Source organism: Patiria miniata, unplaced genomic scaffold, assembly GCF_015706575.1.
Source record: "Patiria miniata isolate m_02_andy unplaced genomic scaffold, ASM1570657v1 HiC_scaffold_4, whole genome shotgun sequence".
In the NCBI taxonomy this organism is placed as follows: domain Eukaryota; kingdom Metazoa; phylum Echinodermata; class Asteroidea; order Valvatida; family Asterinidae; genus Patiria; species Patiria miniata.
In genome coordinates this window covers 7243685-7373798 of record NW_024037071.1, presented here as the reverse complement: position 1 = coordinate 7373798, position 130114 = coordinate 7243685, and the positions used below count along the sequence as shown (strand labels likewise).

Genomic DNA, 130114 nt, shown 5'->3' with positions numbered 1-130114 from the left:
GATTGTAAAGTGGTCGGTAAAGACGGTGATGGTAAAGGGTCATGAGGGAAAAGGTTCGTTTAGATCGCGCAAGGCATGATGGGAAACAACTTGGCGCAGCCCTTAGACAACCCTATTGAAATTGTGTACACTAAGGTTTGTTTGTGTCTGATTCTGCGCGTTCGGCATACACTTATTCTCATCTTTTTGGGGGCTAATATTTCACAACCTGCGTTGGCGCGATTTTACCGCAATAGGTCAATTCTGAGTGCCGTAGATAGTTGGGACGGGAGATATAGTCTTGTCTTTTCTATATCTATGGAGATAATTGACCTATCGCGATAGAATCGCGTTAGAATTGCGTGAACGCAGCTTGTGAAAAATTGTCCAAGTACATAATATATATAAATGGACGCGGAACGCGCAAAATATGTGATCAACAAAAATCAACTCGCAAACGGTGATAGCTAAATTCAATATAGCTCTATAGGTGCAGGCCATTAAATCGGTCCGAAATTGCCAACGCCGGCCAAATCACGATTCGCATGCCCTCATTGAGCATATTGTGGGCCATGAACTTGAGCGTTTGTTGGTGGAAGCCGTGCAGAGGACTGCGAGCTTGTATTTTTGAAAATGTGGATGATGATTATGCACTAAAATGGCTCTATTTTTCACTGGAGCGTAGGCGACCATTTTAAAAAGGGCAATGGGCTTCAGCACTGCTTTTAGGGGTCATCAGCTTTGGATGGAATTTTCTCCCAAAAGTCATTGTTCCCCCCCCCCCCAAAAAAAAAAACTTGAACCGAAAATGAGAGATAATGAAATAAGCTTCCATTTGATGTACGTGTTGAACACCTCATACACTTTGGAGTATTTTTTATGAATTTCTGAAGTAGGGTAATTTATCATTGGGGTCCATGAAAACTATAATACTGGTGTGCAACCCTATGGACATGACGCAAGTACACCTTTTGTTCACGTGGTCAGTGTGGCAACTGCTTGGGATGTTTTGGAATATATTTTGAATTAGGGCAATACCTGGCGATCTTTTGATTTGTAATCAAAGTGTCACATAGATCTTCGGATTTTTTTTGTAGATTTTTGTTAACCACAAGCACTATTTCATACTTTGTAAAGTTAATAGCATAAACAAAGCGTACATACGCTTTGTTCATTAGATTCTATTGTCAATTGGCATTACAGGAGTTACTGTTTTTGCACAGTATATTCTACTGTTTCTTTTTTCTCTGTACATTAACAGCAGATTCTACCTTTTTGTTCAATTACAGGGGATTCTACTGTTTTGTAACAGATGATTAAGTGTTGTCGTTTTGTAACCTAACAGCACATTCGCTGTTTTTGTTTGTTCCTTAACAACTCTCTGTAGCTGAAGGAAAGGTTGTTTTTGTTTAAAGTTAAACGGTGATTATGATGGGGGCCGATAAACGACAAAATGTTCATGTTTGTATCGAGGATTGCGAATGACAGGTCCTGTGTGAGCTTCAGTCCACAGATATTCTCGTATAATGAACGTACATCACATGCAGATACTTGTAACACGTCATATAATGGCGGTGCTATCGATAAAACTCATGAAAGTTGAATGTAGATACTTGCACGTTGGCTTACGGCAAGTCATGCTGCAATGACAAGCAGCCAACTTTCAACTGATGTTGGCGTTGACTATCAGGCTTACTTGAAACTGAAACCGCTTCAATATAGCGCTTCTACTTGAGAATAATAGTCATTTACAATACAAATGCAAACATGTAAGCAGAAACGGATTATTAAATATGCTCCAAGATTCTACAACATCACACTCACGGTACGCATACGCACGGACGCAACGGGAAGTTGTACAGTCCCAACCTCGTCCCCAGGGTGTCGAGCAGTACACGCCCACCACTACCTGCTCTCTCACCCTGGTATTGGCTCATTTGCATGTGCAAGATTTGTGAACACGTATGCAAATTAGGAGTAGTCTGGTGCCTGCATGTGCAGTACATTTGCGTTTGTTTTTGTATGCGGTGTCTGGGGTAAAAACAGAATCAATTCGTTGCAGCGCGAGCATGGCGTGAGTTACGAAAACATGATTATATTTTAATTAAACTGTTACGATCTTAACGAGACAACATGCAGTATCACATTTCATATTAATATTAACAAACTGGAAAGGAAATGAATATTTTCGAGAACTCGTGGACGAATGATCGCGAAAACACGTACTGCACGTTATGAATAACAACACCAAGTACACGATATAAATCCATTTCTAGCCAATTGCGGTATCGAATCAGGATGCAGGAAGGAAGTTTCCTATCCAGGGTTTACTATTGGAAACAACGTTGGAAATAAAGTAAGCACTGGGGACGAGGTTGGTACAGACCGACTCCCGCGCGCGCCTTCCTTGACAACATACTGGTACCTTTCAGCGTTTACGCCACAGTAACGTTGCACTGCTACCACCTACCAGGGAAAATCACGCGATACGGCCGAACCCTGTACAAAAAAAGATGATTCTGTGTTGACCGACAGCGATGTGACTGTGTCTAACAGAGTCGGAACGGGAGGCTTGTTCAAAACCTGATGTTCCTTGTGCCTGCACAGAATTTTAGTTGAACACTGAATATTCCCTAACCAAACAGAGAAATGGAGAAAACTGTACATAGGCAGGAACACATTTGTAGATTTACAGAAAAACCCGAAAACAGTATAATCTACTTTAATTTTACAAAAATTTCAACAGAAAAACAACTGTTAAGTAACGCATTTTTTTACAGTGTGGGCTCTGAGCACAAGTATAAATACAACGCCATTAAAACCATTTCTCATTTCGTCCTGTTACTCAATTGAGGAAGTCACCCAACCAAGGGTACCACAGAAGTCCCGGTATGACCAAGGATGCTGCTGTATCAACCACACAACCGAGCACTCATACTCTGCTGCGCCAGCATGTTCATCAACTTAAAATTGTGTATAAATTGATTTTCATTGTCTACATTTCAATTTTGCTGTTGAGTTACTGTGCACGATTCCTTTTTTAGAAGTTCAATATGACCTCACCACCATACAAAAAAATGTCGATTTGAGTAATTCTTTGTCATTGTTTTCCATACCTGAACCTGAATGGTGGCGTGCCAAATTTAACAATTACCTATAAATTTTGGAATTGGGAATCACTGTAGGGGATACCAAAATTTAAACTTTCTCATTAAAGATCGTTGTGTATTGTTTTTTTGTTTTGTATGCATGTTCCCAAAATTTTTCTCTTTTCTTGTGTTTCTCTATTGTTTTGAAATTTCAGTTCTCACCATTACAAATGAGGTTAAACTGCGAACACTGCTTCCATATTGCCCTTCCGTGTCTGTGCAGGTTTGTGTATCAGTTTTTGTACTGGTGAGCTCTCAAGCCATGAGAATTGTAACTTAAGGGAAACATAATGAAAAGTAAGGCCGGCGTCAGACGTCGTGCTTATGCTGTGTGGAATCAACATAAACGTGAATTTTCTTATTCGAAATGGCACAAGCACAGGCCTACTGAAACAGGCCTACTGAACTATTTCGAAGCATCACATGATGTAAACGAAGATAAAGGTCAAGGTAACTTGAAAAAATTGATTTTTTTTGGGGGGGGGGGGGGGTCCGTGAATCATTTATGATGTTACCATTTCTCATTTGTTTATGTTTACTTTTCGATTAATTATTGTGTAAGTGTTTCTCACTTTTCTTGGTTACTCATCCCAAGCAGTTCTGGTTGACACACAGTTTTCTTTGTTGTGCAGGAGCTGCGCTTGTACTCAGTGAATAATGATGTGAGTGGTTCGATTCCACTGCTGCTTCATTGAACATGATTTGTGACATTGTAATATACCTCATAAATACTCATCAGGTAGCCGCGGCATTTAATTCGTCCATTCCAGCAAGTCATCCGTGTGAAAGTTTGTACTATTTCCCCGCGTCTTCGTACGCGCGTGTGACGTTTAAAAAAGTGGGAGCATAGATATAGAACAAGTGGGAGTTACTCGATCACACACCGATCTTAAATAAGGGAATAACATTTGTGCTGGGGGATTTTAACTGCGTTATTTCAGGCTGCTTGGAGTATGGACGGGTATTCCCCGAGCTGTAAGCGATGGTAAATGACGTCACACTTAAGGACTACTATATCAGTGTTGGAGCAAAGGCTTTGACCCTCAAGGCCAAGGCCAAGGCTTTGACCCTTAAGCCTCGAGGCCAAGGCCAAGGCTTAACCCTCAAGGCCAAGGCCAAGGCCCTGTTTTATGAAATGACCACTGATATAGAACAAATTATAGTCACATGAGTGACACATCATCACGCAAGGGCGGATCCAGAACACAATTTTTTTGGGGGGGGCAAAGAAATTTTGTTCCCCCCCCCCGAAAAAAAAAAGTGGGTCAAAAAATTACGGCTTGGGCTTCGGGGCCCGCTTAAGGGCCCCAAAAAATTGTTGGATTCGAGATGCTCTGTGGTGCGATTTGAGGCAATTTCTGACCATTATAACCCATGTTTTTTGAGGAAAGATGGTGGTGTACTCATTGCCTGCCTTTATTACGACGTCACATTAAAAAAGTGGGGTTTTTTTGGGGGGGGGGCATGGCCTCTTTTGGCCCCCCTGGATCCGCCCTTATCATCACGAATTGCTCGTTACGAAGAACAACATTTCTTTAATTGCAATCAACATGCTCTCATAGGCCTACACCGTTTGATGAATGCACTGTATCTATTAATGTATAAGTTCAGGTCTTCAATATGGTTTAACTAAACAAAATAATGATTTACTTCTATATTGACACACATTTCTCCCAAGTGTAACAAAAGGGGGATCCAAGAAACTGATTTGGGAAATTTTTATTTGCTGGCCCAACATGGTCATAAAAAACAGCATTATCTAAAACAGATACATGGAAATCTTTAGCACTTATCAGGGAGACATATACAACCAATCAGATCTATTCCATAGTTATATGCAATTAAAGTGATCATCTCATTAGCCCCACAAGTGTACGGAATATTTTTGCAGCAAATCTACTACAATGACAACAAAATGTGATGCTAAAAAACGGTGGAAGTGTGCCCAACACACAAATCTATAGGGTGCTTCCCTCCTCCGTGGTAATACGATTAAAATTAATGGTAACAGCAACATTTCGAACAGATTTATCTGGAAAATGCAAAAATCTATGGGCCTTGAAGAGCCTTGACTCAAAATTGCAAGGCCCTGAACGCTCAAGGCCAAGGCCAAGGCCAAGGCTTTTGCCCTCAAGCCTCGAGGCCAAGGCCAAGGCCCTCAAATCCAGCCTTAAGGCCAAGGCCCAGCATCAAGGCACTACATCACTGGACTATATAGGTAATTCCGCTCCGTAACCATTGCCATGTCAGAGTCCGCTTTGTAAAGTTTTCATGTGTAAGTGTTTCCATGGGTAGGGGCATATTATTATTAGTGTGTATAAATGCAGAAATAATGTGAACTAATTATTGTTATTTCATGTAATAGATGGTGTTGTTAGTAAAGTATGATATATATCTTCAATGAAAAAAATGTATATAATCACCATGCCACAAGTCATGTACATGACTAGCACTATGCGTATGTTGTGGACAACGTATTACAATCGACTCTCGTTAGTACAAACTCTGTTAATACAAAATTCTGGTTATAACAAACATAAAGCCTTGGTCCCGACTGTGCATTTATATGCACAATAAATGGGACTGATTTTCCTCTGAATACAAAATTCTGATATAACAAACAATTTGGCTAGGTCCGAACGAGTTTGTTATAACGAGACTCGACTGTATACTCGACTTCATGCATGCGAAGTTTTTGCCGTGCGTAGTCTGAGTTCCATCCGTTGTTAAAGGGCGTTTATTCCATAAAGAACATAGAAGCTACACTTACACATTGTGCGGTTTACCGCAAGCGAGTGTAAAGGAGCATAAAAGAAGTTACATTTTTTCCCCTAGTTGAATATCTGCTGCCCATCTTTTGATAGGAGTACACCCCTCTTCCCCGTGTTTTGTTTTATAGTAGTTGCCTTCCAAGATGCTTTATTCTAGCACAAACCTGTGCAGTTTTCGCCTGTTAGATAGATCATTGACAGTTTTTTCCCGTCCCCTTCCCAAGATATCGATTTCATTGTCATGCCAGCTGCACCACTCATGTCTGTTCGTTGTTTAGTATTTCATTCACCATATCATACCATTTCATGACTTCACATGCCATACAATGCCTTCATCCTGTATTTTCCTAGTTAGATGTTTAAGTTAGCTTTCAGTTCATTGACATAAAAAATCATTCATCAGACCAAAGGCAAGACACATAAGCACTGCTCCTTATTACTGTTCTTGTTACTTTCCATTCACTTTCATCCCCATTGTTTTCATCCCCCCCCTGTTTTTTGAAGCAAGATTCAATTGTTATAAAAGTACTTTCGAAAAAGTTTTTTCATCTTATTTAAGGATCGAAATTGTTAGTCGTTTGTTGAAGATCTTGAGAGGAAATTACTTTTTTTGAGAAGTATATTATTTTGTTTACTTGGTTCCTTTTCTTCTTTGTACCAGCTTAAAAATTAAATCGCGACTTTATCATTTTGAACCGGGAGATTTGTAGTGAGCCATTTCTCGCCGTTACATTGATAGTTTTCATTGGTGCTGCTTGCGTTTAGTCTGTTCGAAGCAGTGTTGAGTTTGCCTTTGTCAAATATTTTCCTCTTTCATTTATTATGTGAAATAATTTATTGAAAATGAAATCTATAGTTTCAGTTCTTTTGAAGATTTGGTTTTTAACGTGAATTTTTTGTCGTCTATAGTTTTGCAACATTTTGCTTTAACTTTCTTATTTTTTTCTCTTGCTTTGCTATAGACACATTTTTTGTGCTTGTTTGGATCATGGTTCACCTTATCCCGCTTTTGATGAGCAATTTTTAGTTTTGTTGTAATGTAATTCTCTCTCTTTGATTGAATTCTTTTGAGAAGTTTCTTAGTCGTTTTCAACCTTGGTGTTGTGCAAGGATATACATTTGTTTGGCCTTGTTTTCTTAAGAAACTAGGTTGAAAGCTCATTTCAATGCTAGATTTGTAACGCTTTTTCTTGTACATTTTCATAGGTGTTAAAGATTTCCTTAAATATTTTACCTAGTGCTCCCATTTTTTTTGTTTCACACCGCTCAATGGCAAATAGTTGGGAGCCTGTTCAGTTATTTTATGATGTGCTAATCCAAGAGTTGGGGGATTGTCTCCCACTTCGTTTTTATCTTCGAAGTTGTTTATTGTCCCTGATAATTCATTACCTTTTTTTTTTAATATGTTTTCTCTTTTGTAACTTTACAGACTTCATTATATGCACCATTCTTAATTATTTTTTTTTTGGCCTTTGCTTTTAGTTTGTGTTTCTGGCTTAAGTTGTACTTTTTTTAGTCTTTACTTTTGATTGAAGAGTTTATTCTTTGGAGTAGGTTAATTGTCTTTGATTTTACGTTTATTGTATTATTATCAATTCTTTGGGGTCCTCTTTGTTGAAATATTTTTGTCGGTTTGGTCTCCTATCTCCATTAATTAAGTGTCCTCGAGACTTTTCCCTTCCAAGATCCTGAGTTTAGTTTAGTTTGGGTAGTTAATCCCCATAGAATCTGTTTAGTGCGAGTTCGCAATACTGTGTCAGTTTGACAGGTTACACGTGCTAAATGCGACCGGAAAACGGCTGCTACCACCATTCCGCCTTTAAGTAAAAAGAATACACATCAAGCATGCATTACACAAAATTGTTTTGAAGGACATTTTGGTCAGTGTCCTTCAAACATCTCACATGAATGGAACAAGTTTTAAAATATTATAGGAAAATGCGTGTTATACTACTTTGAGATGACTTCGAAAAAAATAAACTTGGGGCTTGACTTGACTTTTTGAAAAAATGACTGGAAACTTTACTTGACTTGTAAAACAAACGAATTGAGACTCGACTCGACTTGGACAGAAATGATTTGGTTACAACTCTGTAATTATTGAAACAAAGGCTATCTACGATCGAATTTAAAAACAAAACAACGTAATCTTTAATATCCGTCATATTTTTTTTATTTAATGGAGTGACCTGCAATCTGTCAGCAGACTACAAACATGGTGGAATGCACTTTCTTTCTCTTAATATGAAACGTTTCTTGTACACGTGATTGTGATTTCCCGTCTTCAAAATTACCAAACCTTGTTAGCAAACTGGTTGAACACGAAGCATTTACAACGGCGCAAGTGATCTGTAATCAAACTAATCCATTGTCCTGTCAACTTCAGTCCATCTTGAAATAGTTTACAGAAAACAGAGGCAGCCGTAATCTGAAAAGAAAACAGAGAGTGACCACCTAGAGATAATCCATGACAAGCTACATCAAAAAGTGCGCATGCGCATGTTGCTGTATGGCATTGCACGCACAAGACTTTAAGAAGTTTTTTATCTTTTTTGCCATCATCATTGTGTATCGTGCCCTCATCTGAAGTTCATCGGCTCCTACACGTGTCCTTTTTCTGCAAGTTTACATGTCTGAAATTTGCACCTTGACCAAACTGACAGGATTGCGGGTATGTTTTGTGCAGGAGTAATCACCTCCTCTGAGCCTATTTCTACTGTTTTTAGACATGTTACAGTGTCTGTTCCTTCATGGTTGCTTGCTATATGACCATGGTATGACTGAGTGGATCGATCGAAGTGACGAACTTCTTCTGTGCGGTGTGTTCCTCCATGCTCCATCCATCATTGTCCATGTTCCATCATGCCCATGTTCTTCGGATGGACAAAGTACGTTTCGCCATATTCTCTCGGTAAGTACCGTTTCAGGCACAATTGCAGAATACCCCGCCACTCGATCTATCCACCTCGTAGCCTGGAGTTTCACATTCAACATACATTGATGACTTTTTGTTTTTCTCCCATCCCCCAACCGAAAAAGTTCAGAAATTGTCAAGTTTTTATCCCGAATAGTTCAACACCACCTTTCTTTTTTAGCTTGAAGTTTGCAGTCGTTGATCGGTCAATGAGATTGTGTTAACACATTCGATCGTATTGTGTTGCCTGTGTGTGATTTGAGGCATGTCAGGCAGTACATAAATAATGCATTTATCTAATTTCATATTTTATGTTGTAGGGTTTGTAGCGCGTATTGATTTGTCAGGGTATATAATACGCATATAGTAAATATCATATGAAAAGGTAATTGAATCGATTTCACAAGAAGGATGCATATGTGATCAAATTTCTTTTTGGCCATTGCTTTGTTATAGTTTGCATTTTTCTTGTATTTTGTTATTAAATAACCCTGGAAAATGCATATTGTATGCGAAGACGGGCGTTAAAAAGTGAAGTCCACTAGCACTACAAACTGGGAACCAGTTTGTATTCGGCGGTTGCTTGCTCATTGTTGAAAACATTTTTTTATTTATTGTGTATTCAATATCGGAATCTAAATCTTAAACTTCATTCACGCTTGCTTTCAACCTTTCCTGAAAAATATCGTGTCCCCTATTAACCACAAAGTTGGACACGGATTATTCCATTCTGCCATATTTTTTTTGGTTGGTAATACGTTGAATGGTATACATTGAACGTATACTGCACATACCGTGCAATAGGCCTATTTGCACCAAAAACCTAGGTGGGTAAAATGCGGAACTCTCATTTTAAAAGGTCTTCCCGGGTGAATTTCCAAAAGAAAAAAATCATAGGAGTTGTTGAGAATATAATACATTCATCCAGATTAAAATTAAAAGATTGTGACGATTTTTAATGTTGGTTCTGCAGCGCTAAAGATGCCCCCTCCTACGGCATCGGAGCCAGTACGCGTATACTGCACATACCGTGCATAGGCCTATTTGCACAAAAAACCTAGGTGGGTAAAACGCGGAACTCTCATTTTAAACGGTCTTCCCGGGTGAATTTCCGAAAGAAAAAAATCACAGGAGTTGTTGAGAATATAATACATTCATCCAGATTAAAATTAAAAGATTGTGACGATTTTTAATGTTGGTTCTGCAGCTCTAAAGATGCCCCCTCCCACAGCATCGGAGCCAGTACGCGTATACTGCACATACCGTGCAACAGGCCTATTTGCACAAAAATCCTAGGTGGGTAAAACGCGGAACTCTCATTTGAAAAGGTCTTCCCGGGTGAATTTCGGAAAGAAAAAAATCACAGGAGTTGTTGAGAATATAATACATTCATCCAGATTAAAATTAAAAGATTGTGACGATTTTTAATGTTGGTTCTGCAGCTCTAAAGATGCCCCCTCCTACGGCATCGGAGCCAGTACGCGTATACTGCACATACCGTGCAACAGGCCTATTTGCACAAAAATCCTAGGTGGGTAAAACGCGGAACTCTCATTTGAAAAGGTCTTCCCGGGTGAATTTCGGAAAGAAAAAAATCACAGGAGTTGTTGAGAATATAATACATTCATCCAGATTAAAATTAAAAGATTGTGACGATTTTTAATGTTGGTTCTGCAGCGATAAAGATGCCCCCTCCCACAGCATCGGAGCCAGTACGTGTACACTGCACATAACGTGCATAGGCCTACTTGGACAAAAAAAACCTAGGTGGGTAAAACGCGGAACTCTCATTTTAAAAGGTCTTCCCGGGTGAATTTCCGAAAGAAAAAAATCAGAGGAGTTGTTGAGAATATAATACATTTATCCAGATTAAAATTAAAAGATTGTGACGATTTTTAATGTTGGTTCTGCAGCGATAAATATGCCCCCTCCTACAGCATCGGAGCACGTACGCGTATACTGCATATACCGTGCAATTGGGCCTATTTGCACAAAAATCCTAGGTGGGTAAAACGCGGAACTCTCATTTTAAAAGGTCTTCCCGGGTGAATTTCGGAAAGAAAAAAATCACAGGAGTTGTTGAGAATATAATACATTCATCCAGATTAAAATTAAAAGATTGTGACGATTTTTAATGTTGGTTCTGCAGCTCTAAAGATGCCCCCTCCCACAGCATCGGAGCCAGTACGTGTACACTGCACATAACGTGCATAGGCCTACTTGGACAAAAAAACCTAGGTGGGTAAAACGCGGAACTCTCATTTTAAAAGATCTTCCCGGGTGAATTTCCGAAAGAAAAAAATCACAGGAGTTGTTGAGAATATAATACATTCATCCAGATTAAAATTAAAAGATTGTGACGATTTTTAATGTTGGTTCTGCAGCGCTAAAGATGCCCCCTCATACGGCATCGAAGCCAGTACGCGTATACTGCACATACCGTGCAACAGGCCTATTAGCACAAAAATCCTAGGTGGGTAAAACGCGGAACTCTCATTTTAAAAGGTCTTCCCGGGTGAATTTCGGAAAGAAAAAAATCACAGGAGTTGTTGAGAATATAATACATTCATCCAGATAAAAATTAAAAGATTGTGACGATTTTTAATGTTGGTTCTGCAGCGCTAAAGATGCCCCCTCCCACAGCATCGGAGCCAGTACGTGTACACTGCACATAACGTGCATAGGCCTACTTGGACAAAAAAACCTAGGTGGGTAAAACGCGGAACTCTCATTTTAAAAGATCTTCCCGGGTGAATTTCCGAAAGAAAAAAATCACAGGAGTTGTTGAGAATATAATACATTCATCCAGATTAAAATTAAAAGATTGTGACGATTTTTAATGTTGGTTCTGCAGCGCTAAAGATGCCCCCTCCTACGGCATCGGAGCCAGTACGCGTATACTGCACATACCGTGCATAGGCCTATTTGCACAAAAAAACCTAGGTGGGTAAAACGCAGAACTCTCATTTTAAAAGGTCTTCCCGGGTGAATTTCAGAAAGAAAAAAATCACAGGAGTTGTTGAGAATATAATACATTTATCCAGATTAAAATTAAAACATTGTGACGATTTTTAATGTTTGTTCTGCAGCGAGAAAGATGCCCCCTCCTACGGCATCGGAGCCAGTACGCGTATACTGCATATACCGTGCAATAGGCCTATTTGGACAAAAAAAACTAGGTGGGTAAAACGCGGAACTCTCATTTTAAAAGGTCTTCCCGGGTGAATTTCCGAAAGAAAAAAATCACAGGAGTTGTTGAGAATATAATACATTCATCCAGATTAAAATTAAAAGATTGTGACGATTTTTAATGTTGGTTCTGCAGCGATCAATATGCCCCCTCCTCAGCATCGGAGCCAGTACGTGTACACTGCACAAAACGTGCATAGGCCTACTTGGACAAAAAAACCTAGGTGGGTAAAACGCGGAACTCTCATTTTAAAAGGTCTTCCCGGGTTAATTTCCGAAAGATAAAAATCAGAGCAGTTGTTGAGAATATAATACATTTATCCAGATTAAAATTAAACCATTTTGACGATTTTTAATGTTGGTTCTGCAGCGCTAAAGATGCCCCCTCCTACGGCATCGGAGCCAGTACGTGTACACTGCACATAACGTGCATAGGCCTACTTGGACAAAAAAACCTAGGTGGGTAAAACGCGGAACTCTCATTTTAAACGGTCTTCCCGGGTGAATTTCCGAAAGAAAAAAATCAGAGGAGTTGTTGAGAATATAATACATTCATCCAGATTAAAATTAAAAGATTGTGACGATTTTTAATGTTGGTTCTGCAGCGCTAAAGATGCCCCCTCCTACGGCATCGAAGCCAGTACGCGTATACTGCACATACCGTGCAACAGGCCTATTTGCACAAAAATCCTAGGTGGGTAAAACGCGGAACTCTCATTTTAAAAGGTCTTCCCGGGTGAATTTCGGAAAGAAAAAAATCACAGGAGTTGTTGAGAATATAATACATTCATCCAGATAAAAATTAAAAGATTGTGACGATTTTTAATGTTGGTTCTGCAGCGCTAAATATGCCCCCTCCCACAGCATCGGAGCCAGTACGTGTACACTGCACATAACGTGCATAGGCCTACTTGGACAAAAAAACCTAGGTGGGTAAAACGCGGAACTCTCATTTTAAAAGATCTTCCCGGGTGAATTTCCGAAAAAAAAAATCACAGGAGTTGTTGAGAATATAATACATTCATCCAGATTAAAATTAACAGATTGTGACGATGTTTAATGTTGGTTCTGCAGCGATAAAGATGCCCCCTCCTACGGCATCGGAGCCAGTACGCGTATACTGCACATACCGTGCATAGGCCTATTTGCACAAAAAAACCTAGGTGGGTAAAACGCGGAACTCTCATTTTAAAAGGTCTTCCCGGGTGAATTTCAGAAAGAAAAAAATCACAGGAGTTGTTGAGAATATAATACATTTATCCAGATTAAAATTAAAACATTGTGACGATTTTTAATGTTGGTTCTGCAGCGAGAAAGATGCCCCCTCCTACGGCATCGGAGCCAGTACGCGTATACTGCATATACCGTGCAATAGGCCTATTTGGACAAAAAAAACCTAGGTGGGTAAAACGCGGAACTCTCATTTTAAAAGGTCTTCCCGGGTGAATTTCGGAAAGAAAAAAATCACAGGAGTTGTTGAGAATATAATACATTCATCCAGATTAAAATTAAAAGATTGTGACGATTTGTAATGTTGGTTCTGCAGCGATAAATATGCCCCCTACCTCAGCATCGGAGCCAGTACGTGTACACTGCACATAACGTGCATAGGCCTACTTGGACAAAAAAACCTAGGTGGGTAAAACGCGGAACTCTCATTTTAAAAGGTCTTCCCGGGTTAATTTCCGAAAGATAAAAATCAGAGGAGTTGTTGAGAATATAATACATTTATCCAGATTAAAATTAAACCATTTTGACGATTTTTAATGTTGGTTCTGCAGCGCTAAAGATGCCCCCTCCTACGGCATCGGAGCCAGTACGTGTACACTGCACATAACGTGCATAGGCCTATTTGGACAAAAAAAACCTAGGTGGGTAAAACGCGGAACTCTCATTTTAAAAGGTCTTCCCGGGTGAATTTCGGAAAGAAAAAAATCACAGGAGTTGTTGAGAATATAATACATTCATCCAGATTAAAATTAAAAGATTGTGACGATTTTTAATGTTGGTTCTGCAGCGATAAATATGCCCCCTACCTCAGCATCGGAGCCAGTACGTGTACACTGCACATAACGTGCATAGGCCTACTTGGACAAAAAAACCTAGGTGGGTAAAACGCGGAACTCTCATTTTAAAAGGTCTTCCCGGGTTAATTTCCGAAAGATAAAAATCAGAGGAGTTGTTGAGAATATAATACATTTATCCAGATTAAAATTAAACCATTTTGACGATTTTTAATGTTGGTTCTGCAGCGCTAAAGATGCCCCCTCCTACGGCATCGGAGCCAGTACGTGTACACTGCACATAACGTGCATAGGCCTACTTGGACAAAAAAACCTAGGTGGGTAAAACGCGGAACTCTCATTTTAAACGGTCTTCCCGGGTGAATTTCCGAAAGAAAAAAATCAGAGGAGTTGTTGAGAATATAATACATTCATCCAGATTAAAATTAAAAGATTGTGACGATTTTTAATGTTGGTTCTGCAGCGCTAAAGATGCCCCCTCCTACGGCATCGAAGCCAGTACGCGTATACTGCACATACCGTGCAACAGGCCTATTTGCACAAAAATCCTAGGTGGGTAAAACGCGGAACTCTCATTTTAAAAGGTCTTCCCGGGTGAATTTCGGAAAGAAAAAAATCACAGGAGTTGTTGAGAATATAATACATTCATCCAGATAAAAATTAAAAGATTGTGACGATTTTTAATGTTGGTTCTGCAGCGCTAAATATGCCCCCTCCCACAGCATCGGAGCCAGTACGTGTACACTGCACATAACGTGCATAGGCCTACTTGGACAAAAAAACCTAGGTGGGTAAAACGCGGAACTCTCATTTTAAAAGATCTTCCCGGGTGAATTTCCGAAAAAAAAAATCACAGGAGTTGTTGAGAATATAATACATTCATCCAGATTAAAATTAACAGATTGTGACGATTTTTAATGTTGGTTCTGCAGCGCTAAAGATGCCCCCTCCTACGGCATCGGAGCCAGTACGCGTATACTGCACATACCGTGCATAGGCCTATTTGCACAAAAAAACCTAGGTGGGTAAAACGCGGAACTCTCATTTTAAAAGGTCTTCCCGGGTGAATTTCAGAAAGAAAAAAATCACAGGAGTTGTTGAGAATATAATACATTTATCCAGATTAAAATTAAAACATTTTGACGATTTTTAATGTTGGTTCTGCAGCGCTAAAGATGCCCCCTCCTACGGCATCGGAGCCAGTACGTGTACACTGCACATAACGTGCATAGGCCTATTTGGACAAAAAAAACCTAGGTGGGTAAAACGCGGAACTCTCATTTTAAACGGTCTTCCCGGGTGAATTTCGGAAAGAAAAAAATCACAGGAGTTGTTGAGAATATAATACATTCATCCAGATTAAAATTAAAAGATTGTGACGATTTTTAATGTTGGTTCTGCAGCGATAAATATGCCCCCTACCTCAGCATCGGAGCCAGTACGTGTACACTGCACATAACGTGCATAGGCCTACTTGGACAAAAAAACCTAGGTGGGTAAAACGCGGAACTCTCATTTTAAAAGGTCTTCCCGGGTTAATTTCCGAAAGATAAAAATCAGAGGAGTTGTTGAGAATATAATACATTTATCCAGATTAAAATTAAACCATTTTGACGATTTTTAATGTTGGTTCTGCAGCGCTAAAGATGCCCCCTCCTACGGCATCGGAGCCAGTACGTGTACACTGCACATAACGTGCATAGGCCTACTTGGACAAAAAAACCTAGGTGGGTAAAACGCGGAACTCTCATTTTAAACGGTCTTCCCGGGTGAATTTCCGAAAGAAAAAAATCACAGGAGTTGTTGAGAATATAATACATTCATCCAGATTAAAATTAAAAGATTGTGACGATTTTTAATGTTGGTTCTGCAGCGCTAAAGATGCCCCCTCCTACGGCATCGGAGCCAGTACGCGTATACTGCACATACCGTGCAACAGGCCTATTTGCACAAAAATCCTAGGTGGGTAAAACGCGGAACTCTCATTTTAAAAGGTCTTCCCGGGTGAATTTCGGAAAGAAAAAAATCACAGGAGTTGTTGAGAATATAATACATTCATCCAGATTAAAATTAAAAGATTGTGACGATTTTTAATGTTGGTTCTGCAGCGCTAAAGATGCCCCCTCCCACAGCATCGGAGCCAGTACGTGTACACTGCACATAACGTGCATAGGCCTACTTGGACAAAAAAACCTAGGTGGGTAAAACGCGGAACTCTCATTTTAAAAGATCTTCCCGGGTGAATTTCCGAAAGATAAAAATCAGAGGAGTTGTTGAGAATATAATACATTTATCCAGATGAAAATTAAAAGATTGTGACGATTTTTAATGTTGGTTCTGCAGCGCTAAAGATGCCCCCTCCTACGGCATCGGAGCCAGTACGTGTACACTGCACATAACGTGCATAGGCCTACTTGGACAAAAAAACCTAGGTGGGTAAAACGCGGAACTCTCATTTTAAAAGGTCTTCCCGGGTGAATTTCGGAAAGAAAAAAATCACAGGAGTTGTTGAGAATATAATACATTTATCCAGATTAAAATTAAACCATTTTGACGATTTTTAATGTTGGTTCTGCAGCGCTAAAGATGCCCCCTCCTACGGCATCGGAGCCAGTACGCGTATACTGCACATACCGTGCATAGGCCTATTTGCACAAAAAACCTAGGTGGGTAAAACGCGGAACTCTCATTTTAAACGGTCTTCCCGGGTGAATTTCCGAAAGAAAAAAATCACAGGAGTTGTTGAGAATATAATACATTCATCCAGATTAAAATTAAAAGATTGTGACGATTTTTAATGTTGGTTCTGCAGCGCTAAAGATGCCCCCTCCTACGGCATCGGAGCCAGTACGCGTATACTGCACATACCGTGCAACAGGCCTATTTGCACAAAAATCCTAGGTGGGTAAAACGCGGAACTGTCATTTTAAAAGGTCTTCCCGGGTGAATTTCGGAAAGAAAAAAATCACAGGAGTTGTTGAGAATATAATACATTTATCCAGATAAAAATTAAAAGATTGTGACGATTTTTAATGTTGGTTCTGCAGCGATAAATATGCCCCCTCCCACAGCATCGGAGCCAGTACGTGTACACTGCACATAACGTGCATAGGCCTACTTGGACAAAAAAACCTAGGTGGGTAAAACGCGGAACTCTCATTTTAAAAGGTCTTCCCGGGTTAATTTCCGAAAGATAAAAATCAGAGGAGTTGTTGAGAATATAATACATTTATCCAGATTAAAATTAAACCATTTTGACGATTTTTAATGTTGGTTCTGCAGCGCTAAAGATGCCCCCTCCTACGGCATCGGAGCCAGTACGTGTACACTGCACATAACGTGCATAGGCCTACTTGGACAAAAAAACCTAGGTGGGTAAAACGCGGAACTCTCATTTTAAACGGTCTTCCCGGGTGAATTTCCGAAAGAAAAAAATCACAGGAGTTGTTGAGAATATAATACATTCATCCAGATTAAAATTAAAAGATTGTGACGATTTTTAATGTTGGTTCTGCAGCGCTAAAGATGCCCCCTCCTACGGCATCGGAGCCAGTACGCGTATACTGCACATACCGTACAACAGGCCTATTTGCACAAAAATCCTAGGTGGGTAAAACGCGGAACTCTCATTTTAAAAGGTCTTCCCGGGTGAATTTCGGAAAGAAAAAAATCACAGGAGTTGTTGAGAATATAATACATTCATCCAGATTAAAATTAAAAGATTGTGACGATTTTTAATGTTGCTTCTGCAGCGCTAAAGATGCCCCCTCCCACAGCATCGGAGCCAGTACGTGTACACTGCACATAACGTGCATAGGCCTACTTGGACAAAAAAACCTAGGTGGGTAAAACGCGGAACTCTCATTTTAAAAGATCTTCCCGGGTGAATTTCCGAAAGATAAAAATCAGAGGAGTTGTTGAGAATATAATACATTTATCCAGATGAAAATTAAAAGATTGTGACGATTTTTAATGTTGGTTCTGCAGCGCTAAAGATGCCCCCTCCTACGGCATCGGAGCCAGTACGTGTACACTGCACATAACGTGCATAGGCCTACTTGGACAAAAAAACCTAGGTGGGTAAAACGCGGAACTCTCATTTTAAAAGGTCTTCCCGGGTGAATTTCGGAAAGAAAAAAATCACAGGAGTTGTTGAGAATATAATACATTTATCCAGATTAAAATTAAACCATTTTGACGATTTTTAATGTTGGTTCTGCAGCGCTAAAGATGCCCCCTCCTACGGCATCGGAGCCAGTACGCGTATACTGCACATACCGTGCATAGGCCTATTTGCACAAAAAACCTAGGTGGGTAAAACGCGGAACTCTCATTTTAAACGGTCTTCCCGGGTGAATTTCCGAAAGAAAAAAATCACAGGAGTTGTTGAGAATATAATACATTCATCCAGATTAAAATTAAAAGATTGTGACGATTTTTAATGTTGGTTCTGCAGCGCTAAAGATGCCCCCTCCTACGGCATCGGAGCCAGTACGCGTATACTGCACATACCGTGCAACAGGCCTATTTGCACAAAAATCCTAGGTGGGTAAAACGCGGAACTCTCATTTTAAAAGGTCTTCCCGGGTGAATTTCGGAAAGAAAAAAAATCACAGGAGTTGTTGAGAATATAATACATTTATCCAGATTAAAATTAAAAGATTGTGACGATTTTTAATGTTGGTTCTGCAGCGATAAATATGCCCCCTCCCACAGCATCGGAGCCAGTACGTGTACACTGCACATAACGTGCATAGGCCTACTTGGACAAAAAAACCTAGGTGGGTAAAACGCGGAACTCTCATTTTAAAAGGTCTTCCCGGGTGAATTTCTGAAAGAAAAAAATCAGAGGAGTTGTTGAGAATATAATACATTTATCCAGATTAAAATTAAAAGATTGTGACAATTTTTAATGTTGGTTCTGCAGCAATAAATATGCCCCCTCCTACAGCATCGGAGCACGTACGCGTATACTGCATATACCGTGCAATTGGGCCTATTTGCACAAAAATCCTAGGTGGGTAAAACGCGGAACTCTCATTTTAAAATGTCTTCCCGGGTGAATTTCCGAAAGAGAAAAATCAGAGGAGTTGTTGAGAATATAATACATTTATCCAGATTAAAATTAAAACATTGTGACGATTTTTAATGTTGGTTCTGCAGCGATAAAGATGCCCCCTCCTACGGCATCGGAGCCAGTACGCGTATACTGCACATACCGTGCATAGGCCTATTTGCACAAAAAAACCTAGGTGGGTAAAACGCGGAACTCTCATTTTAAAAGGTCTTCCCGGGTGAATTTCAGAAAGAAAAAAATCACAGGAGTTGTTGAGAATATAATACATTCATCCAGATTAAAATTAAAAGATTGTGACGATTTTTAATGTTGGTTCTGCAGCGCTAAAGATGCCCCCTCCTACGGCATCGGAGCCAGTACGCGTATACTGCACATACCGTGCAACAGGCCTATTTGCACAAAAATCCTAGGTGGGTAAAACGCGGAACTCTCATTTGAAAAGGTCTTCCCGGGTGAATTTCGGAAAGAAAAAAATCACAGGAGTTGTTGAGAATATAATACATTCATCCAGATTAAAATTAAAAGATTGTGACGATTTTTAATGTTGGTTCTGCAGCGCTAAAGATGCCCCCTCCCACAGCATCGGAGCCAGTACGTGTACACTGCACATAACGTGCATAGGCCTACTTGGACAAAAAAAACCTAGGTGGGTAAAACGCGGAACTCTCATTTTAAAAGATCTTCCCGGGTGAATTTCCGAAAGAAAAAAATCACAGGAGTTGTTGAGAATATAATACATTCATCCAGATTAAAATTAAAAGATTGTGACGATTTTTAATGTTGGTTCTGCAGCGCTAAAGATGCCCCCTCCTACGGCATCGGAGCCAGTACGCGTATACTGCACATACCGTGCATAGGCCTATTTGCACAAAAAAACCTAGGTGGGTAAAACGCGGAACTCTCATTTTAAAAGGTCTTCCCGGGTGAATTTCGGAAAGAAAAAAATCACAGGAGTTGTTGAGAATATAATACATTTATCCAGATTAAAATTAAAAGATTGTGACGATTTTTAATGTTGGTTCTGCAGCGATAAATATGCCCCCTCCCACAGCATCGGAGCCAGTACGTGTACACTGCACATAACGTGCATAGGCCTACTTGGACAAAAAAACCTAGGTGGGTAAAACGCGGAACTCTCATTTTAAAAGGTCTTCCCGGGTGAATTTCTGAAAGAAAAAAATCAGAGGAGTTGTTGAGAATATAATACATTTATCCAGATTAAAATTAAAAGATTGTGACAATTTTTAATGTTGGTTCTGCAGCAATAAATATGCCCCCTCCTACAGCATCGGAGCACGTACGCGTATACTGCATATACCGTGCAATTGGGCCTATTTGCACAAAAATCCTACGTGGGTAAAACGCGGAACTCTCATTTTAAAATGTCTTCCCGGGTGAATTTCCGAAAGAGAAAAATCAGAGGAGTTGTTGAGAATATAATACATTTATCCAGATTAAAATTAAAACATTGTGACGATTTTTAATGTTGGTTCTGCAGCGATAAAGATGCCCCCTCCTACGGCATCGGAGCCAGTACGCGTATACTGCACATACCGTGCATAGGCCTATTTGCACAAAAAAACCTAGGTGGGTAAAACGCGGAACTCTCATTTTAAAATGTCTTCCCGGGTGAATTTCCGAAAGAGAAAAATCACAGGAGTTGTTGAGAATATAATGCACTTATCCAGATTAAAATCAAAACATTGTGACGATTTTTAATGTTGGTTCTGCAGCGATAAAGATGCCCCCTCCTACGGCATCGGAGCCAGTACGCGTATACTGCACATACCGTGCAATAGGCCTATTTGGACAAAAAACCTAGGTGGGTAAAACGCGGAACTCTCATTTTAAAATGTCTTCCCGGGTGAATTTCCGAAAGATAAAAATCACAGGAGTTGTTGAGAATATAATACATTTATCCAGATTAAAATCAAAACATTGTGACGATTTTTAATGTTGGTTCTGCAGCGATAAAGATGCCCCCTCCTACGGCATCGGAGCCGGTACGCGTATACTGCACATACCGTGCATAGGCCTATTTGGACAAAAAAACCTAGGTGGGTAAAACGCGGAACTCTCATTTTAAAATGTCTTCCCGGGTGAATTTCCGAAAGAGAAAAATCACAGGAGTTGTTGAGAATATAATACATTTATCCAGATTAAAATTAAAACATTGTGACGATTTTTAATGTTGGTTCTGCAGCGATAAAGATGCCCCCTCCTACGGCATCGGAGCCAGTACGCGTATACTGCACATACCGTGCATAGGCCTATTTGCACAAAAAAACCTAGGTGGGTAAAACGCGGAACTCTCATTTTAAAAGGTCTTCCCGGGTGAATTTCGGGAAGAAAAAAAATCACAGGAGTTGTTGAGAATATAATACACTTATACAGATTAAAATTAAAACATTGTGACGATTTTTAATGTTGGTTCTGCAGCGATAAAGATGCCCCCTCCTACGGCATCGGAGCCAGTACGCTTATGCTGCACATACCGTGCATAGGCCTATTTGCACAAAAAAACCTAGGTGGGTAAAACGCGGAACTCTCATTTTAAAAGGTCTTCCCGGGTGAATTTCGGAAAGAAAAAAATCACAGGAGTTGTTGAGAATATAATACATTCATCCAGATGAAAATTAAAACATTGTGACGATTTTTAATGTTGCTTCTGCAGCGCTAAATATGCCCCCTCCTACGGCATCGGAGCCAGTATCGCGTATACTGCATATACCGTGCAATTGGGCCTATTTGCACAAAAATCCTAGGTGGGTAAAACGCGGAACTCTCATTTTAAAAGGTCTTCCCGGGTGATTTTGCGAAAGAAAAAAATCACAGGAGTTGTTGAGAATATAATACATTTATCCAGATTAAAATTAAAACATTGTGACGATTTTTAATGTTGGTTCTGCAGCGCTAAAGATGCCCCCTCCTACGGCATCGGAGCCAGTACGCGTATACTGCACATACCGTGCATAGGCCTATTTGCACAAAAAACCTAGGTGGGTAAAACGCGGAACTCTCATTTTAAACGGTCTTCCCGGGTGAATTTCCGAAAGAAAAAAAATCACAGGAGTTGTTGAGAATATAATACACTTATCCAGATTAAAATTAAAAGATTGTGACGATTTTTAATGTTGGTTCTGCAGCGATAAATATGCCCCCTCCCACAGCATCGGAGCCAGTACGCGTATACTGCACATACCGTGCAACAGGCCTATTTGCACAAAAAACCTAGGTGGGTAAAACGCGGAACTCTCATTTTAAAAGGTCTTCCCGGGTGAATTTCGGAAAGAAAAAAGTCAGAGGAGTTGTTGAGAATATAATACACTTATCCAGATTAAAATTAAAACATTGTGATGATTTTTAATTTTGATTCTGCCTGTGTAAAACGCGAAACTCTCTGAGGCCCATACCCATTGATTGCGTTGCCTGGGTAAAACATGGAACTATTGATACAGAAGGCCTTCCCATAAACATGTGGAGGATATAAGACAATTGTTGACATTGCAAATAAAACATTACGATTATTCCATAATGTTACTTCGGCAGAATTCGTTCTGCAGCGGTACATTATCCCCCTATCAACTGTTTAAAACACGTGCTTCACAGAGCACTGGGTCAAAGCTGCACCCTTGGTTTGTAAACGGCATGTATCCCTGTACAGCATGTGTTCTGCACTGTTCTGCAAATACTACACACAATTATTATACGACGGCACAAACAGGTGGGAAATCTTTTATTTTCAATTTATTTAAGGGTAGAATGTGACGATTTTGGGACTTAATAATGAGATTTGTCGCTTGTTGTACTTTTAAAGCCAGTATTTCATCTTAATTTAGTGTTTTATTAACAATTTTGCAGAGTTCCGCAGAGTTCTGCACGTTCTGCAAGTTCCGCAAAATACCCACACCCGCCTGCAAAAGTCACTTTGGTATTGGACAGTCATCTGCAAAAGTCAGTTTTGAACAGAACTCGTACAAAATGGAGGTGTCCTAAAAGTAAGGATTACCTAAACGATAAACAAAGCCTAAATGTGAAAATCAAAATTTGACAAAGTTCTACATTTTTGGGTACATGTTATGTTCCAAGTGTGGCCTTTAAGGCTTTATTTACGTGGGTAGTCCAGTATTGGCCACATTTATGGGGCTACTAGAGATCTAATGCACTCAAAACTGCAACCCGCATGATAATAAATGATGTACATGTACACCGATAACAATGTAAGAAACGTTTCTAATTACAGAAATGCAGGTCAAATAATGAGTGAAATATCGTTACTGGTAAAGGCAAAGCTTAATTTAATGACAGCGATGTTGGATGTCGATCATATAAAAATCACACGTCTTCCATGAAATCTGTGAAATCGGTTAGGGGCCTACACATCACTGTATTCAACCTTACCTTAAGTTCCAACTATGAATTGTTTAAAGCTTAAAACAAGTACAATGGCGTGTTCTGTATCGAATTTCAAGGAACAGCAATCTCAAAGTTTAGCACTTCAGTTGAACCACACGTACCATATCGATGTCATGTGTTTCTTCTGTTTTTTTTGTTTACAATTCAGTCATTAACTTGCTACCAGTCTTCTGCTGTCCACTTGCGTTTTCAGTCTGGCCTAGCCTCTCGTATGCGTATTGCTGAAACTTCGCGCAAGTCAGGTAAGTCACTGCAGGACGGACGTAGATAAGTTTATAAAATTGAAGGTTGAAGTTTAATCTTTGGCATACTTGGCAAAAAGTTATGTTTTAACTTGTTCTGGCTGTTTGCAAACAAATGCATTCGTTTTTAGAATATTGCTCGCCATTACAAAAGATCACAACCAAACTAGCAACATGCAAATAACATAAAAACTTGAAATTCACGTTTCATATGACTATTAATTACCAACAAAAAAAAAATTTTAATTCTAAATTATATCATTTTTTTTCTAATTTTACTGCTAAAAAAAGTAATTTTTTTCAAACGTCACATGCACAGAACCACAACTAACAAGGCCTGTTAATACAATGGAAACTATAAAAAGTACATTCTTTAATTAAAATGAAAAAATAATAATTTATTCATAACGAAAAAATACATTTATCAATGAATTTAATTTTTTATCCAAAGAAATCATGTGATTATTGTTATTCTTTTGCCTGTATTTAGCTTGTTTTATTTTTTTACTTTCAACTTCCATAGAGTTTATCAATGTGAATTGAGAGTTATTTTCCGGCCGCAACTGGTAATAACTACATTTGACATTTTTGTGTCCAAAATTATGTCAAGTGAGATTTTTAATTCTCTTTTGACAATATTTCTTATGAATAGAAGATAAATACAGTTGTCTTGGATGCCTATTAAAACTTGACAAATCTAACTATATGCAAATTCATGCGAGGCACTAAAACCCGCCGAAAGCCAAATTGGTAATAAATTATGCAAATGACTGTTCTTGGATCATGACGTCACACGGCCAACAACAAGTAGTTTACAACAAGAAGACAGTCAAACTACGCCAACGAAAAATACGGTGGCGTTCAAAAATGGACAAATGTCGGCCGCAGGTACGTAATTTTCACGTTATATTATTATGTCGGATAGATGGTTTCACTAGCAATAATTTAGTGGTAATTCTGTGAATTGTTAAGGTTGTTTGCGTACTTTTTTGGGTGATTTTTATTGCCAGTCTGATCCGAACGAAGTTGGAAATGATGCGCAGCTTGACCTTTGCTATAGTGGTATTTCAATGCACACATGCATACGTACGTGTCCGAGTCGTGTGCGTGTTGTGTGCATTGTGTGTACAGTGAAAAGCTATAAAGAATGTAATTACGCGCTGCTTGGCTGGCGAAATATTTCGCCAGCAAATTAAAAATAATCTCGTAATTTCATGGCTTCTTTCCAGTGGCTGGGTGCCCCGGCCGGTCAGCACGGGCCCAACACATTCTACAAAGGCTGCAAATTCTTCAAGAACGGCAAGTGGCGAATCCTGTCAATGGGGGAATTTTTCTTCTTGAAAACTTCCGAGACAGACCCACTTTGCATAGCCGAGCTGCAATTACTTTGGCAAGATGACAAGGCCGAGAACGGGGACGGCCTCATGTTGTCCAGCTCCAAATTATATTTTCTTCCCGAAGACACCCCGGAGGGCCGAACAGTTCACCACGGAGAGGTGAGTTTCAGTCCCCGAAATTTTCCCACAATCGGAAATTTCTATTTTATTTATTTAATTTATCTGCAATAACTTTTTTGATTTGTTGTCCTTTTTATTTGGGGTAGGCATTTAAAAACTTTTTCTAGCAAGTTTCACAACCATTGTGCTTATCGGTCGGTGCGATGACACACAAGCCTTCGCGCACGCTGTGCAAATTTGCATAAAAAAGGCAAACATCCCTCGACGCCCACAAAGTCTTGTATGCGGTGCAGGGTTTCATAGAAATCCCGCTTGGTTGCAATTGTTTTTGCATTTTTCAGTTATTTTACGGAGTTGTTTATTGTGATTTTCAATGAAACTCCAACAATGAACATTTATGTTGCAACAATTAACTTAATGTAAAGGTTTTTTTTAATGAAATGTTTTTACTTTATTATTGTGAAAAACCTTTCAAGTTTCAATGTATTGAAAGGTGCAGCATTGCTGGCTGAATGGTTTAACTCACAGTTTATTTATTGTAAAGGCATACGCGGTTCAGTGATTATCATGAATAGGAATTTACTACAGCATACAGTGTGGTGTTTAGTTGCCAAAGGTATCTGTTTCGTTGGTTCCATTTGGTTGTGATGTTGTGAATGAATAGCCATGTCAAAATACATGCAAGTGAAAGCTTGCTCTATGGGCTTTATTCACGCGTCGGCCATATTAAATTGAAAGCAAGGCAAAATCTTCATTTTTCAAACTTGCGAAGAGAAATGAAATCAATGACATAAAAAGTTAAAATTTTACAAATGAACACCAGTCTGCTCTGATGAATTAATTGAAATTTGTAATTAAACGGTTAAACATACCCTAATGTTTTAAGCCACATTTAAAAAGAAAGTGAAAGTGAGGCTAGAATGCATAAATAGTCTGGCACCATACCATTGTTTAAATATTCTGTGTCTTTCTTATATAGGAATATCACATTACTGTGTTGAAGAAGTTATCATTAAAACTCTTATGTTTTCTTTTGAAATAATTACTAGAAAGATTTAAAGCATGTGAAAATAATAAAGAAACCAAACAACAGTAACGATCTCTCAATATTTCCTGTGAAGTTACCTGTTGATTTTAAGGAAGTTCATGGGACACGAGTGTTTGTGCTTCCTTTTTATAGCTCCATGGTTTGTGTTGACCACGGGAAATTTGATATCCTTACAGGTATTCCCAGAATCAAAAACGATATCTACAATTGAAAGTGCCCATGTAATCCCAGCAAATTAGTTCAACACAAGAATATTTTTTTTGGACATGTTCACATTCATTGTTTTTGAATTTGAAAAGGCTTGCAATAACAGTGTATAATGCGGGTAACAAAACTTTTTATTTGTATGGCCTTGAATATTTATTTCTTCAACAGCCAACTATAGATCCCGATTACACAGTGTGTGCAAGCATGTGAATAAAAACGTAACCCATACAGCAACTTATTATAATAGAATGCCCGGGTCTTTGAATATATCACAAACTCTCAATGAGTGCTAGGCACGTACATGTAGGTGGAGTGAATAATTGATTTTCCAAAAGAAAGTCGGTTTAAATTTACCAGGAAATTGTCACAAATGAACATGTTTGTCCTGATGTAAAACTAACTGAAAATTTACTTTCCAATTCCATAATTATTACATGACAATACTGGCAAGATGCCTTGAACGTGTTTTATTTCCTTGAATTTAGTGCTGAAAGTTTTCATTAGAATCAGATATTTGAAAAATATGTTGGGTTTTTTTTCAGTTATAAAAGATTTGGAGGAAACAACAAATTAGCACTGTTTTAAAACGCATTGTACAAGTTGAACGATTTAACATACACTGTTGGTTATATAGTTAAAGTTCTTTCCCAGAATACAATTTTTTAATAAAAAATATTGCTCTTCTAAGAAAATCTTAAGGTGTTTTTTTTACTGGATTGTTAGGTACAGTGTCCCCTTCAAATCTAAAAACTTAAAAAACAAAACTAAACAAAAAACTCCCAAAGATTGTTTTATTTATGGGTAATGGAAAATCCGTAGTACAATTGTGTATACAGGCCAGGAATTGAGTGTGTAAAATGATGAGGAATACCTTGAATAAGCTTATTGATATGCAAAGCAATGAAAGGCCCATTGTTTGCAGAGTTGACCAAGCTGGGCTCTTTTGTGTGGGCCCAGTGGGGATTAGGTGGGCAACTGGAAAGGCACACTTGCCTTTTTCAAGGTAATGAAAGATGGGTCATTATGCAGAAGTTTGTGCTTCCTGAAATCATAGCCCCCTTGGATTGTTCGGCATACTTCTTTTTTATGTCATTGGAATTATTTAACATTCTATATAGTAGGGCTACAGTTAATTGTCTTGTTGTCCAATTTAAACCATGAACATGAATAAATGTTTCAAATCTGAAGTTTGCTCAAGTTGTTGGAAAAACTTGGAAAACTCAGTAAATGGCCATAACAAAATCACTCACTACATGTATGTTGATTGAACAAATTCTACTCGGGCTTGGGGTATTGAAAATGTTACTATCAATTACCTATATGGCTGATGTGAAAATTTTAGTCACTTTTAAAAGCAAAAATTGTTTATGGCTGTGTAATGACAGCCTTTTTTTTTCCCTCCAAATATTATTATTTTTTTTTTAGATTACCTGTACATGTGCAAAAAGGTCTGTAATGTGGGTTTTTCAACTGGACAAATGTGAGCACGGACATCCAAGATTTTTTTTCGTTGGCTTAAATAAATGTAGCTCCCAGACCTACATGTCATATGTTCTTGAAACAAAATGGTTCTTGAGTCTGGAGTGATGAATGGTAACACATGTAGGAACCAATGAAAACTGGTGTGCAAATGAATAGATGTTTCATTGGATAACAATCAGCCCGCCTATCTAATTAAATCCTTGATAGGACTTTTCCAATAGGATATTTCACTTGTAGTTTTTATGAATTCAAAGGTTATTTCAACATGGCTGTTTCTTAAAAATATATTTAATGCTTACAGTTACACAAGCTATTAACTTAAAGAAAGTCAAAAGTTTAAGACAAATTTATAGAAAAAAAGATAATAAAAGGTTAAACAAAACTTAACAAATGTACAGATAAAACAGTCCACAGCAAGCAGTTTAACTTTTAAGCAGTTAAATGGCTTTATCTCTTCTGTGGTATTATTATAATAGACCCACCATTGCCCGTATCAGGTAGGTAGGCCTATTGATGAAAGACCAAGGATTATGCATTGAGTTTGGTTGTGTACACACAAGAGAAAAAAAAAATTGGCCCAAGCCAATCTAATGTCCCTGGAAGCTATCCAAGATTTAATGCTTCCTCATGAATATTCATATCGATCATAGTCTGCCTTTGGGGAGTGGACGAATAGCTAAGTAGATGAAATACTACCCATGTGTTGCATGCGTTGGTATGCAATCACTGTGCATGACTTCCTGTGTGGTGTGTTGCTCAACTGGAAAGCCCTTATCTCTGGTTGGACTCTCCTGATATTTTCTATGTAATATTCATCAAAGAAATAATTGACCTAAAGTCCCATTCAGTCATAAAAAATAATAAATGGGTGCATACTGCGCTGTGCGGTATTAAAAACCAAACGACTTGTAAAGTTCATTGTTTTGGTAATATAAAGCAGTGGGGTTTTTATTTATATTTTGGGCAATAAATATGACTAATAACTTTCACAATGCCAGATCTGCTTCCTGTTTGGAGATTTGTAAATTGTCAGGGTCATACATAAACATGCACGATGTATTTCATTGTGGTACATGTAGGTACAAGGATTCATAACGTTGATTGTTTTCATTGTGTAAACAATGTTCGTTATTTACATTATACTTATAGCTGCATTGCATTATGCCTTTTTGTGTTGCCGGAAGTTTTTTTCCTGACACAAACTTTTTTTTAACACCTTCTAAGGTACCGGTATTCAGGTAAAATACTGTGATGCATGTTGTATGGACATGAATGTCAGCATACATGTTTCTGAGTACAGAATATTTGCAAAATAAAAAGTGCTGTACACGTGTAACAGATAACTGATATTTTATTAATTAACACTACAAAACATTTATAATTCTAACTCATTTCATGAAATAATTTCCGTAAAATATTACCCCATTGCAAATTAGCACATTTTGCTTTTAAGAACTGTTTGACTATAGATAAAAACAATAAGTGAAAAATTCAACCAAATTTCACAAATGCGTGCACTTTAACAAGTTATTTAACACTTTAAAATAACTTGTTAAAATAAAATTATTGTAAAAGATTTTGTTTGTAACTTAGAACTATACATTTCAAAAGCAAGTTTCTTGAAACAAGGTGGACACGGTGATACTGATTTTAAACCAGGGGTATAGACATGGTGTTATATAGCAGTATGTGTTCCTATGTTGAATTACCCCAAGGTCAGTCAGCGGAGGGCAGTTCCATTTATTGGTAGGGGTGGCATAAGATAACTCATTTGGCAAACAGCAGTTTCTGGCAGAGGTCTTTCTTTATAATACTTCAGGGCACACAGATTAATTCACAACAGATAGAACAGCCATTGCATGATAAATTCTTGTTTGTGCAGGTATTTTTTTGTACTACACTTTTGAAATTTTTTTCTACGGTGATCGTTTGTTTGGTTCAATAACGTAATTGTTTATTTCCTAATTCTCTGATACATGTTCATATGTTCATACCGGGAACTGTTAGGAAGTTTACGGTGGATGGTTTATGGGATCAAAGTCATTTCCTTACAACAGTCGCACTCGGTCTGTCTGGTTTACGTTTAGACATCCTTTTAATAATAAGCACAACAAACTCCAGTATGGATTTAAAGGTAATTCACAATATTTGCAAAATTCAAAAAACAAAACTACCAAATTATTATGAAATACCTTACTTGTCTGTAAGTCAATAATAGTCTCAAGCATCCTGTGAAATCATGGCACCCGGTGTGCTGTCATTTTCAGAAAAAGTGGAATTTTTGTAACAATTTCCAATGATGGTCGGCTGACCATCGTTGGAAAAAAACTGCCTCTTTAACAAATTTAGTTAGTTAGTTAGTCCACATTTGTTTGCAATTGGTTACACATCTGTGAACGGGTGCAAGTCTGCTTCCCTGACCTGACAATTCCCTGACGTCTATACAAATTGCTCCGTTTCGTCCGAGGTAGGGTCAGGGAACCAGACTACAAGAACAACATTTTTTTTTCAATAACATTTTTTTTTTCAGTAACAATATTTGCTATAAAATACTTACCTCCCAAATCCATCCGTCTCTGAAAATTACAGCAAAAGCAAATGTGAAAAAAAAGAGTCTGCTGAACGATGTATATTAAATTTTTTTTTTTTTTTGGAAGGGGGTTTCCATACAACATTTACACTCAAAGTTTTACAACTTTTTCCCCCTTTTTTTCATCATACTACTCAGTTTTCCTGCATAATCACCCAAAATCAAATTCAGAGAGTTACAAAAAAAGTTATTCTATGGAGCACGTATCTAGCCTACTGGTACATACATACATGTACGTATTCTGCAATTGCCACTTGTTCCATTCATTTGAGTAGCTTGTCATGCAAATGAGTTCTTGGTGAGTTTCTGGAGCCCTGCCTTTTATGTAAGCTTGCTTTGCAGTCCGAGGTTGCAGTTCAGCGCTTCCCATTGTAAAACACCGCAGGCTATTCAGGCTAGTATTGGTAGTAACAAGCGAGGAAAATTAGCCAGAATTTGTTCGTTCTCCCGTTTGGTTACGACTACGTGCACATGTAATTCATTAATTATTTAAATGTTTTCCACTTTTTCAGTCTGTGAAACATGCAAGAAACTGAAAGTGTTGTCTCACTAAATTTGCAATTTAACACAATATGGTAATTAACATAACAAATCCCAAATTACCATAATTTCAGGCTGAGGAAAAATGGTGTGTGTACGGTAACACTGTAAGATTAATTGATATTGGTAGGTAGGAAAATAATTCATTTTATTTGTAAAATTTTTTATTTTGTCTTTAAAGGTCTTTTATACATTTTACATGTACTTTGTTAAGTGTGACTACAAGAACTATACTAATATACTATAATTAACCTGTTTAATTGCCTAACCAATAAAATGCACAAAAACTTTCATAAAGGGGAAGACTTCTTTATTTTCAAAACATACTTCATTTTAAATTTGTGATCACATGTGGCAATAAAGAGTTTGGCCGCAAAAAAACTTGGTACTGGTAGGTCCGGTTACCATTAAACTTAAACATTTTTTTTTTGGCTTTAAAGGGCTCATGACATGAATCTGACTTGGGAACATTTTTTGTGCAACTTTCTACTCCTCTTAAATGTATGAAAACTGTTTGACATCGCTTTTGGTTAATTTTATTGAAAACTGCACTTTTTTGAACATTAAACATTTTCCATGCTTTTCCTGACAAAAGAGGGTGCTGTTGCTGTGATGTCATTTCAGGAAGACACTGTTCAGTTTCGGGGTTTTCTGTTCAAATTGTGACCCCCATCATTGCTCACTGAAAACATTTATGAGAAAAGCTTGCTCATTGGCATACCGGCTTGTGCTGAAACAGCCTTGAATCACCAAAGAAAAGAAATTTACATCCAACATTCTGCCAACGTTTGGTGCCGAAATAGTGATAACATTGACATTTCTGCCAGAAATGACATCACACTTTTGCTCATGAATTTGCAGTTTAGCATACAAACCAATAAAGCACCAAAATACCCTTGGAAATGGAAAATAAAAATTGAAAATTAGGTTAAATGGGACGTAAGTACGTGTAGACCTGTGCATTTTCAAGGACTTCGTTAAAAAAAAATTACATGGTACATGGTATGCCCTTTACAAGGAATATACAACATTTGCAAACATCAAAAAGCAAACTACAAATGTACCAAATTATTACGAAACACCTTACTGGACTGTTAGTGAATGACAGTCTAAAGCATCCTGTAAGATCATGGCACCTGGTGTGCTGTCATTTTCAAGAAAAGTGGTGTTTTTGTATCAATTTCCAATGCTGGTCAGCCGACCAGCGTTGGAAAAAAACTGGGTTTTTTTCAAATACTGCCCCCAATTTACCATATTTAGTTAGCCCACATTTTGTTTGCAATCAATTACACACATAAACAGGTACATAATTTGTACAAGCCAGCTAGACTGGTTCCCTGACCTTACAATTTCCTGACATCTATAAATTGCTCTGTTTCATCTTACGTGGGGTCAGGGAGCCAGACTAAATTGGGTTTTTTTTCAGCATCTTCAAACACAAAACTTCAAACAAGTCAGTGTAACAATATTTTCTATGAAATACTAACCCCCAAATCCATCCATTTCTGAAAATCACAGCAAAAGCAAATATTGTATTGTATTCCCTTTAAAACTAAATGAAGTATTGACCAGCTCAAGTGTCTGCCGCTTTATGACAGACAGAAATACCGAAACCAAACTCATAATGGAATTAATTATAACCTGCAATGATTTCACACACACACAGAGTACGTCTTCATGACTCAGTATCCTGAAGTTTTTTTCTAGAAATTGTGGATGACGAAACGTGACACACGGAAAAAAAAAAAATCTCACCGAGACTGACTGGCTGAACAAGGAACAGGAAATTGAAGAATACCACATTGATTTTATTTCAAGAGCTACTGAAAAATGATACCCTTCTTTCTTATTTTTGCTGAATATTGCAGATTTACGGTAGTAAGATCTAAACATTCAAAGTTTGCTTACCTCTCCTGGTCAATTTGTTTACTTAAAGCCATGTACGGTAGGATCATTTTGCAATTACTTGGAAAAGTACTGATTTAATGACGGAAACCTTGTTCAAAGTGAGGCAAATAATTATTGTTACACTGACAAGTTTAAAAATTTGTGTTCATAGATGCTGGAAAAACCAGGAAAAATAATGTTGTTTTTGTAGTCAGGTTCTCTGATCTTACTTCAGACGAAGTGGAGCAATTTATAGACGTCAGCAAATTGTCAGGTCAGACTACTTGTACTTGGCTTGCACCTGGCTTGCAAAGAAAATGTGGCCTTACTGAATTTGGTAAATTGGGGCAATATTTAAAAGAAGTCAGTTTTTTTCCAACGATGGTTGGCCGACCATCGTTGGAAATTGATACAAAAATTTCACTTTTCTTGAAAATGACAGTACACCAGATGCCATGTTTTTCGCAGGATGCTTGAGACTATTATTCACTTACAGTCAAGTCAGGTATTTCATAATAATTTGGTAGTTTTGTTTTTTGATGTTTGCAAATGTTGTATATTACCTTTAAGTGGTGTCAAACACTGCTTTTGGAACATGAGTCATTTTGTTGGTACAAGGGCGATTTTGAAGAAAGCCAGTCACGTCAACATATCTGTCATCAGAAGCTTTCTCATTTCTAAGCCAGAAATACAGAACTGTAGTTATTTCACAAAGAACACAATTTAAATAAACCTTGACAGATTCAACATATTGAAAGTAAAAAAAATTGATAAATCACCATCTAACATCAGAAAAAAAAACCTAAAAAAATAAATGTGTTCCTAAGTATTTCAAGTACTTTGATTGAGCTTCTTGCAAAAAGAAGAAGAATTGACAACAACTGATAGTTGACAGTTCATCACTTAGAAAACTGATGAAGAACTGCATACACCATACCTTTCCCATCTGTAGTGAGGTGATTCTTCAAATCACTTTGAGAGAAAAAAAATAAATACCCTGAAGAAATTAAAAGTTGCCCAGGTGTTGCTGGAGAAACGCTTTATTGAATTAGAGTAGGCACCGGAGTGGAATTTGCAGCCGGGGTTCATATGATCTGCGAGATCATTTTACCAGCTGAGCTGGGCCAGACTATACTCAGCGATTGTCAATTTAATGAAAAGTGCATTTAATAATAATCTGATCATTTTGTGTTTGTGAATTGCTGAGGTTGTAGGAAGCGAGTCATGGAATTTTAATTATCGATGCTGCATATGGCAATATCTGGGTAGAGCAAAATGATTTTGATTTGAACATAATTTTGTTTTGAACTTACATACCGGTATAAGTCTATTAAATTATACTTAATTTATGATTGAATCCAAGATTTCATTTGGATTGATAATTTTCTTAATATTTGATAGGATTTAATTTATTTTCTAATGCTGTCAAATGCTGATCAAATTTCATGTAAATATCATCACCATGTTATGTAAGATTTGCTCATTCAAAATCGTTTTTACTGCCAGGATTTTTGTTTAAATATTTTTGTTTTCTAATTTAACAAAGGCTTGTTCACAGTTTTGATTTGTCAATGTACCTAGATTTTGATCATTGTGAAATTTAATTCGGCCCATTTTTCAGATACAGAAAAAAAGTGACTCAAGAACAGTTTCACTTAGCATTTCTCTGATGAGATAAGACGCATGCATACGTGCCTGCGCTTCACAGATTATTTTTAGAAACCGTGGATCGGCAACACAAAAGGCTAATTTGGCGAGCTTCCTTTTAACGCGGCTTTCGTAATTATCCCAAATAATGCCCTTCCTGAACTGGACAGTAGGTGAAAATGATTTTTGTATTTACATTGTAAGTGTGTTCATCATAAATCTGATGCATCACCAATGTTTTAAAGGAAGTCACCATGTGCTATGTGTTCCCACTCTATCCTGTCGCTTTCCATCTTAACTCGGAAACTTTTATTTGTGCATGTGTCTTCAGATTAAACACACATAAACTTATATAGACCCGGTTGAGTTTTTGACCCGGGTGCAGTATATTAGGGCTACGTGCTAACATTCGACACAATAATTTCATTCTGCAGTAGGGCCTATACAGTAGTGACTCAGGCTTGCCTGATGTACCCATTATGTGTCAGCCATAACAAGTATGGAAGACAGCTGGGCTGGGTTGGGCTCGGTTTTGGGAATGGGAAAACCTGGATAAGTGTATCTCTTGTAAGGATGAAGAAAAATTTGCTTCATTAATTAAATGTGCTGAGTTTTACACCACAGAGAAAATATTCAACTTTTTTCAAGGGGTATATGTACCGGTTCATAACACAATGTATTCCTTCAGTGCTCCCACTTCCAAAACTGTTAGTTGAATTTCTTACAGTTACACGTAATGACTTTTTTTCTTTTCTTGTGTTATATTTATTAATTTTTTTATTTAAAAAGGGAATGGACACCATTTGCAAAAATTCCAAACATGAAAATGTCAAAATATTATGACTACATTGTTCTTGATTGTAGGTGAAATAATATTAGCAAGCATCCAATGAATTGTTGTGCCTATTTTGCTGTTATTTTCCAGAAAAGAGACAAATTTATTTCCTCGCGATGGCTCAGATCAAACCATCGTAATATTTTTTAAATTTTTTATACTGCCCCCAATTGACCAAGTTTAGTTCAATTTGCAGTCGGATACATACCCGTGAATGAATTGGGGATCATACCACAAGAGGGTGCAAGTCAAAACAATACCGGGTAGGTCCCTCTGAATGCAAACATACATGATACATTCTGTGCCAAGTTGCCCTTTCAGTCAAAATCAATTAAAGGGAATATACAACATTTGCAAACATCGAAAAAACAAAATACAAAATTTTTACGAAATACCTTACTAGGATGTTGGTAAATTACAGTCTTAAGCATCTTGTAAAATTATGGCACCTGGTGTGAAGTCATTTCCAAGAAAAGTGGTATTTTATTGTAAATTTCCAACGGTGGTCGGCCGACCACCGTTGGAAAAACCTAACTATTTTTCAACTAACTGCTCCAAATTTACCATTTTTTCACTTCTAATTTTGTTTGCTATTGGTTACATGTTCATGAACGGATGCAGGCCAGCTAGACTGGTTCCCTTACCTTACAGTTTTCCGGCATCTATGAATTGATCCATATCATCTTTAGTGGAGTCAGGGAACCAGACTACTTGAACATTTTAGTTTTTCTTGGTTTTTCCAGCATTTTTGAACACAAAACTTCAAACATGTCAGTGTAACAATATTTGATCTATTATTATACTAACCCCTCATATTGTTCATTACTGAAAATTACAGCAATGGCCAATGATGTACATTCCCTTTAAGTGACTGTTTTCAACAGTTCAGAGTTCCCAGCCTACATAAAGCAGGATTGACTGGCTGTGACTGTTTATGTAACATATGATAAAGCTATGCTTTGACTGTAGGTGATTGATAGGCCAGATGTGCCTATACCACTTGCTTGGTTTTGTTTGTTGACTGAATTTGACTAGTCACAGTGCTTCCTTGAAATACAGTATGATCTGACTGTTGGTGACTAGCCTGTGTAAAAGGCATGGCAGCAGAAGAGGATTGATTTTTTGACTGTCTGTGACTGTTCAGATAGCAGGAGGCCTGGGTTAATTAACAAACATAATTTTGAATAGATGCGGTTTCACAGTTTTTGTAAAAAAAAAGTATGATAGCTAACAGAAAAAATATGGCCCCCATTTAGTTACGGAACCTTCAACGTAATCTACATTTTTATGAACTATTTGCAGCCTGGTAGTTACGGTATTTGGTTCTCCCAGGATAGACTGGTTCCGGCCCCCATAAGAATGGATAATGTAGGGATCAGGAACCATACTACTCGAGGGCATATCTGCTGAAGTTGCCCAAAATATTTAAAAAAAAAAATTTCCAGAGAGATGCAGATGCCAAAAATTGAAGGCCAAAACAAATTTCATGAAAATGAAAAAGTTTGAATTTGTGAGGTGGAGAGAATAAAAAATCTATTTTTTTAAAAAGAGTATTACATCTTTAATTGAAATATTTCAGAAAGTTTTATAGACGGGCCGAAAAGAAAGTTTGTAAAAATGTAAGTTCATGTACTGTGAGACATCATTATAAGTAAATATTTTTCAAAATTTCCCACCGGGAAATGGGGGGAATTGGCTTGATTACTTGTTCCGTGTATGCCAGTATGCCCTGAGGCTCCGGTATATGAAAGAGGAAAATAAAGCTTAAATCACAACAAAATTATAGGAACAGATTGGTTTCACTACATGTAGGCCTACATGTGTAATTGTGAGACAATTCGTCATTTTATTTTTGTCTGATACACATTGCACATTGACCGTTTAAGAATTATAGTGTGCGTCAGTGTGTTTATTAAATTTGTGAATCTACCGCAAATTAACTTGATATCTTTTACTGACCAGTGGCATTTATCATTTCGCTTTTGTTTATAAAAATTTTTGATAAATTTAAACAAACTACTTGAACTTTGTTAAACTTGAATATAAAATTTGGTTAAAAATACGTACATTAAGAAAAAATACAGTATATTTTCCGTAGTTGAATGAAATTCAGAGATCTATTAGTTTTTTTTTTCCTCAGGAGAAACAAAACTTTTTTTATATGCATCAACTTTGACATGTGGAAAAGTCAGTTCTATACTTAGTTTTACAAGTTGGGGAATCAACAGATATAGTATGATCATTGTCTCAGATGTGATTTTGGGTCAGGCGTAAACTTGTCCAAGTCCTCCGCTTGATTTCCAAACATATTTCAAGCATGTTGTTTTATAACACGGGAGCACATACCGGTGCATGTACTTGTGTCTGTTGTAAGCAGTGTAGGACGAGTGACAATGGGTTGTTTGAATAATAAATACACGTTTCGGGAGAAGTTTGTACGGGTAGTACATGTATGTAGGTTTGAACAACAAAGAAACTGTTGATGAGACTTAGACAAGTCTAGCATCATTTAGGCCCACGGAGGTAGAAGGCTAATCAAAACAGATGTGATGTGTTGATAAAAGGTCTCCCTCTCTCACTGGCACATGATAACCTATTTATCAACAGTCAATATCCTCCAAATAGTCAGCTTTGGAATACAAAGTATGCCTCTAAATAACTTGGCATTTAAATAACAGTTTATTTAAATACCTTGTGTAATAAAAAAAAAAACATTGACCACAATTATGCAGTTGGAATTTTCAAATGTGTGCATTGAAAAGTAGTTTTGATTTACATTAATCATGCGGATGGTTGATCATTCCTTTAACCAATTGATAGAAACTACGTTTGACATTTATAAAAGGGATTAAATGTACCAGTACAAGTAGACGTCTGTAATTATGTAATATTCAGAAGGATTCAATTTAATTGTTCGGCACTTCCAGAGGTTGACACATGTACATGTACATGTACATGTACCATACATGCTATATGTACATGTATGTATCAGCAATATTGTTGGGGAAAACAATTGTGTAACCACTTAATTGTGTGGGTGTGGGTGATATTTTTATGTGGAATTTTCCTTTTGATCAGTACATGGATCTGGTCATTGTCCTGACAAGTGTAGGTGCCATGTACATGAAGTACAAGTTTAGAAATTAACTTCTACATTTTTTGTGTGTGCCTTTTATTGTGAACAAGAAATGAACGTACACAGTATATAGCTTACATTTGTACACATGTCTACATGCCAGATACAATTGATGCATAAAGGTTTACAGTGGAGCTTTTTTTTCTGGCTACAAGTACATGTACATGTTTTTCTGTCACTGAATAATTGTGTGTTTTATGATAGCTGGAGTGACCTTCAAACAGACAGAAAATGAATATATAACACCACAATGAGGACTGCAAATTATGTAGCAAACAAGAGACACAAAAATATATATACTGGTATATATTACAATGCATATTATTTAGTGAAGTTGTGTATATTTCTCTACATAATAATGCTTTGGCAGGCCACTTGTCCCACTTAAAAAAAAAAGTGGCTACATATGTATAGCCCTTACATGTTTTTCAGTGGCTATACATGTAAGTTACAAAATTGCAACATATCGCAAATTTAAGTGAGGTTTCAAATTCTGACAGAGATTGAATTTTTGGCTTCGGTAGCTGAACAATGGGTTAGATATACATGGGTGCATTTTGAGTGCCAAAGGTGCAGGGTTCAAATCTCGGGCAATTTTTTTTTTTTTTTTTTTTAGAAAATATTCACTTAAAAAACTTTTGCTGTTTAAAAAAAAAAAATGCTTTTTTGCTTTGAAGTACCGCTAGATTTACTTTTTTTTCTGTTTTATGGCTCTGTAGGATTAAAAAAAAAACAAATGATTAAAAGGAACTAAAGTCCGAGAACCATTCAGTTGACAACTGATATGCATTCACAACAGTCAACTTCCGTAAAAAAAATGTTGTAAAAAAAGCCCATTGTAGGCATGCTTTCTTTTCCAACTGCAGCGTTCTTTCTGATTTTGGCATACCAGTAGTACACTGGTGAACACCAGTACATGTATCATAGATCACTTCCCTGATCCATGATTATGATTTTGTCCAATCACACGCTTTCCCATTGGCCGACAGGTGGTCTCACAATAGCTGCACCTACAATGTATAGGGTCCACAGGTCAGGAACAATAAATTAAACTCACAAGTACCTGTTTATAGTAATGTGATCATATAATAATAATACTACTGACTGGGGAGATTACATTTTTGCACATGGGGATGTTCAGTGATTTAAAACTGTCTTGCATCATAACACAAATTGTTTCAAAGATTTGGGGGTTTTTAACCGGAATGTTGTCATTTCTAAAATTAGACAGTACCGGTATGTGTGCAAGTGTGTTTACTCCGAGGACTGACATTTTTTTCCAGTCCTTGATAAATTGGAAATTCATGCACGTACTCTTAGAAAATAAGGAGGAATTGAAGTTGCAGTTGGAATTAATGAAGGCCTCTATTGATCTTGCTTTCATCAGCCATTAGCTCTTGAATTGCCCTAAACTGCCCTGCCTGTTACATGTAAAGGGAATGTACATCATTGGCTTTTGCTGTAATTTTCAGAAATGAACTACTTGAAGGGTTAGTATAATAGATAAAAATATTGTAACACTGCCATGTTTGAAAAAACCAAGAACAAAACCTTGGAAAAACCAAGAAAACGAAAAATGTTCAAGTAGTCTGGTTCCCTGACTCCACTAAGGATAAAATGGATCAATTTATAGATGCCGGAAAATTGTAAGGTAAGGGAACCAGTGTAGCTGGCCTGCACCCGTTCATGAACTATGTTACCAATAGCAAACAAAATTTGGACTGAAAAAATGGTAAATTTGAAGCAGAAGTTGAAAAATAGTTAGGTTTTTCCAACGGTGATCGGCCGACCACTGTTGGAAATGTATACAAAAATACCAATTTCTTGAAAATGACTTCACACCAGGAGCCATAATTTTACAGGATGCTTTTGACTGTCATTTACAAACATCCAAGTAAGGTATTTCGTAAAAACTTGATAGTTTTATTTTTCGATGTTTGCAAATGTTGTATATTCCCTTTAAACTCCTCAGACTGGCAGTCTCACTCTGTCCCAGCACTCTATGGTTTTTATTGATTCATGGAGGAGTAATTTACAATGTGATACAATGTAATTTATAATGTGATACAATGTAATACAAGTTTTAAAGGGTTAACCCATTTTTGTGGTTTTTTTTGTCAGTAAAGTTGTGTTACTCTTGCTCTTCAACAAACATTTTTTTCTCTTAATATATTTTGAACTTGTATGTTTTATTCCAACTAAACAATCCTTTCTTTTTTCCTTTTTTTTTTGGGGGGGGGATGTTTTGTTTTGTTTTTGTTGTGTTTGTTTGTTTGTTTGTTTGTTTGTTTTTTGAGGGGGGGGGCATCTGCGACTGTCTGAAGAAAAAAAACCAAGGAGCTGGGTAAACTAGCCTGCCCTGTTTAGAATGGAATTATTGTCGGACTGCAAGTTATTTGAAATTTGTCAAGAACTAAATCGTTGGTGCATCTTTTGGTTTCTCATTCAAAAGTGAAACTTTTGTATTGTGAGGAAAACGGCAATTGACAAAAAGAAGTTTGTTTTTTGGGGAAGATGAAACTTGAATAGCATGGGTAGTGCAACTGAAAGAAATACTTTTCCTGATTGTTAAAGGGGAAAATATACCAGTACATACATGTACAGGTACTTTTTCCAACGTTAATTTGTGTGAAGAAAAAAAGATAAGACTACTGGTAGTTTTACTCACAACTGCACAACATTTATCCTTAACAAATAATTTTCTAATTAATTAATTAACTGAAGGAAATGTGGAAACTAACATTTTATTACATATGTTTAAAAAAAACTTGCTATTGGCATTAACTACATGTACATGTACTCTCTCTTTTTTGTTACTTTGGTACATCAAAAATTTACTCCTAAAAGCATTTATCAAAAACAAATCATGTTGATTGGAAAAATATGAATATGCACTTCTTGTCTATAATGTTGCAACAGCCTACGGTCGTTAACTACACGTACATCCACTTATGCCTTGACACATTTGTTATGATTATAAAAACATTACAGGAAATTGATGACCTGTTTTTTATCTACTGCATATATTGATAAGGCAGTTTCCATCCATGTAAATGAATGGTCTGTTGTACAGATGGGGGGATGTACATGAAAATATCAAACAGGAAAACAGCAGTGCTTGAGGTTTTTTTATTTGTAACGATTTGGAATCACTGGGTTCTGAAGATGTCAAATTAATTTTCTCCCAAATGAATTTCCATATTGAACTAAAACAGTGTAAATAACCGTGAACAAAAGATTGGACATTAAACTTCTGTTTTATTTGGTTCTGTTTTATTTGCAGAAGTCTTATCTAAATGTGTGAATTAAATTTTAACCTTGGCCAAAAAAAGTATGTTTAGGGTAGCCTGACTTTTCTGATAGAACTGTCACAAACTTGGGCTGTATCATATTTTTGGTAAAATAAAAATAAACCTCCGAAATTCTATTCTCCACCGTAAATCCAAAGGCCCACTCTTTGTTATTTGAGTATTAAAGTTGAGTGGGACCCGTTTAAAGTATAAATACCGGTACATACATTTATGTACATGTAGAAGCTCTGTGGTGAAAATGTAACCCTCCCGAATCTCGCAATAAAACATTTTGTGAAACCTCTTAAAAGATTATGATGGATCTGAAAGGGTTGAGCTTTAAACAGCTGTGATGAGGATTTAGATTTGTGAAATAATTTTATCAATTACAAAATGTGGTATGAATTTTTTTTTGTTCGAAGTCTCATTCACAAGTGAATAACACTTGTATTGCTAGAAAAATAGCATCCTATATTAAAAGATCCAACACTGTCTGATGTCTGTCTGTCAGTCTGATGTCTTTGTGTCTCGTTTTTTGTAAGCACAAAATCTGAATATGTAGTCATCCAGTGTATGCAGGTCCTTAAATATATACATGCTCCGATTTCAGTGTCCTCTGAAGTCGCAGTTGGCACTTGAAAAAAATGATGTATTTGTTTTGTTTCGCTTTTTTTGGCAAATTTGTTTCTTTGAGACTTTAAATTTTAAAAGATTATCTCTGTGAAAACACTCCAAAAACGTATCGCTATTACGCAAAACATAAGGTTGATGATGAAAAATGTGGCAAAATTGCTTCACCAAGGTTTACCATGTCCACTTGGGCGTCAATATGCAAATTGAGGTCAAAGTAATACATATACATGTATACTCCACCCAGCTAACGGGTGCCGCGCATAGCGCAGAATCCTGCTACCGGTGGATTGAAGGGGAAAAAAATAACGTTTTGGGAATTTGTTAAAAAATAACATGGACAGTAGATCTTTTGAAATGTGTGGCTTCGAAATTCTCAGATAATCTCCCGTGATGTAGCTTTTCCTGTATGAGTTTGAATGGGAGGGGAAATTAAAGCCGTCTTTTGATATTTACAACTGATTTTTTTCTTCTTCTAATTTTAGGATGAGGTTGTTGGAGTGAGCGGCAAGGCCATCGTCAGACTGGAGGACCTGATTGACTGGGTCTGCACTGACGTCAGGTGGAGCCGCGGCTGCCGGACGATATGCGAGAAAGACCTCAAGAAGCAGGACAGCCACATCAATGCCGGCCACCAACAGGTGGCGCTGTTTGCCCAGAACAGCGGGCTTAATGTCAGCGATATCAACAAAGAGAAGCAGATCATGGGTGAGAATCATAACTAAATTAGGTTTATTTCCAACTATTAAGTGTCAGGCATGCAACTTTTCCTCGGATCCGCTGATATCCTCGTTTTTCACTTCTCATGAATGCCATTACAAATTGAAAAACAGTGTACAAAGTCTGGTGTGGTTTGGAATTTCCTCGTTTTTCTAAATTCCCAGTTGCATGCCTGCAGTGAAAGTTAAGTCAAAAGTATTTGATAAAAACATACTGGTAAATTGCCCGAGTTTAAATAAATGACCATTTCTGCTTCATTTTACCCTTTTTTCTCAACCATCCTTTTTTTTTAACCATCCATAAAGTTTTAGGGGAAAGGTTTGAATCATTACACCATTGGCTCAATATTTATTTTCTTTTAAATGAAAAAAAGTTAATAATTTTCACCCAGAAATGACTAACACTGTTCATTTATCTTTGTTACATGTAGTTAGAGTCCTTTTAAAAGACTGCATCAGCAATACATACTTGAAGACCCCATGAACTGCTTCCTAATTTCGGTTTCATAATTTTTCCTGACTTTATTATCCCCCCCCAACAAAAAACACCTGTTCGTCTGTCACAGCTGAGCCTACATGGTTGATAACCATTTTTGTACATTTTTCACTGGTATGCTTGAGGGTGGGGGTGGAAAGAACACATAAAATACTGACAGGTTTTGTTTTATTTTCCACTGGCCCTTTAATTCTGGAGAGTGGTGAGCAAAATTTAAAAAGCAAATCTTTACGTAAGTAAGTCATTACAATTATCATGTAGCAAAAATACAGATGGGTCATTCTACAGGGTGAGTCAAAAAAAAAGCGGAACCCAAACCCCCAAAAATGTATTTCATATTTAAAAAAATATGTAGCACCAAAATAATAATGACTGGAAAGCCAATTTCAGAAACTACTTTCAGATGAAAAAATTACTGAAATTGCCCAATCCATTCAAAGAATATCACCATTTAAGCGCAATGACCCTAAAACCTGTTTCGTCCAAAAACAAGCAATTTATTGTGTATTCTGACTGTTTGGAGCAACAAAGAAAATGACACAGAATACTTGTTTCAACAGCTGTCAACAACTGTAGTACTCAATTACCCTGATTTATAGGCAAACAATATGATTTATAAAATCCACTTTTTTTAAAAGACGGGCCTTCAAAAGCACATGTTTTAAACTATTAAACTGAAGGTTTTATCGCTGGTGATGTTTAAAGACCATTGTGACGACGATTCTTGAAATCGTAGTTTTGGACGAAAGAGGTTTTAGGGTCATTGTGTTTAAATGGTCATATTCTTTGAACGGATTGAGCAGTTTTAGTAATTTTTGTATCCCAAAGTAGCTTATGAAATTGACTTTCCAGTCATCTTTTATTTTTTGGTGCTACATATTTTTGAAATTTGGAATATAATTGTTGGGGTTTGGGTTCCGCTTTTTTTTTTACTCACCCTGTATATATTTAGGGTCCAACATGTGGCATTTTCCTGTCCCTGTTTAGTGTTTTATACCTTGGTACTTTATAATTTGCCGTTTATTTTTTTTTTAAATTTTACATGCCAGTACAATTGTAGGAAATGCCACTGCATACGTATGAGCAACAGGACAATTAATAGGATATCCCATGGTCTGTACATGTATGTTTGTTTAGTCATCTGGAATGGTCAGGAAACTGGCCATAAAGCAAAGGAAATAACTCTGGGTTGCACATTGTAATTTTATGCTTCCTTCATTATGATGAGGTGCCCTGATTATGTGTGTGTAATGTGTTGGTGGTATATGACAGGAATGCCAACTGTGTGTAATATGATGTGCAGACACCTGTTGTACATGTACGTTTAGGCCATATTTGGTGATCAAGTCCCGCCGTGGGGCAAGCAATAGATGAGTCAACACAACTTTTACTTCCCTAGTAGTAGTAAAACCATGGAGCTATAAAACTAATAGCCCTCCTCCATGCATTTACATGTACCATGAAAAAAAATTGCAAGAATTGTCTTATTTAAGTTATTTTCTTATAAAAGTATGTGTGATGTGTCCTACATGTACATAATTTCTAGGATTTAACCCCCCTTCCCCCCCCCACAAAAAAAAATAAAATAAAAATAATTAAAAAACACATACATGTAGGACTAATTAATAATTCCCGTATGTGTCAGCTTTTTGTGTGTGTTTACAATGAACGCACAAAAGGGTTTATTAAATGTCTATCCGGGAGATTTATACAAAACTATTGTCCAGTATTAAATTCTGACCACAGTCTGCCTGTTGTCCACTAAAAAAATTCATCAAATTAAAAACTAAATTGCTGCTTTGTTGTTTGTTCTCTCAATTTGCCACATTGTCCAAGAAGTGACATTTTTTTTATGCCAATTTTGTACTCCCTTGGCCAAATTCTTATTAATTGTAACTTTAGTACAATACTACCGGTACGTGTACATGTATATGTGTGTTAACATTAACAAACACTAAGCATTTGGCTGTTATGATTTACAAACTTCCCAATTTTGCTCCCAAATGTTATAATACTAAGCATTGGCATATCACTAAATACCCAACTTTAATCTGTAGATCCTGTTTTGTTTGTAACAGTGAAATTTGTTCTGTAAATGTACCGAGGGTACCGGTACTTTGGAAATGTTTTAATATAAGCACTTGTGTTGGATCATTGACCCTTTCACTTAAAGTCTGTCCTGAGCCAATGTGGCTCATCAGGCCGGCGTTTATCTCCGGTTTCAGTAGCATGAGAATATTTCTACTCCCCCCTGGATGGGATGCTAGTCCATCGCAAGTTACTCCCCAGCTAATGCCAGTACCCACTTATAGTTATACTCCTGGGTGGAGAGGGGCAAGTGGGGGTGAAGTGCCTTGCCCAAGGACACAATATATGACCAGCGGCTGGATTCGAACCCCGGACCCTCTGATCATGAGTCACGAACCCTAACCACTAGGCCACACACTCCCCACTAGGCCACAGCTCTTGTACCGGCATTAAATTTTTATTACATTGTATTTACGCCTCCATCAGTCAATAAAACCATTAGAGTGCTGCTCATGGGCCGTTCAAGGCGGTTTGAGGAGTAACAGCCAGGCCGGTTTGGGGCAGTACAAAGGCTGAAGTGTATGCCTTTGTATGGGAACAATATCTTGTCACACGTGGGAAGTTTGCCCAGTATGGAAGTAGCCACCTTGGAGTAGTGAAGCGACCAGATTTGGCAGGTTTAAATGTATATTCAATCCATTTCAAGCGGTTTTAACATCCCCCTCCTTTCTATGCTCCGCCTCCTGCCCGGGGCACATCCACAGGTTACGACGACGACGGCCGCGACAAGGTCATCATCCTCAACTACCCCAACTACTGCCGCTACTGCGGAGCCCTGAAGCGCATTGAGCATGCGCAGGAGGAGTGGATCTCCCACATCCTGGTCCGGACCCTCGGGGCCTTCACGGTGCCGCACCGCAACACCCGCGTCATGTTCTGCAAGGACGAGTTTGACCACCCGACGTTGGGGTTCAATGAGAAACTGTGTGACCACTTAGGTGAGTTGACAAGGGAAGCTACCGGTACATGTAACAACCCTGCGCATAATTATGGAAATACCTTGAAGCATTATTAACCACTTTGCGGTGGGGATTATTTTTGCTGAACATTTTGATTTTCGCAAAAGGCAAATATTTTCAGCCAACTTCTGATGTACAGCCAAATGCCAAAAAAACTGATTCACAAGAGTCATTTCAACAGTATTTGTACGATTTTTCTTGCAGAAACCTCATATGTTTTGATACTCCGAGATGTGTACTAGAGCGTAAATTGTCAACAACTTTTTTTCTCATTAGGTTAGAAATTGAACAGCATAGTTTTATATCCCTTATTTAATTTATCCTTATTATAGGGTTTTTGTTGTTGTAAATTTAATCATATTATGGGGTATTTCTTATTTTCCTAATTTCTGACAGCGCCAAACATGAAAGGCAGACCGAGAAAGAAGAAACTCAGTATACGTAGCAACAGCAACGAAGATGTATTTGGTGACTCAAGCAATGACGCAACTGAGCATGCTGAGGTAGGGTGAATTTGGGTTTTTTTGGTCATCATGAAAATTTTGTCTCAGAAAAAAAACCAAGATGGGAATCTTGGAAATTTTGTCTCAGAAAAAAAAAACAAGACAGGAATCTTGGAAATCCTACACTGAAAATATGTGAGGCGTTCTGGCAAATGAGACAAAACTGGGCAGAGGTCCAAATGAGGGTTTGCGGGTATGGGCTCCGTGCGCCAACAAAAGAGGGTGCCCTTTTACCTATCAACGACGTCCCATTGGCGGGACACATACATTTCGCTGGTTGACGCGTGCACCGTTCCTTGTGTGTGACGCACGTGCACCAGGGGATTTCTACTGTGTACACGCAGTGGCTGAGCTTCGCAGCAAAATATTGCAGTCAGGCAAGATGGCGTCGTTCGGTCACCCCCAACTGTTCTTTCTTTGCTGGTGAGGGGGTACTTGTGAACGGAGCGGATTAGGCAAGAGAATAAAATTCTCCTTGCAGTGCTATTTGTTGCTCTTCAGTCGGATATTCCGTTGACAAATAATGGCTGTTTAAAGTTCGCATTTATCAATGTGTTAAAAGAGTAAAAAACTGAGAAAAAGGCTGTTAAAGTTTCGCGTTTGTAGTCATAAAAATGGAAGATGCCAATTGTTTTTCCTTAAAAATACTTTTATTCCACAATTTTTTATACTACATGTATTTCATTAAATGGGTGTAGTAGACATATCAAAGATTATAAATATCAATTAATCTGACAAAAAAATCACCCCTTCCCCCCCTCCCCCCAACCTACCAATTTCTCTCCCAGGTGAATTACAAGGAGTTCAACATCCATCAGCTCAGCAAGCTGGAGCGGAAGAAGCTGCGAGGCAAGTACCAGACCAAGATAGTCAACGGCAAGGTCAAGACTGAGGTCAAGCGGGTCCGGCCCAAGGACGAGGCCACCTTCCTGGCCGGCCTCTTCAAGTTCATGAAGGACCGCAACAGCCCCATCGATCGGGTGCCCAATCTGGGCTTCAAGCAGAGTGAGTTGGACTGGCCAGTTCTACAACAGTGTTCAAGTCATACAGCTATATTAAATTATGGATGTGTCCTGGGCACAGACATTATGAATATTAATATTATTATATATTATATTATATTATTACCGGAGTCTTATATAGCGCACGTATCTACCAACAATTAGGTACTCAAGGCGCTGGAAATTATGTCTATTATTAAAGACAGGTAAATGAAGTTTTATGAGAAATATGAGACCCACTATGTAGCACCTTATAAGGGTTTACGAGGTGCTGCGGCGCATATTGCAGCCACTGCCAGAAACACCGGGGCAAACCCCTTCTCTTAGCGATAAGAGTTACTGGGTTCTTTAACGTGCATTACACAACACACGAGACCTACGGCTTTACGTCCCATCCGAAGGACGGAGCAATAATGGTAAAGTGCCTTGCTCAAGAGCACAAGTACCATGTTCCCACGGTCAGGATTCGAACCCATGTACCACGGCACACGAATTGAACATCGTAACCATTGGACCACAGCACCTCAATTTTCCTTTTCCTTGATATTGAAATTAGGTGTAAAATAAAAATAATAATTTATATATTTATATTGCGCAAATGCCATAACAATAAGATCAAATGCGCATCACAATTATTATCCATGTTTATCAGGAATGAGACCATATTTTTTTCTGCAGTAGCTCGAGATCAGCGCAATTTGGTCTCTACCTTCACAGGTACCCATTTATACTCCTGGGCGGAGAGAGGCAATCGTAGTTAAGTGCCTTGCCCAAGAACAAAACCATATGTGTTCCCTGTCAGGGTTCGAACCCATGTACCACGGCACACGAGTCGAACACCGTAACCATTGGGCCACAGTGCCCCATAATAAAAGGTGTAATGAAATATCACTGGTGAGCTCTAATCTAAATGGAATCCGAGAATACATGAGATGCGACTGCATTGGCGCAGTTTCTTTACTATGAAAAAATAATCAGCATATGCACACGTATACGTACATGTGTGCAGAGCGAAAAGAAACACTCAATGTTGGTTTCAGTCTTGCGTGTATTGGGTTCATTTGCGCATTGGTTTCGAATACAAACGCAGATACACACAAATAGCTTTACGAAAGCCATACAAAATTTTGAGCTCGAATTTAGTGCACAAAAGTGGATGCATGGAGCAGGCTACATTGCGTGCGGCAAGTTAGCGCTCTGGTAATCTAATATGGCTCTGTGGCGGAAGTCCCACGTGCATTACAAGTCATCCCAAGTCCTTTGCAAGTCGTCCATTTTCAAGTCAAGTCACACGCTGTTGAAATGAACTTGTGTTAGACTCGACAAAAACACTACACTATTTCAAAAGAGAAAACAAATATCTTTTCTCTGTCTTGGTTTTCAGTTTGTGATGCCAAGTTATGGGGAAGGGAGGACCACTCATTATTGTTCAGAAGTGAAGCATTTACATCAACTGATGCTTTAAGAATGCATTTCAAATCTTAAAAGAGTTCACATCTTCTCATCTGGTGGGGTGCACATTACATTGCTAAATTCCTTGTCCTGGTAACACTGGTAATTTTAAAGAGGTTGTGGAATGCTCGAAGACATTTCCGTCATTTTTTGGGTATATGTAGCCTAAGGTGTGATGAAATAAAAACGACTATTGTTTCTGTCATGAAATGAGTACAAAGGGTACTTTTGAGAGCTATTTTTCAGGACCTGTTTCGACCCGAACGTGCATCGGGAGTCCTGTTTATTACGTCACGATTTACTGTGTTTTGTTTGCTACCCGCAACGACGACTTTTACACAAATTGCACGTTCGGGTCGAAACAGGCATGACAGGACTTGAAAAACAGCTCTCAAAAGTACCTTTTGTACTCATTATATGACAGAAACAATAGTCGTTTTTATTTCATCACACCTTAGGCTACATATACCCGAAAAATGACAAAAATGTCTTCGAGCATTCCACAACCTCTTTAAGAATAGCTAACTTCATGAAGGACCCTTTTCTTGCATTGCCTCCTCTAGTCGACCTGTTCCTGTTCTACACCATGGGCCAGAAGTTTGGCGGCTATGAAGCCATCACGGCTCGGCGACTGTGGAAGAAACTATACGACGTCTTAGGTGGTAGCGTTGGCAGCACAAGTGCGGCAACCTGCACGAGAAGACACTACGAGAGGTATTTCCAAAATCTTTTATTTTCATTTTGGCATTATAGAAATTTTAAAGTGTTGCATGATTGTTTCAATGTTTAAAACAAAATAACAAGTTCATCTTTACAGGTAAAAATACCGTTGAACAGAAATGAGAGAAACATTCCAGGAGAATAGAAGAGAAATCAAATCATTGCCATCTGCGCTGTTTTTGTTGCACGCAGGTTAATTCTTCCCTACGAGCGGTATCTCAACAAGCAGGAGCACAAGCCCCTTCCAGGCCAGCCACCGCCCACCAACCCCACCAAGGGCATCTCCATCCTGGCCAAGCCAAGCAAGCACAAGGAGAAGGACCCAAACAAGCACCACAAGAAGAAGGACAAGCACCACTCCAAGGACCGGCCCAAAGGGATGACCAAGGCCGAGGAGACGTGGATCCGAGACCGGCAGAAGCATGCAGTAGCAGCCGGTCTTATTCACCAGACAATCCTGACCCCGGTACCCATCAAACCGGTGGGCAGAGAGCAGCCCCAGTCTTTGATCCGTGAAGTCGAAGTGTCCAGCTCACAGACGGCATCCAGCATGATGCCAAATGCTCCATCATCGGTGCCCGTCAGCTCACCGATAACCAGCTTCCCGCCACCTGCTCAACCCCAGGCTCCTACCCGTGCACATCTGCCATTGCCCGTTTCCGTTGAGATGATGATTGTGCCCAGAGAGGAGTCAGCATCCTCCTCCTCAGCGCAGCCCCCACTGAAGATGAAATTGAAGTTGAACAAGCGACACAAGGAGAAGAAACGCCCCAAGGTGCTCAAGGATCAGCTACGGGAGCTGGGGGAACAACGGGCAATGCAGCAGAAGGCAGCTAACAATCAGGTTAGTATGGCTACTATGGTGTATTTCCAATGTCATTGTCATTTTCACTGTCTGTGTAATACTCTTTATGATGTGTCTCACATTTGTTCATGTCTGTTCTGCCAATTGACCTGCTTAGGAGGTATTCAGCAAAATAATATGAGACGTTATTTTCTACTCACAGCTCTATGCCAACTCACTTCAGCTGAGCACACCACCTATTGCCAGAAAGAAGACGCTGTCCATTGCAGATATCCTGAACCACCAGGCTAAGATGCAGGCTAAGCAGAAGGCCAGTCAGGCTGCCAACGCTGCTGAGAAGACTCCATCGTACAGCGTCACCAGCAGCACAGCTGGCAACCCCACCCAGCCTCCCCTATCCACCGCAGCCATTCCCATCCCCTTCCCAGGCCAACCCATCATGGTAAAGACAGAGGAGGGCATGCCTGTGGGTCCACTGATCTTCACGTTACCCCAGATGCTGCCGGGGGGCGGTCCAGCTGTTAGCTCCTCCTCCATCAAAACGGAGGACGTTGCAGGGTCCTCGGGCTTGACGTCAACCACTGCCGCGTCGTTAACTTTCAACTCCAACATGGCCACTGTCTTGCACGTGGGACAGCCGCTGCAGGTCATGCAGGTACCAACACCTTCATCCACATTAAGAGATAGTGCTGCGCCAGGGTCGGTGCAGGGCACAACGAACACTTCCGCGGCTGATTCAGACCACAGCACTGCCAGTGCAACCAATGTGTGCTGGTCGTATCCACATAATGTGGGCATAGCTGGCAGTGCGCCTACCTCGTTAACGGCAGTGGTTAACCCAATGAAGCCACCACCTCATTCACCTGGTCCTGGCAGTGCATTGACCAGCGGCAAGGATACTGCGTCTGCTCGGCCATCAGTCATCCAACACACACAGCATGTCCAGGCACAGACTCCAGAGACAGGGATGACCTCACCAACCTACAGAAATGCCGTCCAGCCCAGTGATCTGATTCTTCGGAACCTCTCTCACGAAAAGGCAGCGGCGACGGCAGCTGCAGCAGCTGCAGCAGCATCAACAAGTGCTACGACAAGTGCGCCAGTGGTCGGCCAGAAACTCTCCGATCTCCCCAAAGATGCAGTGGTGGTCACTCCACGATTTGTCAACCCTTACATGGCATACATTCCCATGCCAATGATGGTGGGCAGTAGCAAAACGGAGCCAAATACTGAGGAGCCAAAAGCAGAGACAAAACTGGAAGTAGGCAGCAAACGCAGAAGAACTGAATCAGGCAAAGAGAACATTAGTCGACCACTCAGCCCCCATGGCTTCCGTGTGGACCGTTTGGGCAAAGTGACGCCCCTTTCTTACCCGACATTACCCGCCACTGTACCCTTCCAGGAGGAGCCCTGTGATTTGAGTATGCCCAAAAGAAAATGCGGGGAGGATGAAGCCCCTGCAACAAAAAGGGATACTACCTCCCATCCCAACAAGCATAGGTCCTCCAGGAAGTACGGGGAATCCAGCAAGGATAGAACTCGATGGCATGAAGAGAGTGGGACCAAATACAAGGATGATGTGGCAGTTGCCTCCTCTGTGTCATCACAATACAAGGTTAAGATGACCCCCAACCCACGGGGATCCATCATGCAAGGGGTCATCAACCCTAGTGCCCTCAGTCCTTCCTCCTACTCTTCCAAATCCTCTGAGCTCCACAGGGACACCCCCTCGCGGCACAGCACTGGCTCCAACGAAGCAGCCGCTTCGCCCCATCCGCCAGCCTTCCCGTACTTACCCCACCCCAGCATGCAGGGCGTGCCCTCGGACAAGCAACCAAAGAGCCAATTCGTCTTTCCAGAGTTCAACCCCCACCTGCCGGCCATGATGGGTTACCATCCCAGATTCTTTCCCCCTCAGTTCATGCCGGGACCCCTGTTAACCCGGCCCGACCTCCTTCCAACCAGTCTACCTCCTGGGATGCCACTGAGCCCCGAGCAAATGATGCGACGTGAGATGTTCTTCCCTCCACACTTTCCGTTCCATATGAGGCCGCCTTTCGTTGGTTCCCCACCTGTGGTGAGAGACAGTCAGCAACCTTACATGCCCCAAACCTGAGGAGAGCATCACAGATTTTCAAGTGACTCATAGTGGGCTTTGGAATGGCCATGAATAATTGCAGCAGCTTCCAGTCTATGCAAGTATTGTGCTCGATAGACACAGTGAAAAGTTTTTCCAAGAGCAGAAAGCTTTGCAGGAATGAGAAGCAAGGTTGTTCTTGGAGGAAAAATGACGCACAAAGATTAAGGTGAACACAATTGTGTAAAGGACATTGTAACAAAATGCGCGGGCAGTGTTTTGTGAAGTTGATTGGACGTAGTACAAACAATGTTGATGATATTTTTGCAGTGGATGCGACGTATTACTGATGCAGAGTGTGGACATTCCCCAGTGCCTTGGTCAGACTGGTACCTGTCACGGGTCGACTTCAGACAGTGTGATCTTTAACCACGTCTTCCAGAAACAATACCAAAATGGCCACAGTGTGGACATGCTGCCATAAAAGTGCTTCCAACTCAAAAACACGAAGCAAACGCTTCAGACTTTAGTGTCACTTCAAAATTTCCACCAGAGTCTGATATTGACAGTTTATGTCACGGCAACTTTTATGTGTGAGTAGACTGCAAGAGCCAAACATTCCATAGATGAATCAGAACGTTGCACTCTTTTCGCATAAATTTCAGATGCAAAATGACAAAGAGGGTGTAGGTTTGCCATAATACACTCAGCCCCAAATTTCTATGGGAAACCCTCAAATAACAATCAATGTTATATATGCAATAATGACACCAAATTATGAAATTGTTAGACATTTGTTTTTGTTTGATGTTTATCCCGTCAATCTCAGATTCTGATTTTCGTTGTTGCCTCTAGTCAGCAGTCACACAACAGGGAAAAGTCGCTGAAATTTGAAGAAAAAAAATGACAGTGTACAAAAGACGTAATTCTACTATATCAGTATTACTATTACCTGCATTATTATGTGTCATTTTTGGAGGCCGTTGGGAGCACACATTTAAACTTTTTTTGAAAAAACACCACTTCGGAACATTTGTTGACGCGGCAATGCAGAGTTTCGATATTGTTTGGATCTGGATGTAAGAAATTTGAAGACGGTAAGAATGGACAAAATGGTGCAGTTCTTAAAGCAGCATGGCTGAAACCTTTGCTTTATCAAAGACAAAAACAAACATTCCTTGCTTAAGAGACTTAAGATTCTTTGAGCATTAGTGCGCGAACAAGAGAGGGTCTTGTACCACCTTCGAGAGCCCCGATGTGACACACCGATTGCACCGATTTGTCCGCGCGTATATAGCGCGAAGTACGCATGACGAATTCTATTATGAATATGTCAAAAGCCGTAGTGTCTTCACGTGAGCGTCAAGCGACATCGGGAATGCGTTTGAAAATCAGTCCAAGTGGTTTCCCTAAACACTCCTGTTCTTACCGTTGGGGGGGGGGGGGGTACTTGTTCACGGAGCCCATAACAATTTGTTATTCGTCTTTTTGGCTGTGATTTCAGCTTGATAGTTTTTATTACTGCCACTTTCTGATTTCAGAAAAGTCTTCCACATAGCCCTAATCGGCCATTTCAGAACGGCACTGTTTACTGATTTTATTTTTCTACTTTTTTTTTGTTTTTGATAATTTTTGTTTTGGTAGTCTTTGTGTCTATTTGGTTTTGATGTATCACTGGTAATTAGTTTTGAGATATGTGTACAAAAAAAGTGATAAGCAATCAGTGTTGGGTATTTGTGAAACGTTTATTTCCGTAGAATTTATATATTTGTTTATTGGTGACGAGGTGCTAGTTTAACATGTAATATAAAAATTATTTGTACATGATATAGGACTATATCAATATCTATGCAAAAAAAAAAGAAAATAGAAAATTAGGAAGTAGTTTTATCGAGGGTTTATAAAAAGTTGTGAGAGGCATTACATAGTTCAAGCACATTTTTTTTTATCATCAACATGGCCATTTGAAAATGAAATTTAACCATAGGTGTACATGTATGTTTGTAATTCCACGATTTTCTTTCGCTGTACTTCTGCAGCACGTTATATAAAACAAGGGAGGCTTTCTGTACATGCAACATTCTTCCACTGTTACACCCTTAATATTCACTCATGTAAATCAGAACAAAAGAGTGTCATTATGACAAAAACAAAATTTTTAATCACTGATTTGTTATTTGTTTCTCCAATACATTCCATATGTTGCTATTTTGGGGAGTTTTCCAAGCCTTATTTTAGCGTTGATTTTTCATTGAGCTTCTAACCAGAAAAGCAGAAAAAGTTTAGTTAGGTAACCTTTTTCCCTTTGAACATGCAAATCATTTCGGGATGAGGGGGGGGGGCAATTCTGCGCATTGACTTTTACAAACAGTAATAGTATTATTAGTATTCAAGTATCTAACTCCAAAATGGACCAAGCATTCCATATTGACCAATTAGGGTTTTTTTTAATTGACTGCCAGAGCTTATTATTATGGGTTTTTTAAAACATGGCTTCATTTGTAACTTTGGCTTTGGATGAAGCCAAAAGCAGAGACGAAACGCTTCATCCAAAGCCCTGGTTTCAAAAACACCAGAGTTTTCTCCCCAAAAGAATGTTTTTGAGATGACAGTTTTATTTGTGGTTTATGTGATGAACTTTTTCAAATCTGTACAGGTTTCATTAAATTGGAAAAGAGTAAACCAAAAAAACGAGACAAGGCAAGTAAAGCTGGTCCCAGAGTACACACAATTTTATTCAATCGATTAAAAATGGCCACTCACTGGAAGTCTTCATGTACGTGGCGTACACAATTGGACGGATTGAGCCCAGTCATTGGCATTTTTTTCAGGGCAATCCTGTTTTGGACTGGGCCAAGGTGGAACTTATGCAAGTCTTATGTAAAAGTGACAGTGAGTCGGTCAGTGAGTCGGTCAGGTACAAGTGCAAAGAGGACTCTAGGCCGGCCCCTCTCGGAACAGCAACAAAAAAAAACATTTACAGTCGAACACCTTTATAACAAGGTCCTTAGGACTTTACAAATTACCTTGTAATAACAGGTACATCACATTAGGTTTAGCCCTTCTGCGACATATAAACACTGTATACTCAGTGTGTTACCTCCAGAGTGAAAGTTGGAAAAAATCACTCGGGTGGGACTCAAATCCACGACCTCCTGCTTTCTAGTGCAGATGTTTTACCACTCGACCATCGAGCTAACGAGGTCGTGGATTTGAGTCCCACCCGAGTGATTTTTTTCCAACTTTCACTCGGGAGGTAACACACTGAGTATACAGTGTTTATACATCGCTGGTCTGAAGGGCAAAACCTAATTTGATTTACATCACCTTGACGCAAAATTTCTTCTTATGTACAACAGGTACCTTGTATTAACAGTAATGGAAAACAAAGAAAAACAAAGACTTGGGACCTAACATTTTGCTTGTTATAAGCAGGACGTTGTATTAACGGTGCTGTTCTTATCAGGGTTCGACTGTATACATTTAGTCCCAAACTCACAATAATAGTGCTACAAATCCGTCACAATCCACCCCTAAGATTCGCACGGATTTTATGGATTAAAGGTAATATACAACATTTGCAAACTTCAAAAAAGTAAAACTACTAAATTATTATGAAATTCATTCCTTACTTGACTAAGTAAATAATAGTCTCAAGCATCCTGTGAAATCATGGCACATGGTGTGATGTCATTTTCAAAAAAAGGTCAATTTCCAACGATTTCCAATTTAGTTGGTCCACATTTTGTTTGCTATCGGTTACACTCTGTGAACGGGTGCAAGCCAGCTAGTCTGGTTCCCTGACCTGACAATTCACCGATATCTTTAAATTGCTTCGTTTTGTCTGAAGTTGGGTCAGGGAACCAGACTACAAGAACAGCTTTTTTCCCCTAAGTTTTTCCAGCATTTATGAACACAAAACTTGAAACAGGTCTGTGTAACAATATTTGCTATAAACTACTAGCCCCCAAAATCCATCCATTTCTGAAAATTACAGCAAAAGCAGATGTAGTATATTACCTTTAAAGACAATACAACCCATTAGTTCATATCGGGCTTTATCATTTGTTTGCTTATAATATTAAGTTGTATAGTATTTTGGTTTCTTCACAATGTTAGATGTTGGTGGGTTTTAATTTAACATAAACATGCCAAGAAAGTTAGGGTTATTAAGTAACAATGCAACTTTCTATTTTATGAATTCCAGAATCAATCACAAATTTTGTTTTCTTAAAACATTTTTTTTTTGTATGAAACTCGACTAAATGTGTGTTGCATATTGGACCAACCATTTCTATGTTCAACTGTACATTCGTAACTGCTTCAAGTTGTTTTCTATGCAAACGGTTAAGTAAAAAGGGAACAAAAGTTTTTATATCTTTTTATATATATGCATAGTTTATGGAAAACGATCATATTTGGATCATTATTTCCATGAAATGTTGAAGCATTGGGACAAAACCATAAAATCATATTTGTACATTGTAATATACCATTGATAAACATTTGATGGACAGTGATAATCACACTTAATTTAAATAAATAAAAGGTAATGTCATTTGTTTTTCTGAAGTTCGTTCAAAACAAGTCTTCATTTTCCCCCCGTTTTTACGAAAACATGGTTATTATCATAAAATAAAACATGGCATCCTCAGGTTTCGGAGAAAAACATTTTTCTGACGAGAACTCCTAAAACTTACGACATTGCTGATAGTAAATGAAACCTATCTAACAAGCACATCATTGATTATTGTACATGTAGGCTGTATCTGAATATTTTGGCTGTGGCTAGCAATAATACAGTTGCCTATGGAAGCGGCTGAATCCATTTCCCAATGATGCATGTGTTGCTGTTAGCCGCAGCCACGTAATTGGGACACAGCCGTAATCTTCATGTCCACTATGCAGTGTCGAACGTTACACTTGCGGCTATGAAAAGACTCTGTGTATATCCATACTTTATGTAAATTGGTAAATACATGTATTTCAATGTACATTTATTATTAATTATTTTCTTGTTTACAGATGATGTGTAAGGAAATGTATACTATTCCCAAGTATCGATTATTAAATATGTTCTATTGTCATGGAAGTCGGCTTTTGGGATCTGCAGTTATTTGCATCAGAACTGGTCCAGATATCATGGCTTCTTTTCTTTTTTTAATTCGGCTGTTAACCAATTCGCGCCGGATTTATTTTGCCGAAAATTTCGATTTTCGAAAAAGGCAAAATATAGCAGCCAACTTCTGATATACATGTACAGCCAAAAGCCACAAATACTGATTTGCAAGAGTCATTTCAACAGTGTTTGTGCGATATTTCTTGCTGAAACTTCATATTTTTCAACACTCTGGGGTGTGCAACGGAGCGTAAATTGTGGAACAATAGGCCGTGCACAGCGGCCAATTCAAGATCAACACACGGTCCGCCTCCACAGACTTCATGGACTTTGTGTGTGTGTACAAAAAACGCAAGGAATTAGCATGTTTAGAAGTCACCTGAAGGCGAGTTGAGGCACGCTTGATGTTTTAACCCGTCAGCCGTGCCTGTGTATAAAAACAGCCAGTGCGTGTTAACACGGCCTCCGACGCAAACTGGCTAACAGCTCACTAGGACAGAAATGCAGTACTCGCTCTGTTAGCACAGAAGCTGCAGTAATGGAATGAATGCATGCTGCCTACATGCCAAAAAGTCCTTATTTACATGTGACATACCCTCAGTGTCAGTGCATAATTTTCTGATCAAGAAGACTCTATTCTCATGTTAAGCACAACCATTGAAATAGGGCAAAGATCTGCCTCTCAGTTGATCCAGTTTTGGAAATCAACCTATGAATATCTCGGATATCAGCCACGATGTTCAGAATCAAAACAGTGACAAACAGGAAAAAAGGACTGTCAGATTAAGAGAATAAATTCAACTATCCCCACATGACCAGAAAGCAGGTTTGGTTTCGCCAACATACGATAGTTCTGACTGACAAGACACGCCAACCAACTAACAGACTACAACAAAGCAAACCAAATACACAGATCAAAATTAATGAGAAAGTCACCAAAACATGGAAAACAGAAACGGATTTACTATCCATTTCGTAACGTCTCAGTTCAGTTTCACATCCTGGGAACAGATAATGCAGCTCTAGCTCTCTTCACATCGTCTGACCTAGTACTTGAAACGCACTTTCTTAGCTGTGCCCGGAACTCTGCAAATAGTACAAATAATTATCAGAAGTTTAAAATAGTAATGTTTGATAGCACTTGACATTTTCCCCAGTCTTTATCTATGCTAATCCCGGCTCTTTCTAAATATGCCTCACATTATTAAAATTAAAAGGTAATGGACATCATTTCCAAAAAAAAATGCGATTTTGCCAATTCAAGGAACAAGCATACAATAACAGTGGTGAACGATAAGTGTGATTAATCGATAATAATTGATGGTTGATATGCGTTACTACCAGTAATCACAGCTTTTTTGTTTAATCGACCTGTCACGATTATTTCGAACTAATCGCGATTAGCAGTGCGGCGGCCACACAGTTAAGAAACGGATTGGGACTGTCTCTTCGAAAGAATCAGCTTTCAACAATGTGACATAGACAACATTATTACGTCATAATTTAAGTAGTTTTTTTTTTTCCTCAACTTTTTCCTCTTCACTTATTAAAGGGAAAATACAACATTTGCAAACATCAAAAAATAAAACTACCAAATCATTTTGAAATACCTTGCTGGACTGGTGAATGACAGTGTAAAGCATCCTGTAAAATCATGGCACCTGGTATACTGTCATTTTCAAGAAAAGTGGTATTTTTGTATCAATTTCCAACGCTGGTCGGCTGACCAGCGTTGGAAAAAAATGGCTTTTTTTTCCAAATACTTGCCCCAATTCACCATCGCACTTGTTTGCAATCGATTACACACCTATGAACGATTACAAGCCGGCTAGACTGGTTCCCTGACCTTACAATTCCCCAATGTATGTAAACTGCTCTGTTTCTTCTTATATGGAGTCAGGGAACCAGACTACAGGGAAATGATTGCTTTTCTTGGTTTTTATAGCATTTTCGAACCAAAAACCTCAAAAAAGTCAGTGTAACTATATTTGCTATATATTTCCAACCCCCCAATTCCATCCATTTCTGAAAATTACAGCAAAAGCAAATGATGTATATTCCCTTTAAAGTCCATAAAAGCTAAAGGAAATGGCTTTGGATCTGTATTTTATTTGTCATCTTGAAGATCCAGGAAATATGGTGCTTTCTTGATGATTTTAAACTGCGAATTAATCGTGATTCATTTGTGTTTGATTAAGCGATTATTGAATTTTGATAATCACACACCACTATACAATAAATCTGAAGCTGGTTATTAGAAAACTAATCCGTTCAAATTTCAGCTCAGTAGATATACTTTTTGAGAAAACTGTGAGAATGCATCTTCATTTTTGTCAATGCACAGCATAGGTTTCCAATGAAAGTGTGAGAGTTTGGTCCTAATTACCGCAAGGAAATGAGGATAATTCCTCTTTTCTTGAAAATGACAGCGTACTAGGCGCAATGAATTCACAGGATGAATAATCCTCTTTTTTACTTACATGGACATGTACAATCAAGTATAATATTTCATGATATATGTGACAGTTTCATTTTTGAATGTTTGCAAATGATGTCTATTACCTTAAAGGGACACTAGGTCCTGGAACAGCCCAATTGGGCTACAAAACGCACTTTGAACGAAATGATGATAATCGGAAATAACTTTTAAAAGTAGGATATAAACATCCAAACAAATATCCTTTCAAAACTGGGCGTTTTTGTGTTATTCCTGTATTATGCGTGCGAGAATGAATTTCGGGGTCCACTTTTGCGACCCCATAAATTCGAGCTGTTTGGATGCTAGTTGTGATTTCATTCGTACGCGTAAAGTGTTCGCCTTTTGCGGATGTTGAAGAAACCACAATTTTTTGCATTGGTGATTGGTCACCGCGCGCTGTTCCCGAGACACACAATGTGTATAGCGTACATGAGAACGACACGAAAAACGTATTCGTACTCCGTCATGTCCGATGTAAACAAGCGGGTTTTTTTTGTCTTTTCTCGGCCTCTCGGGAACGGTAAGACATTAGGTTGGTTTCCTTTCAACCAGATGTTTGAAATAGGCTAAGTAAACAATCCAAAACATAACATTTTCGGGGATTTCAGGACCTAGTGCCCCTTTAAAGGCAATACCTGTTGCACTTTGCTTCAATGTGGTAACTTACTGTGATGATAAAGAAGGTGGATTAAGACCATGTGTTGTACAACCACCATCATGACTGTCAGCTCTTTCACTAAATGCCAGGGAGGAGGGCTGGTTTGGCCTGACTGTGGCTGACGGGGGTTGGTCTCGGAGGAAAGTCTGCCGGAAGCGAAACCTCTTGGTATTGGGAGCTGGATTCTGGGACAATTTAGGGTGACAAGAATGTAACAGAGTTGTCATGTGGAGGGCCGTAGTCCAATTGGTACAGTGTCTGACTCGTGTCATGGTGTGTTTGAACCCTAATGGAAAACATGGTGCTTGTGTTCTTGGGCAAGACACTTTACTACAATTGTAGATAATATCTTTGTAGTTTAATAGGTCTTTGTAACAGTGGACAACAAATGCAAAACTTCAAAGATGTCAGCAATTTTTATTTAAAGATTAGTTTTTTTCTTCACAAATCAGCCCTTTTTAACCCTTTCGTCACTGTAGCTCCCTATTAAAACCACCCTGCCTATCACTCCCTGAAGTGCCCAAAACCGCCAAAGCACTCTATGGTTTTATGGATTCTTCAGTGAATAAACACAATGTAATACAATGGGAGACGTTGGTGGAAGCAAACATACCAGTCCTTTTCAATTGTCTACGTCATGTTTAAGCTAAAGCGTGCATGCTCAATATGACGCAAAACAATAGAAAAAGGACCGGTGTGTTTGCTGCCACCAACGTCTTAAAAGTATCCCATTTAGTACAAGTGCTAATTGGTTAACTAGTATACAAATATTTAGTGGCTCAGAGTGAAATGGGAGGAATATTATCGCAAGGTAAAATCTGGACTTTTTCATTTCACGAGGCGAAGCCGAGTGAACTGGAAAAGTCCAGATTTTACCGAGCGATTGAAAGCCACTCAATATTTGTTTTATATAACTGACATGTAGATCCTTGTCATTTGATATTATTTGAACTTTTATTTTACTACAAAATTGATGGGAAATGTATTTCTCTCTTCCAAACCACCCCTTCATGAAAATGTTTGAACCCAACTTTGTAGTGCTGGCTCTTTGGAACAATACGTGCTATGTGCAACGCTGAACGCGCACACCAGCATGCATTTGCACACAAATACCGCGTCTTGGAACAAGAATGATCCTAACTGTTCAATAGTATTTCCCATTCCCCATGGGCGAATGGGACTTTTCGAGCCTTGGCGTGAATGGAAGTAATAACGAATGTCACGTGATGTGAGTTCCACCAAACAAATGACAAGGATCTGTATGTCGGTTATATAATATGGTATAACATGCTTGATTTAGAGCAACCAATTTGTTCATGTATTTGAAAAGAGTACATTTTAACTGCATAGTTTATGGAATATTTCGTCAATAGTTATATGCACCAAATTTTATTGGGGTGAAATGCCCGTACCAATGGTTTGCCTGTCTTCGCATCCTCAGCGGTTCTCGTCAGCCTTGCCAAGTTGGGTTTGCTCACCCCTCCAGTACGGAATGGTGGCTCCTTCTTTATACTGAAGGCTGTGCGGGGCTTGGTCGCAGCACTAGTTGCAGCAGGGTGGTGGTCATTGCCTGGTATGGTCTGAGGGGGATGTTGGTGAGCATCCTGAGGGGATGGGGTTCGCTGGGTCGGGCGCGTGACGCGGAAACTGCTCCAAGTGTTGACTGGGCCGGCAGATTGGTTGGAAATGGAGAGTGAGCTTGGCTGGACCTGTACACAAAGTGGAAATCCAATGTGTTACAATTTATTTGACATTATTGCATGGAAGTATGTTGTAAAAAAAAACATCACTTCTGAGAGTGTTGTAGTCGAGTGCATCACAAGTCCCTGCAAGTCCATCACAAGTCCTTCAGTCTCAAGTCAAGTCACTAGCTATTCAAATGAACTGTTACAAAAGCATTCCTTTGTCATTGTTCATCTCGTTACTCGTGACTGGACTTATGAAAGGACTTGTGATTGACTCGACTACAACACTGACTTCTGAACCAATTTACAAAAGGGTTATCACTCGACATTTTGGCTTCCAACCTAATTTTTCTTAGGAAAAAAAAGTCTTCAATGGAATGAGCCCTGTACGATTTCCACATTTCTAAGCCTTTGTTTCTTCTGTCTTTTCTTTGTGCCGGTGCTTTTGCTTTTCTGCTGCGAATATTTTGCAGTCTCAGTCCAAAAGAGCAAATTCAATAAGGTATTGTACCGGTTTCTTCCCATCTCAAGCCTCGTTGTGAAATTCCTTACACACCCTGTTTCCCTGCTGCTTGTATGTCTCTCCCAATTCAAGTGCAACTTGAATAAGTACTTTTTATGATCCCCAATTTTTTTTTCCATTTATTTGTGTAACCCTCACTTTAATGGCCTTTTCCAGGGCTGCTTCTGATAGCAACTTTTATTAACAGAAAAAGAAGTAGCAGCTTTATGACATTTTCTCCAGGTTTCTAAGATTCTAACCCTCGCCGGTTTCTTTGTGCCTTTATGTGTTTCTACTCGGCTAGTTTGTGCCTGATATTGCTGAGGCGAAATTCTATGCCAAATAAACTGTAAGATGAGCTAAGCAGCCCCTATGAAATCAGCCCTAGGTTCCGAAATCTCTAACCTGTTTCTTTTGTGCTTTCTTCAGGCCGCCTGTTTCTACCTCTGCTGGTTGTACCTGATTTTACTCATCAGAGGTTTCTGTGCTTAGTAAGTTTGATAAGCAGGTCTGTAAAATTAGCTTCTGGTTCCTAAGAGTTTTCATTCTTGCCCTCACCTGTTTCTTTTGTACTTTCTTTGGGCCGGCGTTTCCGCGTTGCTGCTGTGTGCTGGCTGCTGCAGCAGTGGTGCCGTTAGCCTGGTTGGCTTGTCGCTGCAGTTGTTGCTGCCAGCGTTGGCGCTGCAGACGATCCACCTCCTGCTGTAAGGCCTGGCACATTGCTTCCAAGCCCTCGTCATGGCAAACTTCCAGTTTGCTGCGCAGTCTGAAACAAGTAGGACATAAGCGGTGTGACTGATAAGAATGACAAGTTTTCCCTATTTGTACATGTACAATGTATTTAAATACATGTATATAAAGCATGCCTCCAGAAAATGTAGCAGTCAAACAACCTTCTTCTCTGAGGAAACAGGCATGAGATGATAGATTGTCTCTTTACCCTTGACAGGATTTTTGTTCTGTGTGATTTGGACCTTTTGTTTAAAAGTTACGGCAACGCTTGTAAAGACTGCCAAAATCTGTTTGGGCCATTTTTCAGATTATCTGGTATCTAATGGAAGGCATTCACACACCTTCTGAAAAGTGGCCCAACTTGGAATTCAAGTCGTTTCATTTACCGGTAAGTAGCTGTATCTCCGGACTGGGGTGTCCAAATGAGATGGGATCAAGACCATTGTGTACAGTGTTTACCATACCTTCAAAGTTTTGCAAAAAGAGAGTGCTAGTATTTTAATATTTATGGATTGACTGCTACATTTTTATTGACACACGCTGTATTTGCATATTTAACATATTTACAAAAGCTTTATCCAATTGCTCAACAGAAAACAATAGCATCTAGTCACAAACCTTACAGTCACCTCAACTGTACACAATTAACTGAATATGTGCATTTTCTTTGAGGAGTGTCAACGAAAAAGTTTTGACTTCTGAACCAAGTTCCATGAAAACAGACTCCATCACCATAAAGCTACATTAATAAATGTTCACCTCTTTCGTTTAAAGGTTCAAAGGATCATTGCTGCTTTTGCATTATGGTTTTTTTTTTAAAGCTACAAAATTGCTCAAAAATCTTAAGTACAGTGCATAACAACTAAACCTGTTGAAATTCGGCTCAGTGGATACTATACAGTTTTTGTTGGTCTTGTTAGTGGATTCCATTACTAGATTTTAAAAAGTGTGCCCACTTTTTTAAAAAACCATCTTTGATGAAAGTTTCCTTCCAAATGATACCATTTCAGACGGAATAATCTCACAGGGTATTTGGTGCCATGCATCCCTATCTTCACTTTGAGCAAGGTTTTTCCTCATTAATTTGGCAGGTCTGTTTCCGTGTAATTGCCAATGTTCCTAGATGAGTAGGTGAGGAAAAGAGAACACTTCCGAAAAAAAAGGAGAGATTTGAGTCCAAATGGATGCAGCGGTTGAAAACAAAATCAGTTTCAGAACATTACTTAATAAAGCATTTCTGTTCCTTACCTCAAAAACTCTGCGTCATTCTGAGGTTTACTTGCCACTTCACTTTTGACCCTTTCAAGCTGCTTTGTAATAGCACCTTTTTTATCCAGTTGCTTATGCAATCCTGTGATTAATGCAACGGAAAGAAACCATCTAATTTTCATTTCCATAACAAAGATTTTTAAGTTTTTAAAAAGTAGGAAACTGAATTCTGCATATATTTAAATTGATCCAAATCCAAACATTTCATCCCGACTTCACTTTTATTTTTTTACAAATTCCACTTTTTCACAAAAGATGAGAATCAACCATGACAGAGATAAGTGAAAATGCACAGGTTAGAGGTATTGTGTTTTACTTTTTGTTTATCTTATGCTACATCTACAGTCTTACCCACCTTGTAAACTGTCTTGAAGATGTTTAACCTCCGATTCCAGCACCTTCTTATCTTCTTGGAGTTTTCTTGTTTTTGTTTTGGTCTGACGGTAATCTGATAATTCTAGACAAAAAAAAATCACATCATTACATCAATTTATTGATGTAAAGATAAGAGTCTAGTTTCGGTAGAGATTCCTTCCTTATTTTCTACATCGATGAACGGAGTTGGAATTCCACTGTGACTTACGGTCAGACAAGTTCATAGGCCTGTAGTATATGCCGGCTTATACAAATACTCTGGTATTTTTTTCCAACCTTGCATGCTGGTTACTTGGAGTTGGAGATGACATTTTTCAAAGTTGGTTTGTTTTTTTGCCTTCCACCGAAATAATTGCATAAACACTATATACTCAGTACTGTTCAAATGTTTTTACAGAATCCAATTTTCAGACAAGTTCAAATTCAGTAAAATTCAGGAAAGCAACTCTCCCTTAAAAAAAACACACTTTTTTTCTGGAGACGAAATTGACGGAGAGATGGGACCAATTAGTCCGCCATAAACCACCTTAAATTCTCAGGGCGTTTTGCTCCAATTTGTAAAAATACTTGCTACCAACATCCGACTTTGTTCCAATTATCTTAAGGAGAAAAACCTGATTTTAATTTTTTTTTATTCAATTCTTAAATTTTATGTTTCTTGATTGGTAGGCCCTACCTATCAGCAAAGATTCCTCTTGCTTTCTCAACTCTCTGAATTGTTGTCTAGCCTCGGACTCTCTCTCTTTCTTCCCTGCTCCACACAGGCCGTGAGTCTGGTTGAAGCCTGCAATCTCTTGGATGAAGTCCCCTTGGTCCTCAGTCTGGATGGCCTCCACGGATTTCTGTGTTTTGTTATATTTTCATACGTCACAATAGAGTGTGCAGATATCAACATATAAGAAAGTTCAGGGTGAACGTAATACATTTTTCCCTGAGAATATTTCCCAGGCTGTAGGAGTTTTGGGAATCTCAAATTCACACAAGGTTTTGAAATTTTACAGCCTAGATTGCTTTTTTGTATAAAAGTACTGAGAAGAGCTCACATATAACATGCTCCATTCACAATGTCAAATTTTGAACCATTTCAAAAAGTTGGATTTCAATGCAAATGTATTTAGAACCCTTAATTGCATTTTCCAATTAAAAAAAACTTTTTATCATTTCCTAGATCTGTCCAAGACTTTTGATGTTTTGTTGAGAGATAAATACAAAATGGTATAAGGTGTAATTGTGTTGAGGAAAATGAAAATGTGCAGCCAGTAGTTATGAGTCTTTCAAATCATTGGTTGAAAGTTATCTTTTTCATTTAGTTATCATTCACGTTAATGTTTTACATAACATTTTTAAATATATTTTAATTATGTTAATGTCATTTGTACAGTGCGTTGAGATAAACTGTAAGCTTTGCTTTTAACAAAAAAATTATCAGACAATATACCTCTGCCTTGCATACTGTATTTTTATTGGCCTAGAACCATCACGTGTTAAGTTCATAAAAAGTCCTGGCACACTCCCTGTGGGATATCACGTATGTGATATCCCACAGGGAGTGTGCTATGACTTTGTATGTATACGGCACGTCGTACAGTGTGAAACGCTTGTATCGTTGGTACCCACGCTATTTTCACCATGTTTTCACACATGAGTGGGAGCAGTGAACTAGCAGACGATCAGCTGTTTCAAGCACGTGACATGCATGCGAGTGGACATTCGATTGTCATGTTGTTGTGCTTACTGCTGTTTGTTTTCGTGATTTTTACATAAAAATCCAAAGAATCCAAGACAGAGGTATAACAAAACAATTGTTGACTGCTGTGATGTGGGTGTTCAAAACGTCATATCCCACATCACAGCAGTCAACAATTGTTAAACAGTAATTTGAAAAAGTAAGAATATTCAGGGGGGAAAAGGTATGAAGCTTTGGGAAAATGGCAACTTATACTTCACCAGTTCTTGTGCACTGGCGTCTCTCTCCCTTGCAACTTGAGCCAACTGATTTCTTAGAATGACTTCTCTGTGTCTTAACCAGACCACCGACAGCTCAGCGTCAGTCTGATGTTGGGTCTGATTATTAAGAAAAAAAGGTCATACGTTGCGGGGAAAACAATTCTTAGATTTGAAATAATTCTAAATGTGACTTTAAAATAATATTGTTTTGATTCATCAATCTCCTTTCTTTGTATCAGATTATTTTCTACAAATTTCTCTCAAAAGTGGACACTGTGGATATTTGTTGCACTCTTGCTACTACGGGTGCAGCCATCCATGCTATAAATAGTTGGGGCGTACTAGAAATATTACACGGATCTGTTTACAAACACATAATGTGCACGTATTTTACATTAAAAATACATATTATTGAGAGAATAATGCAGTTTCGTAGCAGATTTAATGGAATAAATATCATAATCAAATACAGAAGTACAAATAAACATGTCCATTTTAAGCCATAAGAATCATGCACATGCTGCACATTTGTAATTAAAACACATTTTGGTTACCTTGACAACAAGCTGCCCCTGTGTGGAGATGCGTTCTTCCTGCACATCCTTAATTTGCTCTTTCACTTTGCCAATTTCATTCTTGACTGTTAAAATCAGATGAAAAAATGAGTGCATACAGGACACAACACAATGTTGTGTCTAACATAAAACACAAATTATGCATAGACATAGGTCTATGTATATCAGTGCCCCCATCCCCCACCCCCCAAAAAAAAAGAAAAAAAGAAAAACAACCCTCTCCTCCCCTAGAATTTGGAGAAGGGAGAAACAGAGATTTGTATGCCTACTCTTTCTTTGCAACTTTGACTAACAATAACATAACCTCAGAAGACAGAAATGACACCCCCCCCCCCCCCCCACACCGAACTTTCAACTTTCTTAAGGGTCAATGAGATGATTTTTCTGAGGAAAACATTTTGTGCAAATTTCTACTCCTCTCAAATGTATGAGAACAATTTGACATCCCTTTTTGGTTGATTTAATTGAAAAGTGCACTTTAAAAAAAAAAATGTCCATGCTTTTCTGGACAATTGAGGGCCCTGTTGCTGTGATGTCATTTAAGGAAGACACTGTTTAGTTTAGGGGTTTTCTGCTCAAATTGTGAACCCCAACATTTGCTCATTGCAAACATTTGTGAGAAAAAATTGTTCATTGGCATACTGTCAAGTACTGACACAACAACGAATCACCAAAGAAAAGACAGTTCACACGAAAGCAAAATAAGCAAAATTCTGGCAAGTTTTGTTGCTGAAATACCTTTAACAATACATTGTCAGTGAGGTTTCTTCCTGGAAATAAAAATGACATCACCCTTTTGCTCATGAATATCGACATTTTCATTAACATAAAAACCAACAAGGTACCAAAATACCCGTGAGAAATGGCAAAACGAAAATTGAAAATCAGGTTAAAAATGGGACACAAAGGTGCATTTTCAAGGATTGCATTAAAACAAATTAGGGCCATGGACTTTTGGGTCAAATAAAACTTCGTAAACTAGGCTACCTTCATTAAGTAATGTTTTCCTTTCTTTCGCCTTCTGCTCGGACTGCAAAATCTGGACAAACAGGTCATTTAAACTCATTCTCAAAAATGTCACTCGATACGAAAACTTTCAAAACTTATTCTTGACCAAATTAAGCATGAACAAATTTCACCATTCACCGTCGATGGTGATTGGCTTAATCTTTTCTGGACGATTGAGGGCTCACTAGTCCGGATTTCCGAAGAGTGTTTCATTTTCACTACAGGTACTGTATATCATTTTGAAGAAGGGTTTCATTTATAAATAATTCGTTCGTGCTGTCGAAAAGAAAAAGAAGAAGTGTACAATATTGTTCGATAATCAATGAATTAATATTAAGCTTAAATTAGTTTTTAAAACTTAAAAAATAATTGTAGGAAAAAAGAGAGGTGTAATATGTTTACCCCCAAGCAAAAATGATTTATCCCAAATGGCATTAATGCGGAAGTAAATCAAAGTAGCGGGCACCGTTCTTCAAAATGGGGAGCATAAACATCCTTGATATGGCCCTGAGGGCGGCCAAAACAGACGAACAAAAACGTGAAATTGTGCTGAAATACTTGGAGAGACAATGTGACCCAGAAGATGGTAAAATCGTGCAGGACTTTCCCGAAGGTAGGCAAAATTTCGCTCAAACTTTCGCTGTTGTGCACATGCATGACATGCACAGTGACAGTGACACAGTATACATTACATTACAAGCAGAAGCAATGCAATTGTTGTGCGCTTTCTTGAAAATCACGCATTCTTAAGAATGCGCATGCACATTCTTATGATTGTGCAACTGGATCCTTGCGCAATCGTCGCAAAAAATAACTCTTCCAGATTGAGCGCACATTCTTAAAGGGAAAATACAACATTTGCAAACATCAAAAAATAAAACTACCAAATCATTTTGAAATACCTTGCTGGACTGTTAGTGAATGACAGTGTAAAGCATCCTGTAAAATCATGGCACCTGGTATACTGTCATTTTCAAGAAAAGTGGTATTTTTGTATCAATTTCCAACGCTGATCGGCCGATCAGCGTTGGAAAAAACTGGCTTTTTTTCAAATACTGCCCCCAATTGACCATCGCACTTGTTTGCAATCGATTACAAACCTAGGCTATGAACGGGTACAAGCCAGCTAGACTGGTTCCCTGACCTTACAATTCCCCAATGTATGTAAACTGCTCCGTTTCTTCTTATATGGAGTCAGGGAACCAGACTACAGGAAAATGATTGTTTTTCTTGGTTTTTATAGCATTTTCGAACCCAAAACCTCAAAAAAGTCAGTGTAACTATATTTGCTATATATTTCCAACCCCCCAATTCCATCCATTTCTGAAAATTACAGTAAAAGCAAATGATGTATATTCCCTTTAAGAATGCGCGACAAGATATTAACGGGCTTGTCGATACCGAGCACCTGCTGCGCTTGGCAAGTCTAGCTGCATCCTCGTTCACTGATTCTTAATAATTATACTGTTGCAACGCAAGGCGCTGAAAAGTAGAGTGGATATGAAAAGTATACGCGTATTGGGGGGGGGGGACCGGGAAAAAAAAATAAGAGACATAAGGCCCAAAAAAAAATATTTGGTCTCTGGTCAGACCAAAGGCAAAGTTCCGGAATTGACGCGGCGATGCGGCTTTTTTTTTTTTTTTTTTTGCTTTTTTTTTTTTCTTCAAGCTTGGATTGTACAGACAAGGTGGGGTACTTTTTTGCTTTTTTGGTGTCCTCATGTACATTGGTGTCCTCCATAATTTGCCTTGGTGCTCTCGATCATTTGCCTTGGTGCAATTTCCCATTCCTTGGTGCTCTTTGGTAAAAAAAAATTGAGGAGGTGCGGCAATAGAGGGCGCTGTTGGAGCTACCGCGGAACATTTTGGGAAAAAAAAAGATTGACGCGCATGATTAAAATCGACGCGCGCGCTGACCAGAGACCGACTTATTATTTTTTTTGGCCTAATAGTGTATTTGAAAGAATTCTGATTAAACATCTCTGCGATATAACCTTTAGATAACACTTACATTTTTAATTTCTCTCTTTTTTCCCCCCTCAAATTGAAGGAGACAGGGAGGTGGTACTTTGAAATGCTATTCATCAGCCTTAAACTTATAAAAAGCCCTGCTTGGCAAAAGGAAGTTTTTCAGAGATAAGTTTCAATGTCTAAACCAGAATTCTAAACCAGAATTCCTTTGCTTGAACTTACAGGTCTTGAATGGTTCAACACAAAGCAGCCATTGTCTTTGCACCGTGACTTGAGAGGCAAACTGGTGGTGCTGGATTTCTTCACCTACTGCTGCATCAACTGCATGCACATCCTGCCGGACCTGGAGCTTCTGGAAGAAAGGTTCCCAGTCAGCGATGGGCTCATCGTGGTCGGAGTCCACTCCGCCAAGTTTGAGAACGAGAAATCCTCGGCGAACGTCCTCAACGCCGTACTACGCTACGATATCGCCCACGCTGTGGTGAACGATCAGGAGGCGGTGTTATGGAACGCGCTGGACGTGCAGTGCTGGCCCACCCTGGTGCTGGTGGGACCGTCGGGGGAGTACCTCCTGCCCATCATAGGGGAAGGGAACCGCAAAAAAATGCTCTTAATCTGCGAGGTCGCCTTAGAATTCTTCAAATCCAGAGGAGAGATCGCTGCAAATGCAGAACTCCCGATGCTTACCCGCCTGAAGGATACCCTTCCTGAATCACCGCTTCTTTTCCCTGGAAAAATCGAAGTCGACGGTCAAGGGAACGATCTCGCAGTGGCAGATAGCGGCCACCATCGTATTCTGGTTACCACACGGGAGGGTGTAGTGCTTTACTGCATCGGCGGGACAGAGAAGGGTTTTGTGGATGGATCGTTCCCAGAAGCGCGGTTCCACTCACCACAAGGGATGGTGTGGAAGGATCATATCATTTATGTGGCCGACACGGAAAACCATGCTATCAGAAAGGTGAATGTTTGACATGCACTGGATAGTAGCTCACAACATGAGTTGTAGTCACAAGTGCTCACAAGTCAATCACAAGTCATCCAATCTCAAGATACGTACGTTACAAGCTACTCAACTAGACTTTGAAAAAGGCACTCCTGTATCTTGTGGAGTGCCATGGTCCACCGGTGTTCAACCCATGTGCCAGGGTATGTGGGTTCAACCCTGATGGGAAACATGGCGCTTGTGTCCCTGGGCAAGACACTTTACTACAATTGCCTCTCTCCACCTAGGAGTATAAATGGGTACCTGTGAAGGCAGAGACCAGGTTCCGCCGACCTCGGCTACAGAAAAGTGGTCTCATGGCCTGTTTAACAGGGGTACTAATACTGAAGCGCTTTGAGACCTACATTTGGTGGAAAGCACTACAGCTATAAGCACTACACATAATTCCTGATCACCCTGCGTTTGTAACTCGACAAACGCGAATCTCTAGTTATCATTGTATCATTTTATATGCCCTGTCATTTGCAAACATATGCCCTGTCATTTGGAAACATAAACAAAACTACTAAATTATTATGAAATACCTCACTCGACTGCAAGTTAATGATAGTCTTAAGCATCCTGTGAAATCATGGTACCTGGTGTACTATCATTTAAAAGAAAAGTGGAATTTTATATAAATTTCCAACAATGGTCGGCCAACCATTGTTGGAAAAAAATTGACTTTTTCAAATACAGCCCCCAATTTAAAAGGTTCAGTGTGACAATATTTGCTACTAAATACTAACCCCCAAATCCATCCATTTCTGAAAATTAAAGCAAAAGCAAATTTTTGTTGTATACTACCTTTAACCAGTTCACGTCGGATGATGTGTATACACGCAAAAGTTTTGCAGTATTCAGAATGGATGATGGATAAACACGCAGCAAGCGAGGCCGGAAATATCAGGGTGTGCTACCCGCAGATGATGGTCTGAACCCATCTGGCATCGAGGTTCGGGAAAAACAATCCCAAACCAGAGTCCGTTCAATGCCAAAATAATCCCGGAGCGAACTGGTTAACACATGTATGTTATTGTTGTGTCCTCAGATAGACTTGAAAGCCCAGACGGTGTCTACCATTGCAGGCACAGGGGTGATGGGTGATCACAAGTGTCAGTGGGGAGGGGCGCCTGGCCCTGAGCAGGTACTGAGCTCCCCCTGGGATGTTTGTCTCGGGGGACTAGACGACAGCATCCTTTTCATCGCCATGGCGGGCAGCCATCAAATCTGGGGTCTGTTCTTGAAGGAGAGCAAATGGCTCAAAAACAAAAGGTGAGTGATGGTTCTCCTTACATTTCTTTGAAGAAAGCTGTTTAAAATGGGTCATTCCATGTCAATGTAACACGATTTTTCACCCGACCCTCACAGATTGAAACGACATTTGGTGTGGTGATTGGCCTATAATGAGAAACCCCCAGAACTGAATATTTTTGCAATTTGGAGGGGGGGGGGGGACAATTCCAGTATTCCTTGTTTTGAAAGGGTGACTTTTCTGTTGTGTCATGATGGATATTAAAATGGCTCTCTTTTAAGATTTTTGTTATATAAACGGTCAATAAAATAAAATCAGAAAACAATCCAACCTTGTTCTCTCGTTGCCCTTTTACCCTCATCAGTGAGCACAATGCAGGGGTCTGCATGCTGTATGCCGGCTCCGGGAATGAAGAGAATCGTAACAACGCCTACCCCCGGAAGGCCAGCTTTGCCCAGCCCTCGGGCCTGGTCAATCCCCACGTGGACTACCTGAGCTGCATGTACGTCGCCGACAGCGAGAGTAGCAGCATACGCAGCGTGTCGCTGAAGGACGGCGCAGTTAAAGGGGTGGTGGGTGGGGAGTTGGACCCCATGGTGAGTTGAGATGGATGCACGTTTCTTTAATTAAAGTTGTAGGCCTGATTAATTGATTTGTCATGTGGGTAAATAAAGTAAAAAACCCCACTTTGTTAAATAAAAGCTCCTGTACAGGAGGCAAAATAGCACACCTCAGAAATGTTCAAGTCAAAAACCTCTCACAATGCTCTTAAGTTTAACAGGAGCTTATTGATGCAAGTTGTATGGAAAGAAGGTTGGGGTTCATTTATGTCTGATGGCGAAACATACATTTTTGTATAAATCCTTTGAACGACCACTTGGAGGTTTTGGTGGATTTTGCAGGATGTAGGAAGGCTATTGGAAGTTTCAATTTAAAGGTAATTTGTGCATTTTGTTCATTTGAAGCAACAAAAGGGCTCAAATTCTAAAGAACGGTGCTGAACAACTAACCTGATGAAGTTTCAGCTCAGCTTCAGCTGTATATTTCGAGAAAAACAGCATTCTAGGATCTCGATTTCAAATCAAAATTTGCAGAATCATGTTTTGAATTGGGCCTGAATTCATCGTCCGATACATGTTCTCACAAGCCGATTGCAGCTACGCAATGTTGCGTACCGATCCAACGAATTATAGCAACCGGGCGCGTTTGTGCGTCGTGTGTCAACGCTTGCGCGCTTCGCCGAATAAAAAAAACCCACTGAAAACGGAAATTTCCAACGGTGCTTCTTAAGATGCATCGTTGGAAAGGCCTTCTTTCGTTGATTTCTTCAAAATGACAGCTTGCCAGAAAGCATAATTTCACAGGGAGTTTAGTCTTCTTACTATCTTTCAACCAAGTATGTTTTTTAACAATAATTACGCCAGTTACTCTTTGTATAGCTGCAAATGATGGACTCTGGCTTTAAATTGCCATTTGGGAAGAGTTTTCACGAAAAATGTTTCAACAGTTGATGTCTGTTTTGCCCCATGCAGAATCTGTTTGCATTTGGTGATGTTGATGGCGCAGGACGTGACGCTAAACTACAGCACCCACTGGGCCTAGCCTGGAACCCACTCGTACAGCATCTGTACGTTGCTGATTCTTACAACCACAAGGTAAGTCAGTTCTAGAAATTCCACTCCCCCCCCCCCACCCCCACCCCCCCCCCAAATATTTCAAATTTGATGTCGCAAGCTGAAGGGAGACAGTTTATTGTTGCCTTTGTCTTGACATTCATATAGACCAGCAAGAGTATGATTATATTTTTTCAATCAATTTGTCATTACCTTTTCGGTTTTGGTTTTCATGAATCAAAACACAGACTTGATTTTTGCCGACAATTGCTCAATATATGATGCTGATAATGGAACTTTGGTTTTAACATCATTTTCGTCAAATATGTCATCTTTTGTGTACATTCCTCTTCCATGTGAAATGATGTCCTGCATGGAATGTTTGCGTTTTTTGGGCTTGGGTGTTTTGTTTTGTAGGCATGTCCTCTTGTGTGTTTTGAAAAGAAGCCTTCATATTCACCAAGTTGTTTTAGATGAGTCAAACTGAAAAATGTAATTAAAAAACTGACACAATGATCAGTAATTGTTGCAAGTCTACAGTCATCACAGTGAAGATTAAAAGGGGCCAAAATTTTAGTGATTTGAGCAATGCAGTGATACTTCATAATTGGTTAAACTACATTTGTCAACAATTATTCTTCCTGCAGATTAAAGTGGTAGACCCCGTCAAGAAGTCCTGCGTCACTGTGGCAGGCAGTGGCAAGCCTGGGAAAGTGGACGGTTCCATTCTATCAGAGGTGGAATTCAATGAGCCGGGTGGGCTTTGCATCTCTCCAACCTTCAGGAAACTGTATGTGGCAGACACCAACAACAACGCAATAAGGGTGTGGGATTTGGAAGAACGCAAGGTCAAAGAGGTAAACTTTGAAAAGTCGTCAATGTAAAAATGTATTGATAAATTTAGTTTTTTTGAATTTTTTTCTAATTCCTACAGTTGCTTAGAAAAAGTTTTGTGGATTTTATTTCAACAGAAGTGTAGAGGGGCAACAAAAACTTTCCAAAATTGTATCTCATCCGGCAACTTACTATCTCTCTACAGCAAGTTACTATCCCGTCACGCAAGTTACTCTCTCACCGCGATGAGAGAGCAGCGAGTTACTCTCTCGACGCAGCAAGTCTGCGGTGAGACACTGTCTTGCAGCAGCAAGTTAGCGCCGAGTTACTTTCTCGAGATAATAACTCCCTGTTAACTCACTGCGATGAAGAGTAACTCACTGCAGTAAGATACCAATTTGTTATTAGATTTCTTGTGGTCCTGCCATGCTTCTGTGTGCTTCCTCTTTAATATGAGAAATTCCTTTCAACATTAACGTCTAAGTATTCTGTTGGGTGATGTGTATTCATACATCAATGGACAGCTCGAAAGAAATAAGGTTATTGTGCGGCCCAAATGAAGTGAATAAAAATGTGTGTATGTCATGATTTTTTTACAGCTGAAGATAATCTTTCCATCAACAAGTGAAGCACCAGTCAGCGAGCTGGACTCACTGTCAATATCAGATCAGCCAATCAAACCCCTCGTCCCATCCAGTACACCAGCAACCTCTCACCCTCTACTTGATGTAACGCCAGAGGGCGCTGTTTGTATACAGCTGACTGTCAAGCTGCCTAGTGATTGCGCATTGACGGAGGGTGCCCCCACTGCATGGATGGCATACATTAAAGGTACGTCATGGTTTGAGAATAATCTGTTGTGTTTTTGTCTTTCTCTTTTTTTTCCAGTCTCCAAGTATTGTGGAGTCCCCTTACGTGACACACTTCTACTTTTCTCGTGCTTTGTCTCATGCAGAGCTGTCAAACCTTGTTGTTGACAAGCTTCAAATTTATTCAGTTAAATACTGGTACTGTTACCTTAGGCCAAAAAAAAAGTCTCCGGTTTCTGGTATGGAGCTTGCCCACAAAGTGATGCGGCGACGCGGCTTTTTTTTTTTTTTTACCTGATTTTTTTGCTTCAAATGTCGGCTGATGACCGCAAATGGTGCCCGACTAAACTTAGTGCAAATATATGGGAGTCCAGAGAGGCCACATAAAGCTTATTCTCGACCATAACCCAATCTAAAAACACGTTAAAATTGTGCAGCAGCAGGATTCCAGTCAAACCAGTGAGTTTGGCGGTTTTGAGACATCATCATTCATTGAAAAAAACCTTTTTTATTTTGCCAACGCGCATGGCTACAGCGACGCCCGCGCATACCAGAAACCGGAGACTTTTTGGGGGGGGGGGCCTTAGTAATGCTTGCTGTTGAACTCTTGTTTGTAAGCTATTTCAGTGTCATAAAATTGTTAGTTTGAAATTCAAAATGGTGGCGTCTGGAAATTGGGCACAAAATCAGCCGAGTGTTCCCTAACATGGGGCACTTGAACAAATCTCACGTATTTCCGAGTGAACATTTAAAGATTTCTTTACAGTTGACAAATTCTGATAAACCATTGTTATCTCCACTCACATATCAAACTACGTGTTTGTCTGACATTTTTATTTCTCATTTTTGGGTGCATTTTGAAAGCGTTTGATGCGCACTTCGAAATAAAATCGGAAAACCAAACCAAAGTATGTAATGGACTCCACTACAGTACCGACTAAAGAACTTTGTTACAATTCCCTCATTTCAATTATAATATTTTTCCCAATTACAGACACAGCCCACCTGGTGTTTGGCAAGAGGCCAATATCCAGCTTAGACACGCCACTATTGCACCGATGGACGGCGCCCCCTAGCGCAATCGAGAAAGATGCCACCCTGCGCATCGAAGTTGCCGTCTGTTTCTGCGAGAGCGCTTCGGGTACGTGTCACATGACTGGTTTGGCCTTTGAGTCGCCACTGAGGATGGCGCCCTCTGGGAGGGAAGGTGATGCGAACTTAACAATAAAACACGAGATGTGCCTGGAGAAAAACTCGTAAATTAAGAAAAAAAAAATCTTTAATATATTTTGAAGCATCAGTTTGATATTTGTTTACAATTATGAGGTCTCATCAATTTTTTTTTTTTGGACGTAGATAGATTTTTCATCCTTGTCACATATTTATGATATTTGTAATATTTTGTGTACATAATACCTTCCCAATCATTATTTTTGCATTGATAGGCTGATTATATTCGCTTTATTTTACACGACAGAGATTAGTTTTCAATGCCAAGACAAAAGTCAATAGAGTACCGAAGTGAATACATCACGCACACAATGTGTGTGTAATAGACATTAAGCGCGTGATTCAATCCGTGAACCAACACACGCGCGTACTCCATTCGTTTGCACTACACTTTCTGTAGTTTCTGGTTCTAAATGACGTCACACTTCGGTACTCTATACTGTAGTTGCCCTATTCCACCAAGAATTAAAATAAACCCAAACATAGCCAGACTTGCAACTTTTCCTCAGATCAGCTGATTTCCTCATTTTTCACTTAACACTTTAATGCCATTTAAAATTGAAAAAAAAATACGCTGTATAAGTATTGTAAAGCTTGAAATTTCCAATATGGGTCCAAATACCAATATGGGTTCGAACCCCAATATGGGGTCCGAACTCAAATATGGGTCCGAACTCGGTCTGAATCCCAATGTGTGTCCAAATACGAATATGGGACCAAAACCTAATATGGGTCCGAACCCGTTTTCTTGTTACATAATGCCATACCTTCACTATCATCCTTTGCACTGATAGGCTGAGTGGATTTGTTTTATTTTCATGGCAAAAGTTAGTTTTCAATGCAAGATAAGAGATATTTCATGATAAAAAAAACCCCGACACAATACAAAATGCAATAGCTGCCAAATTGCACCAATTAGGATCAATTAGGATTAAAATATACCCAAACAAGCCCACAGTAGTCAGGCTTTTCCTCAATTTAGCTGAATTTCTCATATTTTGCTTCACACTTATGTCATTCGAAATTGAAAAAGTTCTATAAAGTCTTGTAAAGTTGGAATTTTCTCCTTTTTGTGTGTGTTAATTACTTTCCAGTTGTACGTCTGCAGAGCATTGTTACTACGTGAGGGAGTTGTACAGCTATAATTTAAAAATTTATAAACTGCAAACGTATTCACTTGGGTTTACGTTACATTTAAAAGTGTTTTAGAATAACAGTGTTTCTTTTTGTGGTTTGAGGCATGGTCTTTTTACTTCAGTTGCAGAAACATGTAGGCACTGCACAGGTAATTTTAGACATGGTGTGATCGAGAACGAAAACCAAATAAAAAACGACGACTTTGTACTCTGTGCTCAAGTATGCCCTCAAAATATGAAACATGATGCTTGAAAAAAAGCTCTCATAATGTGAAATATTGTGCTTAAAAAAGAGCTCTCGTATTGAGACAGATTTCCTTCGTCTCCTTGCAGTTGTCTAGAATATCAAGAAACAGTCTTTTGATACCTCTTGTCGTTAGGCAAAGCCTTGCCTGTTTCCGGTACTCATACTTTGATTTCCAAAATGAAAAAGGAAGAACTGCGCATTGACCAGTTGCAGTAAAGTGTGCTTTTCTGGCCTCGTTGCTAGGCTTACAGTACATGGCAATCAATTTCTTTTAGCCTCCCTGTATATCAAAATAATTTTCCTAGTCATCTTGCCACAAGTTATTGCAACTAATTTTTAGTTAACAAACAAAGAAAGTACTTTCATAAGAGCGTCTAAGTTGTGTTAAGAATGTTAGAAATTGTGTCTTTAGCTATGATATCAGAAATAAAAGTTAGCTTTTTGTCAAATATGGCAGAGATTAAACCAATTTGGCAGGGATTTGAAGAACAATTTGCGTGTGGATTGAATTTTGAAAGTGTACTCTAAATGCAAAGCGCAAGTAGAACATACACAAACTTCTTACACGTGTTATGGTTAAAAAAGGTTAATTAAGGCTGCATATAATTATATATATTTTTATTCCAATTTGCAGCAATATTGGCATACCTACCCAAATTGGAATTTGAACCCATATTAGAATTTCCCTTTATATTCCAATTTGCAGCAATATTGGCATCCCAAACCCATATTGGAATGTGAGCCCATATTAGAATTTCGCTTTATATTCCAATTTGCAGCAATATTGGCATACTGAACCCAAATTGGAATTTGAACCCATATTGGAATTTCCCTTTATATTCCAATTTGCAGCAATATTGGCATCCCAAACCCATATTGGAACGTGAGCCCATATTGGAATTTCCCTTTATATTCCAGTTTGCAGCAATATTGGCATACCGAACCCATATTGGAATTTGAGCCCATATTGGAATTTCTCTTTATATTCCAATTTGCAGCAATATTGCCATGCCTACCCATATTGGAATGTGAACCCATTTGGAATTTCCCTTTATATTCCAGTTTGCAGCAATATTGGCATTCCGAACCCATATTGGAATTTGAGCCCATATTGGAATTTCCCTTTATATTCCAATTTGCAGCAATATTGCCATGCCTACCCATATTGGAATGTGAACCCATATTGGAATTCCCTTTATATTCCAGTTTGAAGCAATATTGGCATTCCGAACCCATATTGGAATGTGAGCCCATATTGGAATTTCCCTTTATATTACAATTTGCAGCAATATTGGCATACCTACCCATATTGGAATGTGAACCCATATTGGAATTTCCCTTTATATTCCAGTTTGCAGCAATATTGGCATACCGAACCCATATTGGAATTTGAGCCCATATTGGAATTTCTCTTTATATTCCAATTTGCAGCAATATTGGCATACCTACCCATATTGGAATGTGAACCCATTTGGAATTTCCCTTTATATTCCAGTTTGCAGCAATATTGGCATTCCGAACCCATATTGGAATTTGAGCCCATATTGGAATTTCCCTTTATATTCCAATTTGCAGCAATATTGCCATGCCTACCCATATTGGAATGTGAGCCCATATTGGAATTTCTCTTTATATTCCAATTTGCAGCAATATTGGCATACCTACCCGTATTGGAATTTGAACCCATATTGGAATTTCCCTTTATATTCCAGTTTGCAGCAATATTGGCATACCGAACCCATATTGGAATTTGAGCCCATATTGGAATTTCTCTTTATATTCCAATTTGCAGCAATATTGGCATACCTACCCGTATTGGAATTTGAACCCATATTGGAATTTCCCTTTATATTCCAGTTTGCAGCAATATTGGCATACCGAACCCATATTGGAATGTGAGCCCATATTGGAATTTCCCTTTATATTACAATTTGCAGCAATATTGGCATACCTACCCATATTGGAATTTGAGCCCATATTGGAATTTCCCTTTATATTCCAATTTGCAGCAATATTGCCATGCCTACCCATATTGGAATGTGAACCCATTTGGAATTGCCCTTTATATTCCAGTTTGCAGCAATATTGGCATTCCGAACCCATATTGGAATTTGAGCCCATATTGGAATTTCCCTTTATATTCCAATTTGCAGCAATATTGCCATGCCTACCCATATTGGAATGTGAACCCATATTGGAATTTCCCTTTATATTCCAGTTTGCAGCAATATTGGCATACCGAACCCATATTGGAATGTGAGCCCATATTGGAATTTCCCTTTATATTACAATTTGCAGCAATATTGGCATACCTACCCATATGGAATGTGAACCCATATTGGAATTTCCCTTTATATTCCAGTTTGCAGCAATATTGGCATACCGAACCCATATTGGAAAATTTAAGCCCATATTGGAATTTCTCTTTATATTCCAATTTGCAGCAATATTGGCATACCTACCCGTATTGGAATTTGAACCCATATTGGAATTTCCCTTTATATTACAATTTGCAGCAATATTGGCATACCTACCCATATTGGAATTTGAACCCATATTGGAATGTGAGCCCATATTGGAATTTCCCTTTATATTCCAGTTTGCAGCAATATTGGTATCCGAACCCATATTGGAATTTGAGCCCATATTGGAATTTTCCTTTATATTCCAGTTTGCAGCAATATTGGCATACCTACCCATATTGGAATTTTGATCCCATATTGGAATTTCCCTTTATATTCCTATTTGCAGGAATACAGGGATCCATACCCATATTGGAATTTGAACCCATATTAGAATCTCTTGATATTCCTATTTTCAGCAATATTGGGATTCCTACCCATATTGGAATCTTTTTAACCCATATTAGAATTGTCCTTTATATTCCTATTTGCAGCAATAATTGAACCCATATCGGACTAATTTCCTTTTATATCCATATTTGCAGCTATATTGGTATTTCCCCTTGTATTCCTATAAAAAACAAAGTCCGAAACCCAATTTGAGTCAAGTGAAATACATCTGTATCCCCAAATTGTTTTCCCATTATCACTATTTATTGCACTCTATATCACTTATTATCATCCTAATTTCAATTGTTGTTTAATCTTTGACAAATATGACAAATAAAATCAATTATAACACAAATACACAGTTATTTATTTTCAGTTATTTATTGTTTCAAGTGACGGCTCAAAGGCAAAAGACTTCAGGAAATTAAAAACATTAATGAGACATTATTAAAGAAATGCACAATTAAGTGAGGCAAGGTTAATTAAGCTTATACACTAAGTCGTAAGTCGTTAATTGACAGTAATGATGCTTAAATCAGAATATAAGAAATATTCATTTTGAAAATAAGACTCAAAACTCCACTCGTAGTTCACTTGCAAATACTTTTACATTGTAAATAATATAAACAGTTAAATCTTACTATACAGGATGTGTTTAAAAAACCAAAAAATCATTGAAATCACTCATTTTTAAGTTACAGGGTTGTAAACACAACCACTATTTTAAAGTTCTGTCCACGGATTGAAAAACGAACACGGTCCATGTACATCCCTGTGTCAATTGTTTTCATTTTGCTGATAGAACACTTACCTTTTTTGTGGTCCGTTTAATTAAGAACTTTAAAGGTGTTTGTGTTTAAAATCCTGTAACTTGAAAAGTACATGAGTGATCATTTGAATGATTCTTGTACTAAAAGAAATCAATTGAACTTTTCCTATATTTTGAAAGTGCTACATGCAACACTTCCTTGGAAAAATGGTCCTGGTATTTGGGTATCTTTTTTTTACTCAACCTGCATGCCACCCAACATTTCACTTCATTTCTAGGCTCTGGAAAGGACTGACTTCAACACTACATGTGGTGGCATAAATACAAAAGATTGTATATAAACATGTATTTAAGAACCACTGTTCTGAGAATTAATAATGCCTCAGTGGGTACAATAATTCATTTACACATGGATCATTCCGTATGAATTGAGAGTCAATTAGACCCTGTTAGGCCCAAGTTTTAAATTTGCCATTGAGGTATTGTTTAGTTTTTTTTTAACATAATCACTCTTAAGGGAAAATGTAGTACGTCCAGAATTTACAAAATCGTACATGTCAGCAGATGTAACAGGGAAAGGAAAAAAAGTTGACCCCAAATCATAAAAAGTTCTCAGATGGATAGAGAGTTATCCACACATTTTGGGTCCTAAAAACAGTTTAAACAGTTGTTATTAAAGTGCAACCAAACGTGTGAACATCCAAACGTGTGAACTTTCGAGTCTAAAATGTATCCTGCTCATTTCCATCAGCTAAAGCATATCATATCTTGGCTCTTTTGGGAGTATACAGCTCAATGCTACCAAAAGTAGGCATTCATATTCAAACCAGACAACCATTTCTACCCTAGCAGGAACCACTACAACTGGCAGTGTTGTAGTCCAGACCTTTCTGGGACCTTTTGAGACCTCACTCATTTTATCAATTATTTGAAGTTTTGGAAACAAAACAAGTAAGTCAAATAACTATGCTATAGATTAACCTTATTTGATGATTTACAACCGAAATCCTGTCCGAGACATTTTTGAGATAAACTTCCTTAAACTCTACAGTAACATCAAAACGAATCAATTATGTTCAAAGTCCAGCAGACAAGAAGCTTATTCACGTTAGAATTGACACAAATCTGGTATTCCGTTATTTAAGCAAATTGCGTGAGGGCACAGAAAAAGTCTTGACTACAACACTAACTAACTGGACGAAATGAAACATCAACTTGAAGTTCTATTACAGGCAATAAAACCCCCAGCACGCAAACCAAAAATCAGTTTTAGAAAGAAAAAAAAACCCAAGATTTTGAGTTTGATCACGTGAGCATTAGTAATGACATTTGATTGATACAGCCGATGTTTCATTGGCAATTGTTTCAATAATGAATGTGTGAATTGCAAGTTTGCATTCAAGTGACCTCTCATGGCCCAAAAAATTCAGGCTCAAATGACACATTCAACTTGAAAAACAAGACTATGCGTAACATTTTACAATTGTAAAAGAGGTTTTTTTTTGTTCTTGTGAGTCACAGGCCTGTCTATGGTGGTGTCATTGTAGCTGTAATAGAGTTCATCAGCTAGTCACCACAAGCCATCATGAGACATCACAAGTCATCACAAGTCATCACAAGTCATCACAAGTCATCTAGTCTCAAGTTAAACTTAAACAAACGTTGTTCCTCCTTCGTTACTCATGACTTGACTATTGGAAAACCTTCAGCCCCATTGAGGGAAGTCCAGTTTTGTTCTCCACAAATCGTCATCAGTCTTCAAGCTCAAGTTGGCTCCTCTCCAAGTTTCCTCATCCTCGATCTGAAATGGGGAAAGAAAGAAAAACACTTCCCTTCAAAACAAGATGTCCCCATATTTCATGGTAACTGTGCTAGTTACAAAAGCTGTGATTATTTCTCCAAATTTCAGTTTGGCAATGAATTTTGGCTCTGTACATTTGTATCTTGTTAGTGCACAGACTATCATCAGTAAACTGCATTATTTGATCTGGATGAAATTTTTAAGTGTGGAAAATCAAACAAATAAACAAAGGGTTACAAGAAGGGGGTGCTGGGGCTTACCCCCCCCCCCCACCCAAATCCCTGAAAAAAAAAAAAAAAAAAACCAACCCAACAAACAAACCCATCAAACAAATAGACAAAATTAGAGAGGGGGGAGGGAGGCAAGTCAGGATAACCAGGGTTGCAAGAAGGGGGTGCTGGGGTTTAAAAAAAAAAAAAAATCCCTAAAAAAAGTTAAAACAAACAAACAAACAAACAAATCCATCAAACAAATAAACGAAATTGGGGGTGGGGGAGGGAGGCAAGTCAGGATAACTAGGGTTGCAAGAAGGGGGTGTTGGGGTTGAACACCCACCCTGACAAAAAAACCTGCAAACAAAACAAACAACAAAACAAAAAGAGGGAGAGAGGGTGGGGATTCAGAATGGAAGGTTGCTGTACATCTGATCAATGCGGTGAACGCAAGGCCTGCTTGCCTTTGCAGATATGTGGCTTAAACCATCAGTGTCAAACAGTTTCTTTATTTTTATTTATCAACCTAAGCAAATATGACTGGGTGTTATGATTGATTTTATAACACCCTTGAAGGCTCCAAACATTCCAAGTTTCAAGATGCCAGCTCTAATAAACATTGAACTTTTCTTCCTACCTGATGGTTCTACGTAGTTCATACATCATCCTGATCTGAATATAGCTAGTCCTTCTATCTCACTCTCCTGCATTCCTTCTCATAAAGTTCTTGGGTATCTCTCTGGTCAGTTTCAAGACATTTGAGTGGCACAATGACTACATCTTATCACCTCCTAAGCTGAGGAATGTAGTCCAGTCAATCACAAGTCCCTGCCAGTCCCACCACAAGCCCCCCAGTCCCAATGTAACTCATCACAAGCTTTTCCAATGAGATTTGACAAAGGCATTCCTTTGTTATTGTTCATCCACTGTTACTTGTGACTGGACTTGTGTCTTCCTTGACTTCATCCCTGCCTCGACAGCTTCAGCGATCTCAGCTAAGATATAGAAAAGGCAATGAAAGAAGAAGACATCAAAGACATGCAGGGCATGAGCAGACACTGGTACTGAGCTCCTCAAGAATGCTTTATCTCTGGTTATTTTAAAAGGTAACCTTGTTTCAGGATATTTGCCCAGTGCTCTTTAAAATGTAGAATTTTTTTCACCCAACACATTTTCAATTTGTATGTTTTGTTCTGACGAAAAAAACACACTACTTTTCCCTAATTTTGGCATCTGCAAACCCCTGAAAAGGGCTTTAATGTAATGGTAACCATCCCCCCCACCCCAAAAAGGGTGATTTTTGATGCAGTAAGTGTCCTCATCTGCTTTCTCTCAAAGATTTTGTTTAAAGTTAATAAATAATTAAAAAAGAAAAAGAAAAAAAGGTAAATGGGGCGCCCCCTCTGTGGCGTCAAATAAGGTCCAGCTGACACCCCCTCCCCCCTCCTCCTCAGCTTATGAAATTTGCAATGGCCAGTCGGTCAGCACTCCTAAAACTATGGAGTGCTGTGGCCTCCTGGTTAAGGGAATTGGATTCGTGGTCTGCGGGTAAAGCTGCAGGTTGTGGGTTCGAGTCCAGCCAGGGGTCATGGTGTGTGTCCTAGCTTGGGCAAGGCACTTTGTCACTCATTGCTTCTCTCCACCCAGGAGTCAATGGGTAACTGTGGGGGCAGAGATGGTTATTGTGGTTGAATTTGCTTCCTTTTGCCTCACAGGCTGCATCCAGCTGTATACTCCCCAGGGAGCTAAGATGGTATTTGGAATGTTTCATGGGCCCAATGAGCAGGGGTGATGAACTGATAATGATGTAGCGCCTTGAGCACCAGTCCTGGTAGAGATATGTGCACTTAATAAGTACCCACTATTATAACTGTTGCACCACTGTCTTTCTTGCGCCCTTCAAATATTTGGTTTTTTTTATCCATTGAATGGTGGATAGACTGTTATGATCATCCTGGGGGAGGGGAGGGGGGGGGTGCGGGAATAAGATGCCAGACCAGACGATGAAGCAAATTTCTAAAAAGATCACATGATCTCTTACCTTTTAAGGGCAACCACATCAAGCTCCCTGAACTGACAGCCCACATGTTCTTGCTGTTGCAGCTGTGTGTTGTAGCATGGAGCTATTGTAGGCAGTGAACCATGGTCATATGCGGTGAATGCATAGTTGATGAACGTCCATTTGAGATTCAGCCACAAACTTCAGTTTCTTACGACCTGTCAGGGGACATTGCGGAATATAAGGACGATTAAATACGAGTCTATGTAAACATCCTCAGCTGACTGCTTGCTGTACTACTAGACCTTAAACATTATGACTTGCGGGTGTCTCAGAGGCTGTTCTTTGTTATTGTAATCTAGTAACAATTAATACACATATGCAATACAAAACCATTGCCCCCTAACTCTGCCCTCTAATGCATAAGGTCTATACATATTTTTGGTTCTTGGTTCTTGGTTGGTTCATCTCCTAAGTACTCCGTGTGGGAGTTTATACAGAAGACCAGAAACACCAGGCAAACCCCTTCTCTTAGTGATAAGTGTCACTGGGTTCTTTTACGTGCATTGGATTACACAACACACGGGACCTACGGCTTTACGTCCCATCCGAAGGACGAAGCAATAATGGTTAAGTGCCTTGCTCAAGGGCGCAAGTGTCCAACCGGCGGGCTCGAACCCACGCCACTGTTTCCTCTGAAACACCAGAGCAATTGAGTCCGGTGTTCTTAACCGCTAGGCCATGACACTCCAACCATATTTGCATAAGGGCTTATCTATATCAGGTTCAAAAGTAGTTTTAGTTGTATGGCAAAGAGATTTACTCAAAAATGCGTGGTACATAACACAGTTGTGCAGCACGTTGGGATCGTGTCAAATATTAGTTAATCAGCGGCGGCAGAACACTTTTTAAAGGGGAGGGGCAAAGTACCGCCGGTCGATGCAGGCCATTGCAAATTCGAAAAGCGAGGGGGGGGGGCCTTTGGCTGGACCTCATTTGTTGATAAGGCCTGTATTTTCTGGGGTTTTTTTTTGGGTGAATTGTACTATGTGCAATTCTTGTCCTACAAATGAAATGGAATTTAAGTCTTCGAAAGTTTGCAACTATATTCAACAATGCATCATGTAATCATAATATACTTTGCTATTTTAAAAATTTGTATAAAATAAAATGGATTTAACGACAGACTTCAGGAAACAAAAATTCAAACAAATGTCAAACAACTGATATAATGTTTTTTACACTCGCGCATTTATTGTCTCCAATATAACACAATGCAGCTGTGGTGTATTGCAAAACCGCCCTACGAAACCGTTCTCCCCCTGCTCGCTCTCCGAAACAAGAGAGGGCGCTCTTCGCTCAGACTACACACTATCATAATAATGGTGCATTATATAATTATTAATCAGTCAAACAACAAATACCACCCACTCACACATTGAATAAACTCGACCAACAAAAAAAATAATAATAATAAAAAAATTACTAAAAGCTACCAGAGCTTAAATATTTTTCGATATATAACTGCTAAATTCCGTCCTCCGTTAATAAGCGTTAAATGTCAAAACTCGGAAACTCCCTTCAAAAATTTTGTCTTTGAAAACGGCATTCACCAATTTCTGGACCAAACAAACGTGAGAAAGTCTTCTGATATATGCAATCTAACAAACTAGTCTGAGCGTACAGTCACGTTATCAATCAAGTCTGGTTATTAAAAAAAAAATACCACTACGTTCCGACAATGCTGTCCAATGTCTCGTAAACTGATGAGCATTGAAACAATGCGATTTGAAATGTCCTGCCAAATTTAATTCAAATGCCACAGGCCTTGGTACACACAAACTCCAAAGTTAAATTGTTTTACCTGAACATTACAGTGTGCGTGCCTTTCAGACATGAGACAGTTGATGAACCCCACAATTTGATATTTTCCCCCTTGAGAACTCAACCATATCCCTTCTTTGTTTCTTGTAAGAATAGATATCTGTAACAACGAGGTTGGAGTTGGAGACAAAATTGTTGGATCCTACAAACTTTCATTTTACATACAAGCATGCAGACAAATCTGTGCATGTGATCAATGTATACACTCACGACGCCCCCCTTTAATGGCGCAAGTTTTGTGGTGGCTATTGTTCAGAGCAACTGTTCCAGGACGAATTATCTGAACAATAGAGCTAGGACAATGCATTCACCATTAAAGAGGGCCATCGTGATTGAAAGTGATCGCATCCCATATTGGTCTTTGTGTTTTAAACCTTCTGCTATATAAAGCCAAAATGTAACATTCCTTTTTTAAAATTGGTTTATGTGAAAAGGCAAAAAGATTGTCTCCAGTTTTTGTAGCAAACTATTTTACATATTTTGTATTCCAGCAGAGGATTTTAAACTTTTGCAACGTTAATATAGTTTATAATAATCTATTTTTTGGGGGCTGCTATACCGGTTGGTCCATTGGAGTTTTAAAATTAATACATGTCTACTGTACTGAAAATGGGAAGAAAAACAGCAATGATACAGGAAATAAGCCTAGGGTATAACGGCCAATTCAGATGCTTGTTATATTTCTATACTCATTGCTTGGTTACAGATTACCGGCAGAAAATAAGTCAAGAAAAATAATAATAATGCAACACCACCCTGAATACAGGCCGCTACAAATATGCAAATTATGCAAATAAGTGGATATAGGGTTACAAATACACGGCTCTGATTGGCCAGATCTTTAGCAAAATCCGCACGATAAATGTGAGGCATATACAAAACTTCCCTTTTTCCTATGAAATGTGATTACATATATGTTTTGTATTAGCTAAACAACTCTCTATTCTGCAATGGCATCCTCTGTATAAATGTATATAGCACTCTGGATATTTTTTTTTTTAGTAGCATTTAACACTCAAAAACATACATTTGTTTGTGATACAATTCCTTAGTATTTCTTCCTAATCTAGTAGACAGGCCCTTTCCAATACACACAGAACATATACATATTTTTTTTTAAACTATAGAATCCTAATGTGTGATGGGTTAAGTGATGAAAAAATGCACAAGAACATTATCAAGTTTGCGATTTACCAGAAACAATTTGACATAAATTAACAATGAAAGTACAGCACAAGACAACAACTTGTGCCATTTGTAGGTAATTAATCTTGCCACCGACAAATCACAACGGCAACCAAAAAAACGTCATTTATCAAAAGGTTCAACACAATCCAATGGAATCATCTGATTCGAGAAGACAGAGTGAACTTTATACAAACCAGAAAATCAACAAGAAAGCTTGATTGTTACAAAGGCATCAACTGACCAACTCCACTGACAAAATCCACCAACTGTGACCAGTGGCCAAAAAAAGTCCCTTTTAATTTTTTTTAATTTCAAATTCAATTATTTGATTCAATAACTAGTGAAATACAAATACTGAACCGGTAACGCGTGCAAGCTAGGGGCAGAATTTACAAACGTGCCCCATAGTTTCTTTGTTTGTTTTTCCATTCCTTATTAATACACAGTACTGCGTGCTAAGTTTCTTTATATATATATCATATATGGTTATATATTACTACTATGTTTTTTTATTACTAATTTCACAGGTTGTTTTTTTTTTTTCCTCAAAAGGACTTTTGTTTGTTTGCAATGAACCCCGGTTGCTGATGCACTGAAGAAGTTTTACTCTTTTTTTGAAGGAGAAAAAAATTGATTGGCATCCAAGCACCACAAGTCGTTTTCCAGACTGGTGCTAATGACTGACATTAAACTCATGGCAACTGGTACTTTGAACTTGGAGAACCATACCAAGATGGCTGCAGTGAGTGCCTTGAAAGAAATCTTCTGAATATTCCGGACAAAAAGTTGGAAAGTCCACATGTTCATTGTACAACTCGTAGTAGTTTTTACAACTTGTAGTAGTATTGCTATTTTTGTAATGACAGTTAATTCCAAACAACCATCCACGGAACAACTATTTTTGCCAAGATAACAAAAATAAGAGGTTGAATATCGTATAAAAACTAATTTTTCCCATGTTCTAAATATTTCCGAGTTCAAGACAAGCTCGTAACTTTGCATTTGAACTGATAAGCAGCTTAGATGATACATGGAAACATACGAGTTACTTTAAGGGCACCACAGATGAAGAAATCGTATTAACATTTGATCGACAACTTTTTCCCACGCGGTTTGGTCATGTCTGAATGGCAGAGAATGTAGCAACAGTGTTACAACACCAATGAAGAACAAAGAGACAAAACAAGAGACAACCATGATGGTTATACTGCATTGGTTCGTACTACAACAGGTACTGATTAACTAAAACGTCGCAACGTGCAACCAAATGCACGTGTCTGAGTATTTAACCCCTAAGAACAAATTGTACAGTCATGTTTTTAGTGATACAGGGGTTGAAATATTCCCCACAACCTCAACAATATGGCCTGATCCAAATTTCCCTTCAATTGTCCCTTCAAAAACAAATCCATTTCACAATTACCAGAAAAGAAGGAAAATGATCAACACAAAAAACCAGATGACAAAGTACTACGGTCTGTAGCTAAACCACACAACTTCCAAGAATTAACACCAAACTGCGAGGTATAGTACCCGCAATCCAACAATTATGCCAAAACTGATCTACTGGCCCGTCACCCGACTAGAGTTGCATGCACCAAATCTCAATCTGTACAAATATAATATACGAGAGTTATACAAGTTCTTTGCGCATTTTGTGTGATTATTTCAAACAAAACAAAAAAAGAATTCTGGCTTATAATTATGAGGTACATTTATACATAAATCTGAATAGTTCCTTTGATATTAATTACGAAATTACATCTTGATTAGTTACTATGGTGACCACTGCATGACCACCATAATAAAAAAAAACATGTAGGATTTTTTCCCCCCACAAAAACCCTACTTTTTTTTCAATGATACATATGCTAGTATATGCAATGCCAGTTTTGTTCAAATGTAACTATACTAAATGGCCTAGGTCATGCACAAATTAGCGTCGGATATACGAAATGCGATACAGGCAGTTACGATTTAAGCGTGTTCATTTGTGCTCTCCCGTATTCATTTAAATACAGTGCAACCAGATTTGGAGGAAACAACATATCTAGCTTCTAAACAGAATATGTTTTAATGATCTACACAGCTTGTCAATTTTCCCCGATAATATCATGCATAAATATTACAAATCCCCTACATATGAAGGCAGAGATACACTGCATCAGACATCAATTCAAAAGTGTAAATACGCTAAAAAAAAAAAAAAATTTAATCAACAGAAAATGAAAACCAACCGTGACAAATCTTCTTGTTACGCAGTGCTGTTCCCAATATTTTATTTTACAAATACGGATAATGAGGTAGCGACAAGATAAACAAAAAAAACTTGAAAAAGCCACTTAATGATAATTGCTCTGTGTGACACAAGTGCATAGGACAAGTGGAGCATAAGTTACTTCCATTCCAACATCGAAGACATTTTGAGTCGAAGTCCCCTATACGAACCGTAATACTAAAGCAAAACGAAGGCCGATCAAACTAACGTTAACATGATCACCACACAAAACAAAACGCTGTTACGTTTCCTTAGTCAACTCCACAAACATTTTGGATGCAATATTGGATGAGAAAATTATACACCCAAAAAAAAGTCTGTACATGTGTTTCTATGCTTGATTAATGAGATATCGCCAAAGCATGAAGGAGATATATGCGCAGTAACATGCACACATTTTTTTTCTTTTTTTTGAGGGTGATTATGATGAGAATATATGCTAGACCTCTTGGAGAGTCTGACCAACACATCAAAACGATACCAAGATGGCATGCAGAGATGCTGGAAAACATACATATCCGGGCGGCTAATGGGCAAAAAAAAAATCCCCAAGCAGAAGATGACACATCGCCATAGCAACAGACGAGCAAATTCAGAAGCTGAACAAAACGTTAACGTATTTGGCAATAAAGCTTTTGTATGCCTAGTGAAAACAGTAATCTTCTCTTTTTCCCTTAAAAAACTCTTAAAATTTGATGGAGCAATTTTGATAAAAAAATGAAAGGTTCCCAGAACATTATGAATGCAAAAAGCTGCATAGTTATAGGAAGAATTCAATATAATGGGGCAAAACCGAAATGGTAAAATTTTCGTTGGTAATACTAACCCCCCAAAAAGGCAGCCATTTAAATGCAAATATAGCAGGAACGTGGCAAAACTCAGTGTTTGGAGAACCAATAAAAAAACCAAGAGGAATTGAAATTTGTGAATAGATTAAAGGAATTTTTTTCCCTCGTCCTTTGTCATGAATTGGGAATTTTGTGAAAAATCAAGCTATTTTTTTTTCTTCAATAAATGCCATAAATGAATGTTCCAGCGATAATTAAATGAATGTTTCAGCAATAAGTGAATGTTTCCGCAACACAAGGAGGAAAAAAAAAAGTATATTTAAAAAAAAAAGGAATTTATTGGTCAAAAGCTCAAAAGTATTGAATGCATTGCTTTGGCACACACAAAACAAAAAAAATTAAAAGGCTAAACAAAAAAAATATACATAATATACCGGCATATGAATGGTTATTAATTCAGCTAAGCAAATTCGAATACTAAGAATGATAATACTATTATTATTATAAATAAATGCACACACACATACTGGCACACTAATAAATGGAAGTGGTATCAAAAATCATCTATTTTTTTTTTTTTAAGCAGTGGCAGTAAAATAAAAAAGGAAAAAATTAGTTGGAAGAAGGTGAGGTGCATTATACTAGCACCTATTGCTTTCAAATTTAGAGGTGGTCGACTGGTCCCGCCTTCTAAAAAGACTCTTCTTGTGTTGGACGCAAGTTACCGTCAAAGTTACCGTCAATTACCGTCACATTACCAATGGTTACCTAATGGTTAAACGGTTTTGCCCTTTGCTTTAACAGTTTACTACATGTGAATCAGCACACAGGTTATGTACTCTGTGTATGAACAAAAGTAAAAAGCGCTCTTTTTAACACTTTGGAAAGCTCCAGTGAGAGAACACGCTGGGTTCACGTACTGGCTTGCGAGGGTGTGGCGCAAGTACACACAGCTAAAAGACTGATTTCAATTCCGAGTGGGCTCAAACCACTTGTGTCTATCTTCGTGTCAGCATCAGGCGCCGAAAGTACACAAAATACGTTCCAACATCTGCTCCAATGGTCTCTCCCAACTTTTTCCTTTTTAACTGTTTGAGGGGATACATGCGAACGGAGTCCATAGTTGGAGTGAATCCGAAAAGTAAGGTTGTTTTTGCAAAAAGGAACTCCAAATTTTCACTCAAAAAATAAGAGAATCAAATTTTTTGGGACTTTTTTTTTTTTTTTACTGCAAATGGGAGTAACATTTTATCAGGGGAAAATCTACTCTCTGCTTTTTAGTCGCGTTCGTGCATGCATGCCGATTCACATGTAGAACGTGTTTAGGGAGTGTTTAAGTAACAGCAAACAAAATTCAACCATCAAGGTAAAACTGTTAATGTGACTGGCTATCTTCATTTTTGGCTTTGTGTCAAATGCCTTTTTAATTTTGTGCTGCTTCAATTTTTTTTTCTGGAATTATAAAAGACTTCACAAAATCCCTTTTTTTTTGTCTCCGACAAGTGAACTTTGTGCAGCTTATAGGAATTAATTGTTCAAATGAAGAGCGTCCAAATTAATGGTTGTAGTATTTTAGTTGCACCCTCACTGGCTATTGAAAGTGATTTTGTCATTGATTGATTAGAAAAAAAATGTATCAAAAAAACACCCATGGAAAGAAAATTCCCTTTAAGGTGATTGGCTGGAATTTCGTCACCTGACAGTATCTGGACATTGTGATTGGCTCATTAGTGAGAATGATAAAAATTATGTATTTTTTTTAAACATTTTAAATGAACATTAGAGTGCAATGTGGCCAAGAGACACAAAAGTAAATGTAAGCAAAAACAACGAAGCAGTGGAATTTGTTTTGTCAGAAAAAAAAATAAATGCAAATGAAATCCTGTAATGATTTGCACACAAAAATCCATATGGAAAAAAAAATTTCAGAATTCGTTTTGAGATTACAAAACAAAACAAAAATGTTAGTCACAAAAAATACGAAACTTGGGCAGGTTTGAATATATATAAAAAAAAAAAAAAACAGCCCAAAACAGGATGAATTTCTAGTAAAACAGATTGTCTTAGTGGAATTGTTAAACAGTAGCAAAAGTTAAAGATTTACTCACGGAGTACAAGATAATGCACGACTAAAAAACCGACGTCTATCTAAACAACGTTCTATAGGCACACTGGTATACTATATTTTCTCAAGTTACAATGAAAACAAAAACAATTTCCCCAAAACAAACCGTTATCGCATTTGGTCCCTGAAGAAACCTTAAATGTACACGTACAATAATACCAACTAGGCATTTTTTTTACAGCAGAAATAGCTGGATTCACTCAATATGAATCACTGTATTCATATCCTATAAAATAGCGAACGTTCTTGCAACTTTAAATTCCACTCAAGGTTCATACAAAGGCATATACACTTAGTTGAGGTTGTTTTTTTTTGTTTTTGTTTTTCTGCAACCTCATTCTTAAAGTGTCAAGACGTTTGATATGGAACAGCACCCATCAAGGTTGGCGCTCTGAGAATGAGGTTGTTTTTTTTAAAATAATTTTGGAAAGCTGCATAAAAATGAGGAAAAAAATCCCATAATTATGATCTGAGAAACAGACGTGACAGTAAACAGAAATTTCAAAAAAAAAATTTAAAAAAGGAATGAAATCAAGTCAAAAATGAATTGAACTCAATCACAAACAAAAAAGGAATGCTTGAATATTTCAAAAAATTGGACCAATTTTTTACCACGGCAACTTCTGCAAATGGAAACAAACTTTTCTACTGGATACCAGGCCACCACTTTACATGTAACTAGCATGCACTCACGTTTGAAGACACGGTTACCAGTGAAACGACTTTCGGCACTGAAGTGAACTGACAAATATAATTCCCACAGTAAAAGTTGGAATGGTACGATAAACAAAAATATTCATACTGCCTGGTTATTTGTAAACAACTACATACTTGTATATAAGAGATCACGCCATGAATCTTGTCAAAAAGAATCAACAAACTAAAAAAAATATTATAAATAAAAGATCAAGTACAAAGTGGAATACAAAAAGCAAAAAAAAAAGACTAAAGACGTAAATGTTGCCACAAAGCTGTTAAGGTTTTTTAAAGTACACATATGACCCTGAGACATTTGAACTTTGAACTCTTTTTATTCTAATTAGCATCCACTACTGTTTTATAAATTTCGAAGATTAAACTTCAGCAAACACTGGTTGCAATTACAGAGCACTACGCACTCTCACACACGCATGCACTCCCACTACCACACACGCGCACACAAACATCCTGCAAAGATTCAAAGTTTTCGTAAAGACTCCTATAAAAAAAGCACCTCACGTGTGTAACTATTGCATAAATACAATCTATATAAGTTGTTAATTCAAAGCATTTCTCTCTAGAGTATTTTTTTTTCTGTTTTCCCCAAAAAACAAAAACGAGTACAAATTAAAATAAAAAACGATATATTCCCGCAAAAAGGCAACAAAAATGACAACGATGATATAAATGCAGTATTAAATGGAAATATTTTAAAGAATACTATAGTTTGGTTAATCGCAAATAGAAGTTCATCAATTTTTTTTTTTTTTCAAATTTTTTTTTTTTTTAGTTTTTCAACAAAAGTCGCATAATACACATCGAAAAGTTAATGATCACAAAAAAAGGACTAAATTTCACACAAAAAATTCTCTGCTCTACCACCTCTTAGTCACTACGAAGTGCAATACCAACAACCCCCCTTGGAATAAATGGGTGATCCCTTCTCAAAAGTCTCAGAAGAGTCCATTAACATCAAGGGGGGAGGCGGGCACCACATTCCTGCTAGCCTCTATTTTAACAAGGACCGACTGGTCTGACGCTATATAAGATCATTTCCGATTGGCTAAACTACGGATTGCGTGGTTAACGTCGAGCTGTGTGTTTAACGATGGTTATTTCTATTTAACATTGATTCAAAGAGACCATGTAAAGAGAGAAAAAGTGACAACATGTCCGCAAAAGTGACAACGGTCCTACTTGATAAAAACCCACACCACCAGACTTATACATGTACATGTTTTACCAAAAAAACAGCACTGCCCTCTACCCTACAGCCAGGCACATTGGAAGTTCAAGATGACTTTAGTTAAGTTATTACTTCTTTTTTTTGTTTTAACTACAAATGTTGTAAGAGCTGAAAGTCCAAAAAACTGTACGCACGAGGACACTTGCTGAAGAAAACCTGTGCCAGGCATTGACATTGGTTAAGAGCTAAAACACAGCCCAAGGGAAATGTTGTACATTGTATAAACACAGAACATGCAATGAACAGTATTTTTTGTTGTGGTAGATTTCACAGCATACTATAGCTCTAATTGTCATGCTTCTACCATCGAATGCCTTGGCTACAGTAAACACTTTTTTTCCTATTAAGGCCTTTGAAAATTTTTACTGTGAAAGATCCAAGAATTGAAATGCAAATTCACTGAACGTGAAAATCAAAATACAAGCCCAAAAAAACACAAACAATGTTACACAGAAAGAGTGGTAGAGATAGATTATTTAAGAAAATGATTAAATGACAACTGTGATAAACGAGAAGAAAAAATGCCATTGTAAAACGATTATGAAATACCTGACATGAAAAAACTCACACAGAGTAATATTAAGGCACAACAAAAAAATCAATGTGATTTCAAATCAAAAAAGGAAAAAAAAAATACCTGAAAGTACAAAAAAAACAAAACATACTGAGAAGTGTAAATGATTCGTGTAAACACCACACGTCCCCACGACGACGGCAACACAACTTTTGATGCAATACCCGCTATTTCAAGAAAAACAAAGTAGACGATGATTCGAGAAAAGTGAAACTTCTCCGGACGAGCGTCGGTTGGCGACTAACGTCCTGACTCCAGGGGGCGCCCCGCTCCTCACCTGGCGTCTAATCTGACTGGTTGTTCATCTCGGAGGCGTCGGCTCGGCAGATGGGACAGGTGCGGTTGGTCTTGAGCCACTTGTCCACGCAGCGGGCGTGGAACTCATGGCTGCACGGTAAGACGCGCAGCAGCTGACGGGCCTCAAAGTCGCACATGCACACCACACAGCTGAAAAAAGGGACACGTGAATAACAGATAAGGCAACTGACTCACAAGGGAAATATTCCCTTTAATTTTGGAAGAATTTTAACATACAGGGCGAGTAAAAAAAACCAAAAACCCAAATGTCGGGACCATTGTTTTAGTGAAGTTCTCCATGTAGCACTTTCACAATCTAGGATATGAAAGCCCAATTCATAAGCTTTCTTTTAGTACAAGAATCATTCAAATTACTTATGTACTTTTTCAATTACTGAATTTTAAACACAACCGCCATTTTAAGGTTCTGTCCATGGATCACATTAAAAGTTGAGTGTTCTTTCAGCAAAAAAAAAACAAATCACATACGGATGTGTGTGAATTGTTTTCGTTTTGCTGGAAGAACGCACACCTTTTTAGTGATCCGTGGACAGAACTTTAATACAGTGGTTGAGTTTAAAACTCCATAACTTGAAAAGTACATGAGTGAATGATTCTTGTACTAAAAGAAAGCTTATGAATTGGGCTTTCATATCCTAGATTTTGAAAGTGCTACATGCAGAACTTCACTTCAACAATGGTCCCGACATTCAGGTTTTGGTTTTTTTTTACTCACCCTGTACATGCAAATTGACCCTCCCTCTCTGGCCGGCATTTTCAACAAGGCCAGCCCAGCAGTCAACATAAATCAAGTCACTGTTTTTAACAGTTGAATGCTGTCTGCCTTCATAAAGCAGGATTGACTGGCTGTGATTGTTATGAAACCTGATACAGCAATACTTTGACTGTAGGAGACAGATAAGCCGGCTGTGCCTACCAGTCGCCTGCTTTTGTCAGTTGATGGAATTTGACTGTCACAGTGCCTACAAGAAATACGATCTGACTGTTGGTGACGAGCCTGTGTAAAAGGCATGGCAGGGAACAGGATTGACTTTTTGACTGTCTGTGACTGATCAAACAAAAGGAAGGTCAAGCTGTAGACAAAGGGAAAGGCAAAACCTACCAAGTTTGGTCGTTGATGGACTGGTGGGTGTCCGGCTTGTACAGGTAGGAGGGCAGCTGATCGATGTAGGCTTTTGTCAGGCCTCGCGGTTTGGCCTCACCAAGACGCTCGGCAAGATTCAGAAGAGCCTGCAAAAGACAGATCAGAATTTTAAACAAAATGTTGCCACATAGACAGTTTGCATTTAACAACCATCTTGGAGGTCGTTCTGTTATCTACTGTAAATTCAGCAACGATGCCCACACAAGATGCGTATCCCTGTGCAGCAACAGCATGCATCTCTTAGATGGCTTCAATGCAGAGGATGTTTTTGGCTTTGGGTGGAAAACGGAGTTGAAGTCAAGTAATCATGGTTCAATCATGGGTCAATCACTCAAGTCAAGTTAAAGGTATTCAAATGAACTGTAACAATGGTACTCCTTTGTCACTGTTTATAGTGTTCATCCTCAGTACATGCATCCTTTGACCTGACTTTTGATTTGATTTGTGATTTTGCTTGTGATTGACTCGACGACAGTGTTGTAGTCAAGTCCCTGCAAGTCCCTGCAAGTCCATCACAGGTCCTTCAGTGTCAAGTCAAGTCACTAGCTATTCACATGAACTGTAACAAAAGCATTCCTTTGTAATTGTTCATCCCGTTACTTGTGACTGGACTTGTGAATGGACTTATGAAAGGACTTGTGACTGGTCTTATGATTTGTATGAAAGGACTTGTGACTGGACTTATGATTTTTATGAAAGGACTTGTGACTGGCCTTATGAAGGGACTTGTGACTGGACTTGTGAAAGGACTTGTGACTGGACTTATGAAAGGACTTGTGACTGGACTTATGAAAGGACTTGTGACTGGACTTATGAAAGGACTTGTGACTGGACTTGTGACTGGACTTGTGAAAGGACTTGTGACTGGACTTATAAATGGACTTGTGACTGGACTTGTGAAAGGACTTGTGACTGGACTTATGAAAGGACTTGTGACTGGACTTGTGACTGGACTTATAAATGGACTTGTGACTGGACTTGTGAAAGGACTTGTGACTGGAATTATGAAAGGACTTGTGACTGGACTTGTGACTGGACTTATGAAAGGACTTGCGACTGGACTTGTGACTGGACCTGTGACTGGACTTATGAAAGGACTTGTGACTGGACTTGTGACTGGACTTGTGAAAGGACTTGTGACTGGACTTATAAATGGACTTGTGACTGGACTTGTGAAAGGACTTGTGACTGGACTTATGAAAGGACGTGTGACTGGACTTGTGACTGGACTTGTGACTGGACTTGTGACTGGACTTGTGAAAGGACTTGTGACTGGACTTGTGAAAGGACTTGTGACTGGACTCATGAAAGGACTTGTGACTGGACTTATGAAAGGACTTGTGACTGGACTTATGAAAGGACTTGTGACTGGACCTGTGACTGGACTTGTGAAAGGACTTGTGACTGGACTTATGATTTTTATGAAAAGACTTGTGACTGGACTTAGGAAAGGACTTGTGACTGGACTTATGAAGGGACTTGTGACTGGCCTTATGATTTTTATGAAAGGACTTGTGACTGGACTTATAAATGGACTTGTGACTGGACTTGTGACTGGACTTATAAATGGACTTGTGACTGGACTTGTGAAAGGACTTGTGACTGGACTTATAAATGGACTTGTGACTGGCCTTATGAAGGGACTTGTGACTGGACTTATAAAACGCCTTGTGACTGGCCTTATGAAGGGACTTGTGACTGGCCTTATGATGGACTCGACTGCAACACTGCTCGATGACAGCTCTGGGTAGAGGATGATCTAAAGCTCAAAACTGTTTCATTGCAAACTGGTCCCCGTAAAAGACAGTGAAGATGTTTCTAAATATCTCAAGCTCAAAATGTATTTCAACAAGGAGTTCCAAAGTACAGATGAGAAACTAATCTTTGCATAAACTGGAATGAGATTTTCAACCCAGGTCAACCAGCCTTGCCAACTGGGGCCACGCAATGCGACCTTGAACATCTGTTACTAGAGAAGCGCTGATCTGCAGGGCAAGCTTCAGCATGCGTAAAACTCATCACAACATCATCTACATCGGCCTCCAACTTCTGCCCCGAAATATAATGCTTGATCGGTGGTTAATGCGTTTTTATTGGGCCAAATCAAGTTGTATTTAGTGTTGTTGGACAGAATCCCCACACGCTGCCAAAGTCATCTTGAAAGTTGAAGATTGAAGAAAAAAAATCTTAAGGTACCTCGTAGTTTTCGACTTCTGCATCTTCGTTTTCCAGCTCCATCTGGTTGACCGGTGGACTCGGAAACCTTGAAAAAAGAAATTTGAAATTTTAACCAATTTAGAGACTTTAAAGAAGGAAGCAGACGACTTGACAACTAAAATACAAATGAATTTTGGAAAGCAATAAATTAAGGAAGAACAGGAACATGACAATTTTTATACATGTAACTCATAAAAGTAAAGAATTTTCAAACAATTTTACTGGAGCAGTTCTTGTTTTGAATCATTTGCAAAAACTGAGCATCATTACGAAAACTGTGTAGGGAATGCTAGACATTATCAGTTAGCTAGAAGTAGGTTGCATGACAAACGCCGGCCAATATGGGTTTACAACCTAACTGAACACCAAAACAGTTATGGCGACTATCACTTTACAAATGAGAAAATCATATGTTATTTACCTTTTTAAGTCTTTAGTGAATTTTTTTTTTTTATATCGGAGGGTTTGCCAAGGGTAGCTTTTGTAACCTCACTTCAAATACTCAATTTAAAGTTTTCTTTCATGCAACTGGGCCGGGTGGGTGAGGGGGGGGTGTGGTTGGGGGTTGGGGGCTGGCAAATGCTAACACCATGTGTGACAGGTAAGAGGGGAAACATTTCTGGGGTTTGGGGGGAAAGTGCAGAACCCCGCTGAGGGAAATGGCACAAACAGGTGGACAGAAATAAAAATTGTAAATAAAATGAAATATGGGCCATTTGTGAGAACTTTATGCAGGAAAAAAAATGACAGTTATTGAGGATGTTGGTTATTTAAGGCTTCTGTAGCGACATTTGTCATATCCTCCAGATGAATACATGCTTGGGGCAGAGTGCTTAGTTATTCGGGGTACAACAAAAAATAGGAAAAACACACAAGAAAGTAATAATCTCAACTGCAAACAAAAGGGGGTAATTCCGTTTGTGGGATTTGAATTCTAACAAATATGAAAAAAAAGACAAGGAGCTAGCCTAATAAAGCTGGTTTCAAAATACACAAAATTGTATTCAATTGATTCAGATTGGTTTTTCACTTATAGTTTTTGTATGCATTTGGTGTACACAATGGGTCGGATTTAACCTGTTACCAGGTTATCCTATACAATAGCACTGCCCGGCTCTCTCCGCTAGCAAACAACCAGGCCAAGTCACTGGTGACAGTGATGGTCAGTCAGTTAGCCAGTCAGTCAGGCAGGAACAAAGTGGACTATGGAGTGGCCCCTCTGCGACAAGCAAAACTACCGGTAAGAGATTTGGGTGGATCTGGGTCAAAACTTGACCATGATTTAATTTGTAAAAGACTTGATTTCAATAGATTTGTAAAATAGGAAACAAAATTCTGATTGGTCATCTTTGAAGAATCTTTCACAAATTGGCATTAATTTTTCATTCTAGAAGACAAGTATTACCATGATTAAAAATATACTGGGAAACAAATATTTTTTAAAATGGCTGGCCTAAAATTTGGTGTGTGTCACAGCACTGACACAAAAAGCTTAAAACTCATTAATTCCAAAAGTCTGAGACCAAACTATGTCTCTTTGGAATGAGGCAGAGAAAACGCGAGTGGAAGACTTACAGGTATCGCAGGAGGAGGGTGGGAGGGTACGAGGGCTGGACTGGCACCGAGGACGAGACCTGGTTCCTCCAGGGCCGCGTGGCTTGGGCCCTCCGCTGTTGCTGCTGCTGCTGCTGCTGCCTGATGGTGTTCAGACTCCGGTACGCGTGCTGTCGGGTAATGGACAACAGCCAAAAAAAAATGAATTTGGGGTTCATTTTTCACAAACTAACAACACTAACCTTTTTCTATGTTTGCTGATGATTTTTCAGGCAGATGTGCACAAACAAAAACACTTGTGAAAATTGGAACAGTTTAAGAAAGTTATGGCAGAAGAAAAACACAATGTGATGTTAGTGGTTTGTAAAAAGACAAACTTGAATAAATCTTATGGAGAATGGTTCCAGCTAGTGTGCCAAAGTTGGGACCAGGGTTGACAGGCTCTACCCGGGTAGAAAATCCAAAATCTACAGCTGTCCGGTGTACACGCCAGCGTGAACGGTATACCTTGCCTACCTGAGTTCATAAGGACCCAATTCTGCTCACGGATGACAGAGTGAGAAAGGTCCTTAAGAGGGTTGGAGTTGAGGAGGTACAAGGGGAAGGGCACTCACCATGTGATGCATGTCCTGATTGCGCAAGATGGACTCTTGGAGAAGGTGAAGCGGCGGGGAAGGGGTGAGGGAGGGGTTGTGTTGAGTTGAGGAAGGCACGTGGAATGCTGCGGGCCTCTCTCCGATGATCTCTACCTCCGAAGATCTCGTCTGAGAATTGGAGAGAAAACAAGCCATACAAACACAGGTAGTGATTAAGGAGGTTGTCAGGCCGAATGCATCACATGTCATATCACACACTCATCACAAGTTCAATCTTGAATTCACTACGAGACCATCACAAGCCCAATCACAAGTCCGTAAGACGTGAACTCACAAGTCGATCAGAGGTCAAATCACAAGTCGATCAGAGGTCAATTCATAAGCTGATCAGAGGTCAAATCACAAGCCGATCAGAGGTCAAATCACAAGTCGATCAGAGGTCAAATCACAAGTCGATCAGAGGTCAAATCACAAGTCGATCAGAGGTCAAATCACAAGTCGATCAGAGGTCAAATCACAAGTTAATCAGAAGTTCATCACAAGTACATCAAGTCAGTCAAATCACAAGCATATCACAAATGATATCAAGTCAAATCACAAATGATATCACAAGTCAAATCACAAATCATATTGTAAGTCAAATCACAAGTCCATCTTTGTTGTACCGATTACAAAATTATGTTTTGGGACATGAAATCTGAATACAGCTGTACGAGAGTCACTAAAAAACAAATGCGAGTATCTTTCTTCAATGTCCATTACTTCAATGTCCATCTTATTATTCAGTTCCCTCAGTTTCCAAGGATGGGCTCAACTTGTGTTCAGCTTGTGGAGGGGGGAAGGGGCGTACTCACCTGCGTGGGCGGAGGGGCAGCAAAATACTGCACTTGTGGAGGCACGTGGTGGTGGTGTACATGCGTCATTAACGACTCCTGAGGTAAGACATGAGGCATGGAGGCCTGCGAGACCGGCAGGTGGTGGCCGCTGCAGGCCGGGATGTGCACGCTGCACATGGGGATGTGACCCATGCTGCAGATGGGGATCGGCGCGGGTGGGGGCGGAGGGCCATGGTGGGCCGGCCGGCCGCCCGCGGTGACTGGGATGGGCGCGTAGGGCCCGTGGTGCAGACTGCAGGTCGGGATGGTGTGGGCGGTGCACATGGGCACGGCGTAGGACGGAACCGAGACGGGGATTGAGATGGGCGCTGTGGTTGGCACGTGAGCCTGCGGGAAAAGGACAAATCGAAGGACAAGCTTGTTACTCATGTACCACCTGAAATACAGGTTAAATAACTTGAGTTCATAAAACTAGAATTAGTTTCTGCAGTACCTTGAATGATGGAATTTTGCATCAGGGATATATAAATCAAATATTAGCTTTTGCCCTCCATCAACATAATTTTATAAACCTAGTATAGTCAGTGTCGTCCGAAAGCTTTCTTGAGTGGGACTCAAACCCACGACCTTCTGCTTACTGGTGCATGCTGGACTATACTCGTACGCTAGTTAAGACTGCTGCAGCAATAAGCAAGAGGTAGTCGGTTCAAGTCCTACCTTAACAAACTTGAGTATTTTTTCCTTGCAAGCTCTCGGACAACACTGTGTATACAATGCTTGTCAAATTACATGTATGTGAGTGACAGGCGATACCCAATAGTACAAAGATTCTGAAGGCCATATGTCCCCTTGCAACACTGCGAAGGGGTGGATCTGTACATAAAATGACAAATCAATCGAAGGAATCATTAATAATTTAAAATAAATGATTCTTCAACACGCATTTAAAGTCATATGGCATATTTGTTTTTCATTCATTTTTTGTTTGTTTCCAATAATAACACCGCTCAAAATCCAAGCAGGTATGTTAAAAACCTGACCTGAAAAATTCTGAAAGTTACTTTTGGGATACATGCAATTGATCTAATATATGTCTTTAATTAACCCTAAACCCCTAGTAGTTCCTCGGGACTACCCTGCTAAATCCAACAGAGTCCAACAGTAGTTCCTGATCAATCCAACAGAATCCCTCTGTGCCTTATTTTCAGTTGTCTGCTGGATCCAACAGAGTCCAACTTGGCGTTATAATGCGGTTCAGCTGCCTGCTGAATCCAACATATTGCAAACAGGAATGTACACCAGGGGTTTACTGCTCAATCCAACAGGCTCCAGCGGGTATATGATATGCTTGGATCCTGTTGAGCTTTTTTTTCACACTAGAGCCTCTCAACCCGGGTTGAACTCAACCCTGGGCGAACCAAGTGCCGCCCCGGGTTGAGTTTTTGATTTTTCAACCCCGCGTTCAACCCCGCATCGTTTCACACTGGTTTCATGCAAATCAAGCTTATCATGCTCAATTACTACTGTTTTGAACCCTGGCAACAATTTCGACCTGGGTTGAAAATCTCAACCCTGGTCTGGAGCAGGGTTGAGTTCAACCTGGGCGAAATCAATCTCGGGGTTGACGCAGGGTTGACGCAGGGTTGAAATTCTTCAAGTGTGAAACAATGCATCTTTTCAACCCTGCGTCAACACTGCGTCAACCCCCGAGATTTGTATAGTGTAAAAAGGGGTTTGGATTCAGCAGGGTTAAAGTCTGGTTCAGATGGTGCAGTAGTGATGCATTGCAGAAGAGAGTATCGGAGTGCGGAGGCTGAGAATGTGACGGATTGATGACCGCAAGACTTGGTGCGACTAACAGACTTTTGACATTTTGTTTTTTGATTTTGGCCTTACCCTGACATCACTGCTGAGGTCAATAATGATGTGGGGCTGGAAGGGCAGATGGTGCGAGGGTGGGGGAGGAAGCACGGTGGCGTGGTGCGTCGTCTGGAGATTGGGCGGATGGAACGCCCGTCGCTCCCCACCGCTCGCCGTCGGCTGCTGCTGCTGCTGCTGTTGCTGCTGCTGCTGTTGGTTGTTCTGGCTGCGGAGCTGTCGCTCGCGCTGCCGTTGGCTCTGCCTCCTCATTGATGGCGGACTGATGACAAATCACAAAAAGGATACCGATAAGGCCAACACAAACATAACAAGACTACGCAAGCCTAGCAAAACTGGTCCCAGACCAATGTGGTCAGAGGGTCTAGGTCTAGCAAAACTGGTCCCAGACCAATGTGGTCAGAGGGTCGAGGTTTAGCAAAACTGGTCCCAGACCAATGTGATCAGAGGAGTCTAGGTCTAGCAAAACTGGTCCCAGACCAATGTGGTCAGAGGGTCTAAGTAGGCCATGTCCAAATTACTTCGCTACGGCTGGGATTAACATACAGATCTATGGGAAGTGGCTGTAACCGCTTCCCATAGGTCTGTGTGTAACTTCCAGCCGTAGCCGAGTAAATCAGACACGGCCGAAGTCATCAAAGTCAATCTTTTGTTTGGCCAAGGTGTGGCTTGGTCAAGTCTAATTCACAAGTGAAAGTCAGTGAGTCACTCAGCCAGGTACAAAGAGGCCCTCTGGGACCAACAAAATAGTTTCTCAGGCCTGGCCAAACAGACTGAATTGTCTGTTTCTTGGGCTCGACCGCAACTAAATGTTATAGACTGTGTACAGTAGATCCTTCAACTTCCTCGAGTTGAACGATATCAGTTGAATGGTTTGTTTAAAAAAAGGGGAGTGGGGGGTCCCCGAAACAATACCGTTAAACAAAATTGATTCCAAGTAGTACAAAAAAGAGCCACATTAGGCCAAAAAAAAGTCTCCGGTTTCTGGTATGGAGCTTGCCCCAAAAGTGGTGCGGCGACGCGGCTTTTTTTTTTTTTTTAACCTGTTTTTTTTTTTTTTTTTTTTTTTGGCTTCAAATGTCGGCTGATGACTGCAAATGGTGCCCGACTAAACGTAGTGCAAATATATGGGAGTCCAGAGAGGCCACATAAAGCTTATTCTTGATCATAACCCCATCTAAAAACACGTTAAAATTGTGCAGCAGCAGGATTCCAGTCAAACCAGTGAGTTTGGCGGTTTTGAGACATCATCTTGTATTAAAAAAATAAATTTTTCATTTTGCCGACGCGCATGGCTACGGCGACGCGCGCGCATACCAGAAACCGGAGACTTTTTTGGGGGGGCTTAGGACACATGGTCCAATTTTGTTTTTATAAATGCGACTAAAGAACTGATTCAATTAAATTTTTTTGGGAATGTTTTGAACCAAAAAAAAGCAATGCAAAACAGAAAACCACTTTCTAGGCAGCACTGCAACTTAGGGCATGACCCTGGCTTCAGCAAATTTGTAAAATTTTCTGGAATTTACATAATAAGAATATTGGAAACTTGAGCAACGAAAAGCAGTACAGTGCAGTGGTGGTTCCAGGATCTTTAAAAATGTGTGTGTCGAGGGGGGGGGGGGGGATGCTGTTGGCCGAGGTTTTGAAGTCAGCAAATACAGATACCACAGGTCTTTAGCAAGTGAGACCTTGAACTGATTTTATAGTAAGCCAGTAAAATCTGTTCCGAGCCAATATGGCTTATCAGGTCAGCATTTATATTCGGTTTCTGTGGCATGAAACAATTCTCTACTCCCTTGGATGGGTTGTCAGTCCACAGCAGGTTACTCCCCAGCTGTTGCCGGTACCCATTTATACTCCTGGGTGAAGAGAGGCAAGTGGGGGTGAAGTAGCTTGCCCAAGGACACAACGTATGGCCAGCAGCAGGATTGGAGCCTCTCGCCATCTGATCATGAGTCACAAACCCTGACTAGGCCACACTCTCCCCACATGCCATGCCAACCCTTCCCCTAACTCCATCCTTGTCGTATTAAAATCTTCGGGGGGGGGGGGGGGATCCAGATGTTGCTATCAGTTAAGTTTACTCTCACCTTCTTCTGCCAGCCGTTCTCCAGCCAGAGCTATTGCACCAGTCGCCGGGGCTGTAGCGGCTGCTTCCCTGGTAGCCCGTCCCCTGGCCGATTCCGCCGGGCCATTGGCCGCTGCCCAGGCTGGTCGAGGTCTGCCAGGGCCGGACCAGGCTGGGCGGGCTGGGCGACGTGGACAGGTCCACCGCACCTTGCGACATTCTTCTGCGCTTGCGACTTGGGCTCTCACTCTGCAGGGGAAAAACAAGACGAGACCAAAAACAGGGTAAATGATTTGAATTTAAGTTCCTTGATATTTGTCTGCCTTGTATTATTTGGCATAAATTTATAGTCTGCAATTACGGGCATAACCACAGTTCGATATAAACACATTTTTAATAACTGGTCTCTCCTTGCAATCTACAGAGTAAATGAAATTTAATCTGATTTAAAAAAATCCCCAATTAAAATTTCAAAGATAACAAAGAAAAACAATATGAGAATTACATGTATGACCAGCAGAAATCTAGTAAACAATGTACATGAAAGTGTCCATTAACAATTCATTCATATCGACTTCGTTTACATGTACCGGTATATGTTCAGGTACATGTAGTTCTTACACAAAGCATGGAGGAATAATGTGACGAAGAATCAGTTGTTTAACAAATTTACTGTATGCTAAATGACTTTACATGTACATGTACATGTATATATGCAGCCTGACACAAATTAGCAATGGTACACTGTACAAGTACACTGTACATGTACACATCCCCACGGTGCAGTGTGTCATTCGTATGGAGTAGTGCACAGTACAGTCCCTTGTTCGAGGGTCAAAAATCCTGCAGGGTTAAAAAAAGGTCAGTCTAAGGTCTTAAGTAAAGGAGTTTTGGGTAGAATACATACAGGTACTGTTTACCCTTCACAATGATACTGATTTTTTTTCAGCCAACTACTGGTGCTATCATCGTTTATGTTGTACATGTACAATGTACATATATCATGTAAACATTTTCTACACATACAATGATACAGTACAGGTTCATGTACCGGTACAAATTATACATGTACTTTGTATCTATCCAAGCATGTATTATTTGTGTGTGTGGATCTGTTGTCTCTTTTTACACACAGCTTCCTGTTTGTTAGTCTGAGTATCACCCGTTATCCACGGAGCCATCTCCTGTCTAACGTCTGATATGTCGAAGCATGCAGATTTATGCAAGCCGCGCGCCAGCCAATCGGAGTCGACTTAACTAAATCGTGACGTCACTTCATCCCAAAATCAGGACTAACACTGTGATTGGTCAATTCGAATGCAGCGTTTTGTAATACAACAACAGCCGGGAGCACATTTTTAAATCCATGTCTATGACGCGCAACAGGTGAATGACCGAAGACCCGATAGACCTATAGAAAGCGCCTGCTGATTGGTCAAAATCTAGGAAGTCAAGAGGCGGGGTCTTGCCTAATTAATCAGCAAATCTGTTAGCGCATAATAGATCATTCGCCGTGGTCTATTACATAGACTACCTGTTTGTGGGTCATTCCATAAAATGTAGGGTCCAAAGTGTGACATTTATCCTGTCCTTGTTACCTTGGTACTTTGCAATTTGCCATTCAAGTATCATAAAGAATGACGATTCTTTATTTGTTGGGACACATGTAGGTACATGTACATTGTAGTCTGCAATTCATAAACACTCTTCGAGGACGACTGCATTAAGGAGTGCATTAGAATAAGCCTCTGTAATGACGTCACACTTTGTTTACGTGTGTGCTTTCCTACGGTGCTCAGTGGACCGTGGGCCCCCACTGGCTCCATAGGAAAGTGCACATGTAAACAAAGTGTCATAAGTACAGAGACTTATAATAAAACCAAAGATGTCAAATGTAACAGGGACAGGGGAAAAAAGTGGACCCCAAATCTATAGAATGACAAATGTACATAGTCGTGCATTTGAATGTAAATATGCAAAAAAAAAAATGTTTTTAATTAAGGAAATATAATTTTGTCACACCCCACTGCTTGCTAACTATGAACCCCCAGAAACACAAAAACAACTTCCAAACTCATGGATACAATGTAGGTTTGTGTTGACTTTGAATGTAAATTTTTTTTTTATAAATTATCATATTTTGTGGAGTGGAACGCTGGGAACTGGTCCAGCAGCCACAGGTGTTCACATCTTTTGTCGGCGAGATTACATCAAAGGAAATGCGTGTAGTCTGGCATACGCTGTATGGCATACGAGATAACAACGGCATGCATGCACGACATGCGCTGTGGTATTAAAGGGCCAATGTGATTGTTTTTGAAAATAATCTGAAGGTTTTTTTCTAGGTCATCAAGTACAAAAGTGCTCCCAAAGCTTTGATGTAAATCATGTTGATATAGTTGATGCTTTGTAAAATAAAAGTGGAGTGTAGCTTGCGTAAATATACTTCACAATTAGGTTTTCATTTTGAGACCCTCCTATGGAAACATACCGTACATTTCTATGCCAAGTAGTCCTTTCAGTCAAAATCAATCAAGTGACTGTTTTCAACAGTTAAGAATTCCCAGCCTACATAAAGCAATATTGACTGGCTGTGACTGTTCATGTAACTCGATACAGCTCTGCTTTGGCTGTGGGTAATTGATATGCCAGCTGTGCCCACAACTTGCCTGCTTTGTCTGTTCATGGTCTGTTGACTGAGTTTGACTAGTCACAGTGCTTGCTTGACATACATGTATGATCTGACTGCTGGTGACTTGCCTGTGTTAAAAGTATAGCAGGGGAAGTGGACGGAAGTGTTGACTGTCTGTGACTGTTTAAATAGCAGGAGGGTTAATATTTGGGCCAATTAAAAATGTATCTACGGTATTGTACTTATTTATTTTAATTTAGAAATGTTGAATACAGCAATGTAGAGATAAACCTGTTTTCAATCCCTTCAAATTTGTGAAGTTACATGAAAAGCGTGCATTGAACGCTTACAATGTTTCTGACTGGTCTGCACCTTTAAACTAATTTGTTGAATGCATTTGAGTGTTTATAGAATTTAGGATCATTGCAGATGAAAAAAGTGAGACAAGTCTTAACATCACTGATTAAAAAATTAATTTTAAATATAATTCTGAAATACATACATACATGTACATGCATATAACACACTTGTATGCACAACAATCATCAAAAATATACAATGTGACATGTGCGCATGAACATACATTGTAAGAAATGACTTTCTGCATTGCTACATACATTGTACATGTATGTTAATAATTAGAAGACTTTAAGACAATTTTTTTAGAGAAGAGAAAATGTATTTTCCCACTCCCCCCCCCCCCCATAACGTTGTTAATACAACATGACCACCTTTCAAATTAAAAACATTTCATGGCAGAATTTCTACAGGGGAAAAAATGTATCTTCCCATACAGTTTTGCATACCATACATGTACATGTACTATGGTAAGAAGTATCTTGAAAATATCCAAAAACAACAAAGGAGACAGCTTTCTAGTTAATGTTGCAGGCATTATCTTTTTTCCTCCCGCCCCAACCACAAAGGAAATATCTCCTGATTTTGGCTCAACGTACGGAGGGGACAAAAGCGAGAGAACACTTGTTAACCACCCTGACACGTTGCTGGTACCAGCTTGCGGTAAACCCTGTATCAGCTATGCGATATATCAGGTCTCCGTGAACCACCACGCGTTGAGCTACATGCCCGTGTAGACAAAGGAAAAGGGTGACAGGTTTTCTCCAGGAGAGAGGAGAGATGATGAGAACAACGCGGATCACGACGAAGATGAAGAATGGGGGGGGGGGGGGTTATAAGATGATGCAGCGAGAGATGGATAAAGACTGCATCCCATAAATGGGATCTCTGGACCTAGGCATCTTTGCTATGGGCAAACAGTCGAGCTTGCCGGTGAAAAAATACAAACCAAATTGAGTCACTCACACACACAATACCATTACGCGGCGTCGGCGTCACTGGCGCAAGGCGAGGGGGCTCAAAAGGAGGTGAGGAGAGGACATGAGCCGGCCAAGACCTCCCAGGAGAGAGGCGAGAGATGCACGGCGTCGTACGGCAGCCAGCGAGCTAATACAATTAGCCCCGGGATGCAGGCTCCAGTGTGCCGACGCGATGGCTGGCCGTGCAAATCCTTGGGCTTCCGTGTCTTCCTCTCTTTATAAGACCCAGTCAATCGTGCTTCTCTTTAATTTTTTTTTTTCCTCTCCCTCGCTCTACTTCTATCTTCCCCCAGCCCTGCAGACTCCGTTGTTTTCCCTCGGAGTCAGAGGAAGATGCTGGGTTGCTATGAAGTTACCGACTTCATCCGATGACGACGATGGAAGGAAGGACAACAAAAACAGAAGCAGAGTCGTCAGAGTGCGACAAGGGGTAAAGACGTGAAGAAGAAAGAAACCAACTGGTGTGACTGTGTCCATGTCTCCTGCATTATGCATGTACCTTAAGTGTACTGTGAAAAATGTTTAGCACCCAGAGACAGTCCGGTCTCGGCAGCTTAGAGGGGTCGGACCCGGTAATTTACAGCCGGCCTCCTGGGGGTTCAGGGAGTAGTGTCGGCAGCATTGTGTTATAACTGGCACCGTTTGGCTGGGATACCATCCCCTTTTCGTTCTTTTCCGTGAACTCAATATTGAGAGATTGGGATCTCGGATCAATTGCCAAAGACTTGGGGGAAGATGGTTGGGGGGGATGGAGGGGGGGGGGGGGGAATGACAGCACAGGATGCTGGAAGGAACAAGAGTGGGATAGATGCTAGAAAATAAGACTTAGGAAGGCCTCACTTCTGCCAAATGTCATGCAAAAATTGTACACAATCAATAACACAGGAACCAATGCAACAGCTACTTGTAACTCATGATTTTTTAGAACAAATATTAAACCTTGTGGTTCCTTTGTCATAACTCAAAAGTGTTTCACTAGATCAGTTACAAAAAAAAAATTCTTGAATCGGTCCACTGTGAAATTCATTCACGAGATGCTAGACTTTTCAAAATGCCCTTAATGACGTGCAGTTCATGCAGGTGTATGGAATTTACACAAAATGAAGAACTTGACTAGCATGTACTGTACACTATACATTTCTGAGAATGTGTCAAAATGTTCATCTCCTCAAAAACACCAATTATCACTCCTGGCACCCTTAGTTCTAATTATTCCCTTTCCCACCCAATGGTGGTAAGGCCAAAAAAAGAAGAGCATTCATATGTTGAGTGGGGTTACAATCCACGAGATTTAAGGGGATTAAGCTGTACAAAAGGCTGCTTAACAATGACATCTGGATTAAGGGTTTTGTATAGTGGATTTGATGGTCTAAAGGATTATACATGTAAAAGAAATTGGTTGGTATTTGAAATGGGCCTTCAATCAGCCTTCTATCTATTACACTAAAAAGCCAGTTCTACTGAATTTCTAGTCGTTTTGAAGTGTTTTCCCTTCACCGTCATAACTTTTATAGACACTCAGTGTTCTCAAAATTCACAAGCTAATTAGACAAAAACAAAACAACACCAATACAATTTACTTCTCCCCACCCAAATTCCATCCTATAAAAAATTCCACTGTCTCGGACTCCAAATTAAAACACACGCCACAAAGTTGATTTAAAAACATACAAACAAAGGCTTTTAGGAATAAGTGGCCACTGTTGGTGTTTTGGATCACAGAGAAAATCAAGGATTAGGAAGTCCAGGAGTAAACTTACAACATTCCCTATACCACTGCCTACCATTACACACAAGATTGCCCTCTGATACCAGTACAAAGCCTCTTTAGCCCCCATTAGCACATGTGCTGGAATCCTCCAAGTATAATCCTCAGGAGAGAGAGAAAAAAAAGAAGCTGATTGCGAACTCAGCTGGAGTTCTAATCTTCTTAAAGCCAAAGGGTGTGTGTGTGTGTGTGTGGGGGGGGGGGGGGGGGGGGGTTGAACTCTGTGACTGGTCCCCATGCCATCTGCACGCAGGTACCAATCTATCAGTATCAGTATTCAAACGGGTGTCTGGGAACCAATTTAATGCTATTCAGCATTCACCACATGTTTAGCTTGAGACTGGAACTAGAGAAGGAAAAAAAAGACATACCACTTTCAGAATGTTACCCCCACTGACAAAGGTTGAAAAGCTTAAAGGGGCACTAGGTCCTGAAATCCCCCAAAATTTTATGTTTAGGATTGTTTACTTAGCCTATTTCAAACATCTGGTTGAAAGGAAACCAACCTAATGTCTTACCGTTCCCGTGTAAAGACACAAAAAAACCTGGTTGTTTTCATCTGACACGACGGAGTATGAATACGTTTTTCGTGTCGTTCTCAGTGTACGATATACACGTTGTGTGTCTCGGGAACAGCGGTGACCAATCACCAATGCAAAAAAATGTGTTTTCTTCAACGTCCGCAAAAGGCGAACACTTTACGAATGAAATCACAACTCGCATCCAAACAGCTCGAATTTATGGGGTCGCAAAAGTGGACCCTGAAATTCGTTCTCGCACACATAATACAGGAATAACACAAAAACGCCCAGTTTTTAAAGGATAGTTGTGTGGATCCTACTTTGAAATGTTCTTTCCGTAAATTCCAATTAACATCATCTCGTTCAAAGTGCGTTTTGTAGCCCAATTGGGCTGTTCCAGGACCCAGTGTCCAATTAAGCTACAGTGTATGAACATCAAAGTCCATTGATTTGTTTCGTTTCTGTTTTTACAGCACAAAACATTAAGCAGAGCCATTATGGAATATACACGTATTATTGACCCTCATTATCCATCATATATTATATCGATACATTTGTGGTATTTAGATTCAACAAATTACTCTCATTACTTGACAAAAACAGCGCTTTGCGTGAAGCCCAGTCACCAGTAATTTAAAACATCAAAAAATATCTTTATTGCGGCCCAGTTGACTTGAGGGAGAAAAAGACAAACCAACAAACACAAATGGTTGCCTAGCAACAGCCTGACAACAATAACGGTTGAAATGACTTGCTCATGTTACTTGACGCAATAAGCATAGTCTTACATGCCACAACATCTAATGAACATGTATCACAAATGTTAGTTGGGATACGGTAGTGATACTCAGTTCTAAGTCACATGACACGGAGTTGCCATGTGCATTGTAATACAATGGCACATTCTTTGCACTGTAATTACTTGAATAATGCAGGCCGTTTTAAATGAAGCACAGTGCTGGATCTGTGTTGGATCTGTGTTGAATCTGTGTTGTAGTTTAATGACAGTACATTGTTAGATTTCAATGAATCATAACAATTCACTGGTATTTTGCGACGATTACCAATTAACCGGACATAAAATGCAATCATAAAGTTACACGAAAATGAAGGCACACCCATGTGGTGCAACTTCAGTGTTCTTTTTACTTACTTCTAGACTTACTTTGTAGCCTGTTTGCTTGTTGTACAACTATTTAGTTCACATACCTAGAAATCCAACAGCGTGCCACAATAATAACCCGTGCATGTCTCGCCAGTTCACATTCATTTTTCATGTTATAGTCTTGGTACCAAATTTAACACTGACTAAGTCTAGTCACAGTTTCTTGTGTTAGAAATTTACCCAAATGTTATCTGGATTGATCGCGTGTTCGCAATTAACTGGAAGTTTGAAATTGTTCATTTTATTGTGGTCATCAATGCGTAATATTTTCAACATGTTAGAAATTGTAAAGCTTTCTTTGCTTTTTACAGACTACCTGTACATACCCATTTATTACCCTTGACTGGATAAAACTAGTCAGGACACAAAATAAATACCCCCCAAAAGAGGGATTTATAAGCATTGTACATGTACATCCTATACTGGAGCACAGATGTACCGGTACTGTATTCCTGAAAAATCTCGCAGGTTTTTAAAGTAAACTTGCACGCCGCTGTAGTATACAAAGTATATGCCTATCACCTTTAAGGATTTTACACTTTACATGCATAGTGTTACAGTACATGTACATGTACATTGTACATTACATGTACATTGTACATGACAGCACTTCATTTGTACAGTACAAGTCTGCAGTACACATGTGCACACGTGTGCACTGAAGTCTGAACACAAAGGAAGTAGGTTTTTACACATCACATGCCTTTACACAGGACAGCACCTGTGCATGGCTTTACCATTGATCTCCACACAGTTCACCATTATGCCAAGGCCTACCTGTTTATGAACATCTTCCAATAAAAACTCACCCCACAGTATGATCCAAATATCCCAAGTTCTACTTGAAGACACTATAAAGCTCTTGATACTGTTTCCTCCCGAGCAGGGACAAGTGCATGTCCGAGATAAGCCTAACAAAAAAGTATACTTCACACTTCCTGTGTACAGTACTAGTGTAGTGGAGACGACCACGTGCCACCAAACTCTGACTAAACATTATTGTTCCATCAACACAATAGCCACACACACACAGAGCCCACGTTCCTTTTTTGTCATCGTCTGTAGATATGCGCAATGCAATAAAACAGGCATCCCCCAGGGCACTAAGCAACAATCCCCCTGTATTATTAATCAGACCAACACACAAAAAAAGAGGGGGGGCTTCCGGTTCTGATGCACTGTGACGTCACTTAATCTCTACGAACAACTCTGCCGGTACGCAAACACAAAAAACAGAAGAAGGGCAGGAAGTTAGGCTAGCTTCCAGCCACACGGACAGTGGTATGAGGAACAAGCTCTCACAAATATCATCAAAAGAGGAATTGACTAGTGATTCTTGTCCCTATCGCGCAGCAAACACACCGTGCGCTCTGTTCAACCCTTTGTGTTGTGTAGATAACCAAAACAGATCCCTACACACTACATGTATACCATGCGGGCAGCTGTACTAGACCATGTACATGTACACACACTACTCTCACATCACACACACACACACACCCAAGCGGATGTGATTAAGCCCCCTGCTTAGCATAACCTTTGTGAGATTTTCTTAGTAAAAGTGAGAGAGAGAAAAAAAAGTGTGTATTGTTGGGTGACTGTCCTTGATCAATCTTTGGAATCAGGAGGGCGGGATTTACATGAACTGTGGTGGTTGGGCTGTTCATTCAACTTGGTTTCAAGGAATGAAATACTCTGACACTCGAATAATTAAATCTCAACCATTCAACAAAATAAATTTGCCAACAGTTCCAACGCCATTGTAGGATCAATGGCAATGAATCATGTTTGTCATTTTGAAACAACTTTTTAAGCTGCCATTGTTTCATTGTTCATTCATTTCCACAGTGTCACATATTTTAATTATAGTAATCAATACAAAAAGGTACTTTATAGACAAATGGTGAAACTGTAGAGGAACCTACCGGTACTAAGAAGCAAAGCTTGTGATCGCAGGCCCCTTACACAAATTTAAAGTTGCTTTTAATACACAAAAAAAACCAGGACAAACAATAGACAAGTACAATACATGCACACAAACTTTACATGCCAGTTAACAAGCAAGATAACATTTGTAGCAAGAGGAACCTCGAAGTTAATGTAGGCCATTTATAAATATGACAAATGACAAACACATTACACACTTGACAATCGTTTTCCTTTAAAGACACAATTTAAGATATCATGTACCATGTATGGATGTATGTATGTCTCGTTTAAAGTGAAACTTGTATGGAAAAATGTTTTAAAAGTTTTAATAACTTGTTATGAGGGCCTTGATGGTCCACACCACAACGTATTTTTTCCTCCATCCTTTCAAGTTAAAGTACATGCATATATGTACATAAAATTTGGGCAATGTGTTGATTTTTAATATATCATGGATTCTGTGGATAGGATGATTACAATGTATTACATACATGTATGTAATACATACATACATGTACATGTATGTATGTAATACATTGTAATCATCCTATCCACAGAATCCATGATATATTAAAAATCAAAACATTGCCCCAATTTTTTTTTAAACAATAAACAAACAAACAAATGGGTCAACCCCAAAAGCTACAGTGGTCCCAAAAAAAATAAAAAATACAATTTGCAATGTTGTAAAAGACACTGGCACATGATGTCGCTTTAGGGCCACCATACATGTACCTGTGGCAGGCATGGCCTCTCATGCCTGTGGTAAAAAGTGTACGGTATCAACAAAGGAAGTTGGTCCTTGTGGGAAACTTTGCATAAGAAAAGTGCGGCAAGCCTTTACAAAGTGTGCAGCCCTTCCTAATTTATTACCTGGTAAACAGGGGGTGGGGCCAGTCAATTGCAACCTGGAGAGGACAGAACACTCCCTACCCCAATTTGTGTAAATATAAATCATGTAAATGTTTGGCATTTATAACAAGGACCAAAACAGCAAGAAATATTCTTTTGAGAAGTCCCGGTGTTGGAGTTGCATTAGATGGCTTCCTTAGACAGTACGGCATGATCTGCAATGCCCCCCCCCCCAAGTAAGCTTGATACAATATTACAAGCTAGCCCCATAAATGTGGCCAATTTACTGGACTACCTTTGTAAATAAAGGCCACACTTCCACCATGTACAAAAACATGTCAAACTTTGTCAAATTTTGATTTTCACATTTAGGCTTAGTTTGTAGTTTATTGTTGCTTTAGAAGCATACCGGTACTCACCCTCTATAGGCTAATCAGAAAGTGCTGCCTTTTTCAGATGTCTATTTTTCGTGAAATTTCCAGATTCGCATTTGCACACGTTTGCGTATCAAAATTTCAACATGAAATTGCACGAAAATTGGACATCTGAAAAAGGCAGCGCTTTCTAATTAATAGCCTATACAGAGGGCGAGTATGCTTCTGAAGCAAAAAGAAACTACAAACTAAGCCTGAATGTGAAAATCAAACTTTGACAAAGTTTGACAAGTTTTTGTACATGGTGGAAGTGTGGCCTTTATTTACGGAGGTAGTCCAGTAAATTGACCACATTTATAGGGCATGATACAAGCTGGAACGCTCCCTCCAAAAAAATATATGATAATAACGAGTGAAACAGAAAACAATACTCCAGTCCAAGGTAGTGTTACAGATTGTACGCACTTTACATTCATTAACATGCAGACGTACACATGTTGTCATCTGTTATAACCATATCACCCCGCAAGAAATATGAGGTCTAATGTTTCACGGGAGGCAACGCACCGATGATTTCGATTCCTTCCCGCAGGACGATCAAAACGACGATTCTTCATCTGGCGACAGATACAGGAGGACAAAAGGGACGGGCTCTCCCGAGTGAAAAACACAGCGGTGCTGAGATCTGCTATACGTAGCCAATTAACAACAACAAAAAAGAGCGGTATGTTTTGTGCAGCATACCGCGAAGTCAATTTAATTTCCAAAGTGCTGCGCTCTAGTGAAGGTTTGCGTAATTGTGTTTTGCCATTCAATCCCAGCATAACTGGTTCTGTAAAGCTTGAAATTGAAAAATATTTCTATGCACAATGATCAATGCACTAAGTCATCTTGAGAATGTATTGCGGTGCATGTACTTTTTCTTATGTAATTGCCGCAATGCACGCTGCATGCATTGTACTCCATGTACATGTATACATGTACATGTACATCAACAATGTGTAGGCCTTATATTCATGAACTTTTATTTTTGGGTGAATTATGTAAATCTCCATGTATGATGTACATGATGCATTTACAAAAATATACATGTTTAAGGTTGGTCTTTTTCAGTACATGCAAAACTGAAAAATAAACTACAAAATAAACAAGGACAAAAATATACGAAATCATTGATCATTATGCATAGAAATATTTTTTCAATTTCAAAGCTTTACAGAACCAGTTATGCTGGGATTGAATGGCAAAACACGATTACGTATAAGGACAATTTCAAGAAGACTTTGGTTTGAAAAGCAAACACCATAGTGTGTTACTGAGTTGATACAAAATGGATTGACAATGTTTGCATACTACACATTGTATGTAAAATAATAATACGGATTTTCATATTTTGTTAGAAAAAAAATCTGGGAAAAAACGACAAGGCATAAAATAATTCAGCTATTTTCACTGTAAAAGTACTGTACATGTACCGTACTTGAAACTCATAAAAAAAAGAGAACAAGGTTCTTTCCCCCGTTCCAATGGTTAAATAAAATTTAGAATATAGTTTATTTGGGGTAGAATGAAATACTGGTATCCTGACACTACTGTTTTTTTACCATAACATCAATGACTCTCAGTCCTTGCAAATAGGGACAATTTCCATGAACAACTTCACAAATTGTTACAAACATTTGTTGTCGGGGTATTTTGTTTGCTTTTTTTTGGACAGTTAAAATTTGGTAGATTACATTTTTATGGGACACTTAGGGGGTTCGTTTTGGGTCAATTTTTTTCGGGGATCGACTGACTGACTGACACCCAGTGACATGTACCGGTAGCTCTGTTGCCAGCACTTAAAAATAGCAACCAACAACTTTTTTTTTAAACTGGAGATCGTTCTGAAAGTTCATACACCAGCCTTTACCCTCACCGATAACCTCAAGTGGTTAGTATTTGTGAACGTGTAAATAAAGTTGGGTACAAGTACACGGTGGTCAAAAGACAGTGCACAAATTTATACAAATGTATGTTATGTGTACATATGTACAATATGTACACGTATACCGTACATATGTCTACAAGTACTGTACATTATGTATAGACGTACGTGAAGTTCGGCAATGCTGGCTTGTTTTGAAACAACACTACTAAGTAGGCTTAGGCGATTCCACAGTTTTTTGAATAATACCTGAATAAATTTAATAGACAAACTCGCAGCAGAAGCTGAATTGCGAAAGGACACAGCCAACGGTACAATGCGGTTAAGCCGAAGGTAAAGCCATGCCACGTCTTACTACTGAGCAAAGCCAGATCAAAAGTGTTCATTTTCGTTGCGGGAGGAAAACGGGAGAACCTGGAGAAAAAACTTCTGGCACGAACAGCTCCACTCACATATGACCTGAGCCGGTAATCGAACCCAAGCCACAGCGGTGAGAGGCGAATGCTTTATGTACTGCAAATCAATTCTGGTTCCAAACAGGAGTCATGATTCCATTCGGAATCGATTTTTTTTTTTTTTAATTTATCAAAAAAAAGTCATGAGGATCAGACCTCCATATTTTCACTTATGATGGTACTGAATCACTATAACGAGTGTCATTTAAAATAGTTGTAAAAATGATAATTTAGGGCTTACCACAAATATGGACATGTTGAGTGACATAAAATTTGTTTTGAAGTGTCTTGAGGTGTCTAGGGGGAAAATGGAATGATGATTCTGATTCCAACTTTGGAATAGATTATTTTCTATTCTGACCCGGATTTGTCAACTCTAATCCTATCAGTGTGGCAAATGTGATTTAGCCATGGCCATACCATTACTATGGCCTCGGCACAATGTGTCCACTGTACAATGTAAATGTAATATGCCTGTGTACATGTACATGTACTGTACATGCCAGTGGGTCAACATACAATACACACACAATCTCCAGGCCTATTGGGTTGTACATACACAGTAAAAAAATCACATCTGTTCCCCAAGATTGGCCTCAGCTTTGTATTTTAAAGGGGGAGGGGGGGGGGGGGGGGCAGGGGGAGGGTGGAATGAGGGGGAGGGTGGAATGGGGGGGGGGGGAGGGGGGAAGGGCAGAAGGGGGTGGGGGAGTTTGACTTTTTCTTTCTCAGAAGCAGCCAGTTTCATGGGGCTTCAAAATGTTTGTTTAAAAAAATTGGCTAACAAAGTATATTTCGCCATGGATGCATTCACTCATGTTTTTTTGCTAAGAACTTGAAAAATACACATTATGACATCATCAAAATGTGACTATTTAAACTCATTTAAGGCATCAATATGATTGTGATGAATTTATTTGATACGAAATACATGATGTTAACACAACATCATCAGTTGATTCTAAATATACTTTTTTTTTTTTCAATTTTTCTACTTTTATCCCGTGTGAATATTGGCACAGGAATATCCACATGACAACACATGGACAAAGTTCCTAGCGCTATAAATACGTTAACGCATAACTAGCCGAAACAGCCAGTCTGTGGAATAGCAGACACTCATTCTCTAGGTTTGTTTTACTCTTTTTACGTGTGCATGTATTTACACTTAAAGAAACTGCGATTAGTGAAATCAATCGATACACCAACAATGCTGATGTCCATTTTACAACTGATTTTCAGCAGATTGCGCACACAAAAATTTAAATTTTTGTTTGAAATAGCAATGATTTTCACAAAGCACGCTAATCTAAAGAAAAACAGTCACATCATCATACAACTTTTGCCCCACTCGGACTACACATGTACATGTCGTTTTCAATCTGTATTTACATGTACATGTAATAGTTTTTTTTTCAGACAGAGAAATTTCAGACCGTTTCCAGGCCAACAGGATATCAACTAGACTTGACCAGTGACCGTGTAAAGTATGTCAGTCTGGATCAATGCAAGCCCAGTTCACAATTCAGATGTTTTTGTCTTTTCCCCCAGACCAACCGGTGAAGCAGGTGTCTTGGTAGATCCGTGGGGTGGATGGTTGCATTTCCCCCCCAGGACTACTTTGGCCTTTTGCTCCCTCGGAAAAGTCTTATTTTTCCTGCAGCCAGCAGTGTTTTTGCCCACCTGTCCTTGTTTCAGGGAGAGGAAGGCAATAGAGTTGATTGAAGTCTAAACTTCATCCAACCTCTGTGGCATAGATGTAAGAACTATATATATATTGCACCTGTTGTAAAGTTGTTTTGTAGAAAGCGTGAAAAATCACTACTGTATATATGTATATATTTTGTTCTCTTTATGAAATGGGCACTCATCATAAATATCACAAGTTTGCAAACAACAGACACCCTTTTTATTAGACCTTTATCATGCTGCCACCATTTCAGTCATGTTCCCTGTATGCAACAACAGTACTGAATGATAATTTTTTTGGTGCAAAAAGGAACCAGACTATTTTTCCTTCCAACCTCGCTTTGGTTGTAAACGTTGATTTGAAAGGGAAAAAATCAAGATGGCCGCAACATGATTATGGTCTCTACTCAATCCATGTTACAAAAACATGTAAACGCTTCGTTGTCATGAAATCAGTTCACAAGGGCTTCAATCCTTGTATCGTAACTGCTGCTGAAATTTGTTGTCTGCTGTGATATCCGGTTGCCATGGCGTTTTGTATGACCGAGGGTGAATATGGCATCAGAGGCTTCGCCTTGGGTGCAATTTGCTCCCGCGGATCACAGCAGACAACAACACACAACAACCATGGTTTTATTTATTTTATTCCTCTCCCCTTTTCCTTTGCTTATAACTTTTTTGCAATGAGCTCTCATTGGTTCTGTACACATTTTCTAATCGACGTTGTCCTCGATTTGGTTCCTGTCCTCAGTTCAACGATGATGTTGCACGTGTGTGTCCTCGATTTACACCATAAACCTACTCGCACATGATACACACACACACAGAAGGAATACACTATCGCAATATCCCTCTGTTGGCTTAAAGCTATAGTCCATCATTTGCAGCCATCCGAAAAGTAACTGGCGTAATTATTGTTGAAAAACAAACTTGGTTGAAAGATAGTAAGGGAACTAAACTCCCTGTGAAATTATCCTTTCTGGCAAGCTCTCATGTTGAAGAAATCAACGAAAGAAGGCATTTCCAACGGTGCTTCTTAAGAAGCACCGTAGTAAAATTTAAATTAGTTGTTCGTTTTGTTATTCGGCGCAGCGCGCACAAGCATTGGAACGACGCACAGGCGCGCGCGGTTGCTATAATTCGTCGGATCAGTGCGCGACATCGCGTAAAGCTGCAATTCAAAACAATTCGAAACATGATTTAGCAACTTTTGATTTTAAATTGAGATCCTAGAATGCTGTTTTTCTCGGAATATGAAGCTGAAGCTGAGCTGAAACTTCATCAAGTAAGTTGTTCAGTATCCTTCATTAGATTTTGAACACTTTTGTTGCTTCAAACGAACAAAATGCACTAATTACAAATGATGGACTATAGCTTTAAAAGCCAGGGGGATAAAAAAAAAAATGGCACCTGATAATAAAACGTCGCAACTTTACGATTAAAATAACGTCCCAGTTGTGTGTACATACATGTACATGTACGTGCGAACTTGTTATTTATTTATTTTTAATATTCCAACTGGCAAAAAGCTATTCAAACACGCAGTTGATGATCGAATATTCAGTATATATTCGGGATAGTTCTACATGTTTGAGGGATTTGCACTTTGTGGGAGTCATCACCTGGTGGTGACGAAGTCATCATGCTGCAGAACTTTGCATTGTTTTTCCCCCTCTTTGCAGGGGCAAGTTTCATGGAGTTACTGAAGGTCGCCATTTGCTGTGCCAATAAAAAAATATGACATTAAAAAAAAAAAAAAATTTGGAATTGGATACACTTTAATCAACTTAAAACAGCTGAACTGTCTCAATCAATTGGGTAGGATGCTAAAAATCTGTGTAAATCCAATCATGTGCACCAGGTTACACCCAGACCCAAAATAGCCATTCTAATTTACATTGCTGCATAAACTTTGGAAAAGTATTTTGTTGGTCATGATTAGTCATTTGGGGTGTTGGACTAGTGCACTAAATCTTTAGTGTTTCATAACATGCCACCAACGGCTGAATTATGTAGAGTTTGTCCTTAAACTCCTTTTCAGATTCTTCCTGAAGTTGAAGAAAAGTCTCCTTTAAAAATTCACTTTAGACCTCAAACTTGGCTGGTGAAATACTGAAGAATTCGAGAATTCAGTCAGTTGATGAGTGAGTAGAGGGAGTAAAGAGTCAGTAAAGTGAGTTTTTGTTTTACTAATTTATAAACTGCTCAGGGCCCCGTGGAAGACCACATCATATGTGAATGGGGTACCCTGATAAAAGATCAAGTAAATAAATAAATAAATAAATAAATAAATTTGGCCTGATTTTGTTTTGCATGTTTTTCTGCACTCAAGGTCCCAGTCTGGCAGGGATGCATCAAGTCATGATTTAGCCCTAACCGCCCTGAATCCTCCAAAATCCTTTTAGCAAATTGGAGGAATTTGCAGGATTGAGGTTACATGGCAAAAGTGGGTTGCTGATTTCGGAGTACGCACTGTGTCAAGGTCTTGGGCCGGACCTTGTGTTGTTTAATGCTCAGCCGTGCATAAATTTAGTCCTTGATTATACTTGACATCCTCCGCACTGCTCCAGGATGTCACTGCCTCTGCCTCAGCCTATTGACAGTCATAGCTGGAGGATTTTGCAGGATTCAGGCAGTGGTCACCCCTCCATGGACCATATTCAAGAAATAGCGGAGGAATTTGCAGGATTGAGGCTATACCGTATGTCATTTTTCCATGAGGCCAATTGGAGGATTTTGCAGGATTGAGGCTACATCCTAGCAAAAAGGCCTAGGGAGTTAGTTAGAGTGTAACACAATTTATGGGGTGCGTTACTTTTCCTCAGTACATGTAGGGCCAGTAGGGGCATCACAATCTGTGCAAGGTGGCTCAAAAATGCTGCCAAAAAAACGTCAAAACCATATACATGGAGCGTTAGCACTCTGACGTAGGGGTTGTGTAGATTCTGCAAAAAGGATGACCCACTGTTGGACCATGGAGGAAGTCCTTCCTCCATGGTTAGACAATGACACAACATTCCCGGGTCATGGGGTGCATCATGTGCATTTAACTTGAGAAGTTAAGACAGCTGTACACGTATGTAATGTGTGTCCTGTTGTAATTTGTACATCATACGTGTACATGTACATTGTTCTATACACATACTGAACATACATAAATAACTGACTGAACATACAATGTACACAAAAAATATTCAGATCACAAAACACCTGTACACATGCATTTTAATTTATAAGGTCATGCAGACAAACTCCAGTGGCAGTTGAACAAGATTAACAACGATAAAACGGTGAAGGAGTCCAGCAGAGTCGCCGTAACGCGAGAGCTTGCTTACCTGCGTGTGTGCAGTAGTATGCCCGTGTGATGTGCTCGATCGCTGCCGCTGTCTCATAGGGTACACGCAAATGTACCGTACAACCACTGTGTTCTGAAGCCAGCCGAGACGGTTCTCGATGTTGTGTTTTCACCGACTATACAACTTCGGTTCCCATATCATGCGTGCAAATTCATGAAATTCATCACACGAAACGCAGTATCACATTTGGTCGTTGACAAGAGGCGAGATTTTTCGCACACTGTTGTGTTGGTGTACACTGATGATAACCTGATGACAACAGCCACACATGTGTACAATCTGATCAGATCCTGGGTTACTGCATGGCCAACAGCCACTCGCCTCTGTTTACCACACTCACGACCGACACACTGTTCTCCTTTCGCTGGAAACTGAGATTCCTTAGTGCTGACTGTACAGAGTTATTCATTCCCCAGCGCCGAGCAGCAACAAAGCACGGGCGATCAGACTGTATGCCAGGGTGGGTAGGCTCAGCCAGTGCTAAAGGAGTGTCCAGCGATGGTGCTCACTGGAGCAGTTCTGTGAAAAAAACCACCATCTCAACACCACGGGCAAAACAACAACTTGTGGCAGTCCGACCATTTCACAAGCCCGATCATAATACAAACCCATAAAGCAGGGTCACATCACACAATGTATTCTGTGGAGGCTGGCCGCATAATACCTCTACCATAATACACTGCACAAGCACAGTATCCCAACATGGTGCCAGACTGTCCTATTGCTCGCTGTACACGTACATTGTGCACACACACACAGTGCATTCTGGATGGCACCCGTACACCGCACACTCCCCAGCGCACTACACACTGCATGCACTACAGCTATGGGCTGTTCGCCGAGGATAATCTCTTTAAAGAAAGCAATGGGTTTGTCCATTTATCGGTAGGGGTGGGTGGGAAATATGGCGGGAAATCAACAAGGTCAGGATAAGTGGAAGCAACCCCTTAAAAAAAAAAGGGAAAGAAAGGAAGAAATGACCACCGGGGTGCATCTGCGAAAGATCTTGACTCAAACAGGATGCTGCCTTTATTGGAGTATCAGTGAAAGCTGACCGTATACCAGTACACATTTATCCAGATGTTTGTTCCGTTATCAATTTTCTAGATTGTACATGTACATATTTACAGGTAGAAATTCTAGCAAGCATAAAGGAGAACGAAATTACAGCAATTTCCTTTTTACTTAGAACATTTCCACATGTAAATTGCACGCACATTTGCACCACATTTTCATTTTCACTGAAACAACAAAAGATTCTTTGATCAGCAATCAACATCATAAGTTTCTAAACGTGATTTAAGTCTGTTTTGTTTTTAAATCTCATTAATTGTTGCTTTAGAACAAAGTGCATGTAAATAAACCGTAGGATACGAACCCGCAACATTTGCTTTTGTTGTTGCAAAATGTGGACACGTATTTTACACTCTCTCTGCAAATTTTTTTTTTTTTGGATTGATGGTTAAGTAAGAAAAAATCACTGAGTCCAGGTCAATTTGAGCCTTTTTTTTACCCAAGTCAGAGTGAATTTATTTCACAGCTTGGTGTGGGTTAGCCCTAACTCCCTAGGCCTTTCTGCTAGGACGTAGCCTCAATCCTGCAAAATCCTCCAATTTGCCTCATCGGAAAATAGCATCTAGCCTCAATCCTGTAAATTCCCCCATTTTTTCTTGAATATGGTCCTTGGAGTGATGCATCACTGCAAAATCCTGCGGCAGTGACTGTCAACATGTTGAGGCTTGGCCAGTGACATCCTGGAGCAGTACGGAGGATTTCAAGCATAATCCAGGCCTATATTTATGCATGGCTGAGCAAAAACAACACCAGGTACAGCCCAAGACCTTGACAAAGTGCATCCTACGAAATCAGTAACGCACTTTTGCCATGTAACCTCAATGCTCGATATTCCTCCACTTTGGCAAAGAGGATTTTGTAGGATTCAGGGCGGTTAGGGTTGGATCCTGAACCCTGGTGTGTACACATCATGATTCATGAGCATCAACTAACCTTGGTTGATTTCAGACTGAAATATGGCAAGTGCAAATGGGTACAAAACCCTCCGAAAAAAAAGATTCTGAATCAGGCTAAGCTTTGAGGATTCTGAATCAGGCTAAGCTTTGAGGAGAGATACATGTAGGAGAGCGCTCCAAAGTTTGGCCTACGGTAGTACACACTTGCTTCACCTCTTTAACAGCAGCAGCATTAGGCAGAATGCAATCAACTAACTTGGGCATCCAACTTGTTAATGGACATCCAACTTGTTATAAAAACAAACACAAATTTGAATACACTTGAGGTCAAATCTTTACCTGATAAAAGCACCAATCCATCTACACGTGTACAGTCCCACTGTTGAAATGTGCACAAACTATTAGCAAGAAATCCCCTTATCACCTCAATCCAGCTTAACAATCTCAGGTTTTAACGAGAATAAGCATTAAACTCAACATGGGTTTAAAACTTGATAAAGAGTATGGTACATGTATTTATAAACACTCTAGGCTATCACTCCTCAGTCCTCCCATGGAGCAAAAGAAAGGAGGTAGAATTAGATTCTACCTCCATGGTCCTCTAAAATCAACCAGGCTCTTTTGGGGGATTTTGGGGGATTGAGGCTGCAGGCTATAGATGTCTTTACCATGCATAGAGGAAGGAAAATGGTGTATACCCATTGATTTTGGAGGATACATTGTGTCAAGGTCTAAACTCGTTCATTGTGTTGTTATGCTTCTAAAAGCCATGCATAAATTTAGGCCTATAAGTTATCCTTCTGAGCGCGAGTGGAACACAGAATAATGCACATGTAGTGCGTCTATGTCCCACATACCGTACCACAAAGCCAAATGTGTCCCACAAACACACTACATTTTCCGTGTTCCATGAGCGCGAGTGCGATAACGAATTTATCTTCAAGCAAACTTGACGCGCAGTTAAGTTGGAAGTATACCGGTAGCACGCTTTATGTGAACCTTTTTAGCGGTTTAGCGCATGCAGCTGGAATATCGCTCGCATCTTGGAATAGCACAATACGCAGGTTGCGATACCGACCGTGTGATACAGTTGGAACTACCGGTAGCACGCTTTATGTGAACCTTTTTAGCGGTTTAGCGCATGCAGCTGGAATGTCGCTCGCATCTTGAAATAGCACAATACGCAGGTTGCGATACCGACCGTGTGATACAGTATAATATCACACTAATGTTGCCATAGATCGACCAATCAGGATCGGGTATACTTGAGTTTGCTTACAGATAATACTGGATATCATCCCAACTCCACTTAACAAATATAAGAAATAACATGATTTGGGAGGATTGAGGCTATACCGGTATCTACATAGAGGCAGTTGGAGGATTTTGCAGGATTGAGGATGCACACAAG

The 130114-nt window shown here is 39.3% G+C and overlaps 4 protein-coding genes and 1 long non-coding RNA gene across 6 annotated transcripts; 3 read left to right on the top strand and 2 right to left on the bottom strand.

Moving 5' to 3' along the window:
* Positions 1-22631: 22631 nt before the first annotated feature.
* On the top strand, positions 22632-23015 carry LOC119740148. The gene is made up of 2 exons (XR_005272651.1): positions 22632-22827; positions 22965-23015. It is a non-coding gene; the product is annotated as an uncharacterized LOC119740148 (long non-coding RNA).
* A 1527-nt stretch (positions 23016-24542) lies between these two features.
* LOC119739687 (AT-rich interactive domain-containing protein 5B-like) lies at positions 24543-55572 on the top strand. Its single transcript, XM_038214707.1, has 9 exons — positions 24543-24649; positions 24991-25257; positions 42996-43218; positions 46518-46751; positions 47169-47275; positions 48064-48280; positions 50292-50442; positions 50641-51292; positions 51456-55572. The coding sequence occupies exons 1-9, from the start codon at positions 24545-24547 to the stop codon at positions 53367-53369; spliced, it is 3870 nt and encodes a 1289-aa protein (XP_038070635.1). The 5' UTR covers positions 24543-24544; the 3' UTR covers positions 53370-55572.
* A 6019-nt stretch (positions 55573-61591) lies between these two features.
* LOC119740079 (coiled-coil domain-containing protein 172-like) lies at positions 61592-69748 on the bottom strand. Its single transcript, XM_038215281.1, has 9 exons — positions 69659-69748; positions 68651-68736; positions 68097-68213; positions 66826-66991; positions 66130-66231; positions 65754-65856; positions 64332-64539; positions 62999-63295; positions 61592-61771 (listed from the first exon to the last, which is right to left on the bottom strand). Exons 1-9 carry the CDS (start codon positions 69735-69737, stop codon positions 61592-61594), a joined length of 1338 nt encoding a protein of 445 aa, XP_038071209.1. The 5' UTR covers positions 69738-69748.
* A 349-nt stretch (positions 69749-70097) lies between these two features.
* LOC119740061 (NHL repeat-containing protein 2-like) lies at positions 70098-79246 on the top strand. The gene is made up of 8 exons (XM_038215261.1): positions 70098-70292; positions 71875-72611; positions 73687-73910; positions 74255-74486; positions 75423-75545; positions 76151-76360; positions 76937-77168; positions 78141-79246. Exons 1-8 carry the CDS (start codon positions 70157-70159, stop codon positions 78404-78406), a joined length of 2160 nt encoding a protein of 719 aa, XP_038071189.1. The 5' UTR covers positions 70098-70156; the 3' UTR covers positions 78407-79246.
* A 9315-nt stretch (positions 79247-88561) lies between these two features.
* LOC119740143 (RING finger protein 44-like) lies at positions 88562-127504 on the bottom strand. Of its 2 annotated transcripts, none has more exons than XM_038215352.1 (9): positions 126713-127504; positions 108751-108977; positions 106676-106919; positions 104798-105166; positions 103962-104111; positions 103369-103517; positions 101773-101839; positions 99535-99662; positions 88562-98561 (listed from the first exon to the last, which is right to left on the bottom strand). In XM_038215352.1, exons 1-9 carry the CDS (start codon positions 126767-126769, stop codon positions 98399-98401), a joined length of 1554 nt encoding a protein of 517 aa, XP_038071280.1. In that variant the 5' UTR covers positions 126770-127504; the 3' UTR covers positions 88562-98398. The 2 variants fall into 2 exon arrangements, with proteins under 2 accessions (XP_038071280.1, XP_038071281.1); XM_038215353.1 differs by lacking the exon at positions 126713-127504 and adding an exon at positions 116961-117025.
* Between the last annotated feature and the right edge of the window lie 2610 nt (positions 127505-130114).

Excerpts from the sequence above, each read along its gene's own strand:
- LOC119739687 (XM_038214707.1), top strand. The coding sequence starts at position 24,545 with ATGACGTCACACGGCCAACAACAAGTAGTTTACAACAAGAAGACAGTC. Across the intron at positions 25,258-42,995 it reads GAACAGTTCACCACGGAGAG|GATGAGGTTGTTGGAGTGAG; the intron begins GTGAGTTTCAGT and ends TTCTAATTTTAG. Across the intron at positions 47,276-48,063 it reads ACGCAACTGAGCATGCTGAG|GTGAATTACAAGGAGTTCAA; the intron begins GTAGGGTGAATT and ends TTTCTCTCCCAG.
- LOC119740079 (XM_038215281.1), bottom strand. The coding sequence starts at position 69,737 with ATGAGTTTAAATGACCTGTTTGTCCAGATTTTGCAGTCCGAGCAGAAG. Across the intron at positions 68,214-68,650 it reads AGGGGCAGCTTGTTGTCAAG|ACCCAACATCAGACTGACGC; the intron begins GTAACCAAAATG and ends CTTAATAATCAG. Across the intron at positions 64,540-65,753 it reads AATGACGCAGAGTTTTTGAG|ACTGCGCAGCAAACTGGAAG; the intron begins GTAAGGAACAGA and ends TACTTGTTTCAG.
- LOC119740061 (XM_038215261.1), top strand. The coding sequence starts at position 70,157 with ATGGGGAGCATAAACATCCTTGATATGGCCCTGAGGGCGGCCAAAACA. Across the intron at positions 73,911-74,254 it reads AAATGGCTCAAAAACAAAAG|TGAGCACAATGCAGGGGTCT; the intron begins GTGAGTGATGGT and ends TACCCTCATCAG. Across the intron at positions 74,487-75,422 it reads GTGGGGAGTTGGACCCCATG|AATCTGTTTGCATTTGGTGA; the intron begins GTGAGTTGAGAT and ends TGCCCCATGCAG.
- LOC119740143 (XM_038215352.1), bottom strand. The coding sequence starts at position 126,769 with ATGAGACAGCGGCAGCGATCGAGCACATCACACGGGCATACTACTGCA. Across the intron at positions 106,920-108,750 it reads AGAACGGCTGGCAGAAGAAG|TCCGCCATCAATGAGGAGGC; the intron begins GTGAGAGTAAAC and ends ATTTGTCATCAG. Across the intron at positions 98,562-99,534 it reads TCCATCAACGACCAAACTTG|CTGTGTGGTGTGCATGTGCG; the intron begins GTAGGTTTTGCC and ends CCCTTTTTTCAG.